This window comes from Podarcis melisellensis (genome assembly GCF_964234715.1).
Source record: "Podarcis melisellensis genome assembly, chromosome: 14".
Taxonomy (NCBI): Eukaryota; Metazoa; Chordata; class Lepidosauria; order Squamata; family Lacertidae; genus Podarcis; species Podarcis melisellensis.
The window spans coordinates 17604697-17737549 of record NC_138546.1 but is presented as its reverse complement, the minus strand read 5'-3'; the positions used below and the strand labels follow the sequence as shown (position 1 = coordinate 17737549).

The window sequence follows — 132853 nt, the reverse complement described above, 5'->3', positions numbered from 1 at the left end:
AGTCATATTTTTATTGCTTGTAGCCAATAGTCATTCCAATATGGGCTGTTGCGTGGAAGATGGAGCAAGCACGGAAAACACAGGAAGCAGCAACAGCCACTGACTTAGATGGCTTCAAAAGAGGATTGGGCATATCCATGGAGAGGGCAATTGATGGCTACTAACCATGATGGCTATTCTCTGCCTCCACGGTTGGAGGCGGCAGCACTACTGAATGCCAGATGCAAGAAACCACAGGAAGGGGAAAGGCTCTGGCTTGCTGGTTTGAGAACAGGATGCTGGACTAGATGAGCCATTGGCCTGATCCTGCAGGCTCTTCCTTTGTTCTTAAGCTTGTTTTCTGCTGCTCCTGAAGGTAGGACCCAAACCAATGGGTTCAAATTACAAGAAAGGGGCCAACTAGACATTTGAAAGAACTTTCTGATGGTAAACACCTTTCTGAGGTGTTTTGACAGTGGAATGGACCACGTGGGAAGGTAGTGAACTCTCCTTCGCTGGAGGTTTTTATGCAGAGGTTGGGTGGCCATCTGTCAGGGGTTCTTCTGCTGTGATTCCTGCATTGGTGGAGGTGGACTGCACAACCCCTGGGTGTACCTTTCAACTCAACAGTTCTAGGATTCTATGAATATTAATAACAAAAAAAACCAATCCAAAAGTAAGTTAAAACATATCAAATTTTGGAGCTGCAAAATATCATGGGTGGCACTGTGGACTTGCTGATCAGAAGGTCGCGGTTCGAATCCCCATGATGGGGTGATCTCCCATTGCTCGGTCCCTGCTCCTGTCAACCTAGCAGTTTGAAAGCACGTCAAAGTGCAAGTAGATAAATAGGTACCGCTCCGGCAGGAAGGTAAACGGCGTTTCTGTGTGCTGCTCTGGTTCGCCAGAAGTGGCTTAGTCATGTTGGCCACATGACCCGGAAGCTGTACACCGGCTCCCTCAGCCAATAAAGCGAGATGAGCACCGCAACCCCCGAGTCGGTCACGACTGGACCTAATGGTCAGGGGTCCCTTTACCTTTAATTACTGTCATGGGGCAATGGAACTGCAATGGTTCAGCTGGTAGACCATTAATCTCAGGGTCATAGATTCAAGCCCCATGTTGGGCAAAGCATTCCTGCTCTACAGTGCTCTGATTCACAAACATACCATGAAAATAGTTCTAAAAACACTACCAAAAGAGCAACTAATAAAAGGATTAAAAACAATACAGAATGAACCCGAATCATTTAGATTAAAAAGAGATTTCCTTGACGCTTAACTTGATTTGAATCAAAACAGCAGCAATAGCTTTTGTCACTGCTACTGTGTTCAAACCGATTGTATAGGTGAGAGGTTTTCAAGCTTCTTGAGCCCACAGCTCCCTTGACCAACTACACTCGCACCCCTGTGGGGCTCAGGAGCCCAGTTATGTCACCCCTTGCTGGCAGATTCTCACCCTTTTTTGAACATCCTCCCTTGTGGAGTGTTCCCTCAGCCTCCTCTCCCCTCTCCTTGGAGTCCTCTGGGCAGCCATGGAGCTGCCTTGTCCCCAGTGGCGTAGCGTGGGTTGTCAGCACCCGGGGCAAGGCAAGTAATTTGCGCCCCCTAACCCATGGATTTGCACCCCCTAACCCTAACCCCCAGATGTTGCGCCCAGTGTGGCCGGCCCCTCCTGCACCCCCCACGCTACGCCACTGCTTGTCCCACCCCAAAGGGAGGGGACTATAGCCAGAGCTGCTGCAAAAAGCTGCTGTACAAGCCATTGGGAGGCAGAGACACAAGAGGGCATCAGAGGAGTGAGGGAAGGAAAGAAAGACAGAGACCAGTGTTGCCTGCGCGCCCCTGACCAACATTCAAGGCACCCCAGGGTACCACGGCACTCGGGTTGAAAACCACTGGTTTAGGTCATAAACTTGTCTATGATTGTTCAGCAGCCATCTAATTTTGAAATCATCAGATTGTCCCGGAAAATTATGAAATGAGTTAAGAAATTCTATCCCTGGGTGAGTTGTGTAAAAGGCCAAACAAGATATAGTGCACAATGTATTTGATCCGGCCTGATCTGTGCACACAAAGGCCTATTAAATAATTTACTCCTCAGGTATTGTATGGACATAGTTTGGAATCCAAGCAAACTAAATGCATCTCTAACGGGGGAAAACAAGTTAATCCCCACAGATAAGCAGACCTTTTATAGCTTTGTTAATACACCTGTTTACTAGGCACTCGCTTCATTTCCAGGGCTGGATTTTTAATCTCTGTTCACATTACATTTATCCCAAATGCACATTTATCCTTGACTTCTTTTTAAAAATACTGGTGTTTGCTGCCTTGTTTCTCACACTTGGATAGCTCAGTCAGTAGAGCATGAGGCTCTTAATCTCAGGGTCATGGTTTGGAACCCCACATTGGGCAAAAGATTCCCACATTGCAGGAGGTTGGACTAGATCTCTTGGTCCCTTCTAACCCTACAATTCTCTGATTCTAGTATTCTAAATCTGTTTCACACCAGCTGGAGTCCTTAAGCTATCCCTAATCCATATCTAGGCAAGGTACATAGGGTAAAGACACCCCCATCCCCTCTGGTATGTACACAAACAGAAACAAATCTGACACTGATGAATGTTTTGCTAGAGGGCACAATGACCAGAAGCTATGTGTGGTACTGTGGTCCTGCCCACAACCAGTGGGAATGTCGGTTAACCTTCAGCAGTTGTTGCCCACACCCTTTCGCACATACCTTTACCTCCATGAGGACCAGGAACTTAATGTGTTCTTTTCCTCTTAAATTATAGTTGAGGGTTTTTTTGTTTTTTGTTTTTAAGATTCTGAATTCTCTCACCAGCACTGCTCCTGAAGAATTAGGGCATGCAGATAGTCGTGTTCATGAGGCAAGAGCTCATTTACATGAAGAGCCGTGCTTGAGCCTGCCCCTCCCCCCCCCAGCTCTCTTCGTCATCCTCATGTAACTCCCGAGGGAAGGAGAATGAGGCTTAAAAATAGTTTTTGTCCTGTAACCTCCTGTATATTATATCTTTGTTGAATTCCTGCCTCCTCTTTTCTTGCGGCTTTCACACATCCATCAGTGAATGTTTAATCTTCTTGCTCTCGGTAAAGAGACCTGCTTTCTTCCTTGTTCTCTGTGTTGTCTTCTATTTATGTACTTTTGGTTTTTAATATTCACATTTATTCTTAGGACTAAATGACGTCAACAAACAGGACTTGCCTGGCGCCAATGTCATTGGCCTTTAATCATGCCTGTTCATCCAGGCATTTGGGTCTTCATTTAACCCTAATTTAGAATGATTCTGGCCTGACTTGGGGCTCACCTTTTTAGGAAATTTCCCTTTTTATGATTGCTGATGGATGGAAACTTGATGATGATGGAGGGGTTTTATTCTCCCCTCTGGAATGATGGGGAGATATGAGCCCATCAGTTATGCCAAATGTGTCCCTCCAGGTCTCTCTCTCTCTCTGGGGTCATGGACTGGCAGGATGCAGAGGGATGGCGGAAGAAACCAGCTGGGGATCCCCCAAGGGAATAAGGCTCAGAGCCAGGGGATTGGTGGTGGGGGGACGACGAGGCGTCAGGGTTTAGTGAGCAGGAAGAGGCTGGGGCAGAGGGCAGTCCAGACTGAGAGGCAGGAAAGGAGTGGGGCCAGGAGACAGAGATAAGATAAGCTGCTGAAGAACCCAGGGAGTCTCCCCCTCCTGCTTCAACCAGCTCTCGTCCCCCTGGTGTCCCAGAATATGCAAAGAAATGAAGAGGGCGGAGCAACGAAAGACAAGGTGACATAGCTTAGACTACTGGAGAAGAAACCAGGGGTAGAGCCTTAGGGAGCAGTGGGAAAGTGGAGACCTCAGTCCTTACAACTGCCTCATTAGGGCAAGATGTGCTGGAAAGAGTTGCTGGGGTCACGAGGCCTGAGCTGTTTTGTTTTCTTTGATTAAAGAGTTAACTTGACTGATGCCAGGTACTTTTTATGCTGACCTATGCCTGACTCCGGGGACGTGGGTGGCACTGTGGGTTAAACCACAGAGCCTAGGACTTGCTGATCAGAAGCTTGGTGGTTCGAATCCCCGTGACAGGGTTTGCTCCCATTGCTCGGTCCCTGCTCCTGCCAACCTAGCAGTTTGAAAGCATGTCAAAGTACAAGTAGATAAATAGGTACCGCTCTGGCGGGAAGGTAAACAGCATTTCCGTGCGCTGCTCTGGTTCGCCAGAAGTGGCTTAGTCATCCTCGCCACATGACCCAGAAGCTGTACGCCGGTTCCCTCGGCCAATAAAGCGAGATGAGCACCGCAACCCCAGAGTCAGTCACGACTGGACCTCATGGTCGGGGTCCCTTTACCTTTATGCCTGACTCCAGCTCCTGACAGCTGGACCTTGGAACACCCCTTCTGCGGCCCCCCGCCCCTCACCTGCTCTGCTTTGCACCCTCTTTGAGTGTTTTTACCTGGCCAGAAAGTGCCCTTGAACTGAGATAATCCCTCTCGCTTGCCCTGAAGGACAAGCGAGTGGGCAAGTGGGTACAGAAAACGGCCTACTGTACAAAGGTAAAATTCACATTTGTTGCTCCACCCACTTTTGCCTCTAGGCCCCCCCACTGGCCTGCGGCCCCCCCCAGGGAATGTGGCCTTCAGACTGAAAAATGCTTCCTCCCTCCCCACCTCCCACCCCCAAGCCATGCTTGTTGTAGGCAAGCAATGCAGTTGCTGCTTAGGACTGCGTAGTGAGTGGGCAGGTTTCTGCCTGTCATTCTTCCTTCCTTCGCATGGAAGGTTGTCAAGTGAACCGTTGCTAGGCAATTAATCCATCCTCCCCTCTGTGGCCAATGGGATTTCTCAAGCTGGCACCCTGCAGCACTTCCTACTACTGTACAGAAGCCCTTGTAGCTATAGCAACCAGCAGGTGATATGATAGCATCATCCCCATCAGTGCTTTCAGGATGACTAGGCTTGGGTGGCAGATTTTCAAAGCATGTCTTTGGGTGGCACCTGAAGTCTCTGGCAATGCAGGTGCAGGAGCCCACATGGCCACAATCAATCCTCAGAACATGCAATATGAGTTCAGGTGGTTTCTGCACAATCCTGCAAACCTTTGCTTGTCAGTGGTTTTCATTAAAAGTAATAATTTAAGAAGCCAAGGCAAATGTAGTAGGGCAAATGTTTTACACAGAGATTTGGACTTCAGCATCTCCAATGAGAACGATCAGGCAGCATGGCAAGAAAGCTCTGCTGGAAAGATGCTCCCAGGAGAGTGTTTAAAAACAAGCTAATGAGGACTTAGCAAGGCAGATAGATCTATCAAATTTGATTCTCTCATTTTATCATTTTTCCAGCCACAAATTCAGTTCTGCAGCAATTTGCAATCCTCATGGAGATTCACCAGCATTTTAGTGTGACTTTCTCCTAATAAACACATTGTCATATGAAATATTCCCTAATAAACACATTTTGGCCAGACAATTTCTTCTACTATAGCATATTTTATGTCATTTTCACTCATACGTGAATTTTTATATGCACATATTAGTGAAAATGCATTTTTGCATATGCATATATATATATTTTGCATACTGCATCGCAAAATCCAAAGAAGTGTGAACTTTCGGGGGGGGGGGCTTTGTTTCTGTTTTCATATTGTTTCAGCCAGCAGGTTCTCCTTTAAATGAAAACTGAACCAAATTTGTCCTTCATCTCTAGTCACAGAATACTGAGTGTCTGTTGGTGGAGGGGTGCTGGAATGGAGAGTTCAGGAAAAGAGCATGACTGGCTGGCTGGGAGACTGGCTGGGACCTTGAAGAGGCGCATTCCATGTGAACCGCCCTGAGACCTCTGGGTATAGGGCGGTATATAATTTCAAACAATAATAATAATACTGCAACAACCGGCTACAGGTCCCACTTGTGCAAATTGAAGGCAAACTTTGCCTGGAGTTCTCTCTGGAGCATGGGTAGGCAAACTAAGGCCTGGGGGCCAGATCCGGCCCAATCACCTTCTAAATTTGGCCCGCGGATGGTCTAGGAATCAGCATGTTTTTACATGAGTAGAATGTGTCCTTTATTTAAAATGCATCTCTGGGTTATTTGTGGGGCATAGGAATTCATTCCCTCCCCCAAAAAAACATAGTCCAGCCCCCAACAAGGTCTGAGGGACGGTGGACTGGCCCCCTGCTGAAAAAGTTTGCTGATCCCTGCTCTGGAAGTTCCATCTGCTGGAGCTGACTCAGTGCAGCTGCTGCCCCTCAACAAAAAAACTCATCTGCTCTCCCCCCCACCCCTTATCCCACCCCCAAGGGGAAGGTGGGCTTTCAAGACAAAGCCAAGTCTGCTTCCATTCCTCTGCAGTTTGAGTGCTTCTTCAGTGGAGGAGAGAGGAATGACCCACTCATTTGACTTAGAAGAACTTCTCATAAATGACAATGATTTTGTTCATCACTCTTTGCTGTGCAAATACAGTACCACTTTGCTGGTTAAAGAGGGACCCTAGTTGAACTTTAAGCAGGATGGATGCCTGAAGAACATCTATATTGCTATGCTCATCCCATTTCTCTGTTCAGTGAGGAGCTCACGAGGTGAGAAACTTACCTGGGTTTCACTTCCCTTGGAAGGGGCGGTGGTGTCACCGGGAGTTTGTATTATTTTTCAATGTTTTCGTTTCTTTTCAGGTGTGCTGCTTAAACACAGGTGGGAGCACAGCTAAAACCCAATGGCAGATAGCCAAATCCACTGTTGGATTTTCAGAGAGGGCATCTCTGCATCTCCAGTGCCGTTAGCATCCCAAAATTGAGCTTGCTGTGTAGTCTATGATTCTTTGCAATCTCAGATACCTAGGTTATGCCATGGGAGTGGCAAAAGAGAGAGAGAGGCACACCCTCTTTCAGGTACTCCCTAGCTATGCAGATACTTCAGAAACATGTTTCAGCAACCAAATTTATTTACTAACCAACTTGATAAATTGTCTATTGCATTAGTAATCTCAGGGTGGCCTCCAACTAATGTAGAAAGCATAGCATAAAAGATTGTTGTAACAATTAGTGCCCATGGAAACACAATGCCTATAGTTTCCCTAACAAAATAGGCACTTGATCATTTTGCCAGGGTCATTGAGGAAGTCTCCAGAAATAATACTGGGTCCATTAACTCCCTCCTGTCACAGACTCCCAGTCCTTAAAAACGGGAGGGAAGATGGGAACGGAACTGTATATTCTGAAACAGGGTGTGTCTGACTAGTTGCAGCCCTGAACCAGAATGCTCCACAATGCAACGTTTTGTTCCCAGGTTTGTTTCTGGCAGGCAGAAAGACAGGATATGGATCAGAGATGGGGAACTGGATCTGGTCCACACTTCTTCACGGGTCACTTTTGGCAGGTTGACAGGGCTGTCCCCCTGTCAATCACCAGACACCATACGAGGCCCAGTGTCAAACTTCAAGGGAAGAATCAGCAGTATTTGCTAGGGCACACCCAGCCCTCCCAACCTTGTTTCTACACACTCTCATGCACCCCTCTCTGCCCTCCACCCAGGCCAGCAACAGAGATTATCAAAGTTCAAGGGGGTATTCAGACCAGGCAAAAGCACTCAGAGTGGGTGGGAATCGTAAGAGGTGCAGTCCAGAAGGAGCATGGAAGAACTCCAACCACCAGCCAGTGAGCTCTGGAGGCCGGTGTTTGGCTCCCAGGCCTGAGGCTCGCCTGCCCTATGTTGGGCACTCGGGGCCATTATGGGAGATTTGAAAGAGTGCATTGTGCTCTACTGGAGAGCTGACACCAGGCCTGCTCTGAGAAGGCAAATTTCACAAAGCAGCAACAGGAGCTGGGGAGAGGTGGCTCAACCCTCTCTCTTCCAGCTCTGTTTCCATTCAAAACAACCCACCTAGCTGCTTTTTGCCTCATGGGGCAAATCCAGGGACCTGGATCATTTCCTCTCCACGGATTGCAAAATGTCTGGGAATTACTTTAAAGGGAATATGGTAACAAAAGTGTAGAGGAGCCCTTTCCACCAGCATTCCTCCACCCAAAATCAGATCAAAGCATCAGAAACTGCTGGGGTTTTGTTTTGTTTTTTTAAAGCACCTTTGGAGAAAACCATGCCTGTCCATAATGCATAGTTTGAACCTCTTCTCGCTGGCTGTAAGATCTCATCAGCAACCGACACAAGCTTGCATATGCTCCCCTCCCGATCCTTGGTGTTATGTAATTAAATTCATCCCTTTCTATTTACTTCAAGTGACAGATTTCGCTTCCCATATTTGGACCTGAGTGAGTTTCTGCTGCAGGCATGATAAACAGCCCCAGTGTGCAATAATGACACCTTCTGTGGTGGTGTATTACAGCCCAGAAATGCTGTGTGATTCAGTGATAGGAACAGCTTTCTTCTTTTCGTCTTAATTTGGCACAGAGAGCTTATTTTAACAACAATGAATTCCTAAAATTGGGGGGGGGGGCTGGCAGCCTTCTCGGGAGAAAACAGTAGTATGCCCACAGCAGTTGGGAAGCCTGTCTTATTTTGGAAAACACAGAAGCATTTTTCTCTGAAATAGTGGTGCAGATAGGTAATTTAAGAGCACAGGGCTTTATTAATGCAGATTTTCCAGCAGTACAAACTATCTGTCAGATACCCCACACTAAAAAATAAAAAAGGTGAATACATGCCAAGTGTATGGACAATGATTCTCCAGGCGTCTAGACAGGGTCTTCCCTCAATCCTACCTAGAAATGCCAGGGATTGAACCTAGAACCTTGTACATGCCAGTCAGGTCAGCCACTGAGCTTCGGTTGTTCTGAAGTTTTGGTCTGAGCCCACAGGGCTCTTAGGCTCTCTTGCGGACAAGAGCCTGCACTCAACATTAAGGACTAGGGAGCTGGCATGGCCGCACAAAGTGGAGGAAGGCAGTGCAGGCTGAAAAGAGAAGGGTCAAAGTCATGAGATTCTCGCTTTCTTTGCTGTTTCTTCTTTGATTTCTTTCTTTTGAAGTTGGTGAAGTGGAGGGGGGGAACGTGTTGAGCTGTACAATGAATAGTTGTGGCGGTGGGAAAATAAACAAAGCAGTGACATTTACAGGCTGCGGAGCATAACATCCAATGGAGCGAAGCCTCCGATATTAATGCACGAGGCAGAAGAGTTCACTGGGCAAATCTCCCATGCAGACGCCTTTGCCCCAAGGCCTGAGGTTCTCCACGCCTGCCCTAAAGCATCTGAAGGAATCTTGGGGTGGTGATGATGCGGATTCATCTTGCAACCATTGACAAGGCCGGTTCAGCACCTGCAATTTCCACAGAAAAAAGGTCGCCCTTCGCATCGTCTTCAGACTCGGGTCGAAAAGGCTGAGCACAGGGTGTCTAGGATTGCAGGAGTTAACTTTTACCCTGAGCTGCGTGCAAAACCAGTTTTCCACGATGGTGACACCGGAATGCAAACTTCATAGGTTTAAAATGAGCTGCTGGCCCTTTAAATCAACCCTCTCCGTGCGCGTGCGCGACAAGCGGCATTGGCGGGGGCTGAGAAAGTGACTTAAGCCGCCTCCCCGCTTGCGGGTGTGACATCATCGCCGAAACTGCTGCAGCGGCGGCGGTCGGAGCCAGAAAGACAATAAATATTGTGGTTCATAGATAGCATTTCCAGAAAAAAAGCGGCGCGGGCACTTGTTTTAGGCAACCCACCTCGCTTTAGGAGAGTTTTTCATTTATGCAGGCCTGCCTAATGAATGGAATGGCATGTGAATATAGCGAAACCCGGTGCCTAATCTGAGCTTGCCGTTGACAGCGGAGGTCAGCCAACATCTACAATTTAAAATCTCAGCCTAAATAAATGGTACAAAATATTCTCAGGTCTACTTCAGGACCTGATGGAACCAGTTTCCCCAGGTTGTGAAATAAAGACAGAAGAGCATAGCTAAGCATGCACAGAGTGCTGCCCCTCAACACTGGCTAACCACAAAGAGTTACCTAGGTGGTAGTGGCAGTTGGGACTTAATATTGCAAATGGGCTGTTGGCATTGTTTTTAAATCAGATTTTTCGTGAAAAATGGGGCAGAAATAGGGGCTGGTATTGATGCTGATGTTTTGTGGACTGCAAAAAAAGCCTGCATGGGTGTGAACAGGCCCCATTCGATGATGAACACCCATCTGGAAGCAGTCTTGGTTACACTAACCATCTGATATCTTTCAGAAGGCTGCTATTTTTGTAAATCGTGTGGGCCAGCCACCAGCCTCAGTCCAACTCATTGGTAACCCTCAATGGTACCCCTTGCACTACAGTTCCCATTAGTCCAAGCCAGCATAGCCAATGGTCAGGGATAACAGGAGATGGAGCTCAATACATCTCAAGGGCACCAAATTGGCCATCCCTGATTTACCTACCTCTTGGGCTATTGTGAAGATAAAATGGGAACATTCCCCATATAGGTCGTTTTGAGCTCTTTGGAGAAATGGGAAGGACTCTCATTTGAGGAGTGTGCTTCAGACTGTGGTGCAGATAGGAGTCATTTTAGACTCTACATTAGCTCATGTGGGCCATGTCTTTATATCACCCTACCCTGTGGGACAACTTTGACAATAATTGCACCAGGTGATTGACAAGTGCCCGCTGGCAAAAGTTGGCCCATGGGGTGGGGAGAGTGACCAAGGAGGATCAAGCTTGCTTTCTGTAGGAATCATCTGCACAATTTTACCTGCTCAATGCCTGATGACACTTATGACATCAGATGTGGGCAAGTGGGTGGGTTGGTTTTGGTTTTTTTTGGAAAAAAAGGTCTTGCAGGCCAAATGGGGACAACTCACGGGCCAAATCTGGCCTGTGAGTCGAAGGTTCCCTATCCCAGTTCTGGGCAGGGGAAGAGCAATGTGTATTGACACCACTTCCTTCAACATATTTTAAGCCAGCCTGGCTGCTGCATTAGAAGTCACCTCCTGAACCGTGTTGCATATTAAAGAGTGGTGATGCAGGGAAGACTAGAGAAGCACCAGTGTCTGGCATCCTTGGACAGTCCAGGTCCCCAGCTGGTTGCTGAAGTCCACTGCTGACATCTGCTTTTGAACCACCCTTTTAAAAAATTCTGGCCCGGTGCTCCGAAGAGCCACTATTTTCGAGTGGGATTCAATTATGTGCCAGCAAATTCAGCTTGCACATTTAGTTGATTGAGAGGTTTTCTGCAACAAAGGTTTCCCAAAGGTTGGACTTTTTGTGATAAAGTTAAGTGGTGAGGAAAGGCACTGGAAAATGTGGGATAAACACCTGCTTGAAGAAGCAACGTCATCTAACTGCCCCACAAACAAGTCCAAATGAACCTTCAATGAACAGGTTGTCTGAACAAAATAAAAAAATTCCTTCCAGTAGCACCTTAGAGACCAACTAAGTTAATTATTGGTATGAGCTTTTGTGTGCATGCACACTTCTTCAGATAGGTAGTCTGAAAGCTACCTGAGTTAAATTTCCCATAATGCCCTAGAGCAACACTATGTCGCAGGCATTGTGGGAAATTAAAAGGATGGCTAGAGTCAGCTGTCTGCTGCTGCCTTGAGTGCTGTTGCTTCCACCATTAGGTAAACCCACCAGGACCTACCAATGGACATGGGGGGAGGGCTCATGACATGATGCTTTGCGCAGAGACTCCTCAAACCTGGAGGAGACCCCATACATGGGCCATTTGGGGCATACTTTGTGCAATAAAAGATAACTACATTAAATAATATTGCATGATCAAAGCAAATAAAAGGTTGCAGATAATGGGAAACACAAAGCATTTCTTCTGAGTAACAAAACACACTAATTAAAACTGGCAGATACAACAAAACAGATTCAAACAGCCATCTATTAAGTAAAAACAACAACAACAACTGCAGAATCACATACACAGATTCAGATCTAAAATGCTTATCTTCCCCCAAGGCTGAATGTATGAATGAATATAAAATTATATACTAAAACAATAAAAAATAAGTACAGAAGGTGCAAGTCACAAATAAAATATACTGCAGGGGGTTTGGGTTTTCATTTGGGGGTTACTGGGGGCTATTCAAGTTTGTATAACTATCCGGCTATGGTACATTAGAGAAAAGTGATTAGAGCCTGTGTGGCTTAGGGGTTAGAGTATTGGACTAGGATGTGGGAGAACAGGGTTCAAGGACTCACTCAGTTAGGAAGCTTAGGGTTGTTATGAGGATAAAATGAGAAGGGGGGAAACCATGTACACCACCTAGACCTAGAGCTCCTTGGAGAAAAGGGTGCGGTACAAGTGCAATAAATATAATAAAAAATGATGCTCCACAAAAATATTTTCTCGTCTATGTGTTTAATTCAGCTTCCACCTGATATGGTATCTGTGGTGTGTCTAAAGAACAGCAGGAGCAGTGGTTGTTAATGGCAGGCACAGCGCATCAAATATATTTGTAACTGGATTTTATTACTACTTTTTATTTCTGTCAAAGATGTCAAAGAGAAAAACAGCTACCAGACTTTTAGAAGACATCTGAAGGCAGCCCTGTTTAGGGAAGCTTTTAATGTTTAATAGATTATTGTATTTTAATATTCTGTTGGAAGCTGCCCAGAGTGGCTGGGGAAACCCAACCAGATGGGCTGGGTATAAATAATAAATTTATTATTAATTATTATTGTTGTTGTTGTTGTTGTGTTTTATTTTCTATTGTGATTTCTATTGTATTTTATGGAACTCAAATTGTAATACAATAAAAGGCAACCTTACAATGAAAAACCATACAGCATCTGACACAGTGCACTCCAATGGCTACAACAGGTAGAAGAATTGTTAAGTGATCCGCCAAGACCCTCAGCCATTTCCCCCAGTGGTGGGGAGAAGAGTTTGGAAACCAGTGCCCCAAACATTCTGGTTATGCTATTTCTGTAATCCATGTATGCTGGCTGTTTGGCCATAATAAAATTTATTCATTCATTTCTGTAGTCCATATTGGTGTCACCTCTGACTTCTGCAGCTGGCCAAGGTGACAGGTGTCAGTCTGAATGAGGCAACACTTGGATGGTGAAGACAAAGGACTCATCTGGCTATGACTTTTTTGGGGGGGGCGGTCTCTGGGGAAGAACTTGTCTAGTGAGCCCCTTTCTTTTTTTGGACTTCTGCCGTGAGCTAACCTAAGTGCAATCAGCATGTGTGCTTCAAGCAAGGCTAGTTGCCACCATTTTAAATTTCCCACAGTGCCCTTGAACACCTCTGGTGAGAGCAGTGTGGGAAATAAAAATGGCAGCTGGATCAACTGGTTTGGTGCAGCTCAAAGTCCAGGAGTCGATTTGTTTTGGGGTTTGTTTGATTTTAGAAATGAGGTGGGTTAACACCCCAAGCCCCACAGCTGGAGGGCAGTGCTGTCCACACACTTGAGTAACCCCCAGATGGAGCCATTTTAGATAGATAGGGTACTGGGACCATGGGCAAAGCCAGGATTTTTGTTAGTGGTGGGGGGCAGAACTTCAGTTTGCTATGGATTTATATTGATTAGGGGGGCAGCTGCCCCTCCCTGACCCCCTTGGCTGTGCTCATGACTGGGGCCAAGGCAGTTGCCCCAGACTGCCAAGTGCCGGTGCCAACTTTATGCCCCCTCATAATCATGTGCCAACATGCTCTGGCCCACTTGTTGGTAGTGAGGTGCACCATCCCTTGGGGGTAGCAGAGCAGCCCTCCTTTTTACACTTACCTGCTGGGAGTAAACCTAACGGACTTCAATGAGGCTTACTTATGAGCAGACGTGGCTAAGATTCCCCTAGGAGTCCTGACAACCTTCTGCCTGGAAAAAAGGGGGGTCTTAAGTAGTTGGCAGAAAGTTAGGAAGGTGGGCTCCGGTATACGGTGCCATCTTTGGCCCGTTTCGCTTTAGAGGTTTTCTACACTTGTGCTAGAATTACAGAACAGAATTAGGGGAACAGAGTTAACAAACAAACAAGTCAAGCAGAAGGTTAAAAGCTGTTTTAAGTGGCGAATGCGAACGCCGAAGGCTGTTTAGGAGGATATTGTAAATGCAGTCAATAAACACAATAGATTCATTCAGTGGGATCTCATGCACGCACAGCTGGAGGGCAAGTGCTCCCCACTCTCTTGAGTAACCCCCAGATTGGGCCCGTTTTTATTTCTTAAAAAAACACCTTGTCTCCTTGCTCTCCCCTCTTCCCATCTCCCCTCCGGCCAGGCAAGCAACGGGTGGAGCCTGATCCGGAGAGAGACGCACACAAAGCCAGCCTCCTCCTCCTCCCGTCCCCCCCGCCCGGGAGGAGCCTGATTCAGAGGCGCCGGGGCAGACGAAAAGCCAAGCCGCCCGCCCTCCCTCCTTCGCCACCAGCCGGCTTTGCTTGCAGAGAGGAGGAGCGAGACGGACGCCGCCTGCCATGCACCTCTTGCCGCAAGGGGAGAGCAGCGCTGCCAGGATACAGACCCGTCGGGTAGGCGAGTGAGGAGGAGGCGACAGAGAGAGAGAGGGGAAAAAAGGGGGGACACCTGATTTCTCCTCCTGTACCCCCAGAGTGAGTCGCGCTTTCTCTGCGTCCTTCTGGATGCCGGCTTGAACCGGGGCCTCCTTTTGCAAAACGCTGCCTGGCTTGTTTTGTTTTTTCCCCTTCCCTCCTTCTTGTGAGGGCGCTGCTGATTTCCCTCCCCCTCCCTTTGCTCCTTCCATTGAATCTTTTTTGGGGGGGGGTTGTTCTGCGAGTGCGCGCGCTGCCGTTGCCTGGATTGCAACCACCTCATCTTACTCTTCCTTGAAATCGATTTTTTTTCCCACGTGATCTAATAGATCAACTCTTCTCTTTTCCTCCGGAGCAGAGGTGGTGCTTGCGGGCTGCTTTTTCCTTCTGGAAGGGGAGATGCGAAGGGTGTGGAGGTGATGGACGCGAGGCAATGGCATAGGAGCGCGGCTCCGGTTTGCAGGAGAGGCGGCGGCGGCGGCAGCAGCGATTCCTCCGAGGCGTCCAAAACGGCACCATAACCGGAGATCGGGTTTTTTTTTCCCAGTAGCGGGGCGGCGGTTGCTAAGGAGAAGCGGAGCGGCCTTTATATTGCATTTCTCTCCCCGCCCCTCCTCTTCCTCGCAGTCCCTTTTTTTCTATTTAAAAGGAAACAAGAAAAAGCAACCCGCTCTCCTCTCCCCTCCCCCCCTTCAGTTTCTCTCTGATGAAAATGGATCCGGATTTGCTAATGACTCTTTCCGATCCAGGGACCAAACCGGATCGAGAGCCGCTTCTGACGCTGGGGCCCCTCCAGAATGGGAAATACCTCCTCCTGGAGCAAAAGAGAGGACCGGCTTTGCCCAGCCCCGAACTCGTGCTGCTTTCCCGGGAAACAACCGCGGGAAACACCGCCTTGATCTTGCCCGGAACAGGAGACATAAAAAAGCCTTTGGCCCTGGAGCGCGTCCTGAACGGGATGAAGCTGGGTGAGATGGAGCGCCGCCAAGCCTTGTTCCCCGACGGCCCCCTTGAATTTTTGTACCGCGTGGAGAAGGAGCCGGAGGAGGTGGACCAGGAGGCCCAGGGGCCAATCAGCGACGGGGAAACCGGTTCAGGTGTGGGCGATAACAGTAATCCGGATAGCCCTGGGGAGGGTTTGGATTTGAGGCTTGCCCCTGTCCGGGATGGGTTGGCCTTGGAGGAAAGCACAGCGTTGAGGGAAGAGGAGCAGTTGGTCTCCTGCTGCTCCAGCCAGGCTGAGTCTCCAGTTCCTCAGGATTTACAACCGGTTGTAGAGGAGTGGAGTGAAGGAGAACCCTTTCCACAAGCCCAGGAGCCTGTGGAAGGTGGGGAACCCTTGATCTTGGCTGGTGAGCCTTCTCAAGAGGAAGAGGAGGAGGAAGAAGGCCCCTTAGACAGAGGCCTTCCAAGCCCCCCTTGGACTAAAGATATGGATAGCTGTGACTCTCAAAAGTGTCCGCAGAGTCCTTTGCTACGGCCTTTGGATTTGGCTCTTGCTCCCCAAATTGGCACGGGAGTGGACCTCTTCCCTGCTTTCCATTCTCCCAATAATCTCAGCCCACACCTTGAATTTGGGCACACTGAACACATAGAGGATGAATCTCCAAGTTCTCCAGATGATGCTCCCCGGCTCCGAGCTGTCTTTGATGCCCTGGACCGTGATGGTGATGGATTTGTCCGGATAGAGGAGTTTGTCCAATTTGCTACAGTTTATGGAGCAGAGCAGGTAATAGGGTTTTCTTTTTTAAAGGTTAATTTTGTTGAGGGTTGATGGCTTGTCCTGTGTATAGTGAATTACCCTGTGCTTTAAAATATGTGTATCTGATATAAATCTTATTCTGTTCTGTAGCCAAGCCAACACATAACTTTGGTTCTATGAGGGAGGTTTTTGTGGATGCTTCCAGTGTTGAATTGAGGAAGAGCAGTTGTATTGAACAGTTCCAGCCAATGCTTATGCTCTTAATGGCACTCTCATTTCACAGCCCAGGCCTATTCATGTTTACTCAGAAGTAAGCCCCAGAGAGGCCAGTGAGGCTTACATTAAAGTCAAGTCTGGTAAGATATTCTACTGCACAGCCACCTTACGTCAAGTGGAACTTAGTACTCAAGTGTAGCCAAGTTACATTGACACCTGAGACAGAAAGCCTCACAAGTGCCTCTCCCTGGGAGTAAATATACAATGATAATTGACTCATGATAACGAAAACAAATAACTAATGACTTAGTCTTTCATGATGTCCTAAATTGGTTGCCTGGGGAGGCTGTCTCATGATGTCTAATAGCAGGACCAGCGCTGACTTAGTACGGGTAAGAAGAGTGCAGCCTTAGGCCCAGTTTATACCAGTAACAAGGCTTTCTTTTGAGGTTGTCTGTTTTAGGCCACTGAGAAGGTGAGGCCTAGCCAGCTCTCTACTGCAGGCATAGTCAAACTCGGCCCTCTAGATCAGTGTTTCCCAACCTTGGGCCTCCAGCTGTTTTTGAACTACAATTCCCATCATCCCTGACCACTGGTCTTGCTAGCTAGGGATGATGGGAATTGTAGGCCATAAACATCTGGAGGCCCAAGGTTGGGAAACACTGCTCTAGATGTTTTTTGGGACTACAATTCCCATAATCCCTGACCACTGGTCCTGTTAGCTAGGGATCATGGGAGTTGTAGTCCCAAAACATCTGGAGGGCCGAGTTTGCCTATGTCTGCTCTACCATATATACAAGGTATTTTCCACTGTGTGTTTGGATGGGGAAAGCATTCACACATGGCTGTTTTGACCTGTAGGAAAAAATGACATGGGCCATGAAAAAAACCCCCAGCTGTGGCTTGATTTTTATTTTTTATATATATAGAAATGGGGCCAAAGGCTCTGGAAGCTTTTAATTTCTTCATCTGCTGTAACCATCACCTGTGTGTGTAACTGTGATCCCACCTACTTTTAAGTGGTATTATGGAATCTGATCAAATTTGATATCTACTTTTGTGCTTGGTGTGTATCTGCTTCCATAGACGCGCTCATCTTGAACAATAGAGAGAACCATGAAAGGAAGGGGTTGGGGGAAAATTGCCTTTGTAGCCTTCTTTACATAAGGCTGCAGTCCTAACCCTGTTTATGTGGGAGTAAGCCCCATTGAATTCAGTAGGAGTTACTGCTGAGTAGCTGTGGTTTGGTTTGTGCTGTCAGTCTTCCAATTGGCTGTAGAGATCTGATGAAACAGTAAAAAGCCTAGAGGTGATGTGAGGGGCAAATTTAGATCTGCCACAGGTATGCCAACTTAACTTTTTTTAATTGGCTGGGAGGGTCTGCTGTTTTTACCTACTAGGAAAAAAAATTCCTTCCAGTAGCACCTTAAAGACCGTGATGGTGATGGATTTGTCCGGATAGAGGAGTTTGTCCAGTTTGCTACAGTTTATGGAGCAGAGCAGGTAATAGGGTTTTCTTTTTCTTTTTTTAAGGCTAATTTTGTTGAGGGTTGATGGCTTGTCCTGTGTATAGTGAATTACCCTGTGCTTTAAAATATGTGTATCTGATATAAATCTTATTCTGTTCTGTAGCCAAGCCAACACATAACTTTGGTTCTATGAGGGAGGTTTTTGTGGATGCTTCCAGTGTTGAATTGAGGAAGAGCAGTTGTACTGAACAGTTCCAGCCAATGCTTATGCTCTTAATGGCACTCTCATTTCACAGCTACCTATCTGTAACTTTACCTAGTAGGTTTAACCTGGGGTGAAATGTTGGTTGTCTAGTGCCACCTATTCTTAAGGAACGTATTGAAGACTGCTTGAAAAGCGCACACACTTCTTTTCAAACTGGGACTTTAATTTTGCCCTTTCAAAGTGCTGTTGTGGCAAATATGAATTCTCCGTGGCTTTTGTGCATTTTTGAGCTTGGTGCTGCCTGGTAGTGATGATAAATCTGGACGACTCGCTGGCTGCAATAAGCAACTTTGCTGGCAATGCCTGGTCATGTTTTGTTGCTGTGTTAAAGACTTCTCCACTCTTCCCCCATCCTGTATGTGTTAAGGGGAAGGATTACCTTCTTATGATCTTGCAGTGACATTGATTTGCACTTCCATTGCGGTTTTGGGATGATTGTTCGTAAGAGATAGGATGGTGTTGTACCAAATATCTTTTTGTTGCTCCCAACTGCTCATCATATTTGAATGCTTCTGAGGGCACCTGCAGAAGACCAGGTTTTTGAACATTCCTCCTTATTGGTTTGCAGGGAGATTAGCCAACATTGGCTATTCAATGAGCTTTCATTCTGATCTGTTTTCCAGGAGGTTAGATAGTGTTGCATGAAAGCGAGTGTTATCTGACACTTCCCAGTGCATTTTTGTTGTTGTTGTTGTTGCTTTGCTTATTGCAAAAAAGTCCAGTCCTTTGTGGAAGCAGGTTTGTTGCGCAAGACCTGCTTCCACAAAGATCAACTGTAAATTGGCTACCTGAATTTGTCAGTATGCTATTGAGTGCCACCCGAAAACAGTGATGGTCTGGAAGTGCCTTGTTGCTGCTTGGAAAATAGTGCCTGTCTGGAAGTGCCTCGAGTTTCTTTCCAAGTCCTGTTGGCTACTGAACGTGTTTGATTACTGAGCCCTGCTACATGCCATTGAAGAGTGTGGCCTGGCTCTTTCACTTGAGCACCTAGTATATATATATATATATTTGCTCTGCAATCTCTCCTCCTGTGGCCTGGCTTGCATGACACCCAAAATCAGGGGTTAGCAAACATTTTTGGCAGGGGGCCAGGCCACTGTCCATCAGACCTTGTGGGGGGCCGGACTATATTTTTTTTGGGGGGGGAATGAATGATTTCCTATGCCCCACAAACAACTCCAAGATGCATTTTAAATAAAAGGGCACATTTTACTCATGTAAAAACACGCTGATTTCCAGACCGTCTGCGGGCCAGACTGAGAAGGCGATTGGGCCGGATCCAGCCCTGGGCCTTAGTTTGCCTACCCATGCCCTAAATCATGGCTTGCAGCCTTTGGGCTTGTCCCCAGTCCATTCTGCCTGTTGCACCATGCTGAGCCTGTCGCCAAAGGTTGGCTCAGTATGTCATGAGACCCAGGCCTGTGCATACCTGCAGTGCACCTGGTTTCTAACCCAAGCCTGATGTGATAAAAGCAACACTGGGTGTCTCACCCTATTTGTACCTCAATAGTATGAACATAAGACAAACCTGCTGGATCAGGCCAATGGCCTCATCTAGTCCAGCATCTTGTTCTCATAGCGGCCAACAAGATGCCTTCATGAAGCCTGCAAGCTGGACATGAGTGCACTCTGCCCACCTGAGATTCCTGGCAACTGGTACCCAGAGGCAAAATGCCTCTAACAGTGGAGGTAGAACAAATCCCGCCATTAAGAGGGGGACACTTGTAAGGAGAATTTGCAGGTTGGAAGGCGTGTTTCCTGTTTTCCCCACCTACCCAGCTGTCCCTTGCAAACCCCTCCCCCTAGTTTTCCTCCCATACTCTTAACACAGGGCTAACCTACATGGTACCCTCCAACTGATGGACCACAACTTCCATCATCCCTGACCCTTGTCAGTGCTTGCAAGAGCTTATTGAAGTCTAAAACATGGAAGATACCATCTTGGCCTTCTCTAACAAACTGGAAGGGAGCCCAGCTGCTGGAAAAACAACATTGGGGGATGTAGGCCAGATGTTGTTGGACTACAACTCCCATCGCTGCTGATCTTTGGCTGTGCTGACTGGAGCTGATGATGGGAGTTGTAGTCCAGCAAAATCTGGAGATTTCCCCCATTCCTGGTCTAGGGCCTCTCTCTACCTTTCATTTTAAAATGCCTGCGTGAGAAATAGCACTGGCTTGTGTGTACCAAAGCCTTTCCTTTGAATTTTCAGCTGTCTTCTGGAGGTCTCTCACCCTTGCGGAAATGTAAGGAATAAATGTGCAAGCAATTTCTCAAACCTATGTGCTTTAAAAAAAAATGAGAGGGGGAAATGAGGAAAGAAAAAGAAATAATCTGCTTGTGTCTACATGAATTTGTGGCTGCTTCTAGTTCAGTTTCTGCTGCTCCACCAACCAAGGATTCCACCTCATAGCCATAGCGCGGTAGTGTTGTGCAGTGGTTTGAGGGTCAAGCTGAGGAGACATCTAGTTTCAGATGCCTCCTTACCAAAGAATCTCGCTTGAGTGTCCTCAGGCTAGCCTCTTTACCTGTCCTACCTCACAGGGTTATTTTGAAGATAAAATACATTTTTGTAGGGTGAGGTCAGAACTGCCTATGCCACCTTGACCTCCTTGCAGGAAAGGTGGGAGTAAAAAGTCATGCCGTGATAACATTTCTGACTGTATGCCTGACTTCTTTGTTTGTTCTTCAGGGACAAACTGTGCCTGCATTAATTACAGGTGGGCAGTGGCGACTGGTGCCCCCTGGGACTGGTAGGGCAGGAGGCAGGGAGACCAACAGCAGGTGCCGCCAGAGCAGGAGCAACCCCCTGACTGGCTGTAAGTAAGAAGGGAGGCAGGTGGGGCTGCCTGAAATTTTTTGGGGGGCAATGCCCCAATTGCCCTAATGGACCAGCCTCTACTGCAGATGGGAGCAAAAATGTTAAGCAGAGCATCAGCTTTGAGATGCCAAATTGTGCACACCTGGAGACAACTGGGAAACATGAATTGCATACCTGGTCCTCTGCTCCCCATCTTTCCCCTAGATTCCCATTAAAACAAATGTTACTAGGTTTGCTATCTGTTTGCATTGATACTGGCATGGCTTTAGCTTTCAGAATATCACTTTGCTGCAGGTGAAACCTGCTGCGATTGTCTATGTGATGCAATCAAAAATTGGGTGTGGGGGTGAATAGTGAAGGGTAAACAGTGATTCCAAAGAGTAGGAGGAGTTCTGGCACGTGTTTGCATAATGCTAGCCTAAAACTGTGCTACAAATCATTATTCTGTAGGGTGTGTGCCTGGGTGTAACTCTTCAGATGTGCAGTTGCAGGTAGCCTACTTTATTCTCGGTGAAGATGCTGTACGTAATTGGTCTCTTTTTTTAAAAAAATCCAAATTAGACACCTTACCTATCTGTTTGCTTAGAAGATGTTGGAAATGGGAGTTCTAAGAGAGGATGTCTGAGTGGAGTAATGTGGCATAATAAAAATGAGAGTAATCCAGCAGTGTCTCGAAGGCAAGATGTCAAAGGCGTTCTACATCAAGGCTTGTGTGGGTGTATATATAGCTCTATTACACACACCATATGGGAGCTATTCAGCCTAAACAGTTGGCTGAGATGGCATTCCTTCACGTGGATTTAATTCTCATTACAGGTCGTCGTGCTTATCTCACAGGTTTGCATTTTAAAAAAACAACCATTCTTCGAAGTCACCTTAATTGCAATTAATCACCCTTGGGACTCCCATAGTGTGCATTTGAGACTCTTCAAAGAGGGGTGCCAATGTGATCTTGGATGTCATTGCAACAATTGTGTAATTCTGATGCTTAGGCTGCCAGTTAGTGTAGACAATACTAGACTAAACAGACCAGTGGTCTGACTCTGTATAAGGCCACTTCCAGAGTTCCTAGCAAAGATCACTCTCCCATCACCTCCTCTTAATGAATGCTGGCTCCGTCCCGAAGATCCTGGTTTTCTATTAAGCCAGAGTTCCTTGTTCCACCCGAACTGGGCTTAAACCAAGCTAGAGTTTACTGGTTCAGGCACCTCTGTGAATCATGGATTTTCATGTCAAAAACAGTGTGGGGGGGCAGAGCATTTAGCCCCAAGCTTGTTCCAAACTTTGTTCTTTTGGAGCCCAGAACCACCAACCAGCCTGAACCATTCCCTGCCTTCACTTCAGATATCTGAGTATGGTTGGAAGGATCGAAGCACATTTCTGTTCCCCTGCCCTCCACTTTTTCCAGTTGGATAGGAGTATAAGCGGCTGCCTTAGAGCAATTCATACTGTTCAACTGGGTTAGGGGTGGGGAACACTTTTGGCTCATCAAGCCAGAGCTTTTTCTCCCTATACCAACCCTTGCAGATGAGCTTTGATAGTGGGACATGACTTTCCCCACCTATCAGTAGTCTGGAATCATCTGTCAATCATCGCAAAACAACCCAGTGAGGTAGGTTAGGCTGAGACTAAATGTCCCATTGGCCTGATCTAGCAGAGCTCTTCCTATGTTCTTACATCTGGAAAAATGCTTTTCTCTCCTCTTTCTGTGACAGGCAGAAATTCGTCAGCTTGCAAATAGACAGGAAAGAACAGTTCCCTGCAGTCTCAGGTTTTAATCCTAACTTTAATCCTACCTGGTGTTTTTTTTAAAAAAAAATAGATTGATGCTCCCTTTCAATCTCTCTCCTTAAATTTCATCGTCTTCTTCCCCACTATATATCGTTTTCCATGGGGGTTTTCTGTTCTGCCTTGAAAAGGAGATCGTTCAAATATTCATGTACCAAACCAGCAGCTTCCAATCAGTTGCTGCTTTGCCCTGGTCACTTGCAAAGCTATTATATCTGACCCGTTCCTTCACCCTGAGTTTAATTCAACCATCTTGCATGTATTTAAAACCCTTTCTATTCCACCTCTGACGGAGATGATGACAAGGCAGTTCACAAAATCGAAGACCAATACAGTCATACCTCGTGTTACGTTCAGTTCAGGTTACATCTTTTCAGGTTGTGTCCCGCGGTAACCCGGAAGTACTGGAAAAAGGTACTTCTGGGTTTCGCCACTCGTGCATGTGCAGACGCGCAAAATGACATCACACACATGCACAGAAGCGGCGAATTGTGACCCGCACGTGCACAGACGCAGGTTGCGTTCCTTTCAGGTTGTGAACGGGGTTCTGGAACGGATCCCATTCGCAAACAGAGGTACCACTGTACTATAAAACAAGGCAGCAGAATCAAATATACATATACAAGGCCCAGCAGGTTGTGGGGTTAGGGTGGGGTTCATATCTGGTATTAAAATATTCCAGGAATGCCTTTTAAAATTATTTGACCCTGTAGCTTTTTGTCTGGATATCTTACTATGTTTTAATTTGTAATTTAATACCCAGAGTGCCTGGGGTAACCCAGTCAGATGGACAGCATATAAATAATGATAATAATAATGATAATAATAATGATAATAATAATAATAATAATAATAATAATAATAATAATAAAATAAAAATAAAATCCAGTTTGCCTTTTATCTCGCAATGGTGGTTGCCTGAATGTGCAGTACTTAGGGCTGCACGTTGAAGAGCTGCATTGAACTGAACAGCTGTATCCTTGGAAGAGTGTGCTAGATTTTCATTTTAAAGATAACCTAAATTATGGAATACAATTGGAAGTACTGTGGAAACATGGAATCCTTCTGCTCATGTTGCCAGCTGGCGAGCCTTCTTTCAGGAAACTCCATTTCATTTCATACACCCCCCTCCCAAAAAATTAATATTGGTCTGTGTTCTGTGGCTGCTGATCGGGTTCAATCTTCACTGGACTGTTTTCTTACTCCATTCAGTTTTTGCTGAACGTTCTCACTGCTGCCCATCTGAATAGGGGTTTGGAACTCTGGCCTCTCCAAGTCTCTCTATTTGGCTCTCGGGAGGCTCCCTGGTCCCCCTGTTCTACCCAGGCCACACTCTTCATTACCTGTGATTTTATTGTCTAGAGCAGGGGTGTCCAACTTCCAAGAGACTGCGATCTATTCCCAGTATAAAGAAACTGGCAGTGATCTACCCATTGGATTGACCAGAGTTGTTGAGCTGTCTTAGGGGAGGATCAGCCAAAGTGGTTGATCGACCGGTAAATCGCAATTGACCTGTTGGATATCCCTGGTCTATATAGTATGTAGGCCCCTCCAATCTCCCTATCTGGCCCTTGGAAATCTTCCCCAAGCCACGCCCCTCACCGGTGCTACTTTGAACCCTCCTTGAATGTTCCTGCCTGATGGTCGTGTGTCCTTAAAACTCCCATAATGCCTCTTGCTTGCCTGGCTAGAGGACAGAAGGAACATGCATAGAAAGTAGCTTATTGTACAGTCATACCTCAGGTTGAATATACTTCAGGTTGAGCGTTTTCAGGTTAGGCTCTGCGGCGACTCGGAAGTAATGGAATGCGTTACTTCTGGGTTTCTGCGCCTGTGCAGACGCTCAAAATGACATGTGTGGAAGCGGCCAATAGCGGCCCGCAGACGCAGGTTGCGTTTGCTTCAGGATGCGAACAGGGCTCTGGAACAGATCCTGTTCGTATCCAGAGGTACCACTGTATTCATATTTGTTTCTCTGCCCACTTTTTCTGCAGGCCCTGCCATCTTTGGCATGTGGCCTCCAAAAGGTTCCCAGAAGGGAATGTGGCCCTTGAGCTGAAAAAGGCTTTCTGCTCTTGTAGAAGGGCCATAGCTCAGCGGTAGAGCATCTTCTTTCCACCCAGGTTCAATCCCCATCATCTGCAGGTAGGAATTGGAAAAATTATTGTCCTGACACCCCAGAGAGCCATTTCTGGTCAGTGAAGCTAGTCTTGAGCTAGATGGACCAATGTTATGACTTAGTAGAAGGCAGCTCCTTCTGCTCATAACATGTCTGGAGAGATTTTAGAATGTGATGGGCTCCTCCTTCAGCGGCTGGCGAAAAAGGAAAGCCCAGGAGTTCCCTGTCTTGCGCTAAGTGAGCTGTTTGACCGAAGCCCTTTGGGCTTCCAAGCAATGCTCTGAGGTCTCTTTGTTCCAGGTTGCTTCTGCCAAGAACTCTGCCGTAGTGATAATAATGTAGGGGAAAAGACGCTGGCAGGCCTAACAAGGATGTAGATTACCCTCCCTCCCTTCTCTTCTGAATATTGCGGTTTTTCTTCTGTGGTGCAAGAGAGAAGAGTGGGATCCTCCCAGAGTCTAGTTTGGCTGAAAGGATTTATCGGGCTGAGAGCCAGCGTCAGGCCTGGCCACGGAAGCTGCCGTTGCAGAACTCCGTACCCTCTGATCTCAGGCTGCCATGGGGTGGTCCAGCCACTTGGAGGGCCAATTATCTCACTCCTACTGTGGTGGGAGCTGTGGGTTAGTTACCTTTATGCCTCTCTTCTCTGGAGTGCAGTAAGTCATTTTTCTGGCAGATTTCCAGCATGCTGCTGCCCATGTAGTTAAAGGCATAGGCCATGGCTTGCGCTCTGGAACAAACACATGACATTCATCCTTGGGGTTTAATCGTTTTAAATGACAATGAAAAGCCTAGCAGTGCTTGTGGCTTTGGAAGGAGGTTTGAAGGCAGCACATGAGAAAAAAGAGCACCTGATTTGTAGGTGTGTTCCACTGTTGGGATACAAGTTTTTTGAAAACCTAGAAACACTTTATGGGGAAGGGATGTCTTGAAGAGGGCGGGTCTCCCATAGTCTGCACCAGCTCCTGATTATTTTCTGTGGTTGTTATTTGTAAATTATAAATTGCATTATAACTGGTACACACACAGAGATATATAACAATCAGTGTGGTCCATAGGGGGACACCCAAGCCACCATGTGTCTTACCCAAATTTTTCTGCTCCCATGCTTTTCACAGTGTTGGGAGCACCATTGCAATGAGGAGGAAGGTGCACAGGGAAGGTCACTAGGACTGCCTACACACTATAGATGTAAATCACGTTCTCCCCCAAAGAATCATGGGAACTGTAGTTTAAGGGCGCTGGGAATTGTAGCTCAGTGGGGGCAAGTTACAGTTCCCACTATTCTTTGTTTGGAGGGGCATGTTTTTTCAACGTGCTTTAAATGTATGGTGTGTATTCAGTTCCTGGGCTGGGAGGAGTGTTATTGCAAAGGGGAGATTGGTGCCTTGAGAGGGGTTACTCTTCCCCGTGAGGGTGAATGAATGAGCCCAGGCAATTACCACTGCCAGCTCCAGTGCTCATTGGCATGTGGTCCCTGGTCACCACCCATGGGCACATGTAGTCATGGGCAGTCAGAAAGATTGCCCTGCCTCATCCTGCAACACTTCTTTCCCTACCCCTTCTGCTTCCAAGGAGCTCCTGGTAGCTATATAGAGTTATTCACTTTCTGCTGTTACCCGAACAACAACCCTGTAATTTATGTCTTGAGTGAGAAGCCCAAGGCACACAGCTACTCCACATACAGTGGTACCTCAGGTTACATACATTTCAGGTTATATATGCTTCAGGTTACAGACTCCGCTAACCCAGAAATAGTACCTCGGGTTAAGAACTTTGCTTCAGGATGAGAACAGAAATCGTGTTCTGGGGGCGCGGCAGCAGCAGAGGCCCCATTAGCTAAAGTGGTGCTTCAGGTTAAGAACAGTTTCAGGTTAAGAACGAACCTCCGGAACGAATTAAGTATTTAACCACTGTAAACATCACACCATCCTTTCGTCCTTTGCCAAGGGGTAGCAGGATAAATCAAAGCAGCCCTCTGAAAATGTATACCCATTTTGCAGAAACCGGAGTTTTCTTAACTTTTGACAATTCTGTTATTTTGGGGGGAGAGGGGGAAAGGAGTAGAGCTCACAGATTCCTGCTTATTTGGCAGCAAAGGGGAAAAGAATCAGACCTTTGCAATGCCCATCAATCTCTTCCTGACACTTAACCATTGGAAGAAAGACTTCTCACTTGTGATACACGCCTATCTCAAGGTACAAGTGAGAACTCGGAGGAGTGTCTCATTCTGGAACAAAGTAGGTGGTGGAGGACATATCTTGTTGAAAACAGAGCTCGCTGCATAGTTCCAGGAAGAGGAAAAATTGATTTGAGGCTGTTCATATTTGTGGTTGTCGTTTCAGCCAGAACAGTAGTCTGTCCAGACTTTTGGTCCAGAGCATGTGTATAGAAGCACGAAATGATTTCCTGCCCTTCCCCCATTGCGTCCTGCCCGTCCCCCTCTGGTAAAGTCAACAGCAGCATTGTATTATCCCAGCTATTGGTTCCAGGCAATGAAAGCCTTTGCTTGAAAGGGCAGCAAGTAACCAAAAACTTGCCAGTTCAGTTTCGTACTCTATTCTTTAACAAAGATGACCTGTCTCCATGGTCAGCTTCAACAGGGCAGCCACGGTGTTGGTTTTTTTTTTTTTAAGGAACACCAGTCACCAATGAGGTGCATTGCAGAACACGCATGGTGAGAAAACTTTGCAAAGGATGCTGGGAGCTCTCTTGAGAGGGGAAATTAAACTCTGCCTCCACCTTATTGACAGCGCTTGGGAAACAACCCATTCTTTAAGAAGAAAAATATACTAGCTCATGGTGACCCTCTCTCATCAGTGCACAATGTTATGCTTCTACTCTCTGGTCATGTTTGCACCATGCATTTGAGGCACTATGCTACCACTTCAAACCGTCTCCACAAAGAATTATGGGAGCTGTAGTTTGTTAAGGGTGCTGACCTCTATTTCCCTTCCAGAGCTACAATTCCCAGAGTTCCCTTCAAAGAGGAATTACAGCACTCTGGAAATTGTAGCTCTGTGAGGGGAATGGGAAGTCTCCCAGAAACAAACTACAGCTCCCAGAATTCTTTGGGGGAAGCCATGACTGTTTAAAGTGATATCTTGGTGCTTTAAATGTATGCTGTGAATGTGGCCATTGCCTGCCTGCCTGCCGTTGCTGAGGTTTGCCAGTGGCACAGACCAGGCTTTCCCCAGTGTGGGGAACTTGTGGCCCTCCAGTCCTTGCTGGACTCAGAGGCTTCCCATCACCCCGACCATTGACTTTCAGCTGTGCTGGCTGGGACTGATGGGAGTTGGAGTCCAGGAGCATCTACAGAGCCACCAGTACCTCATCCCTGCCGTAAGCGCAGTGCAGCAGCCGACAATATATAGGTTCACGAGGGGTGTATGGCTTATTTATGTTTAAACAGTGTTGAGAAATGCTGGTGTCGTGTATTGAGGTGACGAGGATGACTTTTGAAACGGTTGCAGTGCAGAAAAATTGCAGGTTTGCCCCTCTGAAATCCAGGCTTCTTCGTTTTGTTAATGTCAAACCACATTCCGTATATGTTGACTCCGCTCTTATCTCTGATTTTTATGTTCAGTTCTGCTTGTTTGGCTTTGCTGGTGTGTGTGTGTGTGTGTGTGTTCAGCAGTTTCGGAGGGGAGGGGAAAAGGTGCTCTATGGCCGACAAGAAGCTCAGCAATCAAAGGTGTTTGGTTTTTCTGGCGAGGCCCTGAGACTTACATATCCAGACCTATTGGCTGTTTTTGCACAGTGATTCTTGCAGACTTTGCTGTGCTCCTAGCTCATTCGGTGGTGGTGGATTTCCACACCCCCCCCCACTCCGCATTCTGTTTTTGGCCCCTTCCTTGAAAATTTAAATTCTGCAAGCAGTGTTTACTAAAGCTCAGCCCAATTATGTTGAGAGAGCTCAGTGTGCTCAATTATTATCTTGGAAGAATTTCTCTCTCCATCTCCCAGTGGCACAAATGCCTCTCCTCTTCCAGAGCCTAAGAAGAGAAAGGTGGACTAGTATGTTTAGGTCTTTAGCTGGTGGCACCTACTCTCTGGAATTCCCTTTTGTTGAATATTAGGCAGGCACTGTCTCTGTTGTCTTTTGGGTGTCTGCTGCAGACTTTCCTCTTCCAACAAGTCTTTTAAGTGGAGATCTTTATCTCGGTCTGCATCTGTCCTGGATTGGTTTTTTTTAAAAAATGCTTTTAAACATTTGTATTGCTTTTATCAATGGAATTTCCCCCTTTCCTTTTATATGGAGGAAGGGTCTGCTTTTGTTGTTGTTGTTGTTGTTACACTTCTATGTTTGCAACTGTTTTATTTGTTACATGATCGTATATCTTGTTGCTGTGAACACCGCCCCTGGGACCTTGCGATAAAGGGTGGGTAAGAAATCAGCAGAAAAGTTGTCCACATACTGTATAAACAGTAATTTCATAATTACTTGTCTTTGTATTTCTAATAGTATAACCAAATCAGAATTTTTTGATATAACTGTAAAAACTACTCTGAAAACTTATTATTTCAAAAATGAAACCTTCATCTGGTTGTAAATATTAAGATTATACCAGCAAGAATGAGTCTTTCTGTTAAAAAATGATTTAAATCAAGTCTTACTGACTAGTGATTTAAATTGTGATTTAATTCGTGATTTAATTTTTGCTCTTGAAGGGGAATAGCGGGTCTCTTAACAAGTCTTGGCACTCTTAACAAACTACAGCTCCCAGAATTCTTTTGGGGGATTTATGACCTCTAAAAATGGTACCATAGTGCTTTAAATGCTTGGTGTGAATATGCTGAATGCATAGAGAAGGTGCTGCCTTTCTGCTCCTGGTATGAGTCGCTTCTTAACCAGGCGATAGCTGCAGGCTCAAGTTGGTGACTCATAAAATAATAAAAAATAATAATCTGGCAATAGTTTCAGACAGCAGGTGAGGACATGTCCGGAATGGAACATTCCCACCCTGCCTCCCTTTTGGGCCCATGCATGCGGAGCATTTCCCGCTGTGAGGGTGACTGAGTTTGGGCAAAGATCTCAGTTAGGAATCCTCAGGGCACAAGCAGGCATTGCTGCCAGGATCTGAAATAGGAGCTGGTTTGGCCAGTTCTCCCGTGTATTTTCTGCCCCTATAATTCCTTTCTCTTCACAGTTTTTGTGACAGGTGCAGCAGTTTGGGGAGCTGCAGTTTGGGGAGGGTGGGGGGGGATATTGCCTGGGGTGAAGAAGAGAACTTGTTGACCTGGTTTCCATTGCTTTGGAGGTTGTTTTGAAATGCCCTTTTCTTGATGATGATTTAAATTTGGTAAACTTCTGTAATGTTGTAGTGATGAGGCAAAGGTTGATCATGAGAGGAGGGCAAATGTGCTGTGACCAGCTTCTGACTCATTGGAGATCTCTTGCCAAGTGTGTTGTATTACCACATAGTCATAATATGGGATGTGAAAGGTGTACATACCATCCTCCCCCCCCCTCCCCGGCCACCCTTTGTGGGCCTGGAACAATTTGGTAGCTTGCTAGTGTATATGTTATGCTAGAAAGACTTGCTCACACAGCTTCAAAATACAGTCTTGGAGAAGGGCGTCTTTTAAAATATAAATATATACTTCCGGCAACTATGTCAAAGTGTGTGTGTCTGCCTGCTGTTCTTTATTCGCAGATCAGTGCTACACAGAACAAAAAAAAATTTTTTTCTTAATGGTGTTAGTGAGCTTGAAACAGTAATGGTGTTAGTGAGCTTGAAACTTTCAAGTGAGCTTGAAAGAAAGCCGCAAGCCTTTCCCATTTGTTTTCTGGCCCCTCCGTGAAATGTCTTCCTTGGGGAATGGCTTTGGAGTCTCTTGAGTCTTTGAATGAGGCTGGACCACAGATCCCATCATCTGTGGCCATTGACCATCCTGGCTGAGGATTAAGGGAGTTGTAGTCCAACAGCATCTAGGGAAAGGCTTTGCCAAGGGGAGATCTTATGACCCACAAGCCCCATGGATGGTAACTTAATGTCTGCACAAGCCCCATGGATGGTAACTGGAACTGTGTTGAAGGAGCAGTGGGGAATTGTACCCTATGTGAATCTGTCTGTGTTGAGCAACTTGGATTTTCTGTTGGGGCCAGACTCCATATGATGGAGCAGACATGTTTCTAGGCCGCTGTCTGTCCTAAACCAGGAAGTAGCTGATGTGTTGTCCTTCAGGTGTTGTGAATTTCAGCTCCCACCATGCCTGACCCTTGGCTATACTGGCTGGGTGGGACTGATGGGAGTTTATGGCATTTGGAGGGCACCATGTTGATATCCCATGGCTTAAACTACCTCATAGGGTGGCTGTCAGGACAAGGTGGGACAGATGTAATAAACATTGAAGTCTCTATCGTGTGTGTGTGTGTGTGTGTGTGAGAGAGAGAGAGAGAGAGAGAGTGAGTGAGTGAGTGCTGGTAAGGTTTACTTTTTACCACAAAAGGAGCAAATGGCTGAAGAGAAGGGACCATCTCTCCCTTCCTATGTGCTGCCCACACCAGACATTTAAAGCAATAACATACCACTTTTAACAGCCATGACTTCCCCCAAAGAACCATGGGAACTGTAGCTTGCTAAGGGTGCTGAGAGCTATTAGGAGACCCCTGATTCCCCTCATAGAGCTATGGCTCACAGAGTTCTCTGAGAAGAGGGATTTTTTTGTTAAAACACTTGGAACTGTAGGTTTGGGAGAGGAGGATGGGTCTGTGAAGAAATCTCAGTACCCTTCAAACAACACTTCCCATGATTCTTTGGGGGCCTTCATGACAGTGAAATGTATGGTGCAGTTGTGACTTCTGTCTCTTCATGCACTTTCTCCCAATGAGTCCAGACTATAACAAAAGTTTCCTGAAGGGCTGAGAGCACAGAGAGTTCTCTTCCCTTACTCATTTAGTTATAAAGACTAGATTGCCCTCCACCACCTTTGGGTATCTTGGAAATTTTAAATTAAATGTATATGGCCGCCCATCAATAAGTATTCCCTGGGCAGTTTTCCAACAAACGGGTATTTAAAAAGACACCCTCAGGTAATTAAAATCAAGCAGTAAAAATACATTTACTTACAAAAGAAACAAGTGTGTATTTGTGTATATATATATTTGTGTGTGTGTTTGTGTGTGTGTATATCTCAAAGTAATCATATACCACTTAATTGCCAAAGTGGTTTACAAATATAAAGCCTGTTGCAAAAGAAACAAACAGTTGTGTCAAAATACTAAAATAAGCACTCACAATTAAAATGTGCAATAAGATAAGCCCATCTCCCTTATTGCAGATGGGGGCAGGCTGTGGTTGAGAGCCAGTGACTTTGTGGCAGACGCGAGATTTGAACTTGGGGTTTACTGACTCATAGCTTCATTATAGTCACTATGCCTGCCCCCACGGTTATAACATGAGGGTGGAAAATGATTAATAGGAAGCCGAGAACTGTAGTTCTCCACTGGCTTTGCATAGCAGTGCAGATCTCCAGGGGTATATATTGTTGTGCTGCAATTTATGTGGGCCTTGGGTGGAGAGCAGCGCCTGCTAATACAGATCTGCAATGTTAACCTACAGTGTGGAATAAGTTAACAGCTTCTGCTTTCCCCCTTATGCCCAGAGGGGTTGGGATTATCATTATTTTTGAGTACGTGAAAGGATTTTATGCACCAGAATGCTGTTCACGTAGCAAGCTTAACACGGTTAAAGTGCTTACAATTTGTAGTCACTACATGGGAATATGCAGTCTCTGCCTCGGGCTTGCAAACTTTAAAAAAGCCGAGACTTCCAAGGGAATAGGAATGGAGGGGGGGGAAACGGAGAGCTTTCAGTCCAACAACAGCTGGAGACCCAAGTTTGGGGAATGCTGGTCTGTACTGACCAGCAGCAGCTCTCCAGGGTTTCAGGCCGTGAGTCTTTTCCAGACTTGCCTGGGGATTGAATTTGGGACGTTCTGCAAGCAAGGCAGAGGCTCGACCGCTAAGCTAAAGCTCTTCCCCATTACTGTCAAGGGCAACTCACTCCCCTGTTGATCTTCAATTGGCAGGTCAGAAACCACAGCTGGTTCTATATTTATATCTCACTTTTTCATTTCAAGGGGCTTGCGGTGCCGTACGTGGTTCTGTCCTCCTTCCCATTTTATCCTCTCAACAACCCTGTGAGGTAGGCAAGGGACTTCTCCCATTGCTCCACAGACCCCACATAGGGTAGCCAACGTAGCGCCTTCCAGATGTTGCTGGACTTCATCTCCCATTCTCCCTGACTATGGGCCACTCTGGCTTGGGGCTGTTGGGAGTTGAAGTCTGCAACATATTGGCAAACACTCCTGTGGCATCACACGGCGATTTCTTGGACAGACGAGCCCTAAGATAAAGCACAGGCAGAGCTTCTCTTCCATCTCCTCAAGCACAGTTCTTTTTAACAGCGCCAGTTCATATATTCATGCGCGAGTAATAGTGGGGGGAAGAGAAATTGGATTCAGTGGCATAGCGTGGGTTGTCAGCACCCAGGGCAAGGCAAGTAATTTGCACCCCCTAACCCGTGGATTTGCGCCCCCTAACCCTAACCCCCAGATGTTGCGCCTGGTGCGACCGGCCCCCCCTGCAGCCCCCACGCTACGCCACTGATTGGATTCAGTTCGCACTGAAAGGCGGATCTACCTTATTCACGTTTTTCAAAACAGTATGTGAACAGAAGCTCAGCCGTCCTTTGAGATTTGCATTTCTCCTAATTTTGCAATGTGGCTCTCCAGCCATGTATTCTGTACAAAACTACTCAAACTGCAGAAAATTGTGCATTAAAATGCACAGCAATGTAGAAAAATGCATTATACTGGGGAAAATTGCAGACAAAAAAAGTGTATGTTGGAGAAATTAGCACTAAAATTCTTATTTATTTTCATGAGGACTTGCGGTGGGGGGAGGATCGTAGACTGATATGGAAATGTGGCAAACTGATCTTAAGTTCGGAAAAATCTGCAACTTGAAGAAACTGAATTGACAGACACCCAACTCTAGTGAGTATTCAAGTGCATAAAGAGCTAAGGGGTACATATCTTCCTGCCTGAAAGTCCCATTGAGAACGTCCCATTGCAGGTGGTTTGTTTGTTTTTGTCTAATTTATCTCCTTTATATAAAACTAGTATACACCCACACCCACCCACACACACCGTATTTTTTGCTCCACAAGACGCACCTTTTTCCTCCTAAAAAGTAAGGGGAAATGTCTGTGCGTCTTATGGAGCGAATGTGTGGTCGGTCGCTGGCTCCCTTTCTGGCCCTGGCCCCTATAAAAACAGAATTTTTCCCCTTTGCAAAGTAAGCTCAACAATTGTGAGCTGATCCTCAAAAAAAGGGGCTTTCCCCTTTGCAAAAGAAGCTGCACAACTGTGAGCTGATCCCCCCCAAAACAGGGCTTTCCCCCTTTCCTCCTCTAAAAACTAGGTGCGTCTTATGATCAGGTGCATCTTATGGAGCGAAAAATAAGATATATCGATATCGATATATCTATATAGATCTCTCTCTCTCTCTATATATATATAGAAAGAAAGTAAGTACTGTGATTCAGGGTTGAACCATGTTTAACACAGGAAGATTAATTCATTTACTGTTTGGACACACCCGTACATTCGGAGTTCCTTGCTTTGGCATTGCAGCTTTGCGGTTAAGGAATCGGGAATATTTTCTTTTCTTTTTTTACTTCGTAGGCTTACTTTTTCCTCTCTTGGTGTAATTTTTAAGACCCGAACTTCAATAAATCTTTTGATGGGCTTCCCCCGCCCTTCCTCTCCATCTGCCTGGCCAGGGTGAAATATTTTGGTGGTTTCTGTAAAGGAAGCTTGATAAAGGAATTCTCAGTGAGAATAAGATCCTTTCTGGACTGCCCCTGAAACAGGAGCCACAGTGCAGGAATTGTTCTCTGTAGATTGTATCAGACTTCAGCTCCGTTGGTTTTGCCAGAAGTAAATATTCCTGCTGAGGGCAAACACTTGCTGTGCCTGAAAGCCAATCCTTGTCAAGAAGAAAGAACTGGTTTCCTCTTCTGTGGTCCTGTTACAAATTATTCAGAGGAGATCTCCCTTGTCTGAGTTCTTCGGCAAGCAATTATAAATAGAGTAAAATTTTAACAATACCTTGTACATCAAAGGTTGCTTATTTTGGTAAGATGCACATATGAAGATTAAACATTTTAACCATGGTTGTCCCCCGCCCCGGTTGAGCAAGAGCAAGTCTCCCATTTTTGAATGCTTAAACCATGGTTGGGATGGCCAACCAGCATGTGAAATCACACTTTGTGGACAAGTCTGTTTAAACATGGTTAAGCACTACGTGAGCGGTGAACATACCATGGTTAAGACAGGATGGTAACAAAAATAATTTGAAGGTGTAGGTTTTTCACTTTTGAATGCAACATTTTGCAGATACAAGAGTAGTAGCATTAAGGACATCGGAAATTAGTTCACACTTAATTATAAAGGCATCACATATGTTAGATAAAGAATTAGAAATTTGCTTCAAATGGTATTATTATTATTATTTTTTTGGGGGGGGAAGCCTTGTCTCTGCTTATGTGCTGTAACTTCAACCAGTGCTGAATCAAAACAGTGACCCTCTTGGCACATAATGCCAATCTATAGTACTTTGTGTCTTCTCTGGTTCTGAAAAAAAAATATAAGCACAGAAAAAGCCAATGGATTTGGTGTTGGCAACAGGATCCTGATCTTTCAGAATAATTGAAAGCCAAGCTTCTAGTCTTTAGGATTGCAAGTACGGGCTTTAGAGAACTTTTCTGAACTGTGACAGGAGGTGTGTTCATCCCTACAAGTGATCTCAGAAGACCTATGTGGAATACAGGAAAAGGAAACAAATCTATGCTGCTTTTGTGGGGGTGTCGCTAAGTCTTTCAGCCTTTCATTGTTGAGGACCCTGGCAATAATGGGGAGACAGCCCTGTATGTCCTTTTTGCTGGCCTGGCCTTTCACCCAACCTTGCTTGAAGCTCTTTGAGAATGGGGGACTGTTGTCCAGCATGATGGTTAAAAGAAGGGAGACACCAGCCTTGGCCCAATGTGCAGGCTTAGGCTGATAGGATATGTAGCACAAAACATCTGGAGGGTGCTAGGTTGGTGAAGGCTTGTATACAGTAGGTCTACTGTCTTGCTGGAGGGTGTCAGCCCCGTTCTATACAGCCTTGTGTGTGTGCTTTGGCTCAGATCCCACCCATTCCTTCCTGTTTGAAAAGCTTGGGCTCTTGACAGAAACAGTATCCCTGCTCCCCCCCCCCCCCGCCTTGTGCCCAGCCAAATCCATATGGTGAAACCCTTGATTTAGGAGGGGCAATACGTGCTATTACATACAAGGCTCCTGTTCTCAATTGCACCTCTTGTTTTTCTTTCTGGTTTGGGTTTCTCCTGCCAACTTCCTCTCTGCGATGCACACTTTTCTCAGTTCATTTTAACTGGCGCCCGTGCAGGGATCTGAAATCCCTTCTTCGTTGCTTCAGTACAGAACAATATCAATAATGGAAACATTTCACCTAGAGGCAAGGAATGTGCTTCCTGGCACCCTATGCATAACCTTCTGTCTAAGGAATGCGTGTGTATGTGTGTCCCGGGCTGCCTAACACACACACAGAGAGGACTCCAAGGCTTCTCCAAGGACTCCAAGGCTTCTCCCCTTCCACATTTAACCTCTTAAACAGCCTTGGGAAGTAGCTTAGGCAGCCTAAAGTCACCCAATTAGCTTCCTGACTGAGTAGGGGATTGGAGCCTGGCTTCCCAGGCCCTAGTCTAGCACTCAAACAACTGCACCACACTGGATTAAACACCAAGGCAAAGCTTCAGTGTAACAAACAGATTGATTGCTATCTAAAAGTGTGTTTTTTTTAAAGAATCATTATCCGTATACTCAGTCTGACCCAACAGATAATTGGCTAAGTTTTGTTTTAACTTGGATAGAGAACCTGCCTTTGCTCCCTTTGTAATTCGCCATTGCTGTGATTGGATAGGGTCTCTGGAGGGGATTTTTTAATGATTGATTGATTGGCTATAATTGCAATAGAACGGAAACGTGCTCCTGGCGAAATGCAGGGTTGCATATTAACAGACGTTTAATCCCGCAGTTAGCTTGGTTAACAACAGGAAAGCAGAAAGGGCTTCTGAGCTGGGTTAGCAAACCGGACAACCTGAACCGTTGGTGATTTGGCACCTTACCTGTGGGTTGTGGCTCCTTCCAGGGAACACCTCCAGGAACTGTAACGTTTTGCGTTATTAGCACTGTACATCTTAGTTTTGGGGAAGGGCCATAGCTTGGTGCTTAGACCATCTGCTCTGCATGCAAAATAGTGAGAATCCACCTTGATGTTGAATGGGGCTAATGCAGAGCAACTGATAAAGCGGGCTGATGTGTCGATGATAAATCCACTTCAAACTTGCTTTGTGTCAGCAGCATGTTGCTGTATACACCTGCAATAAAACAGCAGTCTGGATGGAGTTCAGGGTTCCCTGCGTGCAGTACGTCTGTGGCATGTACCTTCCCGCACCCTGAAAGTCATGGGAGGATCCCTCTGAATCATGGAAGGAACAAAAACATGTTGCTTTCCCCCCATGCCGTTGCTCCAGTTCAGAGACAGCCAGTGTGGTGCTCTTTGGGTGTTACTGCACCCCAGTTACCTCCCGTTCCCATCAGCCCCAGTCAGCACGGTCAGTGGTCAGGGGAGCTGTGGTCCAGCTGCAGCCACAGGACACCCCAATGGCTATCATCTGCCAAGGCTATAATAAAAACTAGGTTGTGGGATATTGAATGCCAAGAACTAACAGCAGCAGCAGAGAAAACATGTTCCCCTCTTTATTTTCAACTTTCTTGGGCACATGAAACTAACCACAATTACCTTGGATTTCTGCTTAACCCTCAAGAAAGAAGGGGATTTTCGCTGGCCAGGTTTAATTCAAATCCATCCAGCCTCCTTTGGGGAAGGTTCTCAGACAGGGTGGAAGGAGAAAGAACTTGCCCAGGTGAAGACCACCTGGTGGAAACCCTTACACATATGGTTCTTAATTGTAAACTATATGCTGATCTCCATCAGCAATTTCTAGATCAACTCTGTACCCCCAAATGGAAACCAGAGTTGGAGGTCATACGGTTTCTATTACTGGGGAATGATCAGGAGCTCACCAAGTTAGTGGCTAAATAACTCTATTTGGTTTTTTGTCATCGAAATACACTGCAGACTTCTGATCTCCCTGGAGACCTAGAGATGTGACGATAGACTGCTCTGCCTCCTTTCTTTTAGCAAATGTTTTGTGCCACTGGGGAAGTGGTAATTCTGTATTGATTTGTATGTTTGTATGTGATGCCAATAAAAGGTTTGATGATGATGACCTCCCATTCCCATCAGCCCCAGTCAGCACGACCAGTGGTCAGGGGTGAATGGGAGCTGTGGTCCAGCTGCACCCACAGGGCACCCCATGGGCTACACCTACAATTAACCACGATGGTTTCCCCCACTATTGGAGGCAGTACGCCTCTGAATTCCAGTGCTGGAGTATGCCCGTTGCTGTTGCACTCAAGTCCTGTATCTGGGCTTCCCATGGGCACCTGGCTGTCTACGGTGAGAATGAGATGCAGGACTAGATGGGCCTCCTTTGGCCTGATCCAGCAGGGCTCTTTATAGGTTTATGAGAGAGGCGATACTGACTTGGGGAGCCTGCCTGCCTTGCTTCCTGACTTGGGACAGGTGGGACAACTTGGGAAATTTAGGAAGAGGAGGCTTCAGCATCATATCTGCCTAATGGTAGAGCCGGCCCCACCTGCCTAATAAGGGGCTTCTGAGGGTGCTCTTGCCTGCCTGTTGCTTATAGTGTGCCTTTTTGCCTCCCCATGACGCTTGCTGTCTTAGGCCATCAATGCCAGGGAAGAGAATTATCCTCCTAAGAGAAAACGGCTGTTTAGTATGAAGCCCGTATAAGCTTCACGATATCCGATTATGGGTTGCGCTGTGCCATATGGGTGCCATTTAGTGTACCTGCAAGATATTAAGCTTTTTAGTTGGCCTGCTCTTTGAGCGCCTAAGTGCATTATATCAATAAAATCTCGTTTAAAATCTGGCACAGAATGGCTTGAATCGGGTTTTTTCCTTGCTTCTCTGCACATGGTTTTCATTAGGTAGAACATGCATTTGATGGAGCGGACAAAGGGATGTGTGCTTCCTGTCTCTTGTCCTTTCCTTCTGATATTTGGGGAGGGTAAATCGGACACCTGTCTAAGTTTGAGGGCCCAGCTCATAGGGCAACTTCAGAACTTCATGTGATGAAAGTTCACCAAGAGAAATGCCGAGGTGGTGAACACCGCCGTAAGCAATTTCTCCCTTTCCTAAAAAAAAACACATCAGTTGCAAATTAACGTGGCAGTGTGTTACTCTGTAGTGCCCTTTTCTCAAAACTTCTGATCTGCTTCCTGTTGTGTGCTGAAAGCAAAACTTTCCGCAGAGGAATGCAAGAAGTCTGCATGCATCTTTTTACTTTTCCGTGCTGCTGATGGGCTCAAGGGTTGATGTTACCTGTTGATGCTGTAATTTCCACATGCCCTGAGCGGTACAGAAAGGAAGTGATGACTGATGGCTTTTGTGAGGGTTGAAATGAGTCACTGCGTGTGAGTGCATTGGTGGGAGACTTTCACTCCCCAAACAACTAAAAAACATTTGGGGGTGGCAGCAGCAGCAGGGGGGTGGGTGGGAGCTGATGCTATTAATCTAGACTAGAGGTGAGGAACTTCAAATGTGGCCCTCCAGATCTCTGTCTGCTTCTCAGTACGTTTCCGAGCACAATTCAAAGTGTTGGTGCTGACCTTTGAAGCCCTAAACGGCCTCGGTCCAGTATACCTGAAGGAGCGTCTCCACCCCCATCATTCTGCCCGGACGCTGAGGTCCAGCGCCGAGGGCCTTCTGGCGGTTCCCTCATTGCGAGAAGCAAAGCTACAGGGAACCAGGCAGAGGGCCTTCTCGGTAGTGGCGCCCGCCCTGTGAAACGCCCTTCCAGCAGATGTCAAAGCGATAAACAACTACCTGACATTCAGAAGACATCTTAAGGCAGCCCTGTTCAGGGAAGTTTTTAACGTGTGATATTTTACTGTATTTTTGGTCTTTATGGAAGCCGCCCAGAGTGGCTGGGGAGGCCCAGCCAGATGGGCGGGGTATAAATAATAAATTATTATTATTATCAGGACTCTTCCCAGGCCACAGCCCTCACTGGTCTTGCTTCACATCTTCCTTGAGTGTGTTTGCCTGGCTGGAAATGGGCCCTTGAACTTGGACAATCTCTGGTTGCTTGGATGGAAGATGCACTGCCCAAGCTGGCTTCTGCTCCAGCACTGACTGGCGTGTGGCCCTGGGGTAATGCTCAGAAAATATTATGTGGCCCTCTGTCTGGAAAAGAGCCCCCATCCCTGATAAAGGCCACCTCCCAAGATTTTTTTTTTAGTAAAAGCCACATAATCTAACACAAGCCCTAGTCAGAGCAGACCGACTGAAGTTAACGAACCTGACTAACGTAAGCCTCTTAATTTCAGTCGGTCTGTGAGTAGGATGCTTAACCTGACTTCTGCACTAGATTAGATTATTTCTAAACTCATTTATTCAAAGTATTTTTATATGGGGTGGTGGGAAAGATTCTCAGAGCAGCTTGCAGATGTATCAACAATAAAGATAGCTCCTGACTGTAGATATACAGTCAAAGGGTTGCATCCAGATACGTTCTACTTGGAGTATAACCACTGAAACGAAAAGACCTAGTTTAGTCACACCCATTAATTTCATTGAGTCTACACTAGGTATGGCTAATGTTGGACACAACCCAAGGACCACAACACACAAGGAAAAGTGATTGGGAGGGGAAAGGGGGGGGGAGCAAAAGCAAATGCTGGTGCTTGTTCCTAGTTGCAGAATTCCCAGAATGCAAACTATTGAAAGGCAGGAGGAGCTCAAAGTTGCTGGTCTCTCAGCTGAGCCAGTGGAGAATCCCTGCTGCCTCATCTCTCCCTCTGATATTGCTTGATTCTGAATACCCCCTTTCTGCCTTCCAGTTACGTTGCCAGAACCCCGGCGCCTGCTAACCTGATTTCCGCCACTTCCCACTAATTGCTACGTGGTTACAAAAAATTTCTATTACGGGCATTGTTTTGTCGAGCTTCTAAATGTAGAATCCTCTTAATTGGGACACCATGTCAGGCTGCGTATTGTCCCCAGAAAACACAGCTGGTACCAAATATAAAAGGCCTTTTAAAGGGACATGATTATTGCAACAGCTTGCTAAAAATAAGTCCCCTCGTTTCAAAATTTCTAGCAGGTGAAATGTTCAAAACACCTTGCATGAATTATTTCGGGGATGCTTACAGCTTAAAGTGGTGCTTTAAATGCATAGTGCAGATGCGGCCTCAGTGTTCGACCGAAACGCACCTTAACCCTGTTAGATTGTGTTCTGCTCTCTCTTGACAGCCCTCCAGGAAAGTATTGTCTAAAGCAGGCGTAGGCAAACTCTGGCCCTCCAGATGTTTGGGACTACAGTTCCCATCATCCCTGACCACCGGTCCTGTTAGCTAGGGATGATGGGAATTGTAGTCCCAAACTTCTGGAGGGCCGGAGTTTGCCTATGCCTGGTCTAAAGCCCAAGCTTAGGCTCTAGTCTAGCTGTGTAAACCTGGGTCATTGATTTGCTTTCGGTTTTTTCCCTCCTGCAGGTGAAAGACCTGACCAAGTTCTTGGACCCCGCTGGGCTTGGAGTAATCAGCTTTGAAGACTTCTATCGAGGAATCTCAGCTATCAGGAACGGAGGTTGGTTTTTATTCTTAGGCCCCAACATTGGGAGGAAGGCAGCCCAAGCACTTCCTGAACCTTCCTTGCATGCAGGCATTTCCTGACATTGTTGATGTGCCCCCTCTCCTCCCCAGGGTATTTCATGCCTCTTCCCTGAAATGTCAGTGTCCTCCTTTGAAAGAAATGAGAAATAAGGGCGGGGTGTTTGTTTAGGTCATTACTGCAATGCGCTCTACGTGGGGCTATCTTTGAAGGTGACCCGGAAACTACAACTAATCCAGAATGCAGCAGCTAGACTGGTGACTGGGGGCGGCCACCGAGACCATATAACACCGGTCTTGAAAGACCTACACTGGCTCCCAGTACGTTTCCGAGCACAATTCAAAGTGTTGGTGTTGACCTTTAAAGCCCTAAACGGCTTCGGCCCAGTATACCTGAAGGAGCTTCTCCACCCCCATCGTTCTGCCCCGACATTGAGGTCCAGCACCGAGGGCCTTCTGGCGGTTCCCTCATTGTGAGAAGCAAAGCTACAGGGAACCAGGCAGAGGGCCTTCTCGGTAGTGGCACCCGCCCTGTGGAACACCCTCCCACCAGATGTCAAAGAGATAAACAACGACCTGACATTTAGAAGACATCTGAAGGCAGCCCTGTTCAGGGAAGTTTTTAATGTGTGACATTTTAATGTATTTTTAATCTTTGTTGGAAGCCGCCCAGAGTGGCTGGGGAAGCCCAGCCAGATGGGCAGGGTAAAAATAAATTGTTGTTGTTGTTGTTGCTTACTAGGGAGTAACACAGGGAGTAGGGAGGGAAGGCACTGTGCATCACTAAATTATGGAATCCGCTCCCACAAGAAGCAGTGGTGGTGATCAATTTGGAAGGCTAATCATCTCTGGTTAAAAGATGGGTTTGGACAGCAGTACTGAGAAAGGACTGTATCTGTCACTGCAGGGCTGCTGCCAGTCAGAGCAGACAGTAAAGGACTAGATGAACTGACTGGCCAGTGCTGTGTCACATGCGCCAACTTCCAGTCTGTTTCTGAGTATTGACTTGACTACTTTTTGTCTCAAGGCAATTCCAGGTTCATGGCTCTTCTATTAATATATAAAGCCCTCAAGCACTGTTAGCAGTTCCCCAGGGTCTCAGAAGCCTGATTGGCCTCAACGAGAAGTTGTGACATTTCGTGTTGCTGCTCTCATGCTTTAAGAACGTAAAAGGAGCCTGCTGGATCAGGCCAGTGGCCCATCTAGACCAGCATCCTGTTCTCACAGTGGCCAACCAGATGCCCAAGAACAAGGGCGCTCTCCCTTCCAGCAACTGGGATTCAGAGGTATACTGCCTCTGACTGTGAAGGTGCAGAGCACAGCCTCCATTATAGAATCATAGAATCATAGTATCATAGAGTTGGAAGAGACCACAAGGGCCATCGAGTCCAACCCCCTGCCAAGCAGGAAACACCATCAGAGCACTCCTGACATATGATTGTCAAGCCTCTGCTTAAAGACCTCCAAAGGAGGAGACTCCACCACACTCCTTGGCAGCAAATTCCACTGTCAAACAGCTCTTACTGTCAGGAAGTTCTGCCTAATGTTTAGGTGGAATCTTCTTTCTTGTAGTTTGTAGTTTATGACTAGTAGCCATTCAGAGCCAGTGTGGTGCAGTGGTTAAGAGCGGTAGTCTTGTAATCTGGTGAACCAGGTTTGCGTTTCTGCTCCTCCACATGCAGCTGCTGGGTGACCTTGGGCTAGTCACACTTCTCTGAAGTCTCTCAGCCTCACTCACCTCACAGAGTGTTTGTTGTGGGGGAGGAAGGGAAAGGAGAATGTGAGCCGCTTTGAGACTCCTTCAGGTAGTGATAAAGCGGGATATCAAACCCAAACTCTTCTTCTTCTTCTTATCCTGCACGAATCTGTCCAGTCCTCTTTTAAAGCCTTCCAAGTCGGTGGTCATCACTGCCTCCCATGGGAACAAGTGCCAGAGTTTTAACTATGAACTTATATGAAGATGTCCTGAATTATCTGTCCTGAATTATCCAGCGTTCAGCTTTGCTGAATTTCCATGAGTTCTACTGTTATGAGAGAGGGATCAAATCTTTTCTCTGTCCACTCCCTCCATTCATGCCATGTATAATTTCATAAGCTTCTAGCATGTCGCCTCTTACTTTTTCTCCTCCAAGCTAGAAAGTCCCAAATGTTGCAACCTTCCATCACAAGGGAATCTCTCCAACCCCTTAATCATTTTGGTAGGCCTGTTCTGAACATTTTCCAACTCTACAATACCCTTTTTGAGGTGAATACTCTTTTCAGCAAGCATCTTTGCTGTTGACTTTCAGACATTACTTGAAGACCTTTTCATGCTGCGAGGCCTGTGCAGGTGCTTAAACGTCTTTGATTAATCCATTTTAATGACTATTTTGTACAGTGGTGCCTCGGGTTAAGAACTTAATTCGTTCTGGAGGTCCGTTCTTAACCTGAGGTACCACTTTAGATAATGGGGCCTCCTTCTGCCCCCCGCGCGATTTCTGTTCTCATCCTGAAGCAAAGTTCTTAACCTGAGGTACTATTTTTGGGTTAGCGGAATCTGTAACCTGAAGCACCTGTAACCTGAAGCGTCTGTAACCCGAGGTACCACTGTATTGTTCTCAACAGCATTTTATGTTCTGTCAAACTTAAGTGTCTGACATGGCCTTAATATTTGAATTGGCAGCATATAAATACTTTCTATAAAGTAATAAAAGATAAATACTCCCTTGCAATGCGTAGAGCGTCCGAAGGTTTCTGCTTTGGAAAGCGCCACTCTGTCCTCTATGTATTTGTAGCCAGGAGGACTGAAAATCCTGTTCTGTGCTACAGAACCATGGGCACGTCAGAGGAAACACTAACTTTAGAATCTTCGAAAATTGACATCGGAACAACCTCTGCTCAGTTCCAAACGCTTTACGGGCAATTGTCCCAGGAAAAAGCTGTCACTACAAATGTATGTTTAAAAGATACAGTTTGGGAGGGGGCAATGGAAGTCTTAAGAGTGTTTGTGCTGTGCTCTCTAGAACAGCTTTCTCAGAGACATGGCTTCAGGTTTCTTTCCATAATTCATTGCTTACAGTATCATGGTGTTGCGCTAATTAGATAGAAGTAACAGCTAATAAAGGGGACGCAGGTGGCGCTGTGGGTTAAAGCCTCAGCGCCTAGGACTTGCCGATCAAAAGGTCGGCGGTTCGAATCCCTGCGGCGGGGTGCGCTCCCGCTGCTCGGTCCCAGCGCCTGCCAACCTAGCAGTTCGAAAGCACCTCCGGGTGCAAGTAGATAAATAGGGACCGCTTACCAGCGGGAAGGTAAACGGCGTTTCCGTGTGCAGCTCTGGCTCGCCAGAGCAGCGATGTCACGCTGGCCACGTGACCCGGAAGTGTCTCCGGACAGCGCTGGCCCCTGGCCTCTTAAGTGAGATGGGCGCACAACCCCAGAGTCTGTCAAGACTGGCCCGTACGGGCAGGGGTACCTTTACCTTTAACAGCTAATAAAGCCCTTTATTTCAGGGCTCCCTTAACTATAAGCCTTTGGAGTTGCATAATTTTGGGCTTTCTCATAGTGGCTGAATTTGAAGTATCCATCAAACCCTGTTCTTTCTTTCTTCCTGTCGACAACTAGAGACATTAAGAGATTCCGGAGCCTCTTGGTTTGAGAATAGTGGTAGTTTCTCCAAAGCTGTTGGTACTGGGATAGCAGGTGAAGGTGGCACCTCATCTGGAGTAATGTGCTGAACATAGGAATATGCCTTATGCTGAATCTCAGAGTACAGTGGTACCTCTGGATGCGAACGTCATCCATTCTGGAGCCCCGTTCGCACCCTGAAGCAAATGCAACCTGAGTCTGTGTGCATGCGTGGGTCACAATTTGCTGCTTCTGTGCATCCGCGTGATGTCATTTTGAGCGTTTGTGCATGAGCAAGCGGTGAAACCTGGAAGTACAGTGGTACCTCTAGATGCAAACGGGATCCATTCCAGAGCCTTGTTTGCATCTAGAAGCAAACGTAAGCAGCGATGGCATGTCTGCGCACACATGCATCACTTTTCACCGCTTCCGCGCATGCGTGTAACGTCATTTTGAGCGTCTGCGCATGCACAAGCAGCGAAACCCAGAAGTAACGCGCTGCATTACTTCCGGGTTGCTGTAGAGCGCAACTCGAACGCGCTCATCCCGAAGCACATTCAACTGGATGTATGACTGTAACGCGTTCCGTTACTTCCGGGTTGCCGTGGAGCGCAAGCCGAAAACGTTCAACCTTAAGCAACTTTAACCCGCAACTTTAATAGACTGTATTGGTCTATTTAGCTCAGAATTGTCCACACTGTGTGGCAGTGGCTCTCCAGGGTATCAGACAGGGTCTTCTCCCAGCCCTACCTACAGATGCCGGTGACTGAATGTGGGCCTTCTGCATGCAAGACAGATAGATGCTCTAGGACTGAGGATTCAAGCCCAAGAGCACCATTCCCTTCTGTGGTTTCCAGCAACTGGTATTCAGAAGCATTTGCCTTCCACTGCGGCAGCTGAGCATAGCCATGAAACTGAAACAGGGGAGAAAGCCCAGTTCCTGGCAATTTGGCAGCCTTGAGGCGTGATGTGTTTCCTATGCCTACCCTGCACAAAGCCGTTGTTGGCTTCCTCCCCACAGCAATTCTTAAAGCTTCCACTGGTGAAGCAAGCAGGTTTTGCTGACTAATGTCACACCCGAAAGTACATGATGCAGTTGGCAACAAACAAAATATCTTTTTTTATACCTAGCCTTTCTTGCTTAGTCTGCTGACACAAATGCTAACTTTCTTCCCGCCCCCTTGTGATATATCTGCATTGCAGTTCACTTTTTCTCAGCTGAAGGGAAATTGGAAGTTCTTTGGTCACATAGATGGGCAGGGCAGGGGGGAACTCCCTACCTGGAATTAATTTTGTTTTGTTTTTACAATAGTATCAGATCCAGATTGTTTAAGATTCTAAACTATAAGCCAAAGTTGTCCTTGGTTCAAATGCTTCTTCTGTGAACATGCTAGGGCAAAATCCAGTGGTGGTAGAGCCCAGAAATGATAGTCGGGCTGAACCACATCAGATTGCTGATGAGCAAACTCCTTTGTGCACAAACCCCCCCTTCCCAAGAAAAGAAAAGAAATTCTTTGTAAGTGGAAAGCTAGTGTAAAGTTAAGGACCCTTGGACGGTTAAGTCCAGTCAAAGGCGACTATGGGGTTGCGACGCTCATCTCACCCCTTTTCAAACACCCTCGCTTGTGGAGTGTTCCCTCAGCCTCCTCTCCTCTTCCCTCTCCTTAGGACAGCCTCTCTGGGCAGACACTGCTGCTGCCCCCCCACCCAATCCCAAGGAGAGGTGCCTCCTCACAGTGCCCCACAGAGGCCTTGGAAGCACTCCTTGGCCAGCCCCAGAGGCACCATTTGCCTGGGGAGCACGTAGCCAGGGCTACTGATGCAGCAAACGGCCGTGCAAGCCTTTGGGAGGCAGAGAGGGCATCAGGAGGGAGGGAAAGAAAGAGGGACAGAGGCCGTGTTGCCCACGGCACCCCTGACCATCATTCAAGGCACCCCAGGGTGCCATGGCACACTGGTTGAAAACCACTGATTTGGCATCATCAGCAAACTTGACTACCTCACTGCTCACTCCTAATTCTAGACTGTTTATGAGCCAGTTAAAAAGCACAGATTCCAATACCAATCCTTTGGGAGGGGGGACAATGACTCTATTTTCTACTTCTCTCCATTCAAAGAACTGTCCATTTATTCCCACTCTTTGCTTCCTGCAACCTAACCAATTCCTGATCCACAAGAGGACTTCTCCTGTTATTTCTTGACCGCTAAACTTACTCAGGAGTCTCTGGTGAAGTCCATAAAGACAACCCTAAGACTAAGGAGGAAGAAGCTTGCAGGTTGTGCCACCCCTAGGACTGGTTGTAACTAAGAAAGTGGACAGACTGAGACTGGGGTGACCGTGCCCTATTTGGACACTGCAATCTTCAAGTGATAAACATGTGTGCGTTTGTGCGAATTCTCCTTAAATTGGCTACGAAAGTAGACTCTCCTGCGCATATACTCAGATAGACTCCTCCCTCATTTTCACCGGTGATCTGGCAGTCTTCATAGCCTCCACTTTCTCTACTAGCTTAGCAGCATTTGAGCAGATGATCCAATGCGTTGACCTACTTTTTCTGAGAGGAGAAGCGGCAAGGAAGTTTGTAACAGTGATGTCGGTTTGTCTTTGCTACTGCAAACCCAAAATGGGGATGGCAGGAAGCTACCCAGATGTGGAGCATTGAGGTCGTTGTGTTGACATCACAGCCTTGAGGCTCCAACCGAATGAAGGATTTGCAGGAAAATCTCTGGCCTTCTCGAAGCTTCTGTTTATCTTCTTTTTCACTCCACTCTTCTGCTGTAAGTTCTAGCACCAAGCCATCAGTACAGGAAGAATGCTAGACTCAGTTATCCACTGTGGCATATCTTGATAATGATTTATCAGAATATCTAACATGCAGTGTTAGAAACTCAGATATATAATGTAATTGCCTAATGACACCTTAAATCTAGGTTACGATCGCCACAATAGAACAACCCAGAATAAAACAAATTCAAGATTCAAGCGAAATATTTCAGATTCTTCTCTCAGGGACATTTTGCTTTCACCCTGTTTATTTACCTACTTAATTCATAGTGCTGCCCCGTAGCAGAAGTGTTCTAGGAAGCTAGTGTGGTGTAGTGGTTAGTGTGTTGGACCCAGGACCTGTGAGATCAGAGTTCAAATCCCCACTTAGTCATGAAGCTCATTGGGTGACCTTGGACCAGTCACAGTCTCATAACCTACCTCACAGGGTCATTGTAGGGGTTTAACTGATGCAGAGGGTGAACCGCGTACTCCTTGGAGAAAAAGGTGGGATCTCAATGCAGTAAATAAGTTGTTCTGCTTATATGCTTAAGAATGCTTGAGGAGCTAGCCAGATGGAGATGTCATTCGGCAACCTGACATCCAGAGATCTCCAAATGGTCGCAGTTGGACCCACACCAGTAGCAAAACGTGCCTGGTGCCTGGATAATGTCTAACACTGGCCACATGCTGGTCAGCAGAATAGCTGGTGTATTCTCCCCCCCTCGTAATGTGGGCTAGATTCTGCTTCCACACCCTCAGCCCATTCTATCCTTCATCCACACTAGCAAAAGACATTATCAGCTCAAGGACATGCTTTAGTCGGACACTAAAACTCAGGTGACCAAGCAGGGCCAGTGAGGGCCCTGGGGAGAGTTCTGAGGGCCAGATTGAGAGGTGGGGGCTGCATTTGGCCCCCAGGCCTGAGGCTTCCCACCCCTGATCTGAATAATGGCAGTACAGTGGTATCTCGGGTTAAGAACTTGATTTGTTCCAGAGGTCCGTTCTTAACCTGAAATTGTTCTTAACCTGAGGTACCACTTTAGCTAATGGGGCCTCCCGCTGCCGCCACACGATTTCCTGAAGCAAAGTTCTTAACCCAAGGTACTATTTCTGGGTTAGCGGAGTCTGTAACCTGAAGCGTCTGTAACCTGAAGTGTCTGTAACCCGAGGTACCACTGTATGGAGCATGTTGCTTTGGGTGCTTTTTATTTAATTTTCCTCCCCCCCCCCCCAAAAAAAAGAAGCAGCCGGGTGACATTTTGTTTTTCTTTCTATTTATTTATTTAGAGCATTTGTACCCCGCTCCTCAGCGAAAGAAACTCCCAGAGTGGTTTACGTACAATCAAAACGAGACAGTCCCTACCCGTAGGGTAAAATCTAAAAGAACACAGTACACGAGGGACAAGGAGGGGAAGAGGAAAATCAAAACAGTTGTTCCTATAATGCCCAGCTGGCACAGCTGAGGGGGTGGAGGTGCCAGCAAAGCTGGTGAAATGAGCCCTGCTTCCTGTCTCTCACACAGAGGCAGTCTGGTGGAATGGCTGGCCCCAGGTGAGGGGAGAGGAGGAGGCCTGATGGAGCTGGCCTGTCACAGCAGAGCCCATGGACTCTCGCCCTTTCCCAACTCTGGTTGCTGGATCCTATGGAATGCCAACAGTTGATGCAGAGTTGGTGCAATGCTGTGACATCCCCAGAGCTTTGCTTCCCCAGTCTGGTCCTGTCTCCGCAGTCCGTTGGCACAATAGCCTATCTTCCTGCCTCGGCTCTCGAAACTATTCTGCTCCAGCCCCTCTGGTCTCGGCGGCGTGTCTCCCAGGCGCCACGAGGCCATAATGCTCTCCCAGCTGACTTAATGCTCCTGAAAGCTTCTATTGTTGTAGGTTGGGCCTATGCGAAGCAGAGGAAAAGCAAACATGGCTCCGGTCCTGATCGGCACGTTGCCTTTTTGCTTACCTTGCTCATTTCACAAATGTTGTCATATCCCATGCGCAAGCATCCATCTCACTCCAGCAACTCTTAGAGGAAAATGGATGTTGGCTCCATTGTATTGCAATGAGCAAAGCCGAATGAGAGACTTGTGTCTGGTTAAAAGCTGAGGGATCTGATGACTGTGTGTCAGTGGTGGTTGTGGTGCCCATTGGGACTGGTAGGGTGGAAGGCAGGGAGCCCAACAGTAGGGGGAGCCAGAGACAACAACAAGCAGAGCCAACTACAGTGGTACCTCGGGTTACAGACGCTTCAGGTTACAGACTCCGCTAACCCAGAAATAGTACCTCGGTTTAAGAACTTTGCTTCAGGATGAGAACAGAAATCGCGCGGCGGCAGCGTGAGGCCCCATTAGCAAAAGTGGTACCTCAGGTTAAGGACAGTTTCAGGTTAAGAACGGACCTCCAGAATGAATTAAATTCTTAACCCAAGGTCCCACTGTAGTTCTAGTTTTGTCCCCACACTCCTGCTCAGTTCTGAAAGGGCAGATTCGAGGCCAAAGAGGAGGAAACTATTAGGGCTGCGCTCAGCTGAGACTCAGGAGCAGGAGGGCAGCCAGGGCCTGGACTGGTTGTCAGCAAGAAGGCAAACATCTGGGGGTGCCAGCTGTGCCCATGTGGCTTTTGGGGATCTTCTTGGGACACGGCAGTCGGGATGGCAAATCCCAAGTGCTCTGTTGCTGTACCAATGCTCTCTCTTTTTTTAGCTATTGTATTTCTGGGCGCACCAGTGCTACCAGGTCCCGTCGACCATGCTCGACAGCACGTGCGCTTGTAATGTGCAGATGGGGAGTCCTTTGTGGGTTTGTGTTGCTAATGAGCAGCGAGGGTTTGTGGGTTTTTTAACGCTCATTTGAACAGGGATTCAAAAGCTTTCATGTATCCTATTGTGTTGGCGGGGACCGTTGGGTGAGGTCACCATAGCAACATCATCTGTATACAATATGCCATATGCTTGGGGAGGGGGGGGAGGAAGACCTGCACCAAGAGAGATGCAATAATGAGTTTGGTAGATGACTCCAAGCCATGTTGAGCTTGTCCTTTCTGTGCCGTTGGTCCTGGACTTGTGAAGAAGTTGGCAGGCAGCCAGCTCCCTTTTGTCTCTCTCTTGCAACTGCAGAACAACACTTTGATTGGGTGGGTGGGCTTGAGGGGTGGCCTGGCAGCCTTTCTGAGACCCTAATTCTAGCGATGCTAATGAATATACAGAGGAGAGATGTTGGATTTCAAAAAGACGCTCATGTGGGAAAAGCTGGGTAGCGTGCATTTAAAGTACACTGGTACCTCTGGATGCGAACGGGATCCATTCCGGGGCCCCATTCGCATCCTGAAGTGAATGCAACCTGCGTCTGTGCATGCGCTGGTTGCGATTCGCTGCTTCCACGCATGCGTGTGACGTCATTTTGAGCACCTGCGCATGCGCGAGCGGCAAAACCCAGAAGTAACGTGTTCCGTTACTTCCGGGTCGCCGCAGAGCGCAACCCGAAAATGCTCAACCCAAAGCTACTTCAACCCGAGGCATGACTGTAAAGCATTTGTACTGCTCAGGTTTACCCCCAGAGAATTTGGTGAATTGTTGTATTTGCTGAGAGCGCATTCTGCAAAACATCCCTAGCTGCAATCTGTTCCTCCCCCTCACCCAGCTCCCAAATCCCCAACATCACCTAAGTTAAATAGGGAGAAGATATTATCTTGAAACCAGTTTAGATCTATAGCAGTGGTTTTCAACCAATGTGCTGTGGCACCCTGGGGTGCCTTGAAGGATGGCCAGGGGTGCCTTGGGCAACACTAGCCTCCTTTTCTTTCCTTCTCTCCTTCATCTGATGCCCTCTCCTGTCTTTTTCTCCCCAAGACTTGCACGGCTGTTTGCTGCAGCAGTAACCCTGTCTACGTGCTCCCCAGGCAAATGGTGCCTCTGGGGCTGGCCAGTGTGAGGGGGCAGTTCTCTTTGGGGCGTGGGGGCAACTCAGGTACCAGGGGCGGCACCTGTGGCTGCTCAGAGGACTCCCAAGGAGAAGGGAGAGGAGAGGAGGCTGAGGAAACACTCCACAAGGGAGGGTGTTTGAAAAAGGGTGGGAGGCTGCCAACTCTGCAAGAAAGGGAGCCTTGGAGTCAAAATGGTTGAAAACCTCTGATCTATAACTTCAGGCTCCAGGGGCCTCTCTGTCTGTTTCTTGGGTCTTTCTCCAGGCCACACTCCCATCTCTCCAGGCAATACCCTGCATTGGTCCTTCTTTTTATTTCCGGGTGTTTTTGCCTGGGTGGAATGTGTCCATAAATACTGACGATGTCTCTTGCTTTTCTGGATGGAGGACTGTGTGAAGAAACCAGCCCATTGGACGAAGGTGTAATTTGCATAAATTGCTCCACCTACTTTTGCCTCTGGCGCCGCCTGTCATTGGCGTGTGGCCCTCAGGAGGTCACCCAGAAGGGAATATGGCCCTCAGGATGGAAATGTTTGCCCTTTGGTGGGGCAAAGGAACAGTTCTCAGAGTGGTTTAACAATCAGTCCCTGTTGCCAAGGAAGTCTGGGAACTATGGCTCTGTGAGGGGAACATGGGGGGTCACCTACAAACTTTCAGGACCTTTAAGAAACTGCAACTCCCAGAGCCATAGGTAGCCCACACCTGTGCTACCTGAGCCTTTGAACAGGAGATTGGGCCTGACTTCTTCTCCATGCAAAGCCCTGAACTGTGTGCTTATGTGTAATAGGTGCATCATCAATTTGGGATTATCATAATGTGTGTTTTTAGTTTGTTTGTTTTAAAACCTTTTGTGAGAGTGTTCACAACATCCTTTAAGAAGTTATTGTTGTTCTCCAATTCTGTACCTACCTTTTTGGAATGAGGGAGATCAGGTGCTTTGCACAAACTCTACCCACTACGCCACACTGCCTCTCTAACCCAGTGTACCATCTGACGTAATGTAAATCTGCTGCAGTAAGTCTAGGGAGTTTTTTTACTGCAGCAAACTCAAAACGCACGGCATCATTATTTTATTGGATTTGCTGCAATAAATGAGAGCTTGGCAATTAATTTACCCCAGGACAAAAATGATAGTTTACAAGCTGTGTTGTGGTTGGTAGATTTGGTTCATTCAGTTCCTGAGCATGTAAAGCTGTAAACTTTAATATGTGGTCAAGTGGGAGAAAGAGTTGTGGTAACAAGAGACCTGATTCTGTAAAAGAACCTTCTGATCTCAAAGTCTTTTTCTGCCTTTAAATGAGCAGACATCCTGACACGTATCTCTGGGCTATTCCAGTGGAGAGTTACTAATTAGGGTCTCACACCAGAGTACTATTCCAAACTGTAGCATACTCTGGGAATATGCTGCTCCTAACAACCAGACCAGAAGAACAAAATTATTATTTCATTTTAAAAATGCCCAACCCATTTCAAAAGGGGGTTGAGGAACTGCAACTCGCTCTATTTAAAATCATTTTCCATCTGCAGTATACAAAATGCTTCTCCACAACTCTGCAGACCCCCTTAATTAATTAAAATTAATTAATTAATTAAAAAACAATGGGAGCATGACATAGGTTACGAGATAAACTACCTAATGGACTAGAATGTGGTCCAAACCTCCCTTGAAATCCATTTCAGCCAAAAGAAGGGAAATCACTTTGAAACTTATCTATAGATGGCATCTTACACTGAGGAAATTGGTGCTAATACATCCAGGAACCTTACCAAAATTCTGGAGAGGCTGTACCTCTACAGGCACGTACGTCCACATGTGGTGGGACTGTCCCCGAATCCAACCCTTTTGGACAGCAGTCCTACAAGAAATATGTAAAGTAACTAAGCAGGTATTGGAACCCACCCCAGAACTGACCCTATTGAATATTTTCCCAGACAGTAATGCTCACTCACAGTAGAAAGAGCTTATAACCCACCTACTCTCAGCAGCCAGAAACATCATAGCTGGACACTGGAGAGACCTGTCAGGAGTAAACATGGACTCTGGGCACCAAATTGTATAGGGAAACAGCTTTAATGGAAAAGCTAACCGATAGACTGAAACTGACATGGGGACAAATAAAATGGAGAAACTGACATGGGGACATCTTCACCCTGGTATGATGTTGTTGTTGTTGTTTAGTCGTTTAGTCGTGTCCGACTCTTTGTGACCCAGTAGACCAGAGCATGCCAGGCATTCCTGTCTTCCACTGCCTCCTGCAGTTTGGTCAAACTCATGTTAGTAGCTTCGAGAACACTGTCCAACCATCTCGTCCTCTGTCATCCCCTTCTCCTTGTGCCCTCCATCTTTCCCAACATCAGGGTCTTTTCCAGGGAGTCTTCTCTTCTCATGAGGTGGCCAAAGTACTGGAGCCTCAGCTTCAGAATCTGTCCTTCCAGTGAGCACTCAGGGCTGATTTCCTTAAGAATGGATAGGTTTGATCTTCGGCTCCCCTTTATTACACACACAGCTCAAAATGATGATAATGATAGCAAGGATCTACCAGCAGCATACAGATCAGTTTGGATAACTTGACCCAACAATTCATCCCTCCCTTCCACACATGCAAATGAATCTCATGGCGGTCAATCAAAGGCAAATAACCACGCCCCAGGGCCCCTCAACCTTCTCTCACTGCCCACATAAACCAACAAATGTATAGAAAGAGAACCTACCCAAATGACGCTGACATAAAAACCTCACCCATATACCAATTTGAGAAAATGAAAAAATAATGTGCAAATTTATCACTCGCCCTCTCCCCTCTACTCTCTCCCCTTCCCTCTGGATGCCATATTGACTTACATTGAATGTAACCAAAAGACTTTATAATCTGAACAAAAAAAGGGAGAGACATTGCATGTTCTTTTGTAGATGATGAAAATCTTTAATAAAAAGTATTTAAGATCGGTTTTCCAGGATGTAATAGTGATTTCAGAAGAGCAGAAATTTACAAAGCCTCGAAAGGGGAATTGCTGCAATCCAGACCGGCTGCAATGTGCAGAATCAGCAGCCGTAAAACCGCCGTTTGAGAAGCACGGCTTGTGTGTTGAAACGATGAGCCAGCTATATACTCCTTGCTGCTCAGGCTGCGCTACTGGCTGAAGACAGGACCCAAGCTCGTTTCTCAGCATGAATTACGGTATTGCCCTTGGCAGCCGCAGACCCCGGTTTAAGAGATCTAATTTATCAGGCTGCCATGTGCTAGACTTCAGCTGTAGTGGACTGATCCTGATAGAATAGCCTTTTCCGCTTTCATATTATAGGGGACAGTGTTGCAGTAGAGGAAGAGCGGAAGGACTGTAGCTCAGGGATGGGGGAACTCAGCTTCACTCCTTGGCATCTTCAGGGTAGGGCTGGGAATGTCCCCCTGCCTGAAACCCTGGAAAACCACTGCCAGTCAGTGTAGGCCAGGCTTCCTCCACCCCGGCCCTCCAGATGTTTTTTGGCCTACAACTCCCATAATCCCTAGCTAGCAGGACCAGTGGTCAGGGATGAAGGGAATTGTAGTCTCAAAACATCTGGAGGGCCGAGGTTGAGGAAGCCTGGTGTAGGCAATACCTCGGGTTACAGACGCTTCAGGTTACAGACTCCGCTAACCCAGAAATAGTACCTCAGGTTAAGAACTTTACTTCAGGATGAGAACAGAAATTGTGCTTGGGCGGTGCAGCAGCAGCGGGAGACCCCATTAGCTAAAGTGGTACCTCAGGTTAAGAACAGTTTCAGGTTAAGAACGGACCTCCAGAACGAATTAAGTTCGTAACCCAAGGTACCATTGTACTGAGATTGGGTCTGACAAAGTGCAAGACAGCCTCCTATCTTTCTAAAATGGCGAAGAGTAACCTTGTAATGTAAACATGGTTTTTCCTCTAGGAACTTTTTCACTTGTGTTGCTTTTGCGGAGGAAAACTATTGCATGAACAAATTTGTAATCCCAGGGTAGGAAAGCGCCACATATAGGTAGAAAAATGTTTTCATGGGGTTGGGGGGGGGGGGGACAGGACGACGGGAAGATTCTCAAGCAAGATACTGTTGACAGCTTTCTGGGTCGTGTAACCAGCATGACTAAACCGCTTCTGGAGGAATGGAACACCGTGACGAGTGCCAGAGCGCACGGAAATGCCGTTTACCTATGTTTTTATCTGTCACGGTCAGTGTGGTAGCAGCAAACTGATACATTCTCTATGCCCACTCTAATGGTAGATTGTGAATATTTTCTATCCAGTGTTATAGCTATTTTCTTACCTTTTCAAAGTTAATTATATTTAACAAATGCATTTTCAGTTTCCTTTGACCACACTGTGAAATTTTGCAATTTTCTTATTTTTGACATAAAATTATAATTTTCTATAGTCTAATTTGAATTTGCATCCCCAAAACATCACCACACCACACTTCCAACTATGTTAGATTTCTGGGTATGGACATCTTAGATTTGACCACTAACTTGTTGCTTTTAACATACATCCACAAGATTTTAAAACTTAAAAGTTTGTTTCTTTAAACTTATCTGCAAATATATATATTTTTAAAGAGATTTTCGTGAGCTCAGCTTTTGGAATCTGACCAAAATCTTAAATGGCCTTTTTGACCTCCTCTTGGAACATGCATTGTAAATTCTGTATTTGTGTGCCTACGGTAATCAATATCTCTTGGATTTTGGTATCTTGAGAGTTGAAGGTGTCGGGGTGCCCTCCAGGTGTTTTTCACGACTAAGTTGAGGAATGCTGTGTTAAAACAACATTTGTTCAAGAAGCAAAGCCCCTTTTCACCTTCAGATGTGCCAAGATTCTACATGTGTCTTTTTCTTTTAATATTTGAGTCAGCTTATATCTCTTGTTGGAATATTATTTTTGCATTGGCTCCAACAAATTTCTACTCCTGAGCATGCCTAGTGTTTAATACAACCCTTTACGTATTTTCAATTAAATACAATTTATTTTACTCCAGCGAGAAGCAAACGATATTTTCAAGCAATTATCTCATAATAGCGGGCTGCTCCATCTCTGTATCAGCAGGGATTGAACATTGCAGCTCACCTCCCCACTGGAAGAGGAGATAAAGGCAAGGAGAGAGGCACAGCAGGCATCAGAGGAGCCTAGGGGCCAAGGTCCCTTCGTCCCCCCTAAAATAATTGAGGGGGCCGCCCCCCCTGAGTTGAAGGGAATTCCCATTCAAATGGTTTGTGTGTGCCACGTCATTTGATCAATTATGCAGGGTAGGGCTTACCTAGAACCCCCCAATATTTTATTTAAGCGGGCACCCCTGGTGGACACCCTCCTCTGTGGGTGGAAGCTTTGGGCTTACAGAATGTCCTTTGCATTCATCTCCTGACGCTTCTCCTGCTGCTTGAGACTTCACTGGAGGAGCGTTCCAACCCCTGAACGTTGCTTTTTTTAAAAAAACAACAACTGCCTTTCCCTCCTGTAATAATATTTTGCTGTGTGTGTGTTTTCACCCCCTTTCAGCAGTTCCTGACAGCCAGCTCTGCACTATGGGATATGCCCATGATGAACCACCATCTGCCTGTCCCGATGAGTTTGATGACTTTGTCGCATTTGAGGTGAGTGTCTGAACGCAAAGCCTTTTGCTTGCCCCTAGTGACTAAGGCCTGTATAGGGTTTGAGTCTTTACAGCAGCCGTCTCCAGCCTTTTCAGGCCCAGAAGACTGGCCTTCAATCCAAACATGTATTTTGGGACCCTGTTGCTTAATTCATCAGTTTGGTACCTGGTGGGAATGCTGCTGTGGCAACCCACCTTAAACCAGGCCACATGGTCATGGGTCTCAGCTAGGGATGGGGGGAAATGCCATTCAGTTTAAAGGCAAACTTACCTTTTATCCTTCAAAATTTGCTCCTTTCCAAATTTTGCAATGCAGGTCTCCAGCCAAGTTATCTGTGCAACCATGCATATACTAAAGTGTGCATATGTTTGCGAAATAAATGTCGTCGTTTATTTTTTTAAAATGCATTGTATTACAGAAAATTGATTTGCAAAAATGAAATACCCTAAAATGCTGATGGATTGTCATGAGGACTTTAAAAAAGAATTCACTAGCTGATGAGGAAATGTGGCATTCTTAATCTGTGAGGCTTTCTTGGCAGCCTTGCAAAGTGGCAGTGCTATGCGCCACCGTTTACGGGATCTCTCAACCCACCGCCCTGCCATATTTATTTTCTTAAGAACGCTTGCTTTTTCAAAGAAGAATCCATCTGTGTGCAGGACTGGATGGAGGCCAGAAGTATATACCGTATTTTTCGCTCTATAAGACGCACCAGACCATAAGACGCACCTAGTTTTTGGAGGAGTAAAACAAGAAAAGAAATATTCTGAATCTCAGAAGCCAGAACAACAAGAGGGATTGCTGTGCAGTGAAAGCAGCAATCCCTCTTGCTGTTCTGGCTTCTGAGATAGCTGCGCAGCCTGCATTCGCTCCATAAGACGCACACACATTTCCCCTTACTTTTTAGGAGGGAAAAAGTGAGCCTTACAGAGCAAAAAATACGGTACCCACTGCTTGAAATTAGTTAGCACGGCCTATTTGCTTTACTTGATAAATGGCCAGGAACTGGTAGCCTTGTTTTCTTGGTGTAGCATTTCTTTAATTCTCCTTCCTCTAGTCTGCAGATTCAGGGGTGAGTATTGCAGGCATAACTGGGGAAGTACAAATCTTTATGCAGGCTTGCCTCACCTTATCCAGTGTCAGGCCTTGTCTCCAACATGAATTTCCCCCACCTCTTCCTTTGGTTATGCATTAAGGAAGCTTTGCAGGAGGATTGAAATATATGTCTGTCGGCCTGTCTTGATGACATGAGTGCTCCGTTTCATGCTAGTCATTTGCCTGGGGCAGATCAGGGTGCAGGGATGTTGAAGCCTGTGGCTACTGGGTTGCTGCAAATTGTGAGCTTTCCACTCCATTCAAAAGAACAGTGTAACCGGCAAATGGGGGCGGGGGAGTGTGACAACTACATTTTTTCAAGCCCAATTTATTTCCCTGAGGTCGTGCCCTTAGGCATTTAAAAACTGCATGCAGGTCATATGGCTCTACTCCCTGTCCCCCTTTCATCCCCACTCAGATCTTGCCGCCTCTGCAAATACATCCCACGGTCAGGCAGAGTGACTGGCAGCTAAATCCATCTGGCTTTGTTTTCTCCTAATGACACTTGAGAAGGTTCAAACAGAGGTTCTCTCCTGCCCCTCAGACTCTCCAGTTACAAGATCAGAGCTTGGCTGGAAGCTGCTTCTGCCCAAGACAACGTTGAAGTGAGGCCTAGCGGCAGTGATGCAACTTTGGTGTGGCCATTGCTCCTTGCGAGTTGGCGGTTGCCACAAGAGATGAGGCCCTTGCTTTTTATTCTCCCGTCCCCCCTTTTCATTTTTTAAAAATACATTTTTATTAGTAGCTGTTTAATAGTTCAGAATAATCCCCCTTTCATTTTGTTGACAGGACAAGGAGAGTGTAAAGTGAAATAAAAAAAAAGAAATCAAAAACATCAATCCGATGGTGCAGTTTTTCCGAAAGTATCCAAATTCAGGTCCACAATATTCATAGCAGCCAGAGTGCTTACAGGAGATGCTTTTGTATTTAATCTCCAAACAACAAAACAGTGCCAATGTGCCACAAAAGAGTCTTTATATTTTGTTCTTTTAGCCAGGCATAGATCATTTGTTATTCCCCCCACCCCCAAAGCAAGTTGCCAAAACCATAAGAGAGCATGCATTTCTCATAATAAGGAATAAATGAAAATAAATAAACAAACCTCTTCCTTCTCTCTCTCTCTCTCTCTCTCTCTCTCTCTCTCTCTCTCTCTCTCTCTCTCTCTGAGTTGGCAACGCTGCCCTCTGCTGACCGACCAATATAATACACTTGGGTGATAATCTTAAAATGCATTCAAAAACTGAATAGCAGAAACAACAAAAATCCCTTTATTTGTGGAACACAGTTGTAAGACAGGCATTCGAGGTGTGGTCGAAAACACAACTTGAACCAAGATCGGACACAATGAGTGTTGGTGGAAATATGAGAAGTGGCGTAATTGTGCTGGACTGACTTGGGAAGAGACTGAAAAAGGATGTATTGTATTATTGAGAGCTTGTATTAGATCATTGAAAGTGAAGGATTTGTGTATAATGAGTGGAAAGCACCGGAGTCCTGTAAAGCTCGCTTTTGTTCTATTAACTATGAACACCCTTCATGCAACCTGTCGTTTATGCTTGTGCACAAGTATACTTTGTACTTGTAAAGTGCTTAGAAGCCTCGCTGGCTGCTAAGCAGTATATAAATTAATGACAGTGATAGTGCTGGTTACTAGACCTGCGGTCTAGTAAGACAATATTGATTCTGAATTAAAATGAAGAAGACCCATAGCACAGTGGCAGAACACCTGCTTTTGTATGCAGGAGGGTTCCAAGTTCAATCCCCAGCTTCTACAGGGCAGGGAAATGCTTAGAAAGCCAGCCATTAAGAAAGAAGCCGCTAAACTACGTGGAACAGGATTAAAGTGTTCTAGAAGGAAACAGCAAAGTTCAGCTATCCACTAGTGCCAAGTGCAGGCTCTCAGAAAGGAATTTGCCTCACATTCAGACAGCCTACGAATCGAACGGTGTGTAAAGCGGTGGAACATCTGATGCAGAACTCTTCAGCATAAAAGCGAAACCATGGCCAGCCGTAGAGGATATGCTTCAATAATGTGCTATACTTTTGGAAAGTGGTTTGTCTATCTGTCCGTTTGTCTTTCCACTGTGGGTTTGGACACCTCTTGAGATATTAGCACACACAGGTTCCCCAGGTGTCAGTCTTTGTCGATGCTGGGATGCTGGGCACCATTTTGAATCAAGATGGCTGGCCGGAATGTGACTTTGCTTGATTTTTGGCACGGCAGGTCCTAACTCTGCTAATGTGAAGATACTGCCCCCCCATTTGGCAGGACTTTGGCTTGATTTCACACAGTTTGGCATGACAGTTACAAACAAGGTTTCTTGAGATGCAGGAGGAGATTTTTGCCAATCTATGACTCCCGTCAGATGCTCTGAGTCCTGCATCGTGTGTGTGTGTGTGTGTGTGTGTGTGTGTGTGTGCCTAGCCCCAAAACTCATAAATCACATCAGTTTAAAAATCACAGTTTCTTCAAATGCCTGGGCAGAACCAGACCCTTTCTGCTACCATAGTGGACACTACCATTCTTGACACTTTTCATCTACTATAGTGCTTTTGTCTCTCATGAACTAGTCCAGCCACTGCACTGGCTATATAGAGTCTTGGCTCCTCTGCCTGTCAGTCTTGATTTAGAGCAGCTCTGCTCATTCTGGGGCTGAAGGAGAGCCACCTTCTAATCGCAACTTGTCTTTTGTTGCCTTTTGCCAATGATTACTTAAGGACTATGTTCCTGTGTGCTCAGTGATGTGAGGAATGTCAGGTGGCTGAAGTTGACTGAATCCCTTTATCTCCTTAAGCTTGGACATTGCTTCCTCTGGGGCACAGCGTACTTTCTGTGAAAACATTTTTTTTGTGGGGGGAGGGAGAAAGGGAGTGAGAGAGAGAGCTCAACCATGCACATTAGTCATGTGCTTTTTTCGAATCACGTGTGAAATCTGCAGTTGCACACAGCCCCATAAATCTTGGACCTACTGTAGCATCACCAATTACTTCTAGATAAACAAGGTTACGCCCTAGATATCTGGGTGGGGCTGTCCTTGATTAACCCCATCACATAGGGCAGTAATGGCCAACCAGAAAGCTCTGGGAGCTCTTCTGTGTCCCCAGCATCTGTTACTCTGAGGTACAGTGATTCTAGATATGGTGGCTTGGCTTAGCAACCATGCCTAGCTTCAGGAGATAGACCTATAAGTGGTGGGTGGGGCCAGAGACAAAAGTGGGTGGGGCCATGGAAGCTAATTTTACCTCTGTGCAGTAGGCATGTTTCTGCACACCCACACCCAGGGATCCATCTATCCTCCATTCTGGGCACCATAATTTAAGGAGGATATTGACAAGCTGGAAGGTGTGCAGAGGAGGGCAAGCAAGGTGATAAAGGGTCTAGAAACCAAGCCTTATGAGGAACGGTTGAGGGAGCTGGATATGTTTAGGCTGGAGAAGAGGAGATTGAGAAGAGATACGATAGCCATATTCAAATATCTTAAGGGCTGTTACCTGGAAGGAGCAAGCTTGTTTTCTCCGGCTCCGGGGGATGGGACTCAAACCAGTGGCTTCAAGATACAGTGGTACCTCGGGTTACAGATGCTTCAGGTTACAGACGCTTCAGGTTACAGACTCTGCTAACCCAGAAATATTACCTCGGGTTAAGAACCTTGCTTCAGGTTGAGAACAGAAAATTGTGCAGCGGCAGCACGGCAGCAGCAGCACCAGCAGGAGGCCCCATTAGCTAAAGTGGTGCTTCAGGTTAAGAACAGTTTCAGGTTAAGAACAGACCTCCGGAACGAATTAAGTTCTTAACCCGAGGTACCACTGTACAAGAAAGGAGGTTCCGACTAAACACCAGGAAGAACTTTCTGACAGTAAGAGCTGTTGGACAGTGGAACAGACTCCCTCAAGAGGTGGTGGACTCTCCTTCCTTGGAGGTTTTTAAGCAGAGATTGGATGGCCATCTGTCATGCATGGTTGAGTTGAGATTCCTGCATTGCAGGGGGTTGGACTAGATGACCCCTGGGGTCCCTTCCAACTCTACAATTCTATGATCCAGGCAAGCAAGAAGCATTATAAGAGTTCAATTATAAAGTCTAGCCAGGCAAAAATACGCAAGGAGGGTGTGAAGTAAGGATGGAGAGAGACTTGGTGGGGAGCAAATGGAGAAGCCCCCAAGCTTGAGGTTCCCTGTTCTTGACCTGTATCATCTACAGATTGGCTTCCCATTATTTAAAGCCACCAAAGTCTGTACAAGCCCATCACCATGACTTCCTGCAGCAGTGAATCCCACAGTAACACCTGATGGCATAGAAATCCTTCCATTTTTCTATGCCTAATCCCTTGGCAAGGGATGCGGGTGGTGCTGTGGGTAAACCACAGAGCCTAGGACTTGCCAATCAGAAGGTCGGCGGTTTGAATCCCCGTGACGAGGTGAGTTCCTGCTGCTCGGTCCCTGCTCCTGCCAACCTAGCAGTTCAAAAGCACGTCAGAGTGTAAGTTGATAAATAGGCAGGAAGGTAAACGGTGTTTCCGTGCGCTGCTCTGGTTCGCCAGAAGCGGCTTAGTCCTGCTGGCCAATGACCCAGAAGCTGTCTGTGGACAAACGCTGGCTCCCTCGGCCAATAAAGCGAGATGAGCGCCGCAACCCCAGAGTTGTCTGCGACTGGACCTAATGGTCAGGGGCCCCCTTTACCTTTATCTTTAATCCCTTGGCAATTGGTTTCTTTGAGTGACCCCCCTCCCTTTTCATATAGGGAGAGAGAAATGTTCCTGAGCTAGAAAAGGGTGTGTTCCTTTGACACAAGTTTAAAACTTAGCTGTCTTTGTCCAAAGGTGGCTGAGATCTGCATTTAGTTGCAATAATTGAGCCTTCCCAGTGAAACACCGGCAGGGAAATGGGGGTGGGCTGCCGGGGGAGGGGGAGAGATTAGCCTGTAGGCTGTTATCTGGGGAGTTCAAGAACAAAAGGAACTCTGTTGAGAGAGCTGAGGCCAGTTTGTTCAAACCAGCCCAGTTTGTACTTCCTGATCGCTTCTTGCCTCCTCCCCACCCCCAGCAGAAAGGCGGGAGGTGTGTGTGTTACTAAATAAGCGTATCCAGAGTTGGACTTTCGCTTTTCAGAGTAGGAACTTTGCCTGCCTTCAGGTAAAAGATTATCCCTCGGCTTTAAGAGGAAAGCGGTGCCAACCTGAGGTACTAACATGGTCCAGATTCCGGTCCTCTCTGGAATGCTCTAGCTCAGCCCCTCAGATGGGTTCCTAGGCAGTTCAGCCTGTGTCGGGAGGGGGTACTTGCCTGTCCATCTGTCCGCCCATAACACTTCGGCATCAGTAGGGAGCCTTACCTAGTCAGCGTTTTCCCTGAGCCTGCTAAGACGTGGCGTTCTCCACCTGTGAGTTTTGTATGTGTGTGTGCATGTTTTATAAGAAGGGTGTACTTCTGTGGTGGTTTGTGCTCTCCCAGTATCGTTGAGCTCATCCAGGAAGGAAAAGGGTTTGGATCTATTGAGCAACAGAGAAACCGGTTCTGTGGGGAGGCTGGGAGCAGGGAGGTCAGCACAAGCAACCGATGTGCAGAATTAACGCACTGTAGATCCTGCGGAGTTTGGGAAATAGAGGAAGGTGCTTGCATGAAATATTCCGTTCAGCAATCAATAAAGGTTTTTTAAAAAATAATTTTTATTTGATTTTACAGGTGTAGAGTTATAACAATGCAAAATACCGTATTTTTCGCCCTATAGGACGCACTTTTTCCCCACCAAAAATGAAGGGGAAATGTGGGTGCGTCCTATGGGGCGAATACAGGCTTCAGGAAGCTCTGCGCAACGCTCCCGGGGTCCGCGCAACTCTGCGCAACCCTCCGGAGCCCAGTGCCAAGCCGCGCCAGCCTCCGGAGGGTTGCGCAGAGCTGCCTGTGCTCCCGGGGTCTGTGCAGCTCTGCGCAACCCTCCGGAGCCTGGGGCCAAGCCGCGCCGGCCTTCGGAAGATTACGCAGAGCTGCCTGCGCTCCTGGGCTCCGTGCAGCCAAGCCGCGCCGGGCTCCGGAGGGTTGCGCAGAGCTGCCTGCATTCCTAAGCCTCGGGCGTGCTGAAGAGCTGTCCGCAAGCCTGGGGAGACCGGCGCGGCTCCCTAGACTTGCGGATAGCAGGCTGTTCTGGGGGCTGGGGTCGGGGGAAGCTCGGGCTTCCCCCCCGCCAGCCCCGTGCCTGGGGGGGAAATAATTTTTTTTCTTTATTCCTCCCCCCCAAAAAACTAGGTGCGTCCTATAGGGCGGTGCGTCCTATGGGGTGAAAAATACGGTACATACCCATATTTAGAGATTGCTCTGAATCTCTAGATTTTCCACCTTCTCCTCCATGAATCCTGTATACTGTATAAACCTTTTCAACCGCATATTATTTCATCATCCAAATTTTATGAGTCTCCAGTTTATTCATAGAATCTTCTACATTACAAGTGTTATTGCAACCCTGCTAGTATTTTCATCAGCTTACAGTGGTCTCTCAAGTAAATTATAATTTCCCCCCCTTCTTTATTGAAGTTTTGGTCAGCAGTAGTTTGCACCTTACAGCTCTACAGTCCTCAGAGGTTTGAGGGGGCAGCGGCCATGGAGAGGGCATTCTCTGTGGCCTCCCCTAAGCTGAGGGATCCCCCCTCGCATCTGCCACCTTCATTATGTTGTTTTTGTTGTGTACCTCTTACCTACGACATCTGATCTCTCTCTTTACCTATATAGGACCCACCGTATTCTCTTGGCTGTAGTTTTGTTTTCACTGCATTTAATACTGTAATTTTTTAATTGGTGTACCCCACCCCGGGAAGGTGTGCATATGAAATCTCCTCCTTCGTTTGATTACTCTGCAAGCGTTAAGTGCAGACGTTTCCAGTATCCATAAGAAAGTTGTTTTTTTATATATGCTTCCCCCACTCTTTCCCTTACTATCACCAATCCTTTGGCTGTTCTTCCCAGAGACTCTGGGGTCCTTTTCAATTAGGGGAAGATGGAGATCTTATCAGAGCTAGTGGTAATGATGTCTCCTGAAGGCAATTCCACCAGCTGTTAAGGTTGGGGTGTGTATGGAAAGAGTAGGCTTATAAGGGAACATAGGGAGCTGCCTTATACTGAGCCCAAACCACTGGTTCATCTAGCTCAGTATTGTTAACACTGGCCGGCAGTGGCTCCATGAGGTTTCAGGTGGTGGACAGTCCCAGCCCTACCTGGAGATGGTGGGGATCAGACCTGGGGCCTTTTGCATCTATAACAGCTGCTATAGCACTGAGCTACAAACGCATGTTTAAGCATCTGTATGTGGCTTGCAGGATAGCCACCCTTGGTCTACATACTGACCTGCAGCTGTTTAAGGTTTCAGGCATGGATCTCTCTTAGCCCCACCCAGAGATGCCAGAGATTGAACCTGCATGAAGAACAGGTGCTCTAAGACTAAGATGGAGCTCTAGGATGTGTGAGCAAACGTAACAGGCCAGGGTTCCGGACCTGAGCTATTGCATTGAATGGAACCTGTGGTGTAACTGGGGCAGGCATCCTTGATAGCTGCTCTTAAGCTTGTCCACAATGCAATAAAAATACATTGTGATTGTGAATATAACTTTTTGTAACTACAGTGTGGTGTTGTTTGTTTCCTCGCAACCTATGGTGAAGATTCAGGTAGGCAGCCAGCAGTGTTGGTCTGACACAGTCGAAATAAATAAAAAAATAAGAAAATGGTCCAGTTGCACCTTAAAGACCAACTAAGTTTGTTTTGGGTGTAAGCTTTTGTGTGCTTGCACACTTCTTCAGATACCTTTTCTTATCGACCTCACAAAGAGACTTGCACAGGTACAGGTATCTGAAGAAGTGTGCATGCACACGAAAGCTTACACCCAGAACAAACTTAGGTGGTCTCTAAGGTGCTACTGGACAATTTTCTTTAATGTTTTCACCATACGTTGAAATAATAATTTAAAAAAGACTGGCTGACAGAAGGGGCGGAAAACCTCTGCTATAATGTTAGCAGGTTGTTTTTGCAGAGAATGCAAGAGTTACTACGGTATTTGATATTACCATGAACGCAAAATGTACAGACTTGGACTGAGCCTTTATCTTATTTTTTACTGTTTATATGTGCTTTTGTTTTCAAGGCTCGGTTTGCCACTTCTTTCTCTCCCCCCTCCCTTTCAAATTGAGTATTTGTTCAACGCTGCATGGGCAATTCACAGAAAAGATTTATCTGTAGAATGTGCTGAGGTCAGGCCTGCTGGTAACAGAAAAAACAAACTTCCTTAGCCGAGGAATCTGCAAAGGTCTTTCAACAGCTGCCCTGGAAACCAGCTGCCCTTCCTGAGGCTGTGAAATGGGGGCGAGGTGCAGGCGGCAAGGCGGATTCCCCCCCCCCAAAGTGACAGTCTAACTTTTTTTTTCTTGCTGCTGCTGCAGCAGTTTTTTGAAGACTTTGCTTTTTGGTAAATGGATACCTAGGTTAGGAATGTGAGCCCGTCTCCCTGGCATCTTGGCTGGGGGTTTAATATTTAATTGGAGGGGAGGAAACAGAAATGACCAGGCAAGGCTATATCTGCCTTTGCTCCAAAGCAGTGGCTGAAACTTAGAACTCTCTCTACTTTGCCTGTTGAGGGGTGGAAGCCACTCAGTGGTGCAATGCACACAAACACTGGTGTATACCTGCCACTTTAAACCAGCTTTTGCCAACCTGGTGCCCTCCAGATATTTGGACTACAACTCCCACCAACCTCAGCCACTTAGTTCCCCCTTTTCTGCCCCATGGAGGGGACCAAGAAGCAGTCACCCATGCCTTCATCAAATGAATGCTGAGCTACTGCATTCCTCCCTCTGTGGGGCTGCCCTTGAATGTGGGGTTGCAAACGGGTGAATGTATTGATTAGAGCAGGCACCCCCAACCTTTGGCCCTCCAGATGTTTTGGACTACAATTCCTATCATCCTTGACCACTGGTCCTGTTAGCTAGGGATCATAGGAGTTGTAGCCCGGGGCCACAGGTTGGGGATGCCTGGATTAGAGTATTGAACTGGAACTGGGGAAACCTACCTCAGCCTTCTGACTTGTGGCTAGTATCTCGGCCCTCCAGATGTTTAGGGACTACAATTCCCATCAGCCCTGACCACTGGGAGTTGTAGGCCAAAAACATCTGGAGGGCTGAGGTTGAGGAAGACTGGAATCTGTCCTATCCTTCAGGGTGGTCATGAGGGAAAAACAGAGAGAACCTTTACCGTAAGTTCTGTGAAAGAAAGGTATGATATAAGACTAACATCTAAAAAAACCATGAGCATTGACAAGAGCTGTCGGTTTTGAACTGGCTTTTGGGGCGGACGGGGGCTATGGTTAAGCAAGCTGGCAGAGGGTTTCAGTTCTTAAAAAAAGTAGTTTAATGTTACTGTGTTAAGGGGACTGTGATCAGTTTTCACACTTCAGCTCAAGGCTTCAGGATCATATGCTGAAAATCTAGAGAGAAATACAATTCTGGAATTATCCTCTGTTTACCTGTCTTATGTGTGCCTTTGGCATTTAAGCGAGTGTCATGAAAGCTTGCAAAATCTTGCTGCTAAGCACATGGTGTCTCCTTTACTAACCTTTCTTGATACAGAACTTTGCAGTGTTTTTGAAAAAGCTCCTCTGAACTTGATATGGGTGTGTATTTATTTGTTTTCCCCTGGTGTGCAAATTTAATAGTCAAGAGTCAAGATGACCTTCAGGAGTAATTTGCCTGCTTTTGCATTCTCTTTGGAGTAGAAGGGAATAAGCAGTATTCTCCCAGAGATTATTCTGACGTCTGTTCACCAGAAATAACTGCCTTAAAAGAAAAAAAAGGTGTTGTAACACAAATGGATATGCGTAACCTGGATTTCTTGCTTGCTTGTTGAAAGGGTCTGTCCTTAATGGCTCGAAAAACAATACACTCTGAAGGCTTTTGTTTTTATTTACTAGAGCGTTGTACCAAAGTTGCTCAGGAATTCTAAGAAACAATAAAAGCAATGCAGTTTTGAAATGTTCCATTGGTGATCTTGATTAAAATGGGCATCTAGTTGTATCCAAACATAGATGAAAACCTGCTCTTGATCTCAGGACCCATTGTGCATAAATTTAGATAAGATGTCTTAAGAGGTGTCCAGCTACGCAGTGAACAAAAAACTTTCCAAAATATATAGTAGATTTAGTACATGTCTATCCACCTGTCCTTCTGTTGTGGAACTCAAGGCACTGAGTTCCCAGGCTGTGTCTCCCAGTCACTGACTAGATCAGATCTACTTAGCTTGAGTAGATTAGCCACATCACATGTCTTCTGGATCCTGCCCTGGGACCATTCCTAATGGCAGGACACAGATCTCAATTATTTCAGTTACCCGCCTCATTTATCTGGTTTAACGCTCTAACGTCTGAATCCAGCCTCGTGGTTTGTTTTGATCCAAACAAACCATGTGTGGTAAGCCAAGAACAAACCTTGGTCACACCTCATAGTTTGTTCATAGTGGAATGTAGACAAATGGTAGGGCTGGCTATAGATATGTCTGTTTACATTTGTGTTTTAAATGGGAGAAGAAATATTCTGTGACTCTGAAAACCCAAGGCCTTGTACTGTTAATGATGTTACAAGCCTGGTTGGCAGTGGTGCTTAGTGACCAAGTTCTGAGAGGAGAGGTAGGTAGGTGATTGCTTTGAGCATGTTAGGTGGGGCCTGGATCAGTGCATTCTGATTGGTCTGGATGGTGGCATAACCTGATTGGCTGGAGGTTCTTGTCAGTTGGGATTTAACTGTCAGTTGGGAGAAAGACAGTTGAGGAATTGAAGGGAAAGGAAGGCCTGATTCTCAGCTGGCCTCCACCTGCCTGTAGTCTTACATACAACCAGCCCAAGGGGTGGCCCTGCTTGTCACCTTCCTCCTCAGTCTGAGGCTTGCCCTTGTAGAACTCAGCAAGGAGGAAGAGGATGGGAACAAAACTAGAACTAGTTGGCTCTGCCTGTCCATGCCTCTGGCTCCCCCTACTGTTGGGCTCCCTGCCTTCCACCCTACCAGTCCCAACAGGTGCCACCCATCACTTACATTAAGCCAAACAATGGCTTTGCTCCTGGTAGTTGGGGAGGAACGCAGTGGCGAAAATTTTATCCTTGTGCACCAGTGCACTTCCTCATTCATGCTAAGCCATAGTTGGGCTTTGTGTTGTGTGCAGGTGAGGGCATTGTAATAGGAGAGTTGAAGTATACAAAAGAAAGAGTGCATGTGTACCTTCAGTGAAGGAGGTATGTTAAGACCCTCTTTCTCAAAATGGCTTACTCCATTCAGTACTCCACCCATCTCTTTTCGTTCCCGCTCCAGGAACATAGGAAGCTGCACAATACTGAGTCAGATCATTGGTCTGTCTAGCTCAGTATTGACAACACTGACTGGCAGCGGTTCTGCAGAGCTTCAGCGGGAGCCTCTTCCTACCCCACATGGAGACGCCAGGGATTGAACCTGGAGCCTTCTGCATTCAAAGCAGTTGTTCTACCACTGAGAGAGAGCGCTTTCTCCAGAAAATGCTTTCTGCTGAAAGAAAACCTAGTTGTGATTTGGAGTTGTCGTGAGATCTCTCTCTCTTTCTGTTCTTACGTTGCTTTTTCTCCTCTTCTCTGCAACAGGCAAATGAAGTGACAGACAGTGCGTACATGGGCTCAGAGAGCACCTATAGCGAGTGTGAGACTTTCACGGACGAAGACACCAGCACCCTGGTGCATCACGAGATGCATGATGAAGTAGAAACAGATAGCGCAATCGATTCCACTGTTCACTTGGAGTTCACGGACCCCATCGAGGAGCCTGAGAACGGGTAGGTGCTTTTAACTTGGTGATGGGTAGGACAGCAGGAGCCTCTCCAGGAACTCAAAGCAGAGATTTGGAAGCTTAGTTTCTTGGCAGACCAGCCTTAGGAAACACAAAACAAAGGGGTAAGTGGCCATTTCTCCCCTCCGCAAAATGTAATGGCTTCATTCATGCATTACAGTAAGCCATAAAACCATGGTTTACTGTGTAAGAGCCAATCACACCTGTTTCTCTTCTCTCTCTACCAATGCGAGGAAGAAACAGCCCGCTATCCTTGGCTTCGCGGTTGTGTATGTTGCACTGATTGTGGTTGGGTTTGCTCCACACCAGCTGCAGTGCTAAAACCTATGTTTATTCTTGGCTTAAGTGATCATGAAAACCTTTTAAAACTCCCAGCCACAGTGATGTGTGTGAGTTCTGCATCTCGCACAAAGAGCCAGGACATGTGAACTGGGCCAAGGGGGGAGCCTTGCTGGATCTGATCAGCAGCCCATCAAGCTAAGCAATCTGTTTCCCGCAGTGGCTAACCAGAAGCCGGCCGTTGTCTCCCGGCGTTGCTTCTTAGCATCTGATATTCAGGGCACACCTGATTCTGGAGGCAGCACAGCCATTGTAACTTGTTGGTAGCCATTAATAGCCTTATCCTCCCTGGATGTGTCTAATCCCCTTTCTAAAGCTATCTAAGCCACTTGCCATCATCACACCTTCATGGCAACCAGTTCCCATGCATTTATATCTGCTGCGTGAAGAAGTTCAGGTACTTTCGTTATTCTGTCTGTTTTTGCCATTGATCATGGACCCACAGGTGGCTGCAGGCTGATAGGCTTCTCATCCCTGGTTTATGGAATGTGCATTTATTTCATTTAAACATTTGTATCAGGTGTCATTTTTAGATCAGCTCTGCCCAAGGTGGCAAACGGAAAACGAACCATAAAAATAAAGTAATCTAATAATAGCACTTCATTAATTTATTTTTTTTAAAGGCACTATGTTGTTGTTTAGTCGTTTAGTCGTGTCCGACTCTTCGTGACCCCATGGACCAGAGCACGCCAGGCACTTCTGTCTTCCACTGCCTCCCGCAGTTTGGTCAGACTCATGTTTGTAGCTTCAAAGACACTATCCAACTTTTTTTTTAAAAAAGGCACCATGTTGAGATACAATTCAGGCAGTATAAAAACAGTTTTGAGAGCCACAACAGAGAAGTTGCGTGAATTATAACACTTTCTTAAATGTGGCAACTGAGGAAGTTCTGTCTGGTAGAGGCTGTCCTTGGGCAGGCCTTGCCTCATGTCCCCACCAGTCTAACTAGGACCTAGGAGAGCAGGGTTCAAATCTCCACTCAGCCATGAAGCCAGTCACCATCTTTGAGACTAACTGACCTTACAGAGTTGCTGTGAGGATGAAAAGGGGAGGAGGAGAAACATGTACATTGTCCCAAGATCCTTGGAAGATAAAGGTGGTATATAAATGCAATAAGTAAGTAAGTAAATTTTAAGGGCAGGCCAACTGCGCATGGCCTCAGGCACTGGTCTTAAAGCACAGGCAAAACTGAGGCCTGTGGGTTTCTGGAAGAAATTGCCCTTTTTTCCTGGGGAACAAAGACAGTGGTGTTAAGACTAAAGGACTAGAAAGGTGAATGGGGGCTCAAACTGGCAACTAGCTGTGTTGCATAGGAGCCAGCTCCTAGGAGCCAAGGGGTCTTCGGGGCCCCCAGTAAAATATTTAAGGAAGCAGGGCCCCCCAAAGTTGATGGGCATTCAAATGGTGTGTGTGCACCATGTCCTGTGATTGATTATGAGTGTCGGGGCTTACCTTCCCCCCAGTATTTTATTCAAGTTGGCACCCCTGCTGTGTTGACCTGCAAGGTTTGTCTTGTGCAGAGCAAAGTCGAAGTTTTGGGGAAGTGCATGCTAATTTCCACCCCTGAGGTTGGGGATATTTTGTGTCTTTTTGAAAAGGCAGTCATGCTGGTACCCCCCCCCCCTCCTTAAAACTTGACCTGTTCAATGAAAGAAAAAAGTGCATTCATATATCCACCTGCCACCTTCTCTCAAAAGTGTCCAGAGTGTGATCTAACCTGATCATAGCAATCATTCGTCCTGATAAAGCTTGCATAGGGGGGAACCTTCTTGGTGAAGTCAGACCACTGGCCTTCTTGGGCCCGGAATGTCTACGCTGTCAGGAATTGTACCAATGATTTCCTACAAAGTCTGCACTCTACCACCAAGCTACAAGTCCTGGCTGGGGTTTTGGCTGGCGGTGATTCTCCAGGTTCTCTGGCAGGAGCTGACTGAGGCTGTGACTTAACTATAGCCCTGTCCGACTAGATCCCTGCTGGGCGTAAGCCACCATATGTATCCATGAGAAGGGAAGACTAATCCAGAATGTGGCAGCTAGACTGGTGACTGGGAGCGGCCGCCGAGACCATATAACACCGGTCTTGAAAGACCTACATTGGCTCCCAGTATGTTTCCGAGCACAATTCAAAGTGTTGGTGCTGACCTTTAAAGCCCTAAACGGCCTCGGTCTGGTATATCTGAAGGAGCGTCTCCTCCCCCATCGTTCTGCCCAGACACTGAGGTCCAGCTCCGAGGACCTTCTGGCGGTTCCCTCATTGCGAGAGGCCAAGTTACAGGGAACCAGGCAGAGGGCCTTCTCGGTAGTGGTGCCTGCCCTGCAGAACACCCTCCCATCAGATGTCAAAGCGATAAATATCTACCTGACATTCAGAAGACATCTGAAGGCAGCCCTGTTCAGGGAAGTTTTTAATATGTGACATTTTAGTGTATCTTTCATCTTTGTTGGAAGCCACCCAGAGTGGCTGGGGAAACCCAACCAGATGGGCGGGGTACAAATAATAAATTATTATTATTATTATTATTATTATTATTATTATTATTATTATTATTATATTTTGGGTATCAGGGTGTTGTTGTTTTTTAAGTTGACTTGGGACTTGAGCTGTGCCTTTGCACTAGTTTAGGGTTAGGCAAAGCTTCTTTTCCCCACCCCCAAAAAAACCCTGTTCACTTTCTACTTGGATCACCTGAAGGAGGACTTCCCATATGCCCGCAAGGAGCTGGAGAAGGTTCTGGTTGTGATCCGGGGCTGAAAGAGTGTTTTTGCTGCTGAAGGCCCTGCAGATTAAGAGGGGGAACTGGGATTAGCCTCCTGCCGCTTTCTTTGCTGAAATGAGCTGGGCTCAGTGGTTGCTAACCCTCAGTCCGTAATCAGCTTCTGAGCTGCAAGGCCACCAAGGGCCTTTTTTTCCCCTGGAGAGAATTAGCAAGCATGCCAGCTTGCGTTCGCCCTGCCCGGCCTCCTGGGAGTATGGCTCAGTGCATTGGACTCTCCTGCCTGTAGGTACAAATGCCTTTCTTTGGAGGCGGGTGGGTGGGATATTTGTCTTTTTAAAAGGGGAGTTGCTGTGTTTGACCAGGATAGTGGCAGTTCTGTGTGTGTAGCTTTCGAGTGGCTTCTTTACAAGCACTGGAGATGCAAGGTCAAGCAGCCAGCAAATTAACATCACCGCTGCTTCTTACAAAGCAAGGTGGAAAATGCTGTTCCTGCAAGTCGTATAAAGAGTTATGTGCGGGATTAATAGATGTGCTAGGGTGGAAACGAAGCTAAAAGTTGAGTGCAAGGGGTGGGGGCAGCATCATATGCTCCTGGGTAGGCATTGTATTGCTCAGCCAGGAATGGTATGTCCTAGGAGGAGGGTTTTTTTGATCCCTGACACATACATACATACATACATACATACATACATACATACAATGAGCCTGGACACCCTCCATTTGCTGCAAGAAGCCAGTGGTATGAGGACTAGAAGGAAAAAGAATGGGTGGTGATTTTTCGTTTATTATTATTATTGCCATCCTCAATCATTACAGGAACAGATTCCTTTCAAGCCTTTCATTTCCATATTTTGCATTCCAGTGCTTAACAAAGCAAGTCCATCTCCCGACCAGATGGCTCTTCCACAGTCTGCCTTCTCTCCCTTGGATGGAGCGGCACAGTTTATCCATTTCTGCCAGCTCCAGACATTTTAATAACCATTCCCATACAGCTGAAATTGGTTGACATTTCCATTTTCCAGCCCACACTTATTTTTGCTGCCATCCACATGATCCTAATTGATCTATGGGAATGTTGCTCTCAGTCAAAATGGCAGGAATGATTATTATGATGGCTTCTCACGAGAGCCCAGGGCAAATGTCAGTGCAGCAGCATACAATAATAATAGCCAATTTTTTTATAATAGTGTGTCTTAATTATTTAGAGATGCCTTGGAATGTCTCTCCCCCCCCCCCACTTTTTAGTGTGGACAAACTAAATTATTTTTTTAAAACATCAACAACCCAAACCTTGATGGACACTCTGTGCCATCTATTTCTAATATGCTAGTGGTCATTCCTAGAGTATGACTATATACCTGTTGATAAAAATGTTCCCCTTTCTATGTTTCAAACTATAGTTCATCCACATGGGCATTTCCTTATTTTGTTGACAAGGATCTGAAATATGACACTGGATATAATAAATATATATGGTCCAAATTTGAACTCTCCTAGAAGGTGTTCCCTGAATATTTGAGCTGTTTGACTGATATGACATATGAAGAGAAGCAGAAATTGGGCCTTTTGCATAACTGGCCTTGCCTTGATATTGACAGGGATTTGCCTCCCATAAGATTCACTTGACCACTTCCTCTCGCTCTTCCCCTCCCTCCCTCCCTCCCTCCCTCCCTCACTGGGGCTTACTAGATTTTAATATCTACTTTCCTCCAATATTTCCTTCCTGCACTGGGGTCTTGATCCCCACTTCCTTATTTATGTTTTGCTGGTGGTCAGAAGATCTCCTTCTTGATGTCCAGAGATTTGGCTCCCATCTTGCCACCTTCTGCTCATGCACTTCCCTTGTTTTTAGTGCGTTAGGGAACTTTATCAAAATAGGGACACATTCCTCTCCTTTCCCAGAAGCTTACTTACCACGGCCAGTACTTTTGAGCCATCAAAAATGCCTAGCTAAACAGGAATGTTTCAAAATGTCTTCTGAAAGTCAGTAATGAGGGAGGGCACTCCACAGATGGGGAACCACTGCTGAAAGGGCCCTGTCACAGGTGAACACCAGCTGAGCAGCAACTGGAAGTGACACCACCAACAGAGTGGTACCCCTGCTGCCAGAGGAGAGGTCACTAGTTCCTTGTGTAGTGTATTTATTTTTACTCTCTTCCTCAAATATCAAAATTAAACCCAAGTTGTGAGCCCAGTTTAGATGACCGATTTTACTGATTTTACTTATTTCTTTTGAAGATTGCTTCCCAGATTTTTGCAATCTTTTCATAACACTAGCATGCAGTTACACACCCAGACCCCACAGATACACACAATGGAGCAAATCCCAAAAGTAACATAACTGTATATTATCCTTGAGCAATGCTTGTAGCTTTTTCATCATGTGTATTTTGTTTTGGAGTACTTCAAGCTGAATCTCTGTATTGCCTTTGCTTTTGGGAATTTTTCATCAGCAGTGAGGAACACAGCTTCACTCCTCCTCCTGTTTCCTGGATGATAGCACGACTGTTCCGTCTGTTAACACAAAATGCGCACACACTTTTGCATCCCTAGAATTGCTGATAACTCTGGGTTTCCTGTTTTTGAATTAAGGAAGGACCAGTGTCACGAATTCTCATCCACACAGAGGTGCAGGGGTTTGGTCCTTTTTTTTTTAAGCCACTTCTTACTCTGATTTAGAAATTATATTTGAAGAGCCTTTCCAAGCCTTTAAAGTTCTTCAGTCCTGAAAGATCTGCAGCTCACCTAAAGATTCAACCTCATTTATCTTGCAAAGTGGGTGGCCCTTAGGCCCATTTTCCAGTCAGGGAAGTGAGGCTGCAGGGCCACGTCCCAAGACCTGTCCAGTGACAACTCATCTAGGTTAAAATGGCAAACGAGGACTCGCATCTGTGACTCTGTCTGCTAGGCTGTGCACCCATGTACGATGGCGTGCTTTTTGTTGCGGAATGCTGGTATCTGTGAGATAAGCCTGGCGTCTGTGCCTTTGACAAGTTACACTGCTCAAAAGCGTGTTCCTGGGCCCTTAATAGGATTATGCAGTCCTAAATGCCGCAACACTTTAATATGTGGGTTGGCTGTGCAGCTGAAAATATTTTACCGTTGATTCAGCTGCCTCTTAGATTGGTTGCCTGCCATACAGCCACTGCCTTATTGTATGCACTTTCTACAAAGGACATAAGTTTTGCTTGGCCCAGCTGTATTTGCGTTGTGCTTGGGCATTCACAGCACCTTCTGCAACGCTGGGTCTGCGCAGATTTGCAGCCTTGGGTGTATGCATGCAAGCTCTGTCATGTGTCACATGCCTTGGCCTTGTGTGAATGCACAGCTTGAGTGGTGTACTCCAAGGCAGAGCAGTGATTGGTTTGGTCGCCAAACTAAAACAAGGAAGAGGGGAGGATTGCATCCAATGTAAGAGTCCTGCTGCATCAGGCCAAAGGTCCATTGAATCCAGCATTGTTCCCATAATAGCCAGCCAGATGCCATTCTGCCATCTGCAGAAGACTGCCATGCAGGCCCCTGGCTCTCCCTGCATTTTGCACTCTGCTGGCTGAGGCTGATGGGACTATGAGTCCAATGCAGCTGGAAGGCACCAAGTTCATAAAAGCTCCCTTTTAGCTTGCAGCAATCACCGCTGCTCCTGTTAACCAAGTCAGCCCAAAATATTTATCTACTAGCAGATCCCGTAAGTGGCATTGCTCAGGCATTGCTAAGAAAGCATAAAATCAACACCATTGCTTTGATCAGTTCAGTCTGCCGCCTTGGTTCAAAATGATGTGCAACCGTATCCAAACACTGACAGAAACCTGTTCTTTGATCTCGGGGATCATCATGCAAAATTTGATTATGATATCTTAAGAGGTGCTGAAATGCATAGTGAATGAATGAACTAACAACTTTCCAAAATATATAGTGATGTAAAGGTTAAAGGGACCCCTGACAATTAGGTTCACTCGTGGCCGAATCTGGGGTTGCGGCGCTCATCTCGCTCTACTGGCCGAGGGAGCCGGCGTACAGCTTCCAGGTCATGTGGCCAGCATGACTAAGCCGCTTCTGGCGAACCAGAGCAGCACACGGAAATGCCGTTTACCTTCCCGCGGGAGTGGTACCTATTTATCTACTTGCACTTTGACGTGCTTTCGAACTGCTAGGTTGGCAGGAGCAGGGACCGAGCACCAAGAGCTCACTCCGTCGCGGAGATTCGAACCGCTGACCTTCTGATCGGCAAGTCCTGATCGGCTGTGGTTTACCACAGAGCCACCCACGTCCCTTGCCAAGGGATTAGGGATAGAAAAATGGAAGGATTTCTATGCCATCGGGTGTAACTGTGGGATTCACTGCTGCAGGAAGTGATGGTGATGGCCATGTGCAGACTTTGGTGGCTTTAAATAATGGGAAGCCAATTTGTAGATGATACAGGTCAAGAATAGGGAGCCTCAGGCTTGGATCCTGAATGCCATTGTGGTGAAGCCACATGATAAATGTAATAATACATAAATGATTACATAATGACTGATAAATGTCATAAATAATAATATTGCAGGCAGCAGTTTTGAGCATGACTCCATCAATGCCGCTCTCTGCAGGGGTGTGGCCGTCATTTGTTGGAAGCGGTGGGTGTGGTGAACTCCTTGATTCCTTCTCTTGAGATACTGACTTCCCTTTCCACCAACAGATCTCACCCTCATGAGCTTCCTTTGACCTCGGACATTAACAATCACTCCATCGTCACCGTAATTAGCGGGGAGGAGCACTTTGAGGACTACGGGGAAGGGAATGAGGTGGATCTCTTCTCAGACAGCTTGTGCAACGGAGAAAGTGGCTTCAGCAGTTCATCCTTCCTCTCCCCCAGGTAAGATGGCCAGAACCTGTGTCTCATGTTGCTGCATTTTGAGCGTTTCTCAACTGGCTGGTGCCTGTCTCTAAGCTTCTTCCGTAGCCTATCTTCAGCACCACCACCACTGGTTGCGGTGTCGAAAATAACTGTTGCAGATAACTCTGGTTATATGTCTTTGAGCCAGCCGCTAAACCAACCTTTCCCAATATGGTGCCCTCAATAAAGTTGGACTACAACTCCTATCAGCCCTAGCCAGCATGCTACGCAAGTTGAAGCTGATGGGAGTTGTAGTCCAGCAACATCTGGAGGGCACAGGTTGGCAAAGGCTGCAGTAAACATTGGCTGGAGGGAAATCTATTAGAGCTGTGCAGTTAGCAGTATTGGTGAACAGTCATGAGATTGCTCCAACACACGGCTTCCAGTTCTGCTCTGCTTTAACGGAGGCAGCCCCACGACAGCAGGAGATCGTTGGTGAAGGAAAAACAAGGATGATTAAGCGTAATTATCCTTGCAAATCCCCCCCCCCCCCCGGGACAGGGGGAATGGGCTTTACTTGCAGTTCATCTTGGTATCTGGCTCTCGCTCTGGCAAGGAAAGCACTTTGCCTGTCGAAAACCCTCCAACGCTGCCATTAAGAAGCAGAGGTTCTCCTGTTAGAGTTTAATTGAACTAAAGTACAGGCGCATGCTAGAAGAGATGAGATCACAAATTCCAGAGCCAACCCAACTGCAAGGACTTTAAAGTTTGAACTTGAGATAAGACTTCATTCGGTGCAAAAGACAGGGGGAGGGGAGCCTACAGTTTCTTTATTTAAAGTTTTCTTCTCTACATTTATGATTCGGCAACCCTCCTCTGAACATTAGTTCAAATTATATTTGTACAAGCAACGATGGAAGAAATTGGATTATAAATACGGAATATAACATCAAATGAAACTGTGAGTGTAAAAAAAGCAAAAAGGGAGGAAAGCTCTATTTTGCAAAAGGTTTATGATGGAAACTTAGAGCTGATTCTTCCCCATTCTTTATTGTTTAAAGTGAACTGAATAACGCTAAGAGGACTAGGAATTTAATTTAATTGGAAGTATAATTGCTCATATATCTTCAGTTGGAAGGAAGGATGAAAGGAGTCTGTGAACTGCCAAGGAACTGATAAGGTTTTTATTGAGTCATCTACAGCTTGACAGATCACTCTTCTTCCCAGGCTGAAAGGAAAAATGGTGACAACAGGTTATTTATTGGGACAGAGTGACTTTTGCAGCTGTTGTTAAAGTTACAAAACAGTGAAGCACGGGACAGGGTGAGGGAGAAATTTCTGGAACAACAGTGGGATATCAGCTCCGTCCAAGGCATGATGGATAACAACAACAACTGGGGGAAAGAAAGACATAACATCTTACGAGGACAGGAAGAAACACCATGGACAGAATAATTGCCACACACAGGAAGAACAAGAATAAAGCTTGAGTTCCTCACTTGTAGTTTTATAAATCATTTAATAAACACGAATAGAAGTTATTAATACTGCAGCTGTTGTATGAGGGATTATTATTATGACCGGAATGTAATTGAAATTAATAAGATTTTGGAACGCAGAAATAATGCAAATAATCAATCCATCAAATCCAGCATGCAGGGGCCTACTTCATCTAAATTATATAATTCGATATTTGAACAATTGGTATTAATAATTGTATTATAAATTGGTATTGTTATAATGGGGCTATTATTAGACTGTAATTGAAGACTAATAAAAAGTTTTTGCTCCCGCACACACATCCTGATCACAGCTCCACAAGCACTTGGGCGTACTTTCAGCAGCGGCACACTAGCATATCAAACGTGGGTCAACTGGCGGATGGGAAGGTCTGGTTGTTTCAGCAAGTTCCCAGCACTGCCTGGTCGCGCTGTCTCCACATTCTCAGCACTCCCCACCCAGCTGGGGTTAGCTTGGCTATTGGGCACTTCCACCAAACAGGTTTTTGCTGGTATCGAGTTGGCTTGTTTACCAGCCTGATTGTGATGGCCTGGGATTCCGATTCAGAGGCTGAACCAGAGGAATCCCAGCCTGCACAGGAGTCCCCGCCTCCAGGGCCGGCTGAACTGGGGCAAGGCCTAGATGCTGAAGAGCCTGCACCTGTGGCAGAGCATCAGGAGCTGGCCCCAGGTGAAGCCCTTCTGGCCCCAGAGGGGCTTGACGACTCAGTGGCCACAGGTGAGCCTCCTCCAGGGCCCAGTAACCCTTCGGCCTCTCCTGATCTGCAGAGGCTTAGGGCAGAGAGGCGAAGAGAACTGGTTGCCCCCAGGAGGAGTGCTCGCCTTAAGGCCAGAGGAGGCGGGGCTCCTGGGGGCCGGGACTGCCCCCGGCCTTAGAAGAGGATAAAAGCCCAGTCAGCCCGGCCCCAGGTTGCGGGAGCAACGTCGTTGTTGGCTTCGGACCTTCCTGTGTCCCTGATCCCTGCTCGGCCTCCTGTTCCTGACCATCCGGTGCTCCTGTTCCGTGCTCAGCCTCCTGTTCCAGCGTTCCTGTTCCCCGCCCGGCTCTCCGCCTCGGACCTCGCCCCTCTTCGTGTGGACTCTGCTTACACCCATAGTACCTTACCCCCGGGACCAGCACACTGATACTCTGAAGCCGCCAGGGCACACCTTGCCACAGTTTTCTCCCCTCTGTGTGCTGAGTGTGCAGGGGAATAGCTGTGAGCCAACAACACACAGGCAGCAGGAAGAAAGTGACTGTGCTACATAGCAAGCTGCACCATCCCAAGTTAGATCGTCGGTCCATCTGGCTCAATCTTGTCTGTACTTACTGGCTCTGCAAGATTTCGGAGAGAACTCTTGCCCCGTTCTACCTGGAGTTTTAAGCTGACAGCATCCACACGAAAAGCAGAGGTGCTCTCCTTCTGCAAACATAGGAAGGTGCTTTGCACTGAGTCAGACCATTGGTCCATCTTGCTTGGTATTGTCTACACTGACTCGCTGCAGATTTCCAGAGTTTCAGAGAAGGGTCCTTCCCAGCCTGACCTTATGCATGGAAAGCAGATGCTCCGCCACTGAGCTGTGACAAAAAGCCCTGTGCACCACAAATCCTGCTTCTCTCACCTCTACAGATCCATATAAATGTGTCCTAAGCAGCAGGGAGAAAATGATTTGTGTGAGAGAGCGATACTTTCTTCGGCTGCACAAAATAGCTATGGAAGATGATGGGTGTCGCATACCTTCTCTGATGCCTTCTGAGCATAATAAACCACCTTTCTCCTGCCTTTCCCATGCAATCCATAGAGATGCCTTCATTTTAGGGCATTTCTCCCATATCTGTGCAAATGTTTCTCTACCTGGATTACATATGCCTGCGGCACACAGGTCATCATGGCCTGTGCCCTTGGCATGCAATGGGTCCAGGTTGCCAGGTGTGCTAGCAAATCACCCAGCAGCTTAGTGCAAACGCATCTTCCCTCCATGCAAGGAAATGAGTGCTTTGATGGGATCTAAGTAAGGCCATGTGCCGATTGACCATACCTTGGTGCCAAATGAACCTGCTGGGAAACGAGGCAAGCAGGAGGAGCCACTTTGTCATAGGAACAGAGGAAGCTGCCTTATCAGACCACCGGTTGGCAGCAGCTCTCCTGGATTTCAAGCAAACGTCTCTCCTAGCCTCTAGCTTGCAGATGCAACCTGGGGCTGTCTTGTCCTAAGGCTGTTTGCCAAAGGGGATGCCCCTGAAAGATGCTGAGCTGGTCTCTGGCTACCGGCTGCTAACGGCTTGTGTGGTTGTTGACAGGATGCTTGGCGCTGGCTAGTCCTGCTGAGTGAGCAGGAGAAAATAGGGAGAGTTGCACAAATGGCCTGAAGGGCTTCCTGTTGTCAGTGGTCCAGCAGGAGCAGGGATTTCCTAGGGAGATGTGAACAGGAAGATGCATCTTACTCCTCTCCTAGCTCAGAAGCTGCCATCTTGTCCCAGCAAGCAGGTCTACTGCATACAAATATGTCCTCGACTCTCTGCCCTCCTGAGGTTGTTATACTTAAGGATGGATGGATCAGTTGACTTCTCTCTGCTTCTCATTTTTTCCAACCTTGAATTCAGCTCCCTTCATTTCTGCAGCAATTTGTGTGTGTTTTTTTAAAAAAACTTCATTTAAATCCCAAGTGGGAATACAAAAAAAATCAGGAAAAACAGGAGGGATGGCTAAAAAACATGCCGCATGCTCAGCGACCACAGAACGCTTGTCTATTGTAGGATGGGGGAGAGAGGGAGTGGAGAGGTGGACTCCGGAACAGCCACACTCCATGCTGCAACACAATGGCGGTGTAGCTTGAGAATGACTTGAACATCTTTCTGTGCTGAACAGAGTGCTGCTTCTATTTGCGGATTGGTTTTGCTCTCTTCTCCCAGTCTTCCCCACAGTGCTGCCCTTACTTAAGCAAAAGCAACAGCTTTTGGTGGTGTAGTGCCTAAGAGCGGTAGTCTCGTAATCTGGTGAACCAGGTTCACGTCTCCGCTCCTCCACATGCAGCTGCTGGGTGACCTTGAGCCAGTCACACTTCTCTGAAGTCTCTCAGCCCCACTCACCCCACAGAGTGTTTGTTGTGGGGGAGGAAGGGAAAGGAGAATGTTAGCCGCTTTGAGACTCCTTCGGGTAGTGATAAAGCGGGATGTCAAATCCAAACTCTTCTTCTGTAGCATTTACACAGAGAGGAACATTTTGCTTTGCAACTTGTGCAGAGGTGGTTCTCAAGTCCAGATTTCCAAAGCGGGGTGTTTCTGCATTTAACAAGTTGCAAGCTTTTCCTGCTCTCAAGGAAGGAGCATTGCACTCCAAATCGTGTGGAGCGAAATGGAAAGTGTTGTATCAGTTAGCACCAGAGCTTGTTCTTCTCTAGGTTTGATTCTTCAGTGTGCTTTTTTCCTCCTCCGTCCAAGCTTCAGCTCCTGCTAGGCCGCAGTGTTCAAAAAATAATATTTTTTTAAAAAGTGAATGACTTCTTTGGGGGTAGGAAGGGGATCAATTGTGGGAGTTTATTGCACATTTTAGAACAACTTCATCTGAAATCAGTAGCTTGGTACAAGAATGCTGTTATGCATACAGTGCCAAAGCTTTTTGACTGCACACCAAGAAGTGTGAAGCTCCTGTAGTTTGCAATGGCTTCAGTTCTGGCACCCCAGGGCAGCATGTTCGGACATCTGCCACAGACCCACATATTCCTGCAGGGGTCCCTCTGACAAGAGCCCCCTGGACCAGCTGCAGTAAAGGATGCACATTCACTGAGGGGGCACAAAGAGGGGGTCTTTCCCCAGGGCCCTCCAAACCCTGATGCTGCTTAGCTTGTTGCTTCTTTCCATCCGAGAAGATGCTTGCAGCCTCCTCCTGAGATGTAAGTTGCTCAGCAGAACAGTAGGAACTGAGCCAAGTCGTTTACTGTCTTTCCAGGTGTTTGTAAATTTAACCTTGTTTCTACCAGCTCACACCTCTGTGTGTCTATGTTTGTGTTTGCGTGTGTGTGTGTGTGTGTATTTGAATTAAACCTCTCCTTTGTGGTTTTCACTATTAACCTTATCTCCGATTTAAACCTTGTGGCTTCCAGAAGTTTATTTCAGTGGAGGGGAGGTATAACCACCTGCCTCCCTCAAACTTATTTTAAATCCTTACTGCAATTTTTTTTTTTTAGCTGTCACAGTACCAAAAATGGCTGCCACAGATCACTACATGTGTAAATGTTGGCACAGATCACGTGCAACTACGTTGGCTTGGGGAGAGTTCCAAGGGTCACATAGAATAGCCTGGAGAGCTATATTTGGCTCCTGGGTTTGACATTCCCATCCAGTATCCTATGTAGTGTGGATGGGATCTGGCTCTCCTGATAATGACCTTTGCAAAGGCTTCTAGCAAGACAGATGAGCACCAGTTGGGACACTCTATTGCAGGTATTCCCAAACTGCAGTTCACAGTCCACCAGTGGCCTGCAAGCTTCATTTAGGTGGCTCATGGCGTGTTGTCTATAGATTTGTGGTTGAAGATGAGAGAAGGCACATACACCACATTAAATATCCATATTGATTTAGAATGGTATTTTTCTTGATGCTTTTTTAATTGGAAAAAAATACCAACTTGAGCACATGCACACCCTTTTCCTCAACCCAAAGGCACAGTTGTTAAAATCCATAAGAAGGAAAATGTGGCTCCAACCATACATCAGGAAATGCTGCAGTTTGTTCTGTAGGGTCTTAGTGTGCTGGATGAGTGGCCACCAGTTCATGGAATTCAAACTATAATAAAGTGAAATTCAAATTAAAAGAAACAAAAGAAGCAGTAATAATACAATTAAAAATCATGCACAGTGCATTACAGTTTCTGCAACAGGCAGAAAAATCATGAAGTGGTCTTCTAAGACGCTCAGCACATCTTTAAGTGATTCGTGAGGCGAAGTGGCAGTTTGTTGGAAAGAGGCAGCAAATCATTGTCTCCTTGAAATGGCATTAACTAGCCCACACCTTTCTTTTACAAAACACCACCTGCCTCCAAAATCGGCTACTCGAGAGCATCCGTCGTCGTCTCTTTCAACTTCTGGAAGCCACAGGTGGAATCGAGGGGCTCTGCCTCAATGTTCTCCTTTTTTACAAGAATGACACACTTGTGATTTTTCTAGCACCAACCCACTTGCGGCGAAACTGCACAGCATTATCACTGACGAGGCGTTTGAGTTTTACTGTACCCAGTGCCACAAACAAATCAACCGCCTCGAGGACCTGTCTGCTCGCCTAAATGATCTTGAAATGAATAGGTAACTTGTTTGGGGCATGAGACACTCTTCTTTTTAAAGTTGCATGATTTATATGTTCTTGGGAAAGTAGGACTTGCATGGTTTGCTAAGCATGGGTGCTCGCTTTTTTCCTTCCTTCTTTCTTTTTTAACAAATCACGTCTGCAGTACGTACAGAGGAAGGGCCCTGAACTGCTGTTGTCTGTTGTTGAAGGCTGAACCGTGAATCAGGAAGTCTCCAGTTTGAATCTAGCCTCTGCCAATCTGCCTACCAGGCAGCTTTAAGTGATATCTGCCCCCTGTTTCAATGATCATTTGATATTTGGGGCGCTTACGCTGCAGGGTGGGCCTATTTCCTTTGAGGTTTGCCAAATTGGTTGGTTGGTTTATTTCACAAGATTTATTTTATACACCACTCGATTGTAATAAAATTAAACCCCAGAGCTTATCTACAAAAATGACAAATTTAAAACTGCTAAGTGTGATGATGGAGCAGCTTGCCTGCCAAAGTGTATTATTCAGTTGTGGTTTTCCCCACCCACATCCTCTTAGTAATATCAAGTCTACCATTTTCTTGCATAAGATAGGATCATAGGGTTGTGGCCCCCCAAGTTTTACTCAAGAGTGGACCCACTGCAATAGATCCAAGTTAGTTTTGTCCATTAATTTCAGTGGATCGACTCTTAAGTAGAGCTCGGGATTGGAGACAAACCATAGCAAGTTATACTGAGTCAGGCTGTTGACCCCTTTATGTCAGTTCTGGTCTGGGTCTGTCCAGGATTTCAGGCAGGGGCCCCTCCCAGCCCTATCAGGAGATGCCAGAGAATTGAACCCAGGACCTTCTGCATGCAAAGCAGCTTCCCTGTCACTGAGCCACAGCCCTTCCCCATCACCCTCTTCACTGCCTGTGTGTATTTCTTCAGGGAGGAAGGCTGTTTCTGAATCGCAGTCTTGATAACTGGCTGCTGATAATGCACATCAGTGTCTGTGCAACTTGCACTCAGTTGACTGCCCTTAAAAAAAATGTTGAGAGATGGAGGTGTTTGTTAGCGCTGCATGTGAAAACACCCTATCTCTAGCCCTTCAAAACCAGGAAGAACATTGCCAGTGAGAATCCTCCTTTTTGCATTTTCTCTGCTCTGCAATTAATCTCCTTTGCATGAACTAATCTGTGTGTCTGAAGCAAATGTGGCGTTTCTGGATTCCTCCTTGGTGCCTTTGTGATCCATGCTGGCCTAAGGAGAACGGGGCGTGGAGAACGGCAGCAGCTAGCGAAAGAGGTGGGGGGCTTCAAGCAAGACGAGGCAATGGTGGTTTTAGAAAGCAGGTTGAGAATTGTAGATGAATATGTTGGGCAGGCTTGGTAAATGGAGACCGTAGCAATCGCTGCAAGCCATGAGGCAGCTGTCACCAATCTAGCCCCCTCCACCTGCTTTGGATAGCAGCTCTCATCAGCCTCAGTCAGCACAGATGTTGGCAGATGTTGGGATAAGCCATGGCAGAAGGCATGGAGTTGGGTATGGCAGATGGGAGGAGGAGAGGAGGCAAATAAGAGGAACATGAGAGTCTTTGCTGCAGTGCAATCCTATGCAGCTCTACTCAATAAGTAAGCTTGATTGAGTATGTGTGCAGGTTTGTAGTCTTGTCAATTGATCTACTGCATTTACTTGAATCTAATGTGCCATTGAATCTAATGCACACCCTAATGTTCACGATATAATTTGGCCAAGAAAGGTGCGCTTTACATTTGAGTTAATGTGGTATTTAGCTCAGTATTGTCCACACATTGACTGGCAGTAGTTTTTCAGGCAGGGCTCTTCCCCAGTCCTTATTTGGAGATGCTGGGGGTTGAACCTGTGACCTTCTGCATGCAAAGCAGGTGTCCTGCCACTCAGATACCAGCCCCTTCCAGCCTGAAGGAAATGATTGCATTAGATCGGTGTGGTGAGATCAAAGGCTTATGACAGCATTGCAAACATTGTGAAAGGAGATGTCATGTATTCCGAGAACCCCCTTTTCATACTGCTTCATAGATTTCCAGCAATTATATTATGCTGAATGTCCAACATCCCTAACTCCTTCTGGTGGATGTTCACAAGGGGAAGTCACAGAAGGCATGGTTTGGGGAAGAGATGGTGTGACAGTGGAGGCTGCTATATCAGGGCAAGTGGAGCACTGGCCCTCTAACCTCAGTCTACCTTCAGCCAGCCCCCACCTGCCCACTCCGACACATTGCCAGTCTAAGGAATGACACAGCCGATCAGCTTCCTTCTCCTTAGGCTCCGGGTTGCCCCTTGTAGCACTCAGCAGGGAGGAGGAGGGCGACAAAAGTTGGCTTTGACTCTAGTTCTTGCTGTGCCTGTCATTGGCTCTGGCTCCACCTACTTTTGGTCCCTCCCCCTGTCTTCCGCCTTACCAGTTCAAGTGGGCAGCAGCCACCTCTGAACATGGCAAGGACGTCTTGGTGCCATGTGCCACTGCCAACATTGACCTGCGGCCACTGCTGGCTGCGTGTGCCTGTATGACATGCCTACTGCTAAAGTATGTTCAAATCCATGTTGCCGTTTTTACACGCAGATGCCTCCCCTTTCTCTCCACTGGAACTTAGGTTGTAAATGCCAAGAAGAGGCTGACCTTTGTTTGCATGTTTCTCTGTACAGCACTGCATGCATTAAGGGTGCTATATATAGAATCTCAGCATTGAAAAGGACCTCCAATACCTTTTAGTGACTCTCTGTTGATGCAAGAAGCCCACTCCTACAGCTTCTCTGATAGGCAGCTACCCAGCTTAAAAACCTATTGCAACGGTCAATCCATACCTCTCTGTGTGTTTGCATATATTATGTTCTGCTCTTAAGGACCAGCCCTACCATTAGGCAAAGTGAAGCAGTCGCCTCAGGTGGTGGATGCTGGCAGGTGAGTGGCGGCAGCAGCAGCACCTTCAGCCATTCCTGCTGAGCCTCCTGGGCATTCTCCTCTGGTGGAGGTCAGAGCTATGTGTGCTAGAGACTTGTTATGCACCCCCTAAACTAGCCTGCTGCCTTCATGTGTGGTGGAGGAGACAATCCCTTTCCCAGTGTTGAAGCAAGATTAAAGTCCCAGTCCAGGCCACACTTGCGCCAAACATTTAAAGCACTATGCTGCCATGTTAACAGCCATGGCTTATCCCAAAGCATTCTGGGAACTGTCATTTGTTATAGGTTCTGAGAGTTGTTAGGAGACCCTTTCTTCCTCTCACAGAGCTACAGTTCCCCAAGTGCTTTAACAATAAATTCACCTTTCCCAATGAACTCTGAGAGAAGCGCTGGCTGTTAATGTGGCACCATAGTGCTTTAAATGCATGGTGCAGATGTGACCATGGTCAGATTCTGCTCTTGGAATTGTAGGAGATGGGGGACAGATGCCCTCTTGTCCTTTGCCTCAGTGGATAAAAATATTTTGGGCAAGCTGTTGCTCCTAAGTGTTATATATCTTAGCAGTTAAAACGTATCCCCTGAAACAGATATACACACCTCTAGAGGTCAGAAAAGGTGATGCCACAATTTGGGCTAGAAACCTTTTTCCTAGGGGTGACCTTTAAGAGTTCTCTCAGCCCCACTACTTACTAGGTTTGGGTTCTCCTCTCTCTGCTTCTTGTTGTGTTTCCAGTCATCCTTCCGGCCCCTTCTCCTCTTTCTCTGACAGAAGCTCCTGCTTAGAAAGATGGCCAAGGCACGTCCAGCCTTGGTTCGTAGTGGGGCTTTTTCAGGTGTGTGCATTTGGCTTCACCTCTGTGTGCCACAGACCTTTTCTGTGGTGCGCCTGTTTGAGGTACGTTGCTTGGCACTCCCTGCACCTTGCTATCGGGGGCTCAGATGCCCGCTTGGCTGACAGGTGGGTTTAAATCCAGCAGAAGCCGAAAGTCCCACCACACTCAAGTTCTATTCTTAGCCTCGGGATCTGTTTTCAGGACTGGCCAGTGAACGGACGCGGGGGGAAGAGGAGCGGTGGACGCTCCTGCAGACACCACAGAGGGCCCGTTTTGTTCCGTTCCGATGTTGCAGCGCTGCTAAAAACGTGTGCAGAAAAGATGTTGCCTCTGGCTGGGTTTAGATTTGGGGCGGGATGGGGCGGGACATGGGGTGCATGGCCTGGGTGTGCTGTGTTGTGCATTTGTGCTGTGAATTGTAAAGGATATGCCCCTGCCGCTCTGTCTTCGCTTGCTTCCTGTTTCGCTTGTTGCTCTTGGGTGTCAGTTTTCCTGACTTAGTTTTCCTGTTGTTCATTCCACAGTCCAAATAAGAGGCTCTCAAGCAAGAAGGTAGCCAGGTACGCTCTGATGTTCCTTTTACTCTCCCTGCGCTTGCTCTCAAAGCCCACTCGACAGCTTCCTTGCATGGGGTCCCCCCCCCCCGTGTGGTGGGAGGTCGCTCTTTCTCCTTCCTCCTTCTCTTTTCAGTGACTGCATGAGGGCAGTTTCTTTCCTTGTTTTTTAAAAAAGTACATCTCCTGAGCAGTTACATCTTTCGGCGTTGCATGCTAGAAGTGCATGTGGGTGGTCTTTGTTTGGTATGTTTTCTCCTTGTCCCAGAGGGAATGGATGAAGTACTCCTGGAGGCTCTATTTATATTTTGCTTGGATTTGAGGAGTCTTGCAGTTTGGGGGTTGCCATTTTTTTACTAGCCTGCGGGGGGCTGGTGGAGAAGGGGGACACAGCGAACCTGCATTCCACACTGGATACAGAGGAGGGGGCTTTTCTCCTCCCTGTAGCCTGTTTGGTTTCTATGCTGGGTGCACAGGAGGGCCGGATTGCTTGACCTGTCCTCCATCTGCCCTACTCACCAACTGACATGCTGCTCCTTGTTACCAGTCTAGCACTTAAATTTGGAAGGCTACCTTGTCTCAGGGGTAAAAGCTGTAAGGCTTCTGCCCAGCGTACCTTGGGAGACTGCTTTCTCCACGTGGGGCTCTCCTGTTAAAGCATCTCAGACATCCACCAGCACACACTTTATTCTCTACACATAGGTTGCAAAAAGAACAAAGTGTGAGAAAGGGCATTCTTGGGGCTTCTTCCTCCTCTGGCTTGCTCTCTTCCCCCAACCCGTCATTATGGAATAGCATCCTGCTGCTGATTTGCCAAAATTCAACCAGAGCATGTAGATACCCATCTGTTGGTCCGCCCTTCGGGACTCACGATTAAACTATGAAAGTTGCACAAGGGGTGGGTGTTCTTCACTGGATTAGGTGTGGCTTTCGCTGCAAATTCTATTCTATTTATTACATTTATACCCAACCTGAACCTCTGAAGTGAAGAGATAGAGGAGCATTTAAAAACTACATGGGAGGGGCTTCTCACACACCCCTGCCCCAGGTAACACCCACGAGAACTGCCTATGAGACTGGAGCTTTTACTTCACTTTCCTCATTCATTGGGGGGCAGGATGCAGCTCACCAACCCTCTCACGCTAGCTGGCCAGTGGGACCAGTTTCTTTCTGACATGCACACTGGTTGGGACAATATTGATTGCCCAGTCACCGCTGTGTCCTCCTCCTGCCACCACAGCCAGAGGTAACTAACATGGCATCCTCCAAATAAATGCTGCTGGGCCCCAACTTCCATCAGCCCCACCTAACATGGACTAGTGGTTAGGGATGATGGGAGCTGTAGTCCAGCAACCTCTGGGTTAGGTTAGCTATCCCTGCCATATGGCCTGGGCCATCAGGGAGGAGGCTGTGCTTGCCCTCTTGCAGGGCTTTTGGGGTGGCATTTCTTTACTAAACCTGACTCTGGCTCTGCCTTGTTTGCAAGAGACAGGTTTTGCTGCTGTGGAGGGAGATATGGAATGAGGTCCATAGCTTCCAAGCTGCCTGTATATTTTTCATGCTTTCCTTTGGTTGATCAGCAGTGTAACTTTTATTAACCACCTGTAACCTATCATTAATCACCTCTTATTAACCACCCTTCAAACACCACAATGCGTTCACAGTCTCTCGGTGCATGAATTTCTGTGTTAAGGCTTTGCATGGTGGGTGGGGAAGGCAGAGGACACCCAAAGCCTGCCTCCCCCTTGTCCTTTGGGTGGAATATTGAACACTCTTTAAGTGATAAAGTGCATTACTAGTTAACAGCTGATAAATGTCTGACCTGGGTGTCGTGTCATAAAAAGATGGCCTTTGGACCACAACAGAGGCACACAAGGAGAAGTGTTAAAATGGAAGCAGCTTCCATGGGTGTGGGGGCATAGAATCGTAGCATTGTAGAGTTGGAAGAGACCATTAGTGCCATCTAGTCCAACCCCCTGCAATGCAGAAGTCTCAACATACCCGTATTTTTCGCTCTATAACACGCACCCGACCATAACACGCATATAGTTTTTAGAGGAGGAAAACAAGAAAAAAAATATTCTAAACGAAACAGTGGATGTATGATTTTTGTAGTTCATGCTGTGGCCACAGACATGTGATCTGACGGTGAGTTTGGGGTCCATGCTTTGTAACCACGTTTTTGCACCACTGCGGCCCCAGGCAACAGTCGGTGCGTGATTTTTTTGGTGCAAGCTGTAGCTATGGACATGCTATGTGATCTGATGGTGAATTTGGGGTGACTCAGTGCAAAAATCCTGAGGATCCATGTGGATCCGTGCTTTGCAACCAGGCTCTCTGTCCCTCTCTCCTCCCCACTCAGTGGCTCTTCTCCCGCTTTGCTGTTTCAAAGCGAGCCACAGAGGAGGGAAGGAAGGGGAACCATGGATCCTCTGCTCATGACTGCAGCAGATACCCCTGCCATCCGTAGGCATTCACTCCATAGCACGCACAGACATTTCCCCTTACTTTCTAGGAGGAAAAAAAGTGAGCTTTATGGAGCAAAAAATACAGTATTTTACCAATTTGCTCTCTGCCTCCCAGCCTGCCTCTTAGAGAACATAGAAAGCTGCCTTATGCTTTGCACCTAGCTGAGTATGGACTACACTGACTGCCAGTGGCTCCCCAGGGTTTTAGGCAGAGAAATTTCCTGCCCCTACCTGAAAATGTGGGGACTCAACCTGGAAACTTCTGAATGCAAGGCAGGTGCTGTGCTCCTGAGCTACAGCTCTTCCCGTGAAGTAGATTAGACTGAAATACAGCTGCTTGCCCAAGGCTGTCTAATAGGCTTTAGAGTGGGTGAGGATTTGAATGTCGGATTCCCAGATGCAAACTGGCCACTCCAGCAATTTATCCTGGGACGTCCAGCCTGCGAAGTATATAAGCTGCAGCGTTGAGCCACGGTCCTTCCTCTTTCATGTTCTTTATTGCTCTTAAGAACGTGTTTTATCTCGCTGCCATGAAGATCAGAAAGAAATTAAGTGGGAGAAAGTCAGATCTTAATCATCCCATATTCCAAAGAGCAAAGGGGGAAAGGTGTGTAAGTGTGGGTACTTGGTAATACGCTATTGTTCTCTCTGCCACCCCACAAAGGTGCCAGACAACCTTGTTCAGGATACAGGACTATTGAGGGTTGCTGTGGGTAGGCAGGCAGTAGCCCGTGAAACAGAAGTGTTTGGGGTTTTTTAATTGAGAAATCCAACTCTGGTAGTCAGACAGGGCTTCTAAACTTCACTTGATGATGGAATCCCCTGCAGGAAGGGAAAGGAGCAAGGTGGAAATGTTAACCCATGCACAACTGTGCTAGTTTGGTGTTCTCCTCTGTGATGATGGTCCTTCTAATTGTCTTCTTGCTTTGGATCGGCCTGGTCTGTCTTCATTACAGGCACCTTCACCAGACAGGAACCCTCCCTCTGGATGTCATGGAGGAACCCTTCCGGAACAACACCGAATGCCTGGAAGAGGACATCACTGATAAGGTGGGTGTGTTTTACAGCTGGAAAGCATTACTGTTAGAGTGTGTGGAAGCAAATGCTTTCTTCTCTGTCTGTCTGTCTGTCTGTCTGTCTGTCTGTCTGTCTCTCTGTTAAAGATCTGGATATGTCTCCTGATCAGGAGGAGACTAACACAGGCCAGTGACTCATACAGAGTGTAATGCTGCTCCAGTACTGCTCCAGACAATTTTGGGCTCCCAACTCCCACCAGCCCCATCCTGCATGGCCACTGGGATGCTTTACTTTTTATGTGTTTAGAAAAATTTCTAACCCATCCTTTATTAAAGGCCACAGGTTCCCTATTCATGATTATAAGGCGGCCACCCCTCACTTTCCCAGCTGCTGCTGCTGCTGCTGTGGTGCACTGGCTTAGGATATGCGAGCGTCCAGCATCTTAAGGGTTTTGAAACAGCAGCCCTGAGCATTGACTCAAATGGATTACCAAGAAGGAGCATTCTATTTTAAAATCTCTCCCAAAAGGTGAGGCTTTGGGTATTACAGACTAAGGAGCCAAGGATATGACGTTAAGCAAAGGACCGTGAAGTGCGGAGGAAACAAAGTGTACAACTGGTTAGAGCTGCTTGCTCTTGAATTGGACCAAAACCTCTGGCCCCAGACTGGCTTTCATGCCCTATGGGTGAAGCAAGAAGGACAGGCCTTTTAATGCTTGACTCTCACTGCTCCTTCTGCAGGTGATCTTCCTAGAGAAAAGAGTGACAGAGCTGGAAAAGGACACGGCAGCAAATGGGGAGCAGCACAGCCGCTTAAAGCAGGAAAACCTACAGCTGGTGCACAGGTAAAAAGCGGGTGGGTGGGAGGTTGGCTTGCATGACAGGTGTCAGCTTTGAGACGAGCCTGTCTGTGTGTTCAGAAATGGCATGTGACACAGTTGTGTGGAATGACAGGGCTTGAGACATGACACAGCCCTATCAATCGTTAGTAGAATTTACTTTATCATGCTCTGTTATTTAGCTGGTGGAGACAATGAGAAAGAGGAGAACTGGTTCTGGTTTGGGGTGTATGAAAGCATCAAGGTCAGCTCAGTGTTCTATTTTCCTCTATACTCAATATAATTTTTCTCTTTTATTTAGTTATTGTGGTTCGGCATTTTGGTAAGGTATGTTAGGGTCCATGACAGCTATATAAGTTGATCAACTTATAAAGCAGGGGACCCTTGGTTTAAACAAATAAATTAGGCCAATGCTCAAATCATTGGGTGGGGGACATGATTCAGCTAATATTGTAATGATAGGGTGTGCAGTTTTTGGATTTCATTATGGGCCTCATGCTTCCCCTCCATGCCCCAATAATTTGGGTGTGTGCCATTTCAAATAGAATACTTCCTATTTATTTAAACACATTTTCTATGTTTCTAAGCATTTACAAAGAACTACCTGAAATAGTAGGGACGCAGGTGGCGCTGTGGGTTAAAGCCTCAGCGCCTAGGACTTGCCGATCGAAAGGTCGGCGGTTCGAATCCCTGCGGCGGGGTGCGCTCCCACTGCTCGGTCCCAGCGCCTGCCAACCTAGCAGTTCGAAAGCACCTCCGGGTGCAAGTAGATAAATAGGGACCGCTTACCAGCGGGAAGGTAAACGGCGTTTCCGTGTGCAGCTCTGGCTCGCCAGAGCAGCGATGTCACGCTGGCCACGTGACCCGGAAGTGTCTCCGGACAGCGCTGGCCCCTGGCCTCTTAAGTGAGATGGGCGCACAACCCCAGAGTCTGTCAAGACTGGCCCGTACGGGCAGGGGTACCTTTACCTTTACCTTACCTGAAATAGTAAGCAAATAATATTGATAGGAGCGAACAGTAAAAACAAATTTAATATTGTATTTTGTCAAAATATAAATAAAACCAGCAACTTTAAAACAAGTATACACAATAAGAGAATTACATGTTAGAATCGGCATGGTGAAATGACCCCTATACCAAATGTTATTTTCCTTCATTTGTGTGCAAAATGCTTTTTCGCCTGAACAGTTGTGCTCCAGGGGGAGTTGCCCTGTGGAGTGTCAGCCACTGAACTCTACAACCTCTCTATGTCTTCACAGAGCGAATGCCCTGGAGGAGCAGCTGAAAGAGCAGGAGCTGAAATCAGATGAGGTCCTCATGGATGAAATCCGGAAACAGCGGGATCTGCTGAGCAAGATGGAGCGGGAGAAGAGCATTGAGATCGAGAACCTCCAAGCACGGTACGGTTGGCAAATGCATGGAGACTCGGGGTCATCCAGTTACATTCACTGGCAGAAGATTCAGCAAGTAAAAAAGGAAGCCCTTATTCGTACAACATATAGTTAACACGTGTTGGTGCTGGTGGGGCTACATTCCCCTTTGGACAGCCTTCTAGGGGTTCCCATGCCAGGGGTGGTTGGGACCAGGCTAAAGGTGGGTGGAGCAACCGGTGTAAATTTTAGGCTTTGTACAGTTATTTACACTCACACACACGTCTCTATTCTCCATCCAGGCAAGTGAGAAGAAAGATCAGGGTTCAAGGGCACACGAGGCCAGCCAAGGCCAGTGAGGGGTGTGGCCTGGGGAGAGTCACAAGGGCCAGGCAGAGAGGCCTTCTGCTTGCAGGGGTGGCAGTGCATTTCCAAGCTTATGCTTGTTTCTGTGAACTGCAGGATACAGCAGCTGGATGATGAGAATGGCGAACTTCGGTCCTGCGTCCCTTGCCTGAGAGCCAATATTGAGAGGCTAGAGGAGGTGAGGTGCCTCTGCCGGGCAGAGATTTTTGTAATATGCCTCTGTGTGCCTTAAAAATAAAAGGGGTGGTGTGCTTTCCTCTGGACCAGAATTTCTCAGCGGTAAAGAAAAATGCATATGGCTCTATGTTTCGGTGACACAGCATTAATTATCCCACCGTTACTCAGCATCCTTGCCTTCAGAGCAAGCTGTGCTCAGTTTGCTCTTGCCAGAGATGCTGCACACCTGCTTTAGGCCATGCACTTATGCAAATCTCTGATTATTTGTCTCCCCCTGAGGTCAAATACTAGCCTTTCTCTGAATATGAGCCTAGGCTGCCTTGTAACTTCAAACCTATCACTTTTAGACTCCAATCCCTATGTTCACCTACCTTGTAGTAAACCCCACTGAATATAGCAGGGATTTCTTTGGAGTAAATATGCATAGAAATGTATGATGTATCTCCTGTGATTTGCTATAGCGGTTATCCTAAGATGATACTGCATCAACTTTCTCTTATATGATCAAGTGGAAGGCTCGGTTGGAGGGGTTGTGATTAGATTTTGGCTTAATTTTTGCAGGGGCAAGGGGTGGGTCACCTGTAATCCAAGATAAAAAACATAGTGCAAGTGAGTGAGATTTTTATTTTGGGATAAAGGCTACAAGTGTTCAGCTCCTTCAGATAAGAGGAAAGGAAATTAAAGGGAATTTTGTAGCAGGTAATTGGTGATTTTCAAGAAGAGCTTGTATCCAAGTACAGGGTGAGTCTTTTAAAAGAGGCCCTGTGGAACATGTGTACTCTGTATCCACGGGTCCTCTTTTAAAGGACTCACCCTGTATATACGGTAACTGGGAAATTAACATTGTATATGAATTCTGTGATTTTATACAAAATGGGCAATATGTGCGATTTTGCACAGATGGATTTCCCTTGGTATCAAAACCAGACATCCTGACACCTTGTTTCAAATGTCAGCTAATAGTATGTACCTTCAGTTTTTGTCCTTTTAACTTGAGAGTAATGGTTTCTGAACGATACATTTTTTTAAAAAAGAGAGGTTCCTTGTCTAAAAATCTACAGTTTTATTTGTTCTGTGATTTTCAATCCAAGAGGCTATTTTTGTCCTGCTTTTCGGAAGCCTAATTTGGCTATTTTTGCTGCATTGTTGAATACTTAGGGTATTGAGTTGCAACCTTCAGTTAGGCTTCTAGTTACTAATTGTTACTGGTAGCAAATAATTGTTTTGGTTAGATATTGAAAACTGGTGGTTATTCCATCATGTAAAGCATATCTGGTCAACATTTTAGAGAATGTTGAAAAAGACAAGCTGATAGTTGTGGTAAGAACTCATCTCAGCAACTTCTTTGCCGCTAGCTAGAAATTTAATAGAAGAAGAAGTTCTTTTTTATTGCTTTTTTGCAACATGCATGGTCACTTTATTCCACTTAACAGATGCGGGTGGGGTGACAAAGCTGAGGGGAAGATATGCCTAAGGCCCCCTATTACATTCGTGTTTGGCCAAGGGGTCTCCCACTTTTGCTGATGAGGAGAGAGTTTCAAGCAACATCCATAATAATAAAACCCAACTAACAGCATGTGTTACCTTGTCTGGATCACTTGTACATTTCTAACCCCTTTGCCTTGCTTAAAGCAGGTTTCTTATGTTCCTTGCTTGCTGCCATTCTGCCCTCTAGTGGCAGGCCAATGTTTTTAGTTGCCAACACAAATTCTGACATGGCTGGTTGTGGGCTCCTCCTCAAGTCTGCTCTCAGCATCATGAACTGCTTGTGGACAGTGTGTCAGCTCAAACAGCCCTGAATTGGATACCAATGTTGTGTATTTTGAGATACAGGGATATTAACTGAGCTTGGTAGCAATCAGTCCTGCAGTGTCCCTCTTCCAAGTGAAGGAAGGCATGGGGTCTTGCTGGACTTCAGAGGTGCTCGGAAGAGGCGAGAGTGTTGGGAGGGTCACAGTTTCATTTCCCGGGCTTTTTTTTTTTCCAGGAGAAGCAGAAGTTGCTAGACGAGATAGAAGACCTCACAATGCAGCTCAATGAGGAGCAGGAGAACAAGAGGAAGTTGGGAGACAAACTGACCCACGAGAGGCACCAGTTCCAAAAGGACAAGGAATCGACCCAGGAGGTGAGCAGAGCCTGCTGGCTTCCAGAGGGGGACTGCACCATGGGGCACTCCCTGCTATCCTGCCTCACCCCCACCCCAGATATCTCACTCATCTTCTGACTAGATTATTTGTATTATTTATTAAATTTGTATACCGTCCTTTATCCACAGATCTTGAGGTGGTTCACGACATAAAAAATAAAATAAAAGCACAAAATACATGATAAGAACAAGAACAAAGAAACAAAAACTCACCCCATCCCCTCCAGAGCAGGCTTTTTCCTTGTCTTTTTTCACTCTTATGTTTAGCAAAATGCATTGCTTAAACCAACCTTTGCCAACCTGGTGTCCTCTAGAGGTTTGGAGCTACATCTCCCATCAGCATGTGTTGGCTGGGGCTGATAGGAGTTAAGAGTCACAGCATCATAGTGAGGGCCACAGGTTCCCCATCCCTGCTGTAAAGTCTTGGCCCTTATCAGTCGTGCCCTTGGCTGTTGATCTCCAGCTTTGGGTGGAACTAGTTGTGGATCATAGGATTATGTTTAAGACTTCATTTCAGGGTGAGTGCTAGGTTATCAAAGGCCTCCTGTCTGTCCTTTTTGAATAAATATTACATTGTTATCAGTGCAGAGGCATTTGTGCCTTTTGCCTTGCGCACCTAGTGCTCCAGCCCATTTAACTCCTTACAATAAAGAGTCGCTTTGTGTGTATGGGCTAGTGCTCCTGGGCGATAGTCCTCCACTAATCTAGTTTGCCTTCCTTGCCTTGCAGTTGATTGAGGACCTCAGGAAACAGCTGGAGCACCTGCAGCTCTTCAAGCTGGAAGCAGAACAGCGAAGGGGCAGGAGCAGCAGCATAGGCCTCCAGGAATATAACAGCCGGACGCGGGAGACAGAACTGGAACAAGAGATCAGGCGGCTCAAGCAGGTACTTGAGCTTCCCTTACAGACTTCTATGCTGTATCTGAATTGGGTTCTGGGAGGAGAGAGCATTGTGGGTCTCAGTATAGCTCTACTGGCCCTGCATTTCAGAGTCTGGTTCAAATTAAATGCAAGAGGATGCTAAAAAAATGTGCTGGCTGGAACAACTAAAGGTCAGATGTTGGTGGAGATAGGTCAAAATAAATGAGCAAGTTTCTAACTAAACTGTTGAATCTTTGGTCCTTAAACCATTATTGTGCCCTTAGGATTTGGTATGTTGGCTAAGCAGAACAATTGTGCACTCATTAATCATATACACTTCTCCCAGTGGTATGCTAAAATAATCATTCCATGGCACATTATTCTTAAACTTAGATCTTCTGCCATTTACGGATCTTTTACAGATTGTAGGTACCAAGTAATGTCATCCACGTATCTGCAGAGCATATCTAGATGGTCAGCTTCTTTATAAGGCATCCCACTGCAGGATCAAAAATGCATTTTAAAATGCATTTACATTAAAGATATAGATTGCTATTTATTCTGCAGACTCAAGGGAATATTTTTTGTCAAGCATTATTTTATATTATCAGGATGAAACATGTCACGGTTGTTGTTGGAGAATGAATTTTATATTACTTATATGGTGGCATTATTTGTCACAGCTGCCAGGAAATTATGATCATGCATCTGAATTAATTTTATAATCATTTTTAATTCAGCTGAGGTTTATGAGGTTGTATCCAATGCACTAGTGCAACAGATTTGCAGCTTTCTCTTCCTGTCCTCTCTTCTACAGCGCCCCATGTGTCATCAAAATCTGCTCTGGGGGGTTGTGGGACGCACGAGGGGAGGAGAGAAAGAGTCCCATTGTGCCAGCAAAGCAATGCACGGGGAGCATTAGATAGAACTCATTGCACATATGTTTTAGTTTTGAAAGATATTTATGTGTGCTGTCAATTTGTGTCATGAATGGATGTGAGGTTTGCAAAGGCTACATGAAAGTGTATCACAAACACTGTCAGTCAGAATTCTGAACTAGATGGTGAGCATCTGCAGTAAGGCAGCTTCACACATTTGTTCATAGTGGAAGGAGCTGGTAGTGATAACAGTTGCAACATTTTGGGTTTCTTTTTGCCAACAGGATAACCGAAACTTGAAGGAACAGAATGATGAGCTGAATGGGCAGATCATAAACCTCAGTATTCAAGGCGCCAAGAATCTCTTCTCTGCTTCCTTCTCTGAATCTCTGGCTGCAGAAATCAGCTCCGTCTCCAGAGATGAGGTACTGTGGGAGGGTCTGCGGGAAACTCTGGGTACCACTTTCCTGTCAGCAGTAAAGGTGAAATTAAATTCATATGAAAGGGAAATCAAAAGTGTGGTGGTAAAATTTTGCAGTCAGAACTCAAACCTTGCAATACTTTGGGTTTTTAAAGGAAGACTAAGGACTTAAATCTTTTTCCCATATCTAAGTGTAAATACACTATAAATTATCAGTTTGCCAGATGCAAGCCTCACCCCCTCCTGTTTTAATTCGGAACAAATAATCAAATTCAACAGTGTTCTGCATAATGCTGAGTTTTCACTGTTGATGCTGCACTGAAGTGCTGTTCCTACATGGAACTTTGCAGGTATGAATCCTGATGAAACAGAAACTGTATTTTTCCCCACCTCAAAAACAAACAAAAATTTCTGGCCTTTAGGAAGTTGAAAAGTATTTATTCCAGTGAGAAAATGGAAGTTAGACCAGAATCTTTAAATTTTAATTTGTGGACCACCCTTCTGCAGCACTCTCCTTGTCATTTACAACCCACTGTAATGACAAAATAGGTATATGGGGGTGGGGATTGTGCCATTTTTGTGCTTTTATTATTATTTTTCTCTCTGAATATGGTTTTATTGATGCATTTTAAGAGTTGTAAGCTGCTGCAAGGGGTCTTAAATCAGAAAATATAAAAGCTGTATTTTGTGAGTGAAAGCTGATCAGTAAAAAACAGTTCAGTAAATAGTCATGTAAGTTCTCTTTGGAAGAGGCAGTGTTAGAGTGGTACACAAAGCAGTTACCCTGGGATTCATTTCAAAATCTTTCCCTAATAACCATGCAGAATTGGGGTGCAGGTGGGCCTCACTCTGTATATTTAGTTGTAAGGGATGTCAGTTAAGACAACATACAACTTCAGATGTCATCTAGCTTTAAAATCCACTGAAGGAAACAGTGAGAAGCATGAAGGGAGATGGAACATGGCAGCTTCTACATTGTGATTGGTATGTTCCAACAAAGGTGCAAGAACAAGCTCTGGATTGATTCCACAGAGATTCCATTAGGAAGGACTATTGGTAATGGTTTGCTGCTCTTGTATTTGGGAGCTTTTTTCTGCACAGAAACATAGAAAGTTGCCTTATACTCAGTCCGTCTAGCCAAGCAGTGTCTACATTGACTGGCAGCGGTTCTCCAGAGTTTCAGGCTGGATTCTCTCCCAGGCTTGTCTGGCGATGCTGGGGATTGGGACCTTTTGCATGCACAGCAGATGCCCTACCACTGCTCTATGGCCCTCTATGCAGCAGTTCATCATTGTACAGTGCCTTTGGACAAGCTGTTCCAGCCCAGACTCAGAATAATAGCCTTCATGTAACAAGTTTCCCTTTTCTCTCTCCCCCCTGCAGCTAATGGAGGCGATTCAGAAACAAGAAGAGATCAATTTCCGGCTCCAGGACTACATTGACCGGATCATTGTGGCCATCATGGAAACCAACCCATCCATCCTGGAGGTCAAGTAGGAGGCTGAGAACTGCGGTCCTGAGTGACACTTGGGTGCCGTGCATTTGCTGCTCTTGAGGAGATGCTGGCAAGTCTTGGCTCTTCTGCAAAGAAGGCGCGGGAAGCCTCACGTCATGAAATTGGTTAGGTGGTGGAACCTGGTGGACTTGTGGGAGAGAGAGAGACGGCTATTGAGGCTGGCTGCGCTGACTCCAGTGGGTTTTTGAGCCCTTGTGACTCACGAGGGTTGGGTGGGGGTGGGCAAAAGGAAACCCGGAAGGGAAAAAATGCAAGACGCAGAACACAGCGGGAAAAGGGGGTGGGGGAATGGGAACGTACACCAGCAGCCTGCCGTGCTGGGCTGCAACTTGAAACCCTCCTCCTGTAAGCTTACAACCCTGCCCTGCAAAAGGGGAGAGAAAAGAGGTCCAAATCTCTGTCCCGCAGCAGCCATCACAGGGGAGATGAAGAAGAAGAGAAGTTCCCCACTGCCTCCCTCCCTCCCTCCCTTGCCTTGCCTTGCCCACCCCATCCTTCCTGAAAACTCACTGGGAGACACATCAGTTGCACTCTGCAGCATCTCCCTTCTTGAAGCTGTGGGCACCCTCCAAGAGGGGTCAAGGCCACAAGACACGTGGATGACTTTTATCATTGAACCAGTGGAAGGGGAGAAAAGGGCCTGGTCTGAACGTTTTAGTCTCTCTAGCTTGCAGAAGCATTCCCCAGCAAAATATTTGAGGGAGGGGGCTTGCTTGTAGTTTGTGTGATCCCCGACCCCTTTTGTTTGGCAAGCTGCCTTAAAGAAAACATAGCTGGCTTGTTTCCTATCAGAGGTTGCAGGGAGGTGAACAGGTTCTGGCAGGTGGGGAAACAGGAGAGGGGCTTTCTGGCATTATAATTTTTAAAAATTGCCTACTGACACCCTCTCTGCTTGAAGACCTAGTTGCAGCTGGTGGCTATTCTGCAGGCCAGCTGCCCACCAGGTGATGTGGTTGGTCTGCTGGAGGCACTGGGAAGGGGATGCTCAGCTGATGATACTTCTGCACTGGAGGCAGAGCTATTCTTCCCCTCAGGTGCAGCAGCCGCTGCCACATCCCTTCACCTTCACTGCACACCTTTATCTTATCCTTTTATTTTCGCAGCAGTTTGGTCACTTTAAGACAGGAATGGTGACTGTTCTATTCCGTAATAAACTTTTTTTTTTGGCGGGAGGAGGAGAGAGGAGATTTAAGATACTTCAGACAGAGAAGCAAGCTGTTCAGCTGCTGACATAACCATGTCTTGCTGCGCAGAACGTTCCATTAACCAGGAATGAAGCTTATGCCATCATATCCATACCAAGAGTCAAATCTAAAATGGTTAAAGCTGGCAGGATTTTGGGTTGTTTGCTTCATTTTGCATACCTTTTGGGACAGGATGAGAGAGATGGATGTGTTGCAACTTAATCCTCTTTTCCTTCTTCCTTTCTCCTTCTCTCTAAGCCCAATTGGAAGAAAAAACATATGTTGCCCACCTCCCCATCCCAAATTTTATAGGAAAAGGTTGGTTTTTCCCATACCTAAAAGGTATGCTGTCTCCACAGAACCAGAAGGTTAAGGTGTTCTTCTATAGATATATATATTTTAAAATCTGGCCCTGGGGGTTGGTTTTAAATCATGTTTTGCTTGGGGGTTTCTCTTTTTAATGGCACAACTAGGGAACAGGGAAGGTGGCGCGTAAATCTGTTGTTGATGGATCCTGCTGCTTTGCACATAGAAAACATTCAGGGCCCCCCAAGAAGGGGCACTGATTGGCCAGTGCCTGGGACTTCCAGCGAAGGTTTGGTTCTGGGATGGAGCTGAGAGTTCTGAGCTTTTTCTGGGTGCCTTTTCTCTCCTTCTCCCTCTCTCTCTTAGATCTCCCCGTCCTCTCTTAAAGCACACACATTTAGGCACAAGGTATGTAGCGGTACCCCACATACTTGCCTGAGCCATCTAAGCAACTGGCTCTCATGGAGAGCAGAAGTGGGCAGTGAAAGCTTCCTGGAAAGCATAAAGTGCTTGTTCTCAACCCCTGATGTAGAGGGAAAGCAACAATCCTATTCTGGTTTTTTTTTAAATTCAAAAATGCACCAAAGTGAGCATCCCAATCCAAGCTCACTGGGTTTTGCTCCTATTGAGCTCAACTGCATTTACCAGGTTCCCAGGATGAATTGCGGCACCATGGCCAGATTATGTGGAACTATTTTTTTGTATTATTATAATCAGTGGATTCATGCTCTATAATTTCTAGCTAGATCAAGTGGGGGGGGGGTGAGGAACACAGGGACAAAAAATGTGGAAGTGTTTGCTTCTCCACCTGGACAGCGATTCTTTGAGCTCAAACACCCACCTTCACATTTATCCCCTTGCTGTGCCCACTCAACCACCCCTGAAATCTGGAGAAAGAATCCGCGTATTGTACATTTCCAGTGGACTCTTGGGTGTAAATCAGTGTATACTTGGAGAAGGAAGGCTTTTCTTTTTCTACCTTGTAGAGTTAGGTATTTTTTATAGATTGATGGCTGATCAATTTTTTAATACTTCAAAAAAAGAGAGCAATGTATCTGTGTATACACACACACGCACACACACACGCACGCACATATATATATGTATAATGTACAAATCTATAAATAAGCAGATCTGCCTTTCTTGACTTGGGCATCTATGCCCACGATAACACACACACACACTCCTCTCCCAGCCCTCCCGGTTGATCACAAAGAGGTACTGTAATGTAAATAGTCACAGGAGGAGGAAAATTATAATAATAAACCAACAAAAGTGAAGCACTGGCTTGCACACTGCTTTAATTTCCTGAGGAAACCTGTTCTTCCCTGCTGGTATGTGAAGGAACTTCCAGAAAGAGGCGAACAGTATTTGTCTTAACGGGTGTACTGACTCTTGTCTGATTAAAAGCTGTTACCGTCTCTTTGCTGGAGACCAGTCTCTCTCTGTCTCAGTTTTTGTTCTCTTTTGTGTTGCAATGCACCAGGGAAATATGGAAATAATAAGAGGTGGGGGGAGGACTCCTGGTGCAGAGGCAAGAGCCACAGCCTACCTGCAATGGGAATGGGAGTTGACTGGGAGCATCAGGCTATTTGGCTGAGTCTTCATGTGGGCTTTGCAGAATTTGGCCCCAGGAAGCTGCACCCAGGATATTAACCAGAGGTTATCTGCCATTGTTAGTCAAACATGCCCCTGGAAGTGCCACATGTGCATTTGTATGTGATTATAATAAAACACACATCGCTACACGGGGTGATTCATTCTGATACATTCATCTGCATTCAAGCCAGGATGTTGAGATATATATACACACACATGAGCAAGTTCTTCATGTAGAGAATTTTGTACATTTGGTGGGGATATTTTATTGTTTCTCCAGTATTGAGCATATTCACACAACAGGCACACTTCCCATAGGTATTAACAGAGGCCTAACATAAGTTCCTAGACATGATTTGAAAACTCATGTTAAAAAAGATATTAACCTCATAGACTGGCTGATTCAAGGCTGATGACACTTCTCTTGTTCTGCCACTAGATGGCATCAGAGAGCTGCTGGAATTTGAGTGCTAGCTCACTGCAGAATGTATGGGAGAAGGCGGGGGTGGGGGGTGGGACTCCTCAGTTGAGTTGCTGATAGTGAGTGCTGGGCCAGCAAGAGGTGGTGGTGGAGGTAAATTTTGCATGCACCTTACCAGTGTCTCCTAGTGCTGCCTTTCATTTTCCCTATCAAAATGTGTGGCAGCCATTCTCTTGTATGGGAGAAAGCAAAGTGGTGCATCTAGTGACACTACTGGGCTTCATCTGCCCTCTGCCCTTGATGGAGCGTGGCCACTTGGGCATTCCCAAACATAACACGTCCTATTTTATGTTACAGATGCACATTTAGAAATAATCACTATATTTAATTATCCAGAAAGAGACTACTTCTTACCATACTGGAGAAGACAAACAGCAAGTGACCTGTGTGCCTCCTTACCTGCTGTCCAGGTGCTCATGGCTGATGGGCAACTTCAATCCTCCTCCTCCCTGGTTCTCCCCCTTTTTGGTTTTTCGTCTTTAACTGGACAGCCTCTGTAAAGTAGAACACATGCTCACCTAACCATAGTGACCTTGGACACCTGAAAACTGAGACTACTCCTATTTGCATAGCCTCTTCCTGGGCCTTATCTGGTTGTGACAGTTTTAAAAACTGAGCATTTTATATAGATTGACTGCGAATCTCTTATTATTTGTTTGTTTGTTTATATTCCACTTTATCCAAGGAGCTCAAGGTGGTCAACATGGTTCTCCCCCTTCTCCTTTAATCTCCACAGCAATCCTGTGAGGTAGGTTAGGCTGAGAGGCAGTGACTGGCTCAAGGTAACACAGTGAGCTTAATGTCTGTGTGGAGATTTGAACTCTGATTTCCCAGGTCCTAGATTCAGGTAGGTAGCCATGTTGGTCTGACGCAGTAGAAAAATATATATATGCTAAGGTGCTACTGGACTATATATGTATATATAGTCCAGTAGCACCTTAGCATATATATAAAATAGTCCAGTAGCACCTTAGATCGATAAAAGTGACATATAATTTTTGCTTCAAATTATGGACATTTACATAGCAGAAAGTTCATCACAAAGCACTAGTCCAATGTGGATTTCCCTCTTTGGAAACCTGCCTGGACTTCAGATACCACCTTTTTGTATCTGCCCATTCTTCCAGTCTCCCAAGAAGGAGCCTGGCATATAGTTTAGAGGCTACATCTAACAAACTAATGGGTCTATAATTGGCAGGGTTTTTCTTATCACCCGTTTCATATATTGGGGCACTTTAGAGACCAACTAAGTTCTTGGTATGAGCTTTTGTGTGCATGCACACTTCTTCAGATACACTGAAACAGAAGCCACCAGACCTTTATATATAATGAGAGGGAGGGGAGGGGTATTACTCAGAAGGGTGGTGGGAATAGGTGATTGGCTGATAGGTGTGGTAAACCCGTTGATGACTGTTAATGACTGCCAGGTCCTAGTCTGACATGCTAAGCACTACATCATGTTGGTTCTCCAAATTCGCAAAATGACTTATACTTCTGTGTCTTTGGACCCTGTGGAGCAAACTACTTCACTTTTAAATAAAGAAACCTCTCAGTCATGGTTGCCCTTGAAACATTGTCCTATCCCTGTTTTAGTTCTTATTTATTTAAAGCATTTCTACTCTGCCTGTCTGCCAAGACAGACCCTCGAGGCAACTTACTATCACCCGAAATGATCTACAGTAAAATCTCACAAACATATAAACAAAATGCTTAGTTCATAGCAGCAACGAAGCAGCAGTTCCCTCATGCTTGCTTGCAAAGGCCTATGCAGATAAATACATTTTTATCTTAATACCAGAAACCACAGGAGCGGAGAGTGGTATGGTTCTTGGGTCCTGGTTGTGGGCCTGCCATGGGCATCTGCTTTGCCACTGTGAGAACAGGATGCTGGACTACAGAGGCCACTGGCCTGATCCAGCAGGGCTCTGCTTATGTTCTTAAGCTCTCACAGTGAAGGGAAAAGAATTTACTTAAACATCGCTTGCAGAATGGGGTAAGAGATAGATGACCAATGACCCTGGCTCCTTGCAATGTATAGAGCAGAGGAATAAGATGAGGTTCAGGCTATTTCCTTGGGCGTACTTTATTTGGGCCCCTTCCAGCTGAGACCAACCGTATTATCTTCCTCTGACTCAGAGACACAGACAAGCTTCTCCAGGGAGCCCACCACACTCCAGGTCTGGATAGCCTGCATAAGGCTGATGTTAAAAGAACTGAACTGACTTCCTGTCTGCAAGTGAGCCAGTTTCAAGGTACTAGTGTGCAAAGCCCTGCACAACATAGGCGTAGGGTCATTTAAGGACTGTCTTACTCTGTGCACCCCAGGTCGATCCCTGAGCACCATTAGTGGTTGCCTATGGGCCAGAAGCATGACTCGTACCCAAGTCACATCACACATTCAGTGTTGTGGGCCTATGGAAGCCCCTCCTACAAGAAGACAGGCACCGGCCCTACTGAGTTTCAGATGTCTGGTCATAACTTACATTTCAAGAGTCCTTTGCCCTCTTGAGTCCTCAGATGTTTTACTTTAAAAAAGAGAGAGAGATTTTAAATTCTTCATTTTTAAATTTTGCAGGTTTAAAATTCTGCATATTGTATATTTATTGTTGTGAGCTGCTTTGAGACCCATGTGGTGAAAATAAACAAATGAGTTTTGTTTTTTTAAATAAATAAATGAGGCAACATGGCCTAGAGCTGCCTTAGCAGGACCACTTGGAGCTGTCCAAGGTGCTGTTCTTGTCTACCCTGATCACTTCTCCAGTGAGTGTCAAGCTCCCGTGGAACAGGACATCGGAGTGGGGTCTTACTCTGGCTCAACTTTTGTGTTAAGCATACTTGTTTACCATGCTTGGCACTGTCTATGTTCACCTGTGTCTAACATACACAGCAAGACCATGACCAGGGGACGGATGACAGCCGGGAGGAGCACAGAAAGAAGAAACAACATGGTACACATGCCTCAGAACAACAAGAGGCCTTCATTTGCCCCGGCTGCCACAAAACAGGTCTTTCCCATAGCGGTCGCTGCGGCCACAGCAGGCATTGCAAATCTCCAATGGTTTGGCTTTATCCCTGAAGACACATTCTTCTATTGTCTCCCGAGACAGATGGATGCCAGAAGGCCATTCTTATCTTGATTTTCAAAAGTTTGGGGATCAGCTTAGAAGCTTCAGCTGTTATGTCAGCAGCATGAAAACACTGACCCACCTATTTGTACGGCAACCTCCTTTGTGGAACACCAGGAGCCTTTGCTGCTTGCTCACTGGAGGCAGTGGTTAGACGCCCCATCTCCCCTTCAGCCTTTGGCAAACTTCCATGATATTAATTTGGTCAGACGGCTGATTCTGCAAGGATCGCCTGGCTGACTTTTCTTTCCTGACCTGGATTTCTTGGCTTCCATTGGTCCCCGCCCCCAAGTCCTGTCTGTTTTCCAGGTTGCTCTGGCACTGTCCACAGCTCTTCATTAGGGCTTGCATTTCCCCTGTGACTTGCAAACCTGGTGTTTATGAGAAAATGAGATGTAAGAAGCTGCCTTGAGAATGAGGGTTGACAGGAGGGTGAATCTATGACAAGGTGGTGAGCTGCGAGGCTGCCTTTTTAATTCTGGTCTTTGGAAGTAATCATGTCTCCCTCTTCTCCCCTCAGTAAATTATTCATTTAAAATAAGTGAGGGATTGGAAAGGCTTAAGCTCATTTAAGTGCTCATACCCCCAGTGCAACTGATACAAGCGCTCCATGAAATTGTTTGCCGGGCATTTGTATCCAAAGTAAGCAAAACCATAAGCAGCACATGCCCAGCAAATATATGGTGTGTCCCAATGGTTAGAAATAAGATACTCTGTACAGGTACTGGAAACATGCCTTTTACCATAAAGTCATATTCTGTGATATTTGGACTACAGATTCCTATACTGTAGGTAAAGCTACTCCATTTTGTACTCTTGAAACCCTTTTTATTTTTGAAAAGTTGCAATGTGTTGAAACACTATAAAACAATTGACATATTTTATTGCAGAATATATGAAGTGATACTGGTTGGGAAAGCTTCACATGTGGTATACCCTTTTGGAGTCATTTATGACTCAAAAATATAGCAAGTCTTGTGTTTCACGTACAAATCTAAACTTACAAAATTCACAAGTTTGAATGTATAGGTTTATTGGTGTTTGGATTTGGAGATATCTAAAGAATGTGAGCAGCATTTGAGACCATATAAAGCTGAATTTCTAATCTGATTTTTCACTCTTTACTGCAACTTCTTCATAAGGGTACTTCCACAACCTGTTAACGTTGTTACTATATTGTAGCAAGTTTCAAATTAAATGGATAAACATTCTGGACAATGATGAGGTCCAGCTATGTGGTGTGGAAGGAGACCTGTTTTCAACACCACCTGCTATTTTTTGCTTAAGCAAACTAAAGAGTGTTCTGTTATAGAATGTGTTATTAAGTGTAGGGGAGCTTAACTGACAGCAGCAGCAATGCTGGGGCAGTGGCACACACCCATTTTAAATATTTATTTTGGCACAGAACAGAAGTTAAGGCTAACCTCTACCTTGATGGGAGTTTTTCTGAGCCTGTAAACAGAATGAAATAATTGAATCTCTATTGTAAATGCATGCATTTAATAAGAAGTCATGTATGTATAACAGGATGTATACTGTACTTAGGGGTACAGACCTGGGTGGGAGTTAAGGCGCATGCAAACAGAGACACATAACTCAGTTGCCAGAGTGAAATGGGATGAATGGGGTAAGAATGGCCACAAGAACCTAAAGAGAATTGACTGGTTTTGGGGGAAAGGAGGAAACTGATCACAAAGCAGTGTCTATGTGCCTGGGTAGATGGAAGAAGCCCCAAATTTCATTTTATCTCACTAAGGTGATGCATACTAGGGGACACACTGGATACTAACACACATACACAGACACAAACACACAGGGTCTGAGCTGGCAGTGACTAAGCAGGAATGAGGTATTGAGACTGTTGTAGATAGATTTATGGGGAATTTCTTTTTTTATGTTTTTGTTGGCAACTAAACAGAACACTCAAAATAAGGAAGATTTATGGAAACTTTGACCGAATATGCAGCTCCTGTGAAAAGTGTGTATTCCTTGTAGAGGATAGTTGGGAAAGGAATCTCAGATAAAGCTGCTAATAGCATAATACCTTCATACAAATCTGGGGTGTGACCACACTGTGGAATACTTGGCTGCTTCACCTCAAAAAAGGATATTGCAGGCTGGAAAAGATGCAGAAAAGAACTACCCAAATAATTAGTGGGCTGGAGCATCTTCCCCACAAGAAAAAGCTACTGTGTTTGAGGCTTTTTTAAGCTTGGGGAGGGAAAAGTAAGGAGAGACATGATATTAAATTATGCATGGTGTGGTGAAAGTAGATAGAGAAAAGCCCCCCCGCCCCACCCGAAATGGAGGAGTGGTAGATGCAGCTACAAATCCCATTATTAAACTACGTGCTCAAAGAAACAGTGGTAGCCATGAACTTATACAGCTTTAAAAGATTAGAAGAATTTGTGGAGGATGTTCTGCTTGTGAGTTTCCAATAACTGAATAGCATTTGGTTTGCTCCTATGAGAAACAATATGTTTTACTTGATAGGCCTTTTGCCTGATCCAGAAGAGCTGTTCTTATTCTATGTAAGGGGCCCTTGGGGATCATTTTAGATTCAAAGACAGGGTAGAAATCCAGCTAATGCTATTCCAAAGAGTTTGAACACCGTATCCTATTTTTCTTGAATGCATCCTATCTGAGACCAGTACTCTTTTCTAAATGGGATGGGGGAAGGGGTTGAACTCCACATTTTAATTTGTTTTTATTGGTATTAAAAATGCTCAGAATTAAGGGCACACCTGTTCATCTTGTACAGACTATTTTGATTTTGTTATGCTTAACTGTAACAGAATTGAAAAGAAAGCATGAAAGATGAATGTCATTTCTAACAATCAATGGTAGTTTCTCTTTAATAATTGCAAGTTGTACATTTTCTTCCATATTATCAGAAAAGCTCCATTATAATAAGAACATAAGAAGAGCCTGCACATTTTCTCCTAAGGTACAGATTTTTGTAAACCTCCTTTGGTTGGAGAATTGCATCACAAACCTCAGAGATGTATGAATTTCAAGGGATAGCTGTGCTTTGGAAAGTGTGAATTTGACAGATTCAGCTTTAAATGTAAAGTGAACTGAACTTCTCTCCCATCCCAAGGTAAGCTGCTGAGTCATGGCTGTTTGGATACATTCCCAACCTGAACACTGGTACCATGCATGCCAAAAGCAGCGCTGCGAACCCAGCATGGGACAAAAAAGTCTGATGGCCTTGAAATCACAATTTGATCGCAAAGCCATCTCCTCATCCTCCTGTATCCTTCATAATCAAAACCTGTTAGCTTCACCAATGCCTTCTCCACTATCCTTACATCACCTCTTCTTTCCTTCTCTCCACTTTGAAGACTAGCTTTGCTTGGCTATTTTTTAGTGCTCAGCTTAGTTAAATGAACATAAACAGTAGGATGTTCTTTAAAAATATCACAAGGTTTTGGTACTTCTTCTGAAGAAGGAAGCTGACCCAATAAGAACTGCCCCCTGAAGTTTTGGTTCTTTGGGGAAGTGGCCAGGTGGGAAGCATGAAACACAGTAAATAGAATCAATGCATGACTGAGCCAGGAATTGTGGGGAGTGAGGATGCTGACACCGTCATGCCTTATCGCTGCACATTCCTGTTCTTCTCTAGGTTGAGAGCAGGAAGGTACAAATGGAGGAGGATGTGGATGACTAAGGAAGGGCAATGATGAATGAGTTTCTGTGACTTGATGACTGAGAGTTCAAGGAAAGGGATCAGGCTTCCTTGTACTGCATGTGTCAAGGAAACTCCAGTGCTGTGGTCAAAATAAAATGTTCACATGAATAATATTTATGTAACAGTGTTTGTTGTAAAGCTGCCTAACCAGTGTGCCTCCTCCTGAAGCAGATATTTTGGCCATTGCAGCATTTGGAAATTTGTGTGACCAAATTTTTCACACTGGCTGCTTCAAAGGTGTCTGTGGCTTTCTGTCCATAACTACTGCTGTTTCTTCCCCAGTGAGCAGCAAAATATGTTCGAGTGAGTGATAAATTTTAGACTGCACGCTCCTCCAGGCAGAGACCTATTTTCCTGCACTATACACATGGATTGCACTATATAAATAATGAGTGTTGTATCCAAGGAGGTTCTACTCAGAGCGCACCTGTTGAAATTAATAACCTAAGTTAGCCATCACCATTATTTTTAGTGGATCTACTCTGGGTAGGACTAGCAGTGGATGCAGCCCCCAAATCATATTATATGAAATTCACAGGGGAAACTCTCTTCCTTATTAAATAGAAAGGTTAGCATTTTAAAAACAACACTTATTGATTAAAATTGTCTCAGACTGCAGGACTCCAGTTACTCTGAAGCTGAGGTGGCCATTTCCTTAGGTGGGCTTTTGTTGTAGAGGCTTGATGCTAAGCCCAACAACACCCTCCAGCTTGGAAAAATGGATTGGGGAGAAGTACTGCACACCTTGGGTTAAAGGTCACTAATGTTTTCCACCCTCTAACTGCACTTGTCACCTAAACCGCATTCACAGTGCAAATGTTTAATTGTCATATTTATCTAATTACCTCTGGGTCAAAGAGCACTGAAAGATTGCCCTGGGCTAGGTGAAGAAACCAGTGCTGCATTGTGAAACCACCACTAATGACGGTGAGCGAAGGCGGCAAGGTACAGAGTGCAAGCACAAAGCTGTGCAACAGTCAGGTAGGGAAAGTACCAGCACCATAAGCTATGAAATGAAGACGTCAAAAAGGCCTTGGCTGGTTTTCTCAGCATGTTGTGAGGAGAGTTTGAATTACTGCTTGATTTCAACTCTCTCTCTCTCTCTCTCTCTCTCTCTCTCTCTCTCTCTCTCTTACACACACACACACACACACACACACACACACACACACAGAGAATTTGCAGGAGACCCTACTTCTAACTTTACACTGCATCCTTTCCTAACCCAATTCCATCTCCTGGATCTATCTTTTCCACTTGTGGCTCAGATGGATTCACTTGTTAGGAGTGCCCTTTACTAGTTACAGCTGGTACCCCAGCTGTGGCTGCTCTTGGACAGAGATGCTCCCAGGTTGGTGAAGGCCAGTGTACATCCTCTGAGGTATGTACTTTATCATAGGTATGGGGGGACCTCTAGCCCTCCATATGTTGAATGGGTACAACATCCATCATCCCAGATCATTGGCTATCGTGGTTAGAGCTGACGGGAAACGAACAACCTCTGGAGGGCCACAGGCCTGCTTTGCTATTTATGATGACAATGTATCTTGTTTATTTAAATGAGAGGCATAACCAGGAAATGGCAATGGTGACAAATGAGTGTGGCCAGGAGGAAGGGTGGGGCTACAAGTCAAAAACTGACAGTACCTGCAATATTTCTTTTCTTATGCTACTGCTGTAATAGATGAAGAGGAAAGAAGCTAACAGCTTTTCTTTTTCTCCTTCCTGTTCCGACAGACCTGTGAACTCAGCCTCTTTGGTTAACTGCTGGAGCTAGCTTAGCTGGTTGATCAATGTGATTAACAATCTAAAGCCTTAGCTGAGTGTCTTTCCAGTTCATTGTTTGAGGTAGCTAACCAGCAGAGATAATAATGTTAGGAAGTGGTGAGGGCTAAGGATTCATCAGCAGGGTGGGAAGACTTGTAAGTTAAAGCAAGTCAGTAAAAAAATTAATACAAGGCATCTAATATCTTAAAAATAGATGTTGAATTCATTGTAATGACATTCAATAACATTTTAACATCATTTAAAAATATGCCAAGTGCCTGCCAGTCATCCACATGCCCTTTCCATTTATTGATTTGGAAAATGGAAACAAGTAGGAGCACTGCTGCCAACAATCTCTCTCTCCCCCTCACCCCGGCATACACCTCCTGAAGTAAAACAATTAAAACATTTTTCTTGTAAACATTATCTGAATATTCTAGGAAGGGGGTCCGCAATGTTACTGATGAGGCAAATCCTGCTTTTCCTACCACTTCACAGGTTGCATCAAGGTTGCATGTGCCATGTGCACTGATTACTTGTAAAGAGGCAGGAGAAACTGCTGTTCCTAAATAATAAGAGGGGAGGGTACTAGGGATCTGGCAGGCCTAGACACAATGGAACAAACCTAAAATGCCAGTGGCCGAGTTTGGGCCACAAGGGGTAGGGCAGAAAGTCAGGTAGAATGCAGAGGGAGAGGGAGGGACAGAGGAAGATTACAGATACTGCCTTTTCCACCACCTCCCTAACTAGAAACAGAACTAGCTTATGTCTCCAACTATTAGGTACCAGTACCACCAGCTCCTCCTCTGACCTTGAGACAGGAGCAGATGCTCAAGGCTATGAATGATTAGGGTGATGCTGGAGCACTCAACCTGTGCCTGTTCTTCTCTGGAATGCAGCTTCAAGGACATCATTCCAGTAGATGCCTTTGTCCTCTTTTAACCTTTCACGGTCTTTTACCTGGTTGTTGGTCTGTCACTGTAAACAAGATTGAACTTTTGCCCACCTTGACAATCTTACTTTGGAGATTAAAACAAGAACGGTACTGGAAACATAAAATTCCCTGATCAAGATTGAGGCTTTCTGATACAACTGTGAGCAGGTAGAAGCTTTGTGCAAGATATCACATACAAACCTACCACAAACTAATATAAATATAGGAGAAATTTAGGTAGCAAGCAGGTTTTTTCACAGAACTCCCTGGTTGATAGAGAAAATCATTTGTAAGCATCCAAGCATATCCTGATAGTTCTTCTAAGCTCTTTTTATTCTCTATGTATTTTGCTCTGACTGTCACTTTAGGAAACCATCAAGTTATGTCATTATATAATTGTCTACTATGCTTTTGTGCAATATACCTTTGTGTGGTTAAAAAAAATAAAAGTAGGGTTTTAAAAAGACTGTATTTCTTGAGATTTTGAATTAATATGTTTTATGCTAGTATAATCCCTAGAATTTACAGAAATCGGGGGGGGGGGTATGTCTCCTATGCATTTTTCTGACACATACCGGTAAACACGAGTAATCTATTATTTGCTTAAGTGCTGGGTGTGAGAACTTATGCATACGAAGCAATTGTAACATCAACATCAGAACAGCTTGCTTTCCTCATATTTTCCCTAGACACAAATACCAAAGAGATTTGGGAACAGTGAGGTGAGCTCAAACATACACCAAGCCCCCAGCAGCCAATTTTAAGAGAGTTTATTAAAAATTTGGCTTACGAGAGTAAAAGCACAAAGGCAGAATAACATACTGAAAAAATAAACATTTAAAATAGGTAAAGGTAAAGGTACCCCTGCCCGTACGGGCCAGTCTTGCCAGACTCTGGGGTTGTGCGCCCATCTCACTCAAGAGGCCAGGGGCCAGCGCTGTCCGAAGACACTTTCGGGTCGCGTGGTCAGCGTGACATCGCTGCTCTGGCGAGCCAGAGCTGCACACGGAAACGCCGTTTACCTTCCCGCTAGAAAGCGGTCCCTATTTATCTACTTGCACCCGGAGGTGCTTTCGAACTGCTAGGTTGGCAGGCGCTGGGACCGAACAACGGGAGCGCACCCCGCCGCGGGGATTCAAACCGCCGACCTTTCGATCGGCAAGCCCTAGGCGCTGAAGCTTTAACCCATAGCGCCACCCGCGTCCCTAACATTTAAAATGCACCTACCCAATTACTTTACTCATGCAGGCTTATAGTCTGCTCATGAGCAACTTAGCATCTTCTTGGATGGCTGAGGAGTCGACAAAGGGATGTTGGTGTCCCATTTTTAAGTGCTCTTTACCCAGGTGGCCTCCGACTGACAAGGGGCTCCAAGCAGCCAATCCCAGGAGCTGCACATAACCCAGCTATTGGGCATATGAAGGATTAAGCAATGAAAGTGTCCATGGCAAGGAGATGGTGGCTATCAAAGTGTTTATTACTGCCACAGCAGTTCATTTTCTTTGTGAAACCACAAGTTTTCAGCAGCTTAACTATTATAATCCAAGGGAGGGGAGATGTGACCTCTCTGCCTAGGCATGATGAAGGACAAGAGAAACCAGGTATCCTTTAAATATACCACAGGGGGAAATGGTGTGAGAAAAATACAGAAAGACCTTCTCAAGTGCTCATGGTGATCTGGGAGCTCAGAGATCAGATTGGTTACCAAGGTTCTCAGGGCCCTTATGCATTAATTATGGTTGTGTAGTCTGCCCTGCCTGCATGAAAACAAGTTGAGGGTCATTTTTGTTCCCAAGCAAAGGCTGTGTAGGGTTGGTAAGTATTTTTAGATTCCCTTGAGCCACACATACTATGGTTCTCCAAACAAGCAGTCTGTTTCAACCCTCCTAAATTGTGAAAAAGGTAAGTGTCTTGAAGGGGGAACATAAGGCTTATGTTCCTTTAAACCAGAGAAAATAAAGAGCATGGAGAGGAGGCAAAGATAAAGGGCAGGAGAGATAGGGAAAGGAGGTTGAGGAAAACTCAAGGAGTGCATGTTAAGGTTCTGGAGGAAGGGAGAACTCCTAAATGTTCTGTTTTGTAGGCAAATGAAGGCATAGAAGAGCAACCATGATACTTTTGATTTCCTCCCAAAAGGTATTTGGGACTAAATGGAAATATAGGGATTGGTTCTGTAAACTGAGGTGAAAAGAGACTCTAGAACTGCATTGTCATAAATTTCGTGTGCAGATCCTGAATGTGAGGTCTTAACGTTGAGTATTGCTTTCTGGGCCCAGTGCTTTATTCTCAGGTTGACTGACCAAACAAACAAACAAACATGCTGTACTTGTGTACAAATTACACATATCTAGAATCCTTACACCTCCATAGGTAATGAGGGTAAGCCCATTTCTAATGAAGATACTTCACATACATCTGTGCTAACTTCCTCAGTTGTGCAGGCCCAGGTTCTTGCTTGGAACTGCCATAGGCAGAGAAAAGCTTTTAAGAGCCAAATTGCTAATAAAGGTAAAGGTACCCCTGCCCATACGGGCCAGTCGTGTCCAACTCTAGGGTTGTGCGCCCATCTCCCTTAAGAGGCCGGGGGCCAGCGCTGTCCAGAGACACTTCCGGGTCACGTGGCCAGTGTGACGAAGCTGCTCTGGCGAGCCAGCACCAGCGCAGCACATGGAAACACCGTTTACCTTCCCGCTATAAAGTGGTACCTATTTATCTACTTGCACTTAGGGGTGCTTTCGAACAGCTAGATGGGCAGGAGCTGGGACCGAAAGACGGGAGCTCACCCCGCCGCGGGGATTCGAACTGCCGACCATGCAATCAGCAAGCCCTAGGCACTGAGGTTTTACCCATAGCGCCACCTGCGTCCCAAAATTGCTAATGGGTATACTTCAAATGGCCAGTAGATAACAGCTAGCTTCTGAAAAGGAAGCTACTATGTGTTTTCCATTTGATATTGAAAACTGCAGGTAATTGAAGCTGAGAGCACTCCTTTGATTTCAAGGTCAATGTATTTTCAAACTGTACTTTTCAACTGGGTCCGGCATGAAAATCTTGTAGTCTGGAGTACTTGTGCTCAGGGTTGAATCCTCAAGTTCTTGGCTTCAGTATGTTAAAGTGTCATTGAAACAAGGGTGACTCTGCTGAAGCCTTTTTTTTTTAGTTAAGTGCTTTAGAAGTACTTTTAAATAAATAAAAAACTGCACCTCTGACTGTGGGTGGGCTCTTGATTATTTATTGCTTAGATGTGCGTAGCTTTGGATGTGTGGGCTCTTGATTATTTATTGCTTAGATGTGCGTAGCTTTGGATGTAAAGTGATATTGCTGAGGTGGGGGAAAATCAGATCCTAGTTCTCAATTCCCATTGCCATTGTTTTGCTTTTACAAGTTGCCCGTGCCTGTGCGAGTAGCGCCTTCAACTGACGCGTCGTCGTTCCGACACTGCTTTTTCCAATGAGCTTTTTGGGTGCTTTTTATTTCCCGATGGCGGTGGGCGGCTGCAGCTACCGAAGACCGCATAAAGCGCACGTAAAAGGTACGAGAGAGCTGCCTGGGGCAGCGCATAGCTTTGCATCACGCTTAGCCCCGCCCACCAGCTGAGCCCCAGGTGAGCCGCCGCTGCCGCACAGCTGCCAGGCTGGGTGGGAGGCGCAGTGGATCCTGGGAGTTGTAGTCAAAACCCTGTTTCCTTTCCAGGCCTGGGTAACACTCCAGTTAGGGCATAGCGACCGCAAAAACAGCTCGCCTGCCTTTCGCCTTTAATCAGCATCTACGCGCTCTTTCTCAACCCCTTCCTGACTGAGGTAAAAATAAAAACCTCCCTCCTTTGCAGGACCACAACTCCCGAAGCGAGCCTCCCTCACCACCGAGGGCTACCACATCCGTTTTCCCGCCTCCCGCCAGGCCCTCTGGGGCTTGTAGTCCCTCACCTTCGTATTCACGACGGCTTTCGGCGCTGTTTCCGCAGGGCGGGCTCTTCGCTTCTCGGTGAGTCGCTACGCTACGGAAGCTGCGTAAGGGGCCGGCTTCTGGACTCTGGGAGGAGGAGCGTGCGGGGGGGGCGGTTGTTATAGCTGGCTGCCTCCGCTTTGGGGCTGAGGGGGGTTAAAAAAAAAAAGGAAAGAGAAAAAGGAAACGGTTTCCTGAGGAGGCGGGAGAGAGCCGGGCGGGGTGGGAGGCGGGAGGGTGGGGGTCAAAGTTACTCGGCCGCCCAAGGCGGGGTAGGTGGTAGTAGTGGCGGTGAGTAGTGCGGAGACGGGGCTGAGGAGAAGGGGAGAGAAAGGAAACCGGTCAGCCTGCCGCCCAGCCAGCAAACAGTCGTTGAAGCCGCCGGGGCGTCCCTCAGCAACGGTCAGTCTGAGCGCGCGACCCTCGCGGGGGGGGGGAGGGGGAGGGAGGGAGAGAACGCCAAAGAGCGCGCGCGAGAGCGAGTGAGTTGGGGGGGGGCAGAGAATGTGGGGGAAGGGAAGGCGCGCTCCCGGTGAGGGGGAGGCGCGCGTGCGCGTACTGGAGGGGGGGCGTGTGGTGGTGGGCTAGGTGAGTCGCCCCTTCCCTATTTTTTTTTTTTTTATGAGGCGAGAGATAGTCAAACACACACGAATAAAAATGAAAGCTTCCTCATTCCTTCTCCATAATAATCTCCCTAAGAGGGATATCCGCTTTCCCTCCTCAGCCCCACTTCAGTTCTTGGTTCATTCATTTATTTTGTTGTAAGCTGTATCTGTTGGGTTTTGTTCATTTTTATTATTACATTGATATCCCCACCTTTTTGTCAAGGAGCTGAAGGTGGCCTGCATGGTTCTAACCCACCCACCCCCTCAATTTTATCTTCACAACAACCCTGTGAGGTAGGCTAAGGCAGAGAGGTGGTGACTGGCTCAAGGTCATGGAGCGAGCTTCATGACAGAGTTGGGGGGTGGGGGCGGCATTTGAACCCTGTTCTCCCATGTCATAGTCTATATAATGCTTCACCACACTGGCTGAACAGTATTTGTGGACCACCCCACCATGTAACATGTTTTGTCATAATTGGCATGCAGTAATTATAAAAAAAAGAATGTCGGGCATGCACCGTGAAATGAAAAGCAACATCGTTAACAGCAAAGATAAAGCCTGTCACACCCCCAAAGTTAAAACACCAGTTTAGAAGCCGAAGGTGCTCAAACGAGCCCTAATGTTGTGGAACACTATATGAATTTCAAATACAAAACAAAAATAATGGAACTAATGTTCTGGGTCTGTTTAGTCCCTGGATTGGAGACTGCCTGGAAAGCCACATGTATGCCGCCTTGGGTTTCATGATAGAAGAAAGACAGGATATAAATGGAAGAAAATGAATAAATAGCTCACAGCAGAGGGCACACCACCACCACTGAGGTTGAGACTGAATGTGAGCACACACCCCTTTTGGCCCAGAGGCTGCTGCTGCTTCTCTGTTTGCTTTGCTTGTTTTAATATTTATATCCTGCCTCTTAAAACTAATCATCATCAACATCATCATCAAATTTGAGGTGGAGAAAGGCTCACAATATTTTTTCTTTTGCTTTTAAAATGCAATGCTAACAATAAAAAGCAGACAAATAGTTAAAACGTCATCATGAAAACCACAAGAACAAGTGCAGACACAAACATTGTTGTAAAAACTATTTCAGAATTCACAGATGAAAAACCTAACATTGGAAGTTACGTATTAAAAAACCGTCTGATCAAATTAAAACTTATTAAGAGGGTTGGGTCAGAAGAATTTCTTTTGGGAGGTTGTTCCATAGTTAGGGACCACTTTGGAGATGACTGTTTTCTCCAGGAGTCAAGGGCCTCTCAACAGACTCCCTTTACTGGTTGAGGGTGCCTGAGGAAGCATTTTTGGGTTTGATCTGAGAGACTGTCCCAGAGCCTTGGAGAGCAAGCATTAACTTCTCGAGGGACTGGTCCCATTCCTAGTCCCATTCTGATGTGCACCTAGTTCTCAGTTCTTCTCTGCTACAATGCAGTGTGCATCTTATCTCCCACTGCTTCCAACCTTTTGGGGTATTCCTCATCAAGTGAGGGATGTGCTTCCCCAGGTCTTCTGTATGTTGCTTGTGGAGTGCCTGGGAAGTGTTGAGATGGTGCGACACATTCTCGCCCTCCTGCCCACATTTCTAGACAACCATGGGGGTGCAATGCTGAGGGGACTCCTAACTAGTGATGCGCTTTGGCGCATGCCTGACTTCAGCTACTTATTAGTGATATACAGTTGCACTTTGTATCTAGTTTTTAAGAAATGTTAATGAATGTTCTTGCATTATTGTTAATCTTCAAGTAAACAATTTAGAGGCTATTATATTAAGCAGTGTAATTTTAAATAAATAACAATCCTGTTTGAACTAGTCATATCTTGGAGAGATCCTCCCCCCTTTGCTGCCTTCTTTGACTCAAACACTAACCCCTGGATAACATTTTGAAGCATAGTAGGTGGTTTCTTAAAAAATGCTGTGTGGCGTCACAATAATGAAAATGAGTTTTATTTTCTCCTCCCTACCCCCATTGAGCTTATCCATGTTGGAGTTCCTGTACTGTTATAGGGGCACAAAACATGAGATCAATGGACAAAAAGTCAGAGGGGGAAGTGGTTCCTGTAGAATTTCTTATGCATTATATATGTGAGTAATGCTGAGTAGAGTGTGGTTTTCTAGGAAAATATGAATGTATGTCAATCTTTAAATTTTTTAAAAAGAAGTTGCCCTAGAACATTGGGAAATCAACATGTTTTAATCACCCAAATAAGCCTTGGAATAAAAAGCACTTGGAAGCATTAAGATGCAAACATATCTAAATATGCACTTGGTTGTCTAGGATGTCTGTGAATGTCTTTGTGTAAAGTGTTCTCAGTGATTTGGTTTTTTTATGCCTATCCTTTTGAAGACTCTTGGAGTTGATGACTGTATATATTTGTTTTCAAAACATCTTATAAATTAGAAGGCAGGCACTTTTGAGGGTTGCACTGAATCCTTGCTCTACTCTTTAATGAATTTTATTAATTGTACCACAACAGTGTTAATCATAGTTACTTCTGAAGAACTGTGCTTTCTCAAACAGGAGAAATCCTGCTTTGAGGCAAGGAAGTGCTGCTGGCACCAATAAGACAGGGAAACAAGATGCACTGGATTGAAGTAGTGTTTTGGTCTAAGGTCAAACAGTGACTCAGTGGCAGAGCCAGAAGTGCAATATAAGATTCTTGGTCCCCTGTCCTTGTGCTGGACAGGGGGCAATGTCTCTGGTTGAATGAATGAAGTTTAGGTTTCTGGTCTGGAATCTGCAATTGGTGGAAATGCCTTGTTATCCCTGACCTGTTGTCTTTTATGCCTGAATTTTAGTGGGTGGGTGATATGCTGATTTCTAATGCCAGTTTTAGTATTCTCACATGCTACCTCAGTACAACAATCAGTGTTAGAAACTTAGATATATAATCTAATCAGCAAATTGCACCTTGAGCCTAGGTTACGGTCGCCACAATGGCATACTTAGGCGCTGTTTGTTCCGTTAGTGGGGTTTGTTGTTGTTGTTGTTGTTTTCATTTCTATACCACTTTGTATTTTAAAGAACGAATATCAAAGTGGTTAAAACATCTAACAAAACAATCTAGAATAAAAAAAAAATCAAGCTTCAAGGAAAATCTTTCAGATCGTTCTCTAAGTGACATTTTGCTTTCCCCAGTCGCCAACCCGGTATCCAGAGATCTCCACATAGTCGCAATTGGATCTGCACCAGTCACAAAACACACCTGGCTATTTTCTAACACTGACAACAATCTGTATTTAAACAAATTCTGGTTTGCCTTGGTTGTTCCTACAGCTAGTATTGCAGAATATTGTTCAGATATGTGGTAATGGTGCATTATGAGAAGTTTGTTGGGTAGGCTTTTTGCAGGGGGGTTCAAGGTTGTGATCAGTGTAAATCTTCAATATATTTCACTGAATACTGTACTTATGCATCCCTACATACAAAGCTGCTTTGGTGTGCTGTGTAAACTAAGGCGCTGTGTTTGTTCAGTTGCGTGTTTTCTCAAAATGCATTTTTTTTCTGGCTTTCCAGTAGTGAAAAGGAACAGTGAATGTCTACGTCATGAAGAAAATATGCAGGTAGCCATAAATGGCGCATGGTGGGTAGTGGGGTGGAAGTCCAAAAGCACCAGTGATTACATAGTTCAAGATGAGTTCTGCTGAACTTGAGCCAAAGTTACATAGTGGGCAGCATTCAACTGCTGACCAGGAACTCTTGAGTTCATATCACTGCTCTTTGACGATGCTCAACTGTGTCTCTTTAAGCATAATCACTGTTTCTGAGCTTTGCTTACTTCACAGAATTGTTGTTAGGGCAAAAAGGGATAAATATATGTGACTTGTCCTGAGCTCTTACGAGGAAGTGCAGGATACAAATGTGATTAATGGATGTACCGATTCCATGAAACCTAGCGTTTAGTCTGACGTGTCTGTTCTCTTCTAAATAAAAACAAACATTACAAGAGCCCTGCAGCAGTGAGGCGGTGCCCATGTGTTGTTGTGGCGTCATCCTGATTTGTGGTGGTGCTCACATAGTGTCAGCATAGTTATGGGTGTAGTGAATGCTGCATCTTGGGCATTATAGTGGAATACCGTGCTTCCTCTTTGTCCTCCATTTCTCTTGCTTTGGAAATTAAAAACCTGGCCCTTTAGCATTTATTGATTGTGCGTCTGGTTGTAGCATATACAGTACTGTATAACGGGTTTTGCTTTGTGAGAATTTTGTTTTGTTTTGTTTCTTAAAAATGACTTGAAATCTTTGATTCTGTCTTAGTTTCTTTTCTGACACTTCTACTTATAGTACATCTAGATATTTTTCTATAGAATTGTAGAGTTGGAAGGGAGCATGAAGGTCTTCACCTCTTTTTGTCTTGTTGTTTTGTTTTTGGACAAAGTCTACCCTGTTTCTCTCAAATTCTGGGCTAGTGGTTTAATCACCAGCATAGCCTGATTTCTAGTTGAATTATATAGGAAGAATGTTTTCAATGCGATTCATTCATTCTTTATTATTATTGCCCCACTCCCTGGTATTTTCTTTTAAATAGGGAGTACAGAAGATGTAACCCTGAACTGGCAAAAAAACATTTAATAGACCCATGAAACATATCTAGTGCCTAAGCTGTGTTTAAGCTTTAAGTGTCATTTGTACTAAGCTTAGTTAACTATGCAGCCTAAATTCAGAATAAGCCCCATTAACACGGTGGAGCTTTGATCCTAAGCTTGCTTATTTGGAAGTAAATTAAAATACTGACTTGTTACGAAAAGGGAAGCAAGCTGGGCTTGAAGTGGTCAGGGACCTTTTAGAGATGGAAAGAGCTCCAGCTTCTCCATTCAGTTTCCTTTTTAGATTGCTTACATTGAACAACAAGCAACTGTGCCATTTGGGTAGATTCAGAGCCTGGACAATGGACTTCAAAGGGCATTCCACATCTGAGGTTAAATTAGTTCCGTATATAAATGTGATTTGTACTTTGGATGCACTGAACATTTTGTTTTCTTTTTGAGTTCTCTCCCAATTTATCAGATTCTTACATAATGCAAGAAAGACTCACATGTTGGGCAAAAAGATCCCTCCATTGCAGGGGGTTGTACTAGATGACCCTTGTGGTCCCTTCCAACTCTACAATTCTATGTATGGAAATGCCATAATGTGCTTGAACTCTTGTTGTGGCACTGAAAGGAAGAAATTGTTGGTGTCTCGTCCCTCTTCCCCTTTCATACCTTATTGCTATCCTTCCTTCAAAGAGCTCTAGGTGGCATATTTGATTATTTCATGTCCTAACGTACTTCGTAGAGTTGTTGTGAGGATGAATGAGGAGGTGATTGACCCAAGTTCACTCAGTGGACTTTATGGCTGAGTAGAGATTTGAACGTAGGTTTCTCCATTTCTAGTTCAGGTTTTTAACCACTTAGTCACTCTTGCTGTTGCTGACAGGTGTGTAGGTAAAGTAGGTCAGAACTCCGTGATGCCTAAGATCCAGATTCGTTGAGAGTCTCTTCATTTCAGTTATCTACTGACATCACTGCGGTCATCAAAGGGAAGGGTAGTAGTAGCCAGGCACCTCTCCATTATAGCTGGATCCAGGCCTGTGGATAACCCTGCTCTTCAAGAAACCTTTTGCTTTTCATTTTATTTGGAATTTCAAGTGCTGCTACCTGTCTGGAAGCCAGTTTTCCTTTGGATTGTGGTTGGTTGACGTCTGTCTGTCTCGTGAGACAATGGAAGAGTGTGCCTTTGGGGGTGAAGCCAAACTGTTGGAGAGTTATACTACCTGCTGTGGCTGTAAATACCAATATGGAAGAGCCATGTTTTGTTGCAGCTCTGGGGCAGATGAAGATTGTGCTGCTGCAGGTGCACCATGGCGTTATTGACCGGGGTATGCTTCCTTCTGGCCAAACTGGTGCAAAATGTATTGTTTTCATTTCCTTTGGACCACATCAGTGATGTCAAGGAGGGGGGGGGTCTTGTCCTGTGTGCGGCCCAAGACCTCCATACACACCGCCCAGGCTTGCACCCTGGATAGGTCACTTTGGTGCTGTTAATGCAGCAAAAACGATGCAGGAGGCAGCAGTTAAAAATTATAAGCTAAAACTGATTGCCATAAAGTACCAGTGCTTAAGGGTTGCTTTCATCAAAGGGAGAGATCGTCTTGCCTCATTGAAGTGTGGAATACAAATAAATAGTAAAACCTCTGTGAATTGGCCCTACCTGCTTGTAGTTAGTTAGCAAGGCTGGGGTTCCTGGTTGCCCTTAAACAGTCCTTTTCATTGAGATCCCAATAAGCTTTTCCTGTGTTGTCCTGACCTGTGACTTGCTGTTTTCAGGCTAGCTTTATATCTAATATATCTTGGTATGCTAGCCTCATAGTGGGGCTGGTTCCTGGGTAGCTAATCCCTTCTAAGAAGAATATTTGTTTTTACCTGCATTCACTATCATTTGCTTGATGGTTAGGCTACCCTTAAGGAGACAAAAGAAGAGAGGATGTAGACTTGCTTTCTCCAGTTTCCCATTCATTGAAGCTTCAATGAAGGGAAATACCAAGTGCTGAAGTGCTCTTTCCTGACACAGGAAAAGAATGGAAAGGAGTAGCTGTGCATTATTATTGCTTCTCTTATTGCTATTGTTCTGTTAGACACACAGAGGCTTTTCTTCCGAAATCAGTGTAAGACTGAAGAGGCTTGTGGGGAACAGAGTAGGATCCAGATTGCAATTGGCCTAAAGAAAGGATTTCTAGATTGCAGTCCCCGCCTTTGAGTTTTACATTGCACAAGTCTGCTGCTATTTTAGTGAAAGCCAAACTTTGACAGCAAAGATAATGCATTTATATTGATGTAATTAGAAGGGCAGGCAAGTTGATGTCTGGCTCAGGGGCAGTGTATGCTTTCTGCTTTAAATCTAGCTAACATAACTTCGGTGATTGGGAAGCTGTTCTGATTTGGCAGAAGGGAGATTGTGGCTTTCCCAGTTAACTGGTTCTTAGTGCTAGTATTTGGCTTTAAGCCTGGGAGGCTTTTCCATTATCTGGGAAGCTGCTGAAGAGTATGTGTGTGGAAGATGTTCGTAGTCGATGGTTTTTTGAAAACAGAAACCTGAAAAATTCTACCCTCAGATCACATTGCCCTTTTTTGTATCCAAGTGGCTATGAAGCCATTTCAAGGAAATAGTTTTGTTTGTTCTTTTTGCAGCTGTTTAGCCCAGTTGTAGATGTTTGCCTGCATGGAACTACTTTGTACAAAAATGGACCAGTGATCCATCTAGTCCAGCTCTACTTACAAAGCAGCAAAGCTCTTTTCTTTAACTGGATATATGAGAAATTGAGCCTGTAGCCTTCTGCATCTGAGGCCATAGCTTAGTGTTATTCATAAATAGCTGCTGACAATAAAACCATGTTTCTTTCATTCACATTTGGTTTAAAGTAAATTTGTATTTAAACAAAGCACTATTGTGGTCCCAGGAATATTCTGAAGACACCTGATGTTACCCATCTTTGAAACAACATCTGCCAGGACCTGAATGAATGTGCCAGGCGGTTGTCTTATCTAGGTAATGGACTGGATGAGAGCCAAAAAACTGAAGCTCAGTCCAGATAAGACTAAGACACTGTTAGTGAGTGGTTCCCTAGATCAGGTGGATGAGAGGTTGCCTGCTCTTGATTGGGTTACACTACCTCTGAAGGAGCGGATACGTAGCTTGGGTGTACTCCTTGAAGCTCAGGTGGCCTCAGCAGCGTGGTGTTCCTTTCATCCACTTCAGCTGGTGGCACAGCTGTGCCCCTTTCTGGACAGGGTTAGTCTAACTTTCGTTATTTATGTTCTGGTAACCTTTTGGTTATATTACTGTAACACATTATATGTAGGACGACTGCTGAAGATGGTTCGGAATCTCCAGCTGGTGCAGAATTCGGTGGCCAGGTTGCTCCCTGGGGAAGGACAGTTTGAGCATATTACATCAATCCTGGCCCGACTGCAATGGCTGCCAATTAGCTTCAGGGCCTAATTCAAAATGCTGGTTTTGACCTATGAAGCCTCAAATAGCTCAGAACCGCAGTACCTCAATGACCAACTCTCCTGATAGGAACCGACTTGGACATTGTGAACATCATTTGAGGCCATTCTTCAAGTGCCGCCTCCATGTGAGGTCTGCAGGGTGACAGCACAATAATGGGCCTTTTCTGCAGTGACCCCCCCATTTATGGAATGCTCTCCCCAGGGAGGTTTGTCTGGCACTGTCATTATATATTTTTAGGCACCAGGCAAAAACATTCCTCTTCAGCCATGCCTTTGGTGGATTAATATTCTACAGCCTTTTAAATGTGTGTGCTTTTTTTTGCTGTTTTGTTTCTTCTGTTTTGACTATTTATTTCTGCTTTTCTCTTGTGTCTTTTTTCTTGTGAACTGCCCTAAGATCTTTTGATGGACAGTATATAAATCTAATAAAAATAAACAAATACCTGTGTTTGATAGTCTATTATTTGGGAAAGGGGTGCAAATGTAATAAATTACCCAGGACCCCTAACTTCATTATTGTTTTATTCAGTTCATTATATCTTTTGTTTGAATATCTATTTTATTGAATATTTTGTTTGTTTGTTTGAATATCTGTATGTTGAATTCTCTCTCTCTCTCTCTCTCTCTCTCTGACACACACGGGGAGGGGGGGCAGTTTACAGCAATAAAACCTTAGAACAATTAAGTTTTAAAAAATGAGCTTTCCAGTCACAAACCAGACATGCTTGCTTAGTTTCACCAAGCAGCCGTATCATTTGCCTTCAGACTGTTTCATGGGTTCCTTCCAATGGACATCCAGGCATTTTCAGGGGTTTGTGTTCTTCTTTCTGCATTTTCATTTGTTTGTTTTTTTACAGGATCTTTCAAATTATTCTTAGTCTAATAAGCTTTACAATAACCCTGTGACATTGTACAGTATTGGAGAAGGAGAACTGAAGTTTAAGAGATTGTGGCTTACTTGGGACTACTGCCTGGGGCTGATCTGATATCTGAAATGTGAATTGAGACACTTATACACCATACTAGTTTTCAGACAACACATTTCCTGAAGGCTCACCTTGTCCAGAGAGCAGCATTCCAGCTAAAGCCTCAGACTTATTGTAGTCTCCCATCTAATTACCAGGCTAGCCTAGGCCTTATCTCTCCAAAAGATAACAGGCTTCTCCACCCTATTCTCTTGCTGCTGAAAAATCTGTCCGCCCCCATTAAATAAGGTTTACAAGGAAGGTAAATCTTTATAAATACTCTGCCAAGTGACACATTAACTAGCTGATCTGTAAGTACAGCACTTTTAAGATATCAGTCCCTATGTAAGTGTGCTAAGTATTATTCATTTGAAAGAAGACAAGAGAGGGCATGGGGAAGGGAGAGTAACTTGTTCCCTTGCACTCTTCTATTTCTCTGGTCTCCCATCTTTAAAGCAATAGTTGAACAAACATTGATACAAATCTGGCTTTTGAGTTCTTGTCCATTTGTGTCTTTTGCAACTTGCAAATACAGGTTGAAAAAACACTTTAGTCCTAGCAGATAGCAAGTACAGTACAGACCTTGTAGCTAGATGCAGCTTGCTGAGTCCAGAGAGGGGACTTTGCTGTTTGCAGTGGAGATGGGGTAGCAGTCTTTCCATAAAGGAAACACTTGTTTCTGGCAAGCAGAGGCAAGCTAATTCTACTATTTTGGAGGGGTGTAGCTTTGTTACAGCTGCGTGTGACTGGACTTTAAAATGCTTACTGCTTTCCTCTGGGAAGCACTTTTAAACAGATTAGAAATACAGAATGAAATTCTGTATCATAACAGGAGTACACACCAGAAGAACAAGGTAGCATTGGCTACCTTGTACACAGAGTGTTTGGGAAATTAAAATTAAAATTAAACTCTTGTATCTAGTCTAAATTGTCACTCCCCTTCTTATTTATTGATTTGTAACTCAGTGCATCAGAAACTGAGGACTAACTGTGACATGACTGCTTAATCTCAGGGTCATGGGTTTGAGCCCCACGTTGGGCAGAAGATTCCTGCATTGCAAGGAATTTGACTAAATGACTCTCAGAGTCCCTTCTGACTCTACAGTTCTATTATTCTTCAAAAAGCCACAAATGTGGTTTTCTTCTAAAATGGATTTACACATTCACCACTCACTAACTCACTCACTTGATATCAAGCCTTCAATTACTGGGAGTTGCTGAATTTTAGGACTGTAGTTCTGTTCTTTTTCAATCTTTGAGAAGACATTTATGAAAAGTGAACAATGTGGCGGTGACAAGGAAAACCCACACCTGCTATATATTGTCCTCCTGAACTCTTGGGAAGGGACAGAAGGCATGCTCCAGATGAAATGAAGTATTCTGCCATAGTGGCGGTTCTAAGAACTAGCAGCCCTGTGGCTCATTGATGAAGGAGCCAGCTGTTCTTCCTGCTGGCCTTGGCACTTTCTCTCACAAATGCACCCACACCCACACATCGTTGTCATTCTGTAGGAAGCTGCCAGGAATGTGGGTTTTCGGGTGGGGGAACCCTGTGGAAATTTCGGTAATTTGCATCCCAAAAAAATCAATTTACATTGAACATTTTTGTGACACCCTGTAGAGTGATCTAGTTTAGCACAGAGTCATAGAATAGTAGAGTTGGAAGGGACCCCTGAGGGCCCTGCAGTACAGGTGTCTCAACTAGATACTGCATACATTAGGTGAAAGTTTACATAACAGTGCACACATTCATGAAAACATCCAAACATCCAAATTGCTTGGAAATATTTGTTTAGTAAACAAAACTAAACATTTTGAAATGGTCAAACTTTCTATTTTGCAGTTGGCATCCATTCATTGTTACTAATGAACTTTTCAAATGAAGCAGTTGCTTGTAGGGAAACATATGTTTCGCGATGTGGATGATTGTTCGGAGTTGTGTTAGCATGGGGCTACTTTGAGATTATGCTCCTTGTAAAATGGCTGTACCTACTAAGACCTTCTGGGTGAGGGTTGGTCGCAATTGTTTAAAAAAATGAATCTGAATAATGAATTTGGGATGAGAGAAAGGCCTGTTTTGTATCACCTTGAATTTCCAGTACTTTTCTTCTCTTTGGACTCCACGAATAATATCTAGATCAAGGTTTAGACATAACTGTGTTTTGCATGAACCTTTCTGAGTCTCATGGCATATAATCTGATGTTTGCCATTAATTGCATTGGTTACACAACTCTGCACCCATATTTTATATACAGTGGTACCTCGGGTTACATACGCTTCAGGTTACAGATTCCACTAACTCAGAAATAGTGCCTCGGGTTAAGAACGTTGCTTCAGGATGAGAACAGAAATTGTGCTCTGGCAGCAGAAGGCCCCATTAGCTGAAGTGGTGCTTCAGGTTAAGAACAGTTTCAGGTTAAGAACAGACCTCCGGAATGAATTAAGTACTTAACCCGAGGTACCACTGTACATGATGACTTTTGAAAAAGAGATCCAAGAAGACAAAAAGTTCATATTTAGGGTATCTCAAGCAGCAGATCTCTAATTTGGTTGTGGTTGTTGGTATACCTAGAGTGAGACATGCAAAAAAGATAAGAGGATGCTTTTTATTGAACCATTTTAAAATGATGGCATAATAAAACAAGCTTGGGTTAATTGAAAATATGTAGATGATGTAGTGGGAGGAACTGCATAGTAGATACAGAAGTTTGGATAAGGCTGATGACTAAAGGCAAGCCTGCTGTAAGCAGCATTAGCCAAAGCTTTTCAGAGTGGCTGGGGGAACCCAGCCAGATGTGCAGGGTATAAGTAATAAATTAATATTATTATAAAATATAATCGGGATGTCCTTTACTACTTTCTAGTTAAGACCAGACTTCATTGCCCCAAAGAATATCAAAGTCAGCCAGAATTCAAAGCCCATTTGTATTAGACGTGTCATTACAGTGCAAAGAATGGGTGGTTTTGTGGAATTATTTCTCACTTTCTCCGATATCTACCTCCTGTATATGTGTGCTGTGTTCTGCTTGCCTTTCACCACAATTTGCTGTTAGGTGACCTTAGCTGTGCACCAGAGTGTTGCTATGGGAGCATATAAGACCTTGGGTCAACCAGCTCAGGCAAGCATCATTGAATTGGATAAGTTTTAAGTGGCTGGCCATAAAAGGGAGGAATCTGAGGTTCCATTTGCTGCTTTACCTGCCAGCATGTGGGAGGAATACTTAGGGGTAGTCTGATACAAAGAAGAGTAGCAGAGGGACTAATTGGATATAGACTGATGTGGTTTATGCCACTGAGAGTCAAATTTGGTTCTTCCACAGCATAATGGGTTGACCCCTTTGCCCCACCCCACCCCTAACAAACCCCAGTGGCTTGAGCTGTAGAGACCTCATTCACTTTGATCTTGTACTGTTCTGGACAATTTGGATTTTCTTCTTCCTTTGCTTCGCAGAGTAGTAAGTGTTGTTTTGCTAGGATGAGGTTTGTCTTCCATTGAAGTGAGTTTTCATGCCACCAGTCACTAGTTGGAATCTAGGGCTCTTTGTCCTTCATTTTGCAACCATCCACCTGTAATCTGCTCATCTTGGCTATCACAGAAGCAAGCAGAGTCTTCCAGAGCTTTCTGAATCCGATTCACAAGTGAACCAGGAACTAATCGAGTATGCTGGGCACTAACTGGTTTTATTTGTTTGATGCCTGTGGGGAAGTGGTTTTCTGTAGGAACTTGCCATCTAGTCTTGGATGAAGATGTGTGAAAATCTAGTATAGAAAGGGAGAAGTTGGTTGCTGGGCCCATGGTTGCAAAGCCTGTACTACTGCTAAATGAATTCCCATGGAACTGACTAGTTTGCCTCCTGGTGATGTTCTTCCCTCTCACAGGTGTTCACTTTCTCTTCTGCTCACACCCAGCACTGCTACTAATTGGTGGTGGTAACAGTTTGCTCACTAACCAGTCTCTGTTGTTGGTATCACTGATTGGGCTTCTACATACTATCAATCCTGTTTTCATGTTGTGACTTGTTGGAAAGTAACTTGCTTTGCCAAGAAGAACCTGTGGCTCCCTATCTATGACCCTTATGAGTTGTAATTACCGGTACCTTCCTAGAGCCCTTATACGATCCTGCTTTGAATATGACCCTTATCCTGGAAGGAGGTGTGGTTTCAGTTGCATTTGGTTGTTTTGGGAGATGTATTTGGGATTTTTTTTTTACGCTATTGTCTTTATTTTTGTAATACACTGTTTGAGTTTTAATGAAGTAACAGTCCTCTATTTTGTATTCAGCCCATAGTACTTAGGATTTCTCTCTGTCTATGTGTGAGAGAGATTACCAATATGAAAAGCCTTCTCTTGCTTTTGTGAGAGATGGTATGCTTGTGGTAGGTGGAGCCTTCTGTTCCATTTTGTATGCATATGGTAGTTCTTAATTAAATTGTCACCTTCCTCTGTCTAAAGTTAACCTTACCTCTGTGCCAGCTTGAGACCGGCCCTCTCAGAGATATCAACCGTCTGAAATCTAGGACAGCAAGGTGGAAATTATAACATAGTGAACGATTTGAGTTGGGAGATGACAGCAATATTGAAACACTGGTATCAGAAACGAGGTTTTTTTATTATATTAACTACCTCATAAAGTGTATTGTAAAACAAGTCGTTGTTGGTGGCATCCTTCTGTCTTGAACAGAGTATAGCTTTGTAAACAACATATGGACATAAACAGAGCTGTGAACCAGTGTGGTCCAGTAAGTAATCCTGAAAGAAGTGGGTTCAATTCCGGATCAGTTATTCTCAGTCTCACTACTATGTATGTAAAATTGGGATATTC

General features: G+C 45.7%; 1 protein-coding gene and 1 long non-coding RNA gene across 12 annotated transcripts; one reads left to right on the top strand and one right to left on the bottom strand.

The window, feature by feature from the left end:
- Positions 1–14332: 14332 nt before the first annotated feature.
- Positions 14333–104364, top strand: RAB11FIP3 (RAB11 family interacting protein 3). 9 transcript variants are annotated; one of them, XM_081887970.1, is made up of 16 exons: positions 14333–14467; positions 15157–16136; positions 41502–41595; positions 57404–57498; positions 70224–70411; positions 78157–78333; positions 84960–85094; positions 89345–89380; positions 92799–92892; positions 93600–93703; positions 94958–95098; positions 95531–95612; positions 97599–97736; positions 98487–98642; positions 99780–99920; positions 101300–104364. In XM_081887970.1, the coding sequence occupies exons 2-16, from the start codon at positions 15366–15368 to the stop codon at positions 101411–101413; spliced, it is 2466 nt and encodes an 821-aa protein (XP_081744096.1). In that variant the 5' UTR covers positions 14333–14467; positions 15157–15365; the 3' UTR covers positions 101414–104364. The 9 variants fall into 9 exon arrangements, with proteins under 9 accessions (XP_081744096.1, XP_081744091.1, XP_081744090.1 ...); XM_081887965.1 differs by lacking the exon at positions 14333–14467 and having other exon boundaries at positions 14638–16136; positions 57407–57498; XM_081887964.1 differs by lacking the exon at positions 14333–14467 and having other exon boundaries at positions 14638–16136.
- On the bottom strand, positions 99331–118582 carry LOC309356567. Of its 3 annotated transcripts, XR_014162842.1 has the most exons (5): positions 118446–118582; positions 108383–108498; positions 107486–107527; positions 105402–105496; positions 99331–99962 (listed from the first exon to the last, which is right to left on the bottom strand). It is a non-coding gene; the product is annotated as an uncharacterized lncRNA (long non-coding RNA). The 3 variants fall into 3 exon arrangements; XR_014162841.1 differs by lacking the exon at positions 107486–107527 and having other exon boundaries at positions 108210–108498; XR_014162843.1 differs by lacking the exon at positions 107486–107527.
- Between the last annotated feature and the right edge of the window lie 14271 nt (positions 118583–132853).

Excerpts from the sequence above, each read along its gene's own strand:
- RAB11FIP3 (XM_081887964.1), top strand. The coding sequence starts at position 15,114 with ATGAAAATGGATCCGGATTTGCTAATGACTCTTTCCGATCCAGGGACC. Across the intron at positions 95,613-97,598 it reads ATATTGAGAGGCTAGAGGAG|GAGAAGCAGAAGTTGCTAGA; the intron begins GTGAGGTGCCTC and ends TTTTTTTTCCAG. Across the intron at positions 98,643-99,779 it reads AGATCAGGCGGCTCAAGCAG|GATAACCGAAACTTGAAGGA; the intron begins GTACTTGAGCTT and ends TTTTGCCAACAG.